At 38.3% G+C, this 141,128-nt stretch overlaps 1 protein-coding gene across 1 annotated transcript; it reads right to left on the bottom strand.

The window, feature by feature from the left end:
* Positions 1-63,956: 63,956 nt before the first annotated feature.
* On the bottom strand, positions 63,957-120,337 carry PIK3CG (phosphatidylinositol-4,5-bisphosphate 3-kinase catalytic subunit gamma). Its single transcript, XM_044677856.1, has 12 exons — positions 120,298-120,337; positions 109,192-109,338; positions 104,991-106,991; positions 99,353-99,418; positions 98,747-98,972; positions 96,923-97,026; positions 91,331-91,477; positions 89,235-89,325; positions 85,732-85,862; positions 84,172-84,283; positions 79,776-79,933; positions 63,957-64,398 (listed from the first exon to the last, which is right to left on the bottom strand). The coding sequence occupies exons 3-12, from the start codon at positions 106,986-106,988 to the stop codon at positions 64,120-64,122; spliced, it is 3,312 nt and encodes a 1,103-aa protein (XP_044533791.1). The 5' UTR covers positions 106,989-106,991; positions 109,192-109,338; positions 120,298-120,337; the 3' UTR covers positions 63,957-64,119.
* Between the last annotated feature and the right edge of the window lie 20,791 nt (positions 120,338-141,128).

Consider the following 141,128-nt stretch of genomic DNA (forward strand, 5'->3'; position numbering starts at 1 on the left):
CACCAATGCAACTATCAACAATTTGGAAATAGGTCTTGATCAATGACACACGTTAAAACCAGTGGAAATACGCATCAGTCGGGGGGGGGGCTTTGAGGGGGGGTTAAGGGGAAAGTAAGAGCATGAATTATGTAAACATTTTAACTTTTCTAAAAAATAAATAATAATAAATGTTTTAAAAATAAAAATGACAGAAAGCTAAAAAAAAGAAAGTAAAATACAGAATTTAGGTATGAAGTAGGGTGCAGTAGAAAGCAGTTAATGTGAAGAAAAGACTCATGGATTCTAGTAAGCTAAAAGTTAAACATGAATCAGCTATGTTTTATGTCATCTCCCAAGAAATTAATGTGTTCAGTTAGTTACTTTTGTTGAGGAACAGCATTTGTCTCTGGGTACTACAGTTTTTAGGAGAAACACTGATAAGTTACAGTGTATTGAGATGAGTATGACTATCAAGATGGTGAGGAGCCTTGAGCCCATTAAATACCAGGCTACTGCTAGAATCTAGCATAGTGCTCTGCATACAGTTGGTACTCAATACGTGTCTGTGAGTTTCACCGAATCACTTGAAGGAGCCTGACATATTTTGCCTGCAGGAAAAAAACAACTTGGGGAAATGTGTAAAATGGAATTCTTGGTTCTCTTTGAGTTCACATTTGTGAAAAGGGAATTCTTGGTTCTCTTTGAGTTCACATTTGTGAAAAGGAAATTCTTGGTTCTCTTTGCTTAGTTAACACTTTGGTTGGCAATCTTGAACTAGGTAGAGGAGCTCACAAACCTCTTAGTGAGTTCACACCTTACTGGATGCTAGGTGAGAACAAGTCAGAAACTGGAGAGTTCTCACACTCAGAAAGGTGTGATTCCAAAGGTGAGAACTCAGACAATTTGGAAACTGTGCTTGGACTTGGTGAAAAGGGGCAGGGACAGGAAACCACCATAAAAGCCATGAAAATCCCAGAGTAGGCTGGTGAAGGAGACTAGTAGAGAGTGAACTCCAAGAAGAGAGACACTCCAAGAAGGAAGTTGGCTTCAAGAAGAATGTTGGATCAAAGAAGAAAGTTGGCTTTAGGAATCACCTTCAGCTCTAGTCATTGTCTTGAGTGAGTGGATAGCTGGTTTTCCATTCCTGTCTTCTGGAGATAGTTTAATTCTGATTGAAGGTTAACAAGTCCTGGTTGAGCCAAGCACTGGAATAATATTTAGTTAGATAGGCTAATGTCTTTTCTATCCTTTTGTATTTCTCTACTTTATAAATAAAAGTCAAACCATTAATTTTAACACTTACACATGAGAACAATCCCATATGTTTCTTGTCTGTGCAGAGTTTGGTTTCCCCTCCTTAAACTGGGAGCTATTTGAGATATCATTTACCTTATTTGTATCCCCATTACTTACCCTATTATGTATATAATAAGCATTTAATAAATGCTTGTTGAACAGCTGACTTGTGTAAATTTTGTTTACCTCTGGAAGGAAGAGGGTGGAAGTGATAAAGAAGTAAAATATGAAAACATTTCCTAATAGCTGTCCAAAACTAAGTGGGTTGTCCAGGGTGATAGTGATTTCTCTGCCACTAAAGGTTTTTTAAGTTGAAGTGGGCTGGCTATTTGTCAGGGATATTATAAATGGACTTATGACTTGGAGAATGTCATTAAGATCATAGAGTTTAGAGGATAGGGCCTCAGGCATCATCTACCTGGTTTAATTCCTTCATTTTATATATGGGAAGGGAGATGAGGTCTAATGAGGTTTAGGTGTCTTGCCCAAGATCACACAATAAGTAGTAAAGGAAAAAATTTGAACATAAGACCTTTTACTCCAAATCCTTTTAGGTCCCTTCTAACTCTAAGTTGTGTGTGATTCTGTGACTTATTCTATAATAATCTGAGTGTCGTTTTGGGTAACAAAAAGAAATAAGAAACTTGTTAATTACCCAGCTGTATTAATTATTTCATAGGTATTCCTCTTTTATTCAGAGCTAGGCAGAGGATTTGAATACTTACTATGTTTTGAGGATATACCTAGAAATTTCCCTCAAAAAATAATTGTTGAGAATTCCAAAAATTCATTGAATTATCCTTTTATTCCTTTGACTTCAGACTTCACGACCTATTAAAATGCAAATAGTGCTGGGTAAAAGATTATTAAATTTTAGAAATCATTTGTATCTTATTTTGGGATTTGATCTTTTCTTAAGAGCAAATTATTAACTAGACCAGAGGAAAGAACAATGAAATCCCTCAAAGTCTGCAGAGAGGGACGTGGCCTTTGAGGAAGGAAAAGAGGACTGAAAGGTAAGATGAAGCTGAAGAAGAAAAAAATGTGCTAATTTAAGAGTTTTGTCATAATTGCCCTCTAACTTGCTATGTCTTAACATCATCACACCTCCTATCATAGGATGATACCAAACCTTGCCCTCCCCCATTGCTCCCTTTCTTTTAGCTAGGGAGAAAAACTGAAGGTCAATGGCAGAGGTGGAATTAGAATCCAGAAGAGAAAGCATAGATTTAATTATAAATTAGAAAAGGAAAAAAAGCAAATTTGCATTGATTTTTGCAGTGGGCTTACTAGACCAAAGATAATTACAGTTAGTGTCCATATCATAATTGTGATAAATTAATCTTTGTCTAATGAGTTCTCTGAAAGGTTTAAATAAAACTAAAATCCAAATATCCCATTAGAGGCTGGTGAGATGTTGAAATATCTCTTTCTACAATGTGTCAAAAATTCTAGCAAAGAACTTGTTCAGGTGGCACGTTGCTTTTTGAAGGATACATAGTGTTTTCTGTTCACAAGACTATTTAGTAATGGACTGATGAACTAAAAATAATGAATCAAGGACATTAAAATTTTGAAGCCAAAACTGCAATTACAATAATCTACTATGTTATAAATTAAGCAAGACTGTCTAGTCCAGTTCACAGTAGGTCAGAGGATCTGGAAAGGATCTTGGAAGTTGATTTAATCCATTTTCCTCCCTGGCCTCCCAATTTTACAGATGAGGAAACTGAGATTAAGTAATTTCTCACCCAAGTAGAAGAGTAAGAATTTGAATGCAGGTGCTCTGGTGCTAAATCCTGAGAGCTTTCCACTAGTTCAGTGATGGGCAACCTTTTGAACCTGGTGTGTCAAAATTCGCCAAAAAAAACCCAAAAAAACGAGCATCACTTGGGTGGTGGGTCACTTTGAGAAAAAAACATAATTTCGTGATATTATAGTTTAAATAACAAAAATGTATAATTGTAATATATTACTATTTAATAAGCCAAAATAGGTAAATTAATATAGGCAGAATTGTCATCTATAGTGCACAGAGTGTCTACACTACACTATAGCAAATGTTTCATCCTTGGCATGCGACCCCATACTTCTTTGTATGCGGCCGTATGCAGCCATGTGTCATCAAAAATGGCTATGTACACACATGTCATAGGTTTGCCATCACCACACTAGAACAAACTCATTTGTTAATGAGGGGGAAAAGTGAGCAAGCAGGCCTAATTAATCTAAAACTTTCTGATCAACAAATGGAAGGCTAGGTGATTCAGTGGATGGAATGCCAGACCTGGAGTCAAGAATTCATCTTCCTGAATTCAAATCTATTGTCACATACTTACTAGCTAGGTGACTTTGGGTAAGTCACTTAATCCTGTTTGCCTTAGGTTTCTCATCTGTAAAATGAAATCTAGAAGAAAATGGCAAACTATTTCGGTGTCTTTGCCAAGAAAACCCCAAATGGGGTCATAAAGAGTCAGACAGGACTGAAACAGCTGAATAGCAAAGACAAATCAACACTTGTTGTAATGGTAGGGGAGAATTGGGGGCAAGGATAAAACAGATCATAGTCAAGTTGAAATAACTCAAATAAGCAAACTTATCAAGAGTCCACTAGGTACTATAGGCCCTGGAAATAAATATGAAAATTAAACATTAAAAAATGGCCTGAAGAAGATTACATTCTTCCATTTAGGGAAACCCTTTGGGGTTAGTGCTCAATTGACCTGAGTAGCAGAAAGCAAGTGAGTTCTAAGGGATTGAGCCTTCTGCTCCTTTTCCATATATCCTTCCTCACCCCTTACCTCCTAGATGTTTTACCTTTTGATCCCCTACACTAAATGATCTATTGAAAGTTGTTGAACTCTTTCTCTGAATGGCAGGACAGTATAAAGGAACAATGGTGGGAGAGATCTAATGGACAACTTGCCTAAACCTGAAATCCAAACCCAGGAAAAGGAAATTAAATAATCTTAGGACTCTTCTTCTACTAACTAATTCCACTCTCAGAAGCTCAGAAAAGTACTGACTTGTTGAGTAATGCCTTTCTTTATTTTCTAATCTGTTAGAAAATGATAAGCTATTTGAATGACCTGCCATTTGGGTCTGAATCCAAGCCTGGAGAGTAGTATAGTATAAGGAGGATCGGGAAAGACTTCTTGCAGCTGAGATGTGAAGGAAGCCAGAGAACCAAGGAAGCAGAGATGAAGAGGAAGGGACTTCCAAGCATGGGAGGACAACTAATGAAAGTGCTTTGGAGTGGAGATGGAGTGCTGTGAGGAACAGTAGCAAGGAGACCAGAGAATGTGGAGGGGAATAAGGTTATGAAGCCTGAGAGATAGGAAGATGCTAGATTATGAAATCTTTAACAGAGGATTTTATATTTGATCCTGGAGATAAGATCCACTGAAATTGATTGAATGGGGTTCAGGGTTCCATGGTGACACCTGCACTTTATGGGGTTACCAGCTGTCTGTGGGTACAAGAAAATTCTTCTACCCCCCTACCTTAAACTGAGGACTATCATCTCCTGAGCTTGATTCCTCAACTCTCTCTCCTCATTTCCATTTCTATTCCACCTTCTTACTCCATAATATGGTGGGTGGGGTGGGTGTAGAGTTTACAATTTTACTCCTTTACCATAACAGTGAGAGGTCATATAGTATAGTAAGGAGGTGTCCTGGAAATCAGGAAGATCTTGGTTCAAGTCCTCACTTTGACATATATTGTCTCTGTGACTATGGACTAGTCATTTCTCTTATTGGCTTAGATAACTTTTCTAAACCCTTATTTTCTGTCTTAGTAACAACTTTAAAACAGAAGGGCAAGGGCTAGGCAAATGGGATTAAGCCACTTGCCCAGTGCCACAAGCTAGGAAGTATCTGAGTCCAATTGTGAACCCTGACTTCAGGCTTGGGACTCTACCCACTGTGCCATCTAGCTGCCCTTTATGTAATTTTCTAAAACTGTACTTTGCAGAGCAATTAGCACCAACTAAAAGATGCTCATAATCTGCATTGGTAGTGGAATTTTCTTCACTGGGAATTTTTTATGCCATTGAAATAATAGGTCATGTCCAAAAAAAAGACATATCAGCAAACATGATTTTAAGAGGAAAAAGCAGGTAATATTATTAATTAGAAAGTGACATTATGATGAGAGATATGTCAGTTCCTTAAGAAAGGAGACTTTCATTCTTTATCTTTGTATCCACAGAGTTTGGCACATAATAAGTTCTTAATCAATGCTGGTGATTGATGATAAGGAAATTAGTTCAGTTCTATATCTCATGGAAAAGAAATAGAGCCTCCTATTGCTTACAAAGCATCAATGGTAGTTTTAAAAAAGGATGCAAGTATCTCTATACCCAGAGGTTCCATCAACTGCTTAATCCTTCATTATCTAGACTGATTCCTGGAAAGCAAATTAGGACACATAACCCAAGAAATTCTAGTCCTATCCAGAATATAGATTAGGCCCAAGGGGCTAAGAAGCTCTGTTTATCTTCAGAAGGGCAGAAGGAGCCAGAATCCTTTTCAAAAGTGTTGGCAGACCTCAAACATATTTTAAATATACTAACCATGAGTCAGCTAGACAAACATGTGCACTGGGATTGGTAGAGTTTATTTGGTGTAATGATGAAGACTGTCATAGAATAGAAATATAGCCTCCTATTACTTAAAAAGCATCAGTGGTACTTTTTTATAAAGGATGCAAGTATCTAAGTCTGTGTTGGCAAATCTATGGCACATGTGCTGTTCCCTTCCCCCTCTCCATGTGCATCTGAGGACATTTCTCACATGACCTGCCTCTCTGCCCAGCAGCCCAATGGGAGAGCTTCCTCCCTCCCCTGTCACAGGTAAAGTGGGAGGGGGTATGTGCTCACCTGTGCCAGTTCGGGCACTCAGTCTCTAAAAGGTTTGCCATCACCGATCTAAGTCATTTCAGTCAGTAAAAACAAGGATCGAGCAGTTTCAAGGGCACTAATAGTGTTTACTATTCTTTTACAGTTGGTAGTTCTGATACCTTGTTTTGCCCTCTATTTCCTCATCCAGTGGATTCCCTCATTTTGCCCAAAGGTTTATAGCTTGTTAATGGTACATGTTAATCAATAAATACTTATCAAATTCATTCATTCTATGTGCCAGACACTGGAGATACAAGGACATGAATGAATCAATCTCTTCCCTCAAAGAGTTTGTTTCTATTAGGAGATACATGTACACTTAGAAGTTTAAACATAATATGGACAATTTGGCTGGGGGAGGGGTGGGAGGGTTTTAACTATTAGGATGGTTTTAAAAGGAAGAAAGAATCAGGGAAGGTCTCATGTAGGAGGGGGTGTTTGTGCTAAGTTTTGAAGTAAACCAGGGAGGACCAATTCCTTTTCTATAATGACTCAATTTAGCAAGAAGAGCAACTTAGATTTTGCTTCATTCCCAGGTACTGTGTAAGTATCTGTAGTATAGTCCTACACCCTGATCCAATGGGCAGTACCTGAGGAAATACCATTTTTCCCCTTCTCAGGGTACACCAGCACTGAACCCTCGATTGGAATTTCTCTGTCTCCTACCATGTCTGTGCCGATTTTGTTCAGATAATTTTTTTTTTCCTAGAAAGGTAAACATTTTAATTATTGCTCATCTGACTTGACCTTAGCATACATTTTGATTCTGTCTTTTATAATAACTCATTCATCAGCAAACTTGGAAAATGTAGTTTAGGCCCAGAGAAAAGTTATTGATGAATCACTGCGAAACTTGGACAAGGGCTGGTTGGGGGCTCAGGGTCATCTGACATTTTCATCAATAACTGGTAGGATGGAATGGAAAATTTGTGCATTAATTTTAGAGATGACACAAAAGTGGGGAAAACCTTCAGCATTTTGAAAAATTGGATGGAAGTTAAACTCGACTTTAAGTTGAAGGTTTCTGAAGCTAATGAGGGGGAATAATTTAGTGGAAAGAAAGGAGGAAAGCTATACCCTTTCTAAGCCTTGGATGCTTCATCCATGAATGAGAAGACTGGACTAAATAAACTCTAAGGTCATGCCAAGGGGTAGCTTGGTGGCACAATGGATAGAGTGCTGGACTGAGCCAGAAAGTCCTAAATTCAAATCTGCCTCAGACACTTACTGGCTGTGTAACACTGTGTGACACTTTGCCCTGTTTGCCTCAGTTTTCTCATTTGTGAAATGAGCTAGACAAGGAAATGGCAAACTGATCCAGTATCTTTGCCAAGAAAACCCTAGATGAGGTCAGGAAGAGTCAGAGATGACTGAAATAACTGAACAACAAAAATCCTAAGTAGTATGTAAAGACCAGATCTATGATTTCACTGGCATAAGGAACTTCTAGGTGAGTAACTTCCCTCTACTAGTGTGGATAAGCACCTTCTCTGCAACTTAATGAGTTGTCTAGATCTCTTAGAGTGACTTGTCCAGGGTCACATAGCCAATACACATCAGATGCAAGACTTGAACCCAGTTCTTTTTGACATTTAGGTCAGCTCTCAATCTACTATGTAGGAAACAGTACATATGGGGAGGAAAAGTGAATGTAAAATTAGCAAAACTTGAAGACCTAGAACTGACTGTAAGGCAATAATGCAATCCTTCAATTAAAAGAGAAAAAAATTAATTAAAATAAAATAATAAAAAATAAATTAATGCAAGGCGGATGCAATGAGGTGGATGGAGTGAGGGGAATGGTATAGCCTTAGCCACAGTGGGTTTCATTACCATTTCTACCTGTTAGCCAACAAGCAGGAAAAAGGACCAGCTTGGTATCCTTCCTAGGATATTCTTAGAGTTGGAAACTGCCTTAGAGATCTACTCCTCCAGGGGTTCTTAACCTTTTTTGTTTCATGGACTTCTTTGGCAGGCTAGGGAAGCCTAAGGGCTTCTTGAAGAATAATGCTTTAGAGGCATAAAATAAAATGCATAGGATTACAAAGGAAAACAGAGGTTCATGACAATAGATGTAATTATTTTCCAATATAAGTTAAGTTCTCAGTCTAACCCTTCATTTTACATGTGAGAAAATGAAGTTCCAGAGGCCTGTAGTAATTTGCCCAAGGACACATAGGTTAGGTGAGTGACAGAACTGGGATTCAGACTCATATTTTCTTTTCTTTTCTTCCTTCCTTCCTTCCTTCCTTCCTTCCTTCCTTCCTTCCTTCCTTCCTTGCTTCCTTCCTTCCTTGCTTCCTTCCTTCCTTGCTTCCTTCCTTCCTTGCTTTCTTTCTTTCTTTCTTCCTTCCTTCCTTCCTTCCTTCCTTCCTTTCTTTCTTTCTTTCTTTCTTTCTTTCTTTCTTTCTTTCTTTCTTTCTTTCTTTCTTTCTCCCTTACTTTCCATCTTAAAATCAATGCTGTGTATTGGGTCTAAGGCAGAAGAGCGGTAAGGGCTAGGCAATGGGGGTTAAGTGACTTGCCCAGGGTCATATAGCTTGGAAGTATCTGAGGCCAGATTTGAACCCAGGACATCCAGTCTCTGGACCTGGCTCTCAGTCCACTGAGTCACCCAGCTGATCCCTGAATTCATATTTTCTGTTGTGAAATTCAGTACTTTCCTTCCCTCCTTCCCTTTTTCTCCTTCCCTCTCCTAATTCCTTCCTTTCTCCCTCTCCTTTTATCCTTCTCTCTCTTTATCCTTCCTTCCTTCTCTTCTTTTCCTCTCCTTTTCCTTCCCTCTCTCCTCCTTTCTCCCTTTCTTCTTCTTCCTTGTGCTTATCTCTCTCCCTCTCTTTTTCCTTCTCCCTCTTTCTTTTCTTTAAATTAAAAAAAATTAAATGTATTTATTTAATTAGTTAATTTAGAATATTTTTCCATGGTTCCATAATTCATGTTCTTTCCCTCCCTTCTTCCCTCCCCACTCCCACAGCCAACAAGCAATTCCACTGGGTTTTACATGTATCATTGATCAAGACCCATTTCTATATTATTAACATTTGTAATAGAGTGATCATTTAGAGTCTACATCCCCACTCATATCCCCATTGAACCACGTGATCAGGCAAATGTTTTTCTTCTGTGTTTCTACTCCCACAGTTCTTTCCCCAGATGTGGACAGTGTTCTTTCTCACAAGTTGCTCAGATCTGAGGGACTTCTGACAAAGAATGCCACCTACATCCAGAGGAAGAACTATGGGAGTAGAAATGAAAATGAAAGCATACAATTTTTCACTTGTTTATTTGGATATATGTTTGGGGATTTTGGTTTTATAACATTAGTCACTTACAAAAGTGAACAACATGGAAATATGTCTTGCATGATAATACATGTATTATGCAGATAGAATTGCTTCCTAGCCCCCTGGGGAGGGAGGACAGAAGAAGGGAAGAAGACAATTTGGGTCATATAAGTTCAGAAAACTTATGTGGAAATTTGCTATTACATGTAGTTGGCAAAAAAAAATAATTTAACTAAAAAAAAAAGAATGCACTGATTGAACTGTCTTCTTTTCCATCAAAAAACTTATGTCCTTTTTTTTCTTGTTTACAGGTGGTTTATTCTTTGATTTAATTGATTAACTTAATGTGGAGTCCAGGTAAGCTTCACTCATACATAAATGAGGAAATTGAGTCCAGGAAAAAGAAGGCTTTCTTTTTACCCCCAAAAGACACATAGTGGCACTCAAGCCTAGAGTTTAGTTAGGTCTTTGGCTCTCATTCAGTACTGTGCATAGTATGCTATTAGGTTAGGCCAACCAGCAAAAATCCTTCTTGGACTAGGAAAAGATGGATAGCTAGATGTTGGTGATGATGATGTTGTTGTTGTTGATGATGTTGATGGTGATATGATTTCGACAATTCTGTGGATGATGTTGTTGATGCTGATGATGACGTTGTTGATGATGATCCTGATGATGTTGATATTGATGCTGTTGTTCATGTTGGTGTTGATGATGGTGTTAATGATGTTAATAATGTTGTTGTAGAAGTTGATGATAATGATGTTGATGATGTTGATGGTGGTGTTGTTGGTGATGTTGACAATGTTGTGATAATAATGATGATGATGTTGAAGATGATGGTTGAATTTGCAGTTGGAGATTTTCCTTCCATTTGAACCTTTTTGACCCTTCCAACTGTAATGATTAAAATTTTCTTGGAGACTATCTACAACATCTTTCACCCTTCCATTGTATTGGTCTTCTCCTCCCCTCACCCCATGCACTTCTTTATGAAATATAAAATGACCACATTTTATTTCTTTTCCCATTTCTCTTAGTATTATCCTCTTTTTTACCCCTAATATGTATATTTGACATTTCATTCTAAATATGTATATTTGACATTTCATCCTATACAGTTTGTCACTGTTTCCTCTAAGTATACTTCTTCTAGCTATCCTGATGATAATAAAAATTTTCAAGAGTTACCAATATCATCTTTTCTTGTAGGAATACAAATCATTTGAACTTATTGAATCCCATAAAAAAAGTTTTTTGTTTGTTTGTTTGTTTCCCCCTTTGTTAATTACCTTTTGATAATTCTCTTGAGTTCTGTGTTTGGTCATCAAAAATTCAGTTTAAGTCAGGTCTTTTTTTAGGAATGCTTGGAAGTCTTCTATTTTATTAAATGATCATACTTTCCCCTGCAAGAATATAGTCCATTTTGCTGGGTAGTTGATTCTTAGTTGTAGACCCAGTTCCCTTGCTTTCCAGAATATCATATTCCATGCCTTCTGGTAGCCAGGTCCTGTGTTATCCTAACTGTGGTTCCATGATATCTGAATGGTTTCTTCTTAGTAGCCTGTAGTATCTTTTCCTTGATCTGGTAGTTCTTGAATTTGGCTATAACATTCCTGGGCATTGTCAATTGGGGATTAAATGCAGAAGGTGATCTGTGGGTTCTTTCATTCTCCATTTTTCCCTCTTATTCAAGAATGTTGGGGCAGTTTTCTTGGATAATTTCCTGTTGAATGATGTCCAGGCTTTTTCTTTTGTCATGATTTTCTGGTAGTCCAGTAATTCTTAAATTGTCTCTTCTGGATCTATTTTCCAGGCCTGTAATTTTGTCAATGAGGTGTTTCATATTTTTCTCAATTTTTCATTCTTTTGTTTTTGTTTTATTGATTCTTGCTGCTTTGGGAAGTCATTTGCTTTAGTTGTTGGGTTCTAAGTTTTAGAGATTGAGTTTCATCCCTGGCTTTTTTTTTAACCATCCTTCTCCTTCTGGTCTGTTTTTCTTTGAAGATCATCTTTCACTTTCTTTGCCTCATTTTCAAGCTGGTCAATTCTGGCTTTCAAGACACTATTTTCTTGTTTTAGTTCATGTGCCTTTGTTTCTAGATGACTTATTTTGCTTTTTTAGTTCTTTCTCCAATTGTTTTCAGCCTCTTTTAATCGTTTTTTGAACTGTATTTTGAGTTCTTTCAAAACCAGGGTCCAATTTGATGGAGTTTCTTCATTTTTACTTGGTGTTCCTTGGTCCTCCTATGTTCCATTTGCTTTTTGTTCATTACCTTCATAGAAGCTGTTAACTGTAATTTTTTTTTTTCTGTTGTTTATTCATATTTTTTCTTCTGCCCTGCTGTCATTGGCTGTAATCTTGCTCCTCTGATTATTTGCTGGATCTGTGGGTTTGGGCTATTCAGTCCTGAAGGCACTTCTTCTCTGCTCTGCTAATTGACTAGATTAGACTGATGGAGTATTAATGAGTCCTGAGGTCAGAGCTTCCTCAGCTGGCAGTAGAAACTGAAGGTATAGGTGAAGGTATGGAGGCTGAAGGGAGCTGGGTTTTCCTGCCCTGTTATCAAGGTATTCTGTTGAGGTTGCAGCCTTTGCCCTGGGATCTGAGTCAACAGGATTTTTAAGGCAGCTCTTAGCACAGTAGGTGGGGGAAGGGTGTTGGAGATTGAGCTTCCCTGTCTTTTGAAGGCTTCTTATCTGCCCTATTGATAGACTAGATTAAGCAGGGTGGAGCTGATCTTCAGAGCTGGATGTGCCCTGCCTCAAAACCTGGAGAAGCAGAGGCTCAAGATGAAGAGTAGTGGCTGGGACTAGGCTGTGCTCTCCTCTGGGCCTCTGCTCCAGCTGCCTTCCTGCCAGCTGTGGTTAGAGCCCTGAACCTGGCACAGCTATGGCAGCAAGGCACTCCCTCTGGGCTGGAGCCCTCACCCCCATGATTCCAGCTACCACCAGAGACTCAGCTCAGTATGTGGGGGAGGGGTGCTGAGCCCTTTCTTCTTCCTTTTCCTTAAACCCAAGAAATCTGCCTTCTCTGTGTACCTTTTAAATTGAATTGTGCAAGAAGGTCCCCTGGCTCCCTCCATCCTGTTGTTAGATTTGATTTTCTGTCCCCTTGAAGCATTTTATTTTTGATTGCTGCTTCTAAGCAGCCATCTTGACTCTGGTCCCCACCTCCCTCTTTCTTAACAAATTCCTAACCTGAAGAATTAAAAAGCATGAGAATCCTCAGTGCTGCAAGATAGATGAGGAGGAGAGCTTTTAGGATAGTAAGACTAATCCTTGCATGATTTTCAGAACTGGTCTGGCTTCCTTCTAGACCACACAAGAAAAGAGGGATGTATCAGAAGAGTCACAGACTTTTGGGAAAACAGAGAACAATAATGAAAGAGTGGTAGTAACCAAGAACTTTCAGTCAAAAGGGATGGCCGAAAGCCCATGAAAGGCTCTTAAAACCAAGAGGGTAACTCTAGAGCCCAGTCAGGTTTAAGCTTCCATAATAGGGATTCAGATGAGAAAATGATAAGTTTTAGATGGTGAATCTATTCAGTACCAGATTTTTTTTCAGGAGGTTAGAAATATCTCCAGAGACCTTTAGAAATAGCTTAGTTTCCCATGTGTCTAAGGTGATTTAAATGCCATTTTAGTTCCTCCCAGCCCTACCATCTCTGATTCTCTCTAGAAATGACAGAGGGCAGTAGGTGGGAACTCCATGCAAGTTTGAAGGTCTTTCTCAGAGCGGACTATTAAGGCCACAGTAGTATATTTGGCAGCATGTGGCGTCTGTCCTCATACTCCTCTGGGTTTCTCAGTGGAAATGCAGTGGCCCGTAAGGAGGTCAGAGAGGACCTGCGGCCAGAATGGGCAGAGAAAATACTAAGTCAAATTTCAAGATAAGGAACAAAAGGGTAAATTAGGTACAAGGTCAAATCTGTGGAAATAGAGTGGAAAGAAGAAAGCCATGTGCATATCCAAATTATCTTGCAACATACTATTAGAGGCAAAGAGCAAAGAGACTTTGACAGCTTTTCCTCTTCTCTGGTACAGAGCATGGGAAGCAGGTGGTGCTCTGAAAACAGAAGCAAGCACCATTATTGCATCCAGCTTTTCTGAAGAGATTTGCTTGGTAAAGAAATGAAAGTAACATTATGTATTTGCCTAGGACACTGATTCAAAGAATTTAAGTACATTATCTTATATGCTCCTAACAGGTTGGCTCTTAAAAGGGAATTTATGCAGCTGGGTGGCTCAGTAGATTGAGAGCCAGGCCTAGAGATGGGAGGTGCTGGGTTCAAATCTGGCCTCAGACACTTCCCAGCTGTGTGATCCTGGGCAAGTCACTTGACCCCCATTGCCTAGCCCTTACCACTCTTCTGCCTTGGAGCCAATACACAGTATTGACGCCAAGACGGAAGGTAAGGATTAAAAAAAATTTTTTTAAAGGGAATTTATGTTACATATGTTTAGCTATAGCACAAGTGTCAAGGCTGATAGTTGGACTGAGTTCAGTCTTGGGGATTCTTTGTGGAATAGTAAAGAGATGGCCAGATTTTGAGTCAGAAACCCTGAATTCAAATTCTAGTTCTCCAGTGGTATCTGAATTACCTGGGAAAATTAATAATTTTAATATGGTTTCATTTTGCAACAGTAAGGGTTATACATGTGAGCTTCTACTAATTAGTCTGACTCAGAATATAATAATGCCATATTTCATAAAAAATTAAGAAATGTATCTAAGAGATAGAGGCAAACATGCTTCAAAGACCTGGGAACTCATTTAACTCCCATTTAATCTATTGTTCTTTAAATACATTACTTAATATCCAATGTGACATGTGGCTTCATGATGAAGAAATAATATATCAAAGTCTTGTGAACTCAGTGCCAAATCACCACAAAATCAGTGGTTGAAAAAAAAGGAGAAGGGCATCAGCATTAATTAAGCACCTACTACATGCCACTGTGCTGAGTTACAATTTTTAACTGATTTAATCCCTCACAACAACACTGGGAAGTAGGTAGTGTTATTATCCCCATTTTATAATTGAGGAAACTAAGGCTAATATTCAAATAGTGTTTGAGGCCACATTTGAAATCAAATCTTCCTGACTCTCTGCCCAGTGCTCTCTCCAATTGGCCTCCCCTTATGAAAAAAAAATCACATATTAAAAGTTTTCTAAAGATGTTAAAGAGTATAAGAGTTATTGTATAAATCAATAATTTAAAATTTTTTTGCTTTATCCAAATTCAAGTTAATTCTCTGGGTTTTGATTTCTAAAGCTATAAAATCAGGGGATTGGGCTACAGGATCCCTAAAATCTCTGTACTATCTCCATGTTCCATTTTTTTGGGAGCATGCAAATTTAACTTGTTTCTATATGTTGCATGGGGCAGCTAGGTGTTGCAGTAGATAAAGTACTGGCCCTGGGTCCAGAAGATTCCTCTTCCTGAGTTCCAATCTGGCCTGAGACACTAGCATTGCAACCTTGAGCAAGTCACTTAACCTTGTTTGCCTCGGTTTCCTCATCTGGCAAATTATCTGGAGAAGGAAATGGCAAACCAGTCCGGCATCTTTACCAAGAGAACCTAAAATGATGTCACAAAGAGTTGAACATGATTGAAAAATGACACAACAACAACACATTTTCCATAGGGATATTCCTCTAATTAGCTCACCTGCTATCAACCAAGGTTACCAATAAATCTTTTGAACACAAAACATATCATTTATCAGGCTCTGTGGTCATAAATTGGACTCTCCTCCAAAGAAAATATCAAGGAATAAAATTCACAATACCAAAGGGGAAGGCACTACATGCTGGGCAGATTTGGATGGGGAAGTCAATGAGACAATGTCCGTGCCCTTCTTCCTCTTCAATCTAAGCCCTTATCTCTTCCTACTTTCTTTCAATGACTTCACTCGCCTCCTTTCTAGTCCCTCCTTCCTTTGCCACTATTGCAGCCTCTGCTGTTTCCACTCATTCTCATCATAGACATCTGAGCACCTGAGCACCTGGCAGGCTGCCTTCCTTCCCTACTGCTTTCCTCCAATCAGCAATTGTGCCTGGGGTCCATGGCATCATGGGAAAGTGAATCTTTGCTATCTTCCATCAAGATTCATGACTTGGGTCCAAACAGGTGTGCCCTTTACCTAGTGGGCATGCCTGCTACACAATTGTTCCTTCATGCAACCTCATGTTGCCGTTACCTAACACATACCACTTATTCACATAGGTGAAAACCTTTCAATACTTATCACAAACTTGGTAGTCAAGGATGAAAGATGTCCCCATTTGACAGATGAGGAGAGGAGACCTGGAAATTTAAATGTTTGTTTAAAGGCACGCGACAATCCAATATCAGAGTTATGAATAAAATCCAGGTCTCTTGATTCCTAATCCAGTTCTTTGACAGCTAGCCTGGTTATAACAAGAAGGGCTCATGACTAGCAGCCAGAATGTGGTTGCTTTTCAGTCATTCAGTCATGTTCAACTCTTTGCGATGCTGTGGACCATGATGCACCAATAATGTCCAGGGGGGTTTCTTGGCAAAGATGTGGAAACCAGAATGTCTGGTTTCGAGTCTTCATCTGCCATTTAGAATCATAGAATCTTAGAGACTAAGGGTTGGAAAGGGACCATAGAGGTTATCTAATCCAATCCATATCTGAGCAGAAAACTGGCCTAGAACATCCCAAAGAAGTTGTTATCCTGCCTTTGCTTGAAGTTTTCTAGTGATAGAACATGCCCCCTCTCCGTCAAGCTGTTTTTGGATTGCTCATGTTGTTAGGAAGTTGTGTGTGTCTATGTGTTTGTGTGCACATGTATGTGCATATACACACATGTGTGTGTCTGCACACACATATGTATATATGCAGGTGAGCACATGTATATGCATGCATATATATATGTGTGTATGTGTTTGTATGTATTTTAAATCAAGCTAGAATATTTATACCTTTCACTGACTACTCCTATTTCTCTCTGGTGCCAAACAGAAGTCCAATTCCTTTTCCACTTGATTGAATGAGTTTGAGGCCTGACATGGGAATGACTGAGGCAGGTCCCTGCCCATAACTAACATTGAGTTTTTCTGCTAAGAGGAATCAGAGAATGCATATAACTGCAGTAGAAAACCTGAAGCTTTTGGAATTCAATTGAGCCAGGCCAGTGGTTAATGCCAAGCCTTGAGATGTTTTGTTCTATTTCAATACAAATTTTCCTTCCCCCGAATCCCTATTACAAAACCCACCAAGATTCCTTCTTGCCTCAGCTCCTCAGTTCATGGTGTTTCAGCAATCTGCTGGTACCAACCCAACATGGCTTTTGAACTCCTACTTGGTCTCTACCCCTCCTAAGCCCCTTACACAAATGGCCCTTCCATCCTACCTTGTACCACACTGCAGAGGGACTTGACTACCATTTGCACATGATGCTGAGATCATGTACTAAAAAACAGGTTCCTTCAGGTCATGCCATCTTTTTTTTGGCTAATGGACCCCAATCCTTTACTGATTTACCTTACTAGTTGTGGGACATTGACAGATCACTTAATCTTTCTGCATCTATTTTCTTGTTTATATAATGGAAGCAATAATACCTGACTTGACTATCTTAGAGGGCTGTAGGATCACAGTTGAGAAAACCGAGGCACAGAGCAGTTAAATACTTGCCCAAAGCTCCACAACTAGTAAGTAAGTATCTGAGGCAGAATTACTACTCTGTGCTTGTTGTTTAATCATTTTTAGTGAGTCCAACTCTTTGTGACTGGGATTTTCTTGGCAAAGATATTAGAATCATTTGCCATTTCCTTCTCTAGCTCATTTGACATATGAGGAAACTGAGGCAAAAATCATTAAGTGACTTGCCCAGGGTCACATACCTAGTAAGGATAGATTTGTACTCAGGTCTTTCTGAACTCCAGGCCAGGTACTGATTCCAAGTGCAGTGCCCTCACCACAGGAAGAGAAAATGAAATGATATAAGTTGAAAAATCATGTAATATACAAATGTAAGTCATTATTTTCCTTTATACTATATATAGTCTCACATTTAGCAATACATTTAGTTCCCACAAGGCCAGGAGCATTGTTCCATGTTCCACTGCTAAATTTCCCTATTGCGTTTCTCAATTTGAATCGAACATAAATTTGCCTTCTGCACATTACTCTTAGTAGCTTCCTAACTTGTATCTCGACCCTCCTTTTTTCTTAAAGAAATGCTTGGGATTATCCATTCTGGAGTATCCCATTGCATTAGAAGCTATTGGATTCCCACTAAGCTGAGACAGAGCTGTTTGGGGGAGATTCTATTGCTTTCTTATTATGGAAAAGGGACTTCCCTTTGCCCAAGAGAGTTGCCGCTTCAGTTATAGGACAACCTCTGGGCTGGAATTCATTTCTCTTTGTGCTTTTGAAAAATATAACTTTGCTAGAGCTGGCAAGATGATAACCTCTGTTTCATATTCATCTGGTCTCTACCTTGGTATTGCTTTGAAATAAAAAACTGAACCCTTCTCTATGGATATGCTTTTGAGAAAACCAGAGTTGGGGTAAATTAGGAGAATTACAGTTAGTTTAGAGCAGGGGTCAGCAACCTTTTTGGCCGTGAGAGCCATAAATGCCACATTTTTTAAAATGTAATTTCGTGAGAGCCGTACAGTGCTCACGGTGCGGCTCCTGTAACAGTGCCTGAAAAAAAATGGACTTTATGGCTCCTGCAGAAGGAGCCATACGTTGCTGACCCCTGGTTTAGAGAGTGGGGAAGGAAATAAATCCTATAACCTCACAGATGAGGAAACAGAAAGAGCTTCTGTCATATACAGTAATTATTCCTCAGGCCTCCGGACTTCCTACAAAACCAGTAGAAGATATATTCATTCGTTTGGACAATCCCAAGCTCATGATCTCAAAAACATTTGCCGTTATTAATTTCAAAGCGTAGGATTCATCCAATTGGAGGGCTTCAAGGAAGAGAGAGCTATCCAAATTGCCAGCCCTTACTCAGAGAAATGCTGCTGCTTATTACAATTACTTTAAGGGTTGAGAGATTTAAGGATACTTTAAGGATGAGTGGTTAATGTTTTTTAAAAAATGGTCTTGGGGTCAGTGAGGTGGCATAACTGGAGTGGTTAGCCATTTCTTATCCAGCTCATTTTATAGATGACAAAACTGAGGCAAACAGAGTTAGTAACTTGTTCAGGGTCACACAGCTACTAAATATCTGAGCCTGTATTTGAACACAGGTCTCAGTATCTGTTCAGTAAATGCTCATTCTTGTCTTCTACATGGAAGGCAAGTTATTATTCTATGAACCATTTCTCTGGAGTCAATGGACCTGGGTTCCAGTATTGCCTCTGATTCTTACTTACTTGTATACTATAGGACAAGTTGCCTTTCTTGGCTTTCTAGATTCTTCATGGCTTACATAATGTCATTGAGATAGGGAACCTCTGAGGTTCTTTTCAACTCTAGATCTTTAATACTCTGACACCACTGTTGATTTATATGGAACTTACAGTCACTAAAACCCCTAATCTTGTTCCCCTTACTCAATAAACTTCTTTCTTGCCATCCCAAGCCCATCTACTATTTATGAAATTATTTTTTTTTTGTAGCCCAATGTAAGACTTTCCATTTCCCCCTATTACATCTTCTTGGATCAGGCTTTATGTTCTGGCTTGATCAAGAACATTTTGAACTCTGGCTCCATGTTCCACAAAATATTATCTGGCTCTTTCTATTCAATTGGCTCTGTATTAAGCAGTGCAAAGCAAGGTTAAGATCTCTGATGCATTTCAGCATATACATTCCAAAAGGACATAAAGTCATCAGTGACGTACTCTTGGTAGCCAGTCATTCAGTCAGTTCCGAAACCATCCAAGAAGACTAGAGGTGGTGCAGTGGGTATGGTGCCAGGCTTGGAGTCAGGAAGACCCAAGTTCAAGTCTCGCATCAGATACTTACTAGCAATGTGACCCTGCATAAATCACTTAGCCTCTGTTTGTCTCAATTTCCTCAGCTGTAAAATAAGGATAATAATAGCACTCATCTCCCAAGGGTTATTGCGAGGATCAAATGAGATGATAATTGTAAAGCTCTTAACATGGTGCCTGGTTTACTGTAACCACTATATAAATATTAGCTATTGTTATTATTACCTTCCAGAGTTGTGAGACTCATATGAGATCATTTAAAAAGTGCCTGGCACATAGCAAGCCACATATAAATATTATTATTATTATTATTACTATTATTACTACTATCTCTGTCATCATCATCATCATCATCACCATCACTATTACCTCCTAGGGTTGTTGTGAGGACCAAATGAGAATAATTGTAAAGCACTTAGCACAACGCCTGGTGTATAGTTAAGTACTATATAAATGTTAGCTATTATCATTATATTGTTATTGTTATTATTATTATTAGCCTTTATCTCTTCATCTTTTCGATAAGAAAGTCATAAGAGACATTGTTAAAGGGTCTGATCGAATTTAGGTAGGCTAAATATAGAGCGTTCTTCTCCTCTAAAACTGTAAGCTTGCCTACAAAGGAGAGGAAAATAGTTAAACTCTTTGTGATCATCACCTCTTTCTTTTCTATACGTTTACTTACTCTCCTTTTCATAATTCAACAAATATTTTTGGGCAAAACACTCTGCCAGACCCCTGGGACACAAAGGCAACAAATTCTACAAAGAAAGACACCAAGCAGTTCTTGTCCTCGAGGAGCTTACGCATTCTACTGGGGAATATACGATACACTCTGATCATTCAAATCTCGTTTTCCTAAACCCAAATCTCTTGCCCTGCAGTCCAGTGATAAATGATCCCAACATGAAGTGTAAGCTGTATGTGCATAAGGGAGCAAGATGATGTGGGATTAAGACCTGGGACAAGTCTGAGGGACACTGACAGTTTGACTATGGTCATAACTTTAGTGCTGCAGATCATTGTCAATTGTGGATATGCTTCAGTAGAGGGAATTTTCTTACTGGGAGTTCCCTACACTTTGGATTCCATTTGCACCGTGAACTCCTCCATCTGACCTTAAGTTCCTCTGAGAGCAGGGATTGTTTTTGCATTTCTTCATATCTGCAGGGTTTAGCCTCATAACCAGCATATAATATATGCTTAATAAATGCTCTTGATTTGACCTGACTATATTAATAGAATCGCAGGTCTAGGCTCTTCCTCATCCCCTCTCCGACTATACCGACTATATGTAAAACAATTGGGATATAAAGAAAAAGTATAAAACAATTCTTCCCCTCAAGGAGCTTCCATTCTTAGGGTTGAAGAAACTGAAGAGGTTTAGCTTGAAAAACAGAAAGTTTACAGAGAAGCCCCAAAGCTATTCTCTTGTGTTTGAAAAGCCACCAGGTGGAAATCTGGAACTTACTGTGCTTAACCTTACAGGGAAGAAGCAAAAGTAACTAGTAAAAGTTTCAGAGAGGTAGATCTTGGCTTAGCCAAATTTTCTTGGATGATCTTTAGAGGTAGAGGGCTCTTCCTCAAGGAAGGTCTTTGTTGATTCCTGTTTAGGTATGGGTTAAGTTGAGGCCCTTTCCTTCTCTAAAATACTAATTTTAGTATTTTATACTAAATTTTTAAAATTTTTGGTATTTAATTTATCATTTAGTAAATTTAGTAAATAATTTAGTATTTAATACTAAAAAAATAATTTCCTTTGGAGAGCTGTAGCCAGCCAGAGATGACTCATACAAAAAATGAGCATCTTCCTAGAAAGTCACTTGAGTAGAAACATCAGAGTGGACCCCTGGGTGATAAACTATTAAAACAGCCTCTTTTGTCTCTTAGTCTCCAAATGGGGATTATTTTGGGGATAATCGAGTCGAGAAATCCATTCATTCATTTATTTGCAGCCTCTCTTGGAGAGCTTCCTCCAAACCTCAAAAGCCAAACCCCACAAAGCCCAAACCCTAAAAGACTTTTAAACAATTTCTGAAACCTAAAGTCTGACATGTTTCTCATATGTGTGTCCTTTACATAGGAAGTGGCCCAGGATCATAGATCATTGATTAGAATCTGGAAGGTTTGTTAGAAATCATCTAGTCCAAGCCTCTTGTTTTCAAAGTAAAGGAACAGGTCCTGGGAAGTTAAAAGTAGTAGCTCCAGATGACATGGCACGATTTGAACTCCCCATCCTGTGTCTCCAAGTTCAAAGCTCTTCCCACTGCACCATACTGCATGAAATGTGTTGTTTTAAAACAGTTTAATTAAGAGCCACAATGCAGCTGTATTTATTATTACTAGGCTTACTAATTAAGAAAGAAAGGGGTGGACCACAGGTCCTGTTACTCAGCAACAAAGGAGATGATAAAGATAGCTTTCCCCCTCACTTGGAATAGGAATTCCACCTAGTGAAGGAAATTAAGAGGTAGGGGGAAAAAAGGTTCAATTTCTCATTCATTTCTTTCCAGATTAACCCTTTTAAGGCCATAGAAATCCCTGAGAGGGCTTTTCAGATTCAAAGCCACATAAGCAGAGATTTGGGAAAAAAAATAGTAATAATAGAATTGCAGATAAGGGGTTCTTTGCCAGCTGGCAATGGCTGGTGTTTCCATGGTGACAGCAAACCCAACTCAGATTCCCCTGCATACCAGCCCTCTGCTCTCCTTTTGTTCTGTAGAGCAGCCATTAAGTAGCAAGTAGCAATATTAATAAGGCAGAAACATGATCATGAACTCAGGCATGATGCAGAGGATGCTGAAACGAAAATGGAGACTAACGCCTCCTGGACAGTCTTAACTTTAGTCCACAATTGGAGATTAGATTGGGGAGGTCCAGAGGTGCTGTCCTTTCTCCAGGAAGGGTGAGAGGGATTTGTCTTCCACACCTGAATTCCTCTCCTTCCCTTGCTCCAGCTTTAAGGAACCTCACCCTTCAGAAATGTGAGAGGACAAGCAAGGATCATGGGATTTCTCACCCTCTCCTGGCCCTCCTCTCCCCAACCTCTTTAGCTGATATAGAGGATGGCTATGTCCAGTTTAAACTGTCTTCAGGACTAGCCTGGGCTTTAGCTTAGCTGCTTTAATTGAGAATACTGTATGTATTCATTTCACAAGACCTCCACCAAGGAATTCTGCTCATTAATTCTCATTTCTCTCTTCCTTCCAGCCTCAGGCCCCCTTCAGAGAACAAAGGGATCAAGAAACCTACCTCTAAGAAACCATTAGGAATTTATACAGGACAATGAAATGAAGTGCTAATGAGAAGACTGCAGAACCCTCCCTGGGACACTGCAAAGCCTGCAATTATTGTGCTTTGGGGAGGCTGGAGCTTCAAAGCCTAGGGGAGCTTCAGAAGCTTTTGGGGTGGTACCCCCCCCTTGGCTGGCATTAAAACAAGGACCCCCTGAGGCTTATAGACAGAGAAGCAGCCTGTTAGAATTATCTGATAATAGCAAAACACTAGCTCTCCTCTAGCCCCATTCTGGGACATCTTCTTCTCAGAGGTGTCCTTGATGCCCACTTTAAAAAGACTTTACCAATGGAAAGCCAAAGAAGAGTAGGAACAAGAGAGTACATGACCTACTCAATTATTTGCCTTTGACTGTCCCTCATCCTCATCTCCACTGGACTCTCAAGGGATGCCTAATCTAGAAGGATAATATGATATGATATGATAGGATAGGATAGGATATATGATATGATCTATGATATGGTATAATGTGATGTGACGTGACGTGATGTGATATAACATAACGTAACAACACAACACAACACAATATAATATAATATAATATAACATAATATAATATGCATGAAAGACACTGGAAACCTTAGTAAATAGTGGGGAGATGGCAGCCTGATATAGTGATTTAAGTTTTGAGGTCCCCTCAATAACATCTTCCCTTTCCCTCTTCTTTTTTAGCATTTTCTCAAACAGTATTTTCCAAAATATACAGTAGGTTTTTAACTATGCCTATGGCCAAATGTAGTTTTTCTCATCCAAAAGAATAAACCAGACCTAAATTAGAGTTTCATTTTCAGAAAAGATGGATTAATGTTATTTAGGTTGATTTAAAAATACATTAGAATTCTTTCATAAGGCACCAGGCTTGATTATGTGACTTAGAGGAGTCTGGAAAAATAATCCTTATAAGCAAAAGCTTCTGTCATGGTTTTATGTATTCTGATGAACCATGGAACTGCCAGTTTTTGCACCGAACGGAGGAAACAAATATTTCATTTTATAATAAAAAGAGCAATAAAAAAATCACCCACAGAATAATATATATCAGGCTGATGACAGCATATCTTTATCTCCCCAAACTGGTCTGAACTAGAACTTCCCCTCCACCTACAAATGTAGCACAATATGCAAATGTAACATTCTATGTTTTCAAGGGAGAGTTATGCTACAAAGATGAGAAAACAAAAGGGAAAAAATGCTTAAATCCCAAATCACTTCTCAGCTTTATCCTTTGCTCCCATTTGAATGGGGCAAAGGAAGAAAACCACTTACTATTTCCCAGGATGCCATCTTGATCCTCATGGTAGGGGCGCTCAGAGACTGAAAAATCAATGTCAACTTCTAAACCAAATGCAGAACCTTTTTTTTCCAGATATATCACACCATCTCCCTTCGTGCACTCTGTGTTCCAGCCAATCTGGGCTGCTAGCTGTTCTCAGAATTTAATGTTCCAACTCTTACCTTTGTGCATTTGCAGCAATTATTGCCCGTGTACCTGAAATATACTTCCTCCTTATCTCTGCATTTAAGACTATTTTTCTCCAAAGCTCAGTTGCTGTGTTGTCTCCTCAAAGAAATGCCTCCTATTGCTAGTGATCACCCCATCTTGAAATTTTCTTTTTTTCTTTTTTTTCCCTTTCCCCCCTTCGTTCTCCTCCTGTCCACATTATAGTCTTCCATATGTACATGTTATATTCTCTCAATAGATTGCCATTTTCTTGAGTTCATGGTCTGTTTTATTTTTGTCATCATATCCCTGGCACCTACTAGAGTATATAATATGCAAAAAAGTAATAATAAAGAGAAAGTTTAATAAATGTTCATTGAATTGAATTAAACTCGACATGGAAAACTATGCTAAATGATATGGGGCATATAAATAAGAGTAATAGTACATCCGCCCTGGAGGAGCTTGTAATATATTTGGAGAGAGAATATAAACAATTATAATATATTGTAGGATGTGGTAAGTGACATAAGACAAAAATAAGCATCATCAATAGGTAGAGCATTAGAGATAGAAAAATATATGACCAGATATGGCTTTAGGACTTGGCTGCCAGTATCAACATGGTTCCCATCTGTCAGATAACACTGACTCCACACTTACTTTGTACAACAAGCCTTGCTTTATTGTGTTCTTTTACTATTCTTGTTTTTTACCACCTTTTATATCCTGCCCTTTGGATATAGCCATATCTTTATCTCCTTGGTCTTCAGCCCTAACCCTGACTGGGGGTTTTTGCAAAGCATTTAAGTTCCTTGAGCCACAGCTGTCTTGCCAGTATTGAGGAGATGGTTTTCCCTTGACGTTATGAAATGATCAGTGAATGCAAAATAATGATGTTCAGAAAGTAATATCCCCGTCCGAAGGAAGATTTAAAAGTGTTTAACAGAAGGGTCTGTCTGGCAAAATCCGTTCTTCATGTTTTCTGATGGTCTCTTCACCATAGCTGCTGTCTGGTGGCTCACGAGTGCTCATCCTTTCTCCATCACCACTTATCCCTGTTTATATCTATGTCAGGGTAGCCTCAAGCTGCCTACCTGGTACTGTGATGCTAATTCAGAGCTAGAGAAGGGAAATTCCTAAGCAGAGACAAAGAATCTTGATCAAGTCATTGAGATATTGCAGGAAGAAATAGCCTCAAAATGGTAGGCAGAAGATAGTGTGGCCTGCTTCCTCAGACTATATAGGAAGATGCCTAGAAGGGCTTTTAAGTTCATAGATTTTTAAGATAATTTTTTTTAGCAGTGGGATACAAGGAGATAAAGTAAGGGTTGTTCTGGTACCCTTTCCCATAAACCTAAGATCCTAGATTTTGAGTTGGAAGGAATCTTTGAAGTGATCTAGGAGAACTACCCCCTTTTCCAGAACAGAAAATTGAGGTCCAATGAAGTTGAGCAACTAGAGTAAGAACTGCTCCATTTTTTATCTTTGGGTCCTTAGCACCTAACACATAGAAGGCATTTAATAAATGCTTATCAATTGATTGTCCATGGTTCCACAGGGACTAATTGTCAGAGGCAGAATTTGAAAGCAATTTCTCTCTTTCCAGAGCCAGTCTTTTTTCAGCCATACTTGTTAACAATGGTTCTAATATTTTTGAGATGTCCTGGCCATCTTGTTCCTCAAAGGTTTCCATAGAAGCCAGTCACAAGGATCTTGGGGATCAGAGATAGGGAGGAAGACAATCTGTTAGAAGACATCTGATTTGAAGGAAGAGAAAAATTCTATTCCACTTCCATGATGAGACACTGGGGGTCTATTTAAACAAGAAGGAAAAATAAAAGAGAAAAAGAGTCCTTGTAAGTATGTCTACACAAATATTGTGTGTGTATTTACATACACATACATATATTTTATATGTGTATATGTATACATATATTATTCAACTGAATTAATTAACATGCATTAAGTGTACCGTGTTAGATGTTTGGGATATATTTTGTTGTTGTTCAGTCATACTGTTGTGTCTGACATTTCATGACCCCTTGGACCATACTACCCAAAGGGTTTTCTTGGCAAAAGTATTGGAATTGTTTGCCATTTCTTTCTCTAGAGCTGTGTGGGTGAAGATGTGCCCTGGTGTGCTGGAGGGGGCTGCTCTGTTCCCCCTCTCCACCACTCCACCATGCCTGAGGACAATTTTCACATGCCCTACCCCTCCTCCCAGCCAGCCATCGGACAGATGATCTCTAAAAGGTTCACCAACCCTGCTCTAGAGGATTAAAGCAAAGAGAGGTTAAGCGACAGTCATACAGCTAGTAAGTGTCTGAGAATGGATTTGTATGTACTTAGGTCTTCCTGACTCCAGGGCCAGCACTCTCTCTACTGACCCACAAAGCTGCCCCTGGGACACATAGACAATAACTAATAGAACCTACCCTCAAGGAACTTATGTGCTACTGGGATGACATAGCATTTACATAAATTAGTTAACTACTGGAAAATTGAGGCAGAAAAGAATACTACCGACTAAGGGGATTCCTGATTCACAGAGGAGGCAGCATCTGAATGAAACCTTTGAAGGAAGAAAAAGAGTCTGAGAAGCAGAGATGAGGAGGGTGAACAGAAGGAGTTTGGGAAAAGAGTGAATAAAGTCTAAATAAGTTATTAGGTTGGGTAAACAGTGATATGGGGGGAAATGAGCAGGGAAAAAGAAGATAGGGGAATGTAGAAGTGGTACATATTTACATGCTACTGCCGGACAACAATGAAAGAAGAAAGGAAGGTAAGGGCAGGAACCCATCATCATATTTTACTTGTGATTAACCATTGTATTATGATTTGTTAGTTTATTGAGAATTAAAATGAAGGAGCCATAGCAGAATGCTGATCTGACTAGAGCTGGAAAGAGATCTTAAAAATCATCTAGCTAAATTATTTTTATTTTATAAATGAGAAAACTAAAGCCCTTTAAAGTAAAGGGATTTGCCCAAGGTCATATAATTCAGTTCAATTCAATAGGCATTTATTAAACAATTTCTATGTAGAAGATACCAAAGCTGCATAGACAACTTTTAGTATTTTACTGATGTTTTCTTTTTTTGTGCATCTCTGTCACTATCCGTTAATTCATTCTCCCCCCACCCAAATAGAAGCACTCATTTTAAACAAATTAGAATGGTCAAGCAAAACAAGCCAACACATTGGTCATATCTGAATGTGCATTTCTTATTTGACTGCTCCTCTAGGTCACCACCTCTCTGCCAAGAAGTATGTGGCATGCTTTGCCACCCGTCCTTTGAAGTCATGATTGGTAAATGCAGAGTTTGGTAATCTTTCAAAATTGCTTTCCTCTATATTGTTGTGGCCATTGTATGAATTATTATCCTGGTTCCACTCGTTTCACTTTGCATCAGATCATACAAGACTTTCCAGAAACCAGGAGAGCGTTCCTTTCATCATTTCTTAGGGTGAAACTATATCGTGCTACAGTCATATAGCAAAATCTGTTTGGTCATTCCCAACTGATGAATACCTATTTTGTTTCTAATTTTTGCTACAAAACAAAAATGTTGCTATATATGGTCCTTTTCCTCTGTCTTTGACCTTTTGGGGTAATACATACCTGCTATTGTTATTGCTGAGTCAAAGGGTAAGCATAGTTAAGTGGCATTTTGAGCATAATTCTAAGTTGTTTTTCAGAATAGTTTTTTTTTTTTTTTGTTCAGCCATTCCAGTCATGTTTAACTCTTCGTGAAAACATTTGAGGTTTTCTTGGCAAACAAAGATACTGGAAGAGCTTGCCGTTTCCCTCTCCAGTTCATTTTATGGGAAAAGACTGAGGCAAATAGGGTTAAGTGACTGCCCCAGGGTCACATAACTAGTAAATGTCTGAGACCAGATTTGAACTCAGGCCTTCCTAACTCCAGGCCTGACAACCTATACGCTATACTCCTTTAGAATGGATAGGTTAATTCATAGTTCTAACAATGTGCCTGTCCTCCAAGAGCTTTCTTTAACAATGGTCATTTTTTAATCTTTTTTAATAATTTTTGGAAATCTAATGGGTGTGAAGTTAAATCTCAGAGTTGTTTGAATATGCATTTCTCGCTAATAATTTGAAACATTATTTCATATATTTGTTCATAGGCTATATTTTTTCATTTGAAAGTTTCATATTCTTTGGTCAATTTTATATTGGTGAATGGCTCTTATTCTTGTTTATATTACATATCATGAATGTCAGGCCTTTATCAGATGAATTTACCACACACACAAAAAAATTCCTCCAATTAACTGCTTCCCATCAACTTCTTCCTTAGAGGAACTCTTATTATTTTTTTTGTTAACTGCCTTAGGCCAACATACCTGGGATCTAATCAACACACTTTCAGCATTTTTGTTTGGACTTGTAAAGGATAACTTAATTAAGCAGCTTCAGGTATACCTTAGGTATACCTCTTTATAGCCTTATATCCTCTCTATATGATCTAATTAGATACTGAGGAATTATAGTAAGCAATAATCCCAGTTATAAAGATTGAATGGGTAATTGAGTATGAGAATCAATAATCAATAATCAAAGTATGCTTAAAATTAATAATAGAATTCTCTGTAGATATCTTTGCCTAGGGGAATTTCTGCACGCCTTGGAATATGTCCAGATGTTTCTAAGACTGTATGTAGATTTATAATATCTCATTTTGGTTTTAAAGAAACCATGGAATGGCCTTGGCTCTCTTTACATCATAATATATGGATGGGTGGCTTGCAGAAGGGAGGGTACCCTGCCTCCAAGGGAAGACCAACTTTTAAGAGAAAGATCTGTCAAAGACCCCACTTAAACTGAATTTTGAAATTTAGCTCTTTTGCATAAAGTTTAAGTCCCAGTTAGCTGAGAAGCTCAGGAGTCTCTCTCAGACCATGCTGCATGTGTCTGGGGACCATGACTTTGTGAACTACCATTCATGATAAAATCACTTTTGCTCTGATCATTTGTCAATATTTTTATTTTACAGGCTACATCAGTAGGCTGATGCTATCAAGCTCTGACAACTCAGAAAGTCCCCTAGCTCTCACTCCTGGTTGAAATTAATGGAAGAAAAGGCCTTTGGAATCTTATTTTGGCCTTTGGTAGCTTATACTTGGGCCATGCTAATCATTTTTAAGGCCTTTAGCAGTACTGTAAAGGGGAGAGACTGAGGTGACAACCTTTATTCTACATTCCTGCTCCAGTGACAAAAATTTCTGTTTTCCTTCCATGGTTTTAGAATATATCTACAATTACCTCCTGACTGGTCTAAGTATGATTCTCCTATGTGAAAAAGTTACCCTCTATATTGTAGAGAATTGTTTTTTATTTATCCTACTTTTTTTCAGTATTTTCTACTCCTGTTTTTGAGGTTTGATTTTTTACCATTCCTGGGTACCTTTGTAGGTCCTTGTAGGACTAGAATTCATCATCTCAAAAAGTCATATTTGCTTCTGCAAGCTTTAAAATTAATATACAATATTGTAAGTATTATATTTTATAAAGTTTATTAATAATAACTAATGCAAAAAAAAAAGCTAGCTAAGCCAGCTGCAGTGGTGAGAAAAGAGAGAAAGAAGCAGAGTTCAGCCAACTATATACAAAACGTGACTATGAAATGTGGTAGAGAGATTAAGAGGAATTTTGGGAAATACCAAAGGAGTTCTGGGGAATGTAGTTCAAAGGTACAAAATTCTCTAATTATACACTTCTCAGATAAGCAGTTTAGTTCAGTACTTTTTCAAGTAAAGATGTGTTTTGGCTGCTATGCCTATTCCAACTCTTGCTTTTGATCGAGTTCCAAAGACTTGGTTGAATTTGCTACAGATTTAGACTACAACTTCCCCTTCCTCTTGTTGTCTTTTTTCTTTGTGTTGACATCTTTATTCCACTCATTTTTCTTCCCAATCCTTTTTTTCCCAAAGACATGCAAAATTTTCATCAAATTAATGTTGGAATTTGATGAACTGCTAATCTCTTCCCTAGAAGGTGCTTTTGTTCCTGGGGATCATCCAAGAAGAATGTGTTGGATTGTTGATTGTCTAGATTTAAGAGAGTGATGGAGAAAATGTTAATAATGCAGGTTAAACTTAAAAACATGTGCCTACTTTTTTTTTTTTTCTCCCTAGGAAGCTGGTTGTAAAACATTTACTATCACATACCTAGGACCATTATAAATTATTGGAGCTGCAAAGGACTCTAGAAATTATCAAGTTTGATCACTTTATAATGTAACTAAACTAAGGTCTAGAGAGGCAAAATAACTTTCCTAAAATTAAGTGATTTGCCTAACATTACATAAGTATTTAGGAGCAGAACTTGCCCTCTTTAATTCTGGAAGCTTGAATGCTTGATGCCTTTGTACAATGCACTGTTTATTTATATTGACAAGTCTACAATATACTAGTGAGTATATCCTTGCCTGATAGCCCTGATAGTATTACTGTGAATGAATTAGGATTATAGTGACATATCACAGTTTACAAATTTAAAGCTCTTCTCCTAGTATCTCTGTGATATCAGGTTGAATCAGGCTAACCATTTATTTCCATCTCAGTTCAATCCAGCAAGTATTTATTGAGTAAGTCCTATGTGGCTGGCACTGTGCTAGGGCCTGCTAATCGCTCTTTTAAGGCAACACAAACTAGCAGACAAGTGGAAGTTAAAATGTCTGAGTTCAAGACAGAATGCCACCAATTCTGTATTTGGGGGCTAACTCTCCTTGTATATTTCCTTTTTTTTTTTTTAGCAAAAATAGATACAGACCATACCTAAACTGAAAATGATCCATATACATGTTCCGTTCTTTTCTTTCTTGTCCAAATCCTATCCTCAATGCAAACCCTTAAAGACTTTCAAGAATTTAAGAGATCAAGGGTAAAAGTAGGAAAGAATCTATTGTAATACTCTCATTTAGTCTGGATTGGATTAGACTGGATGATCTCTAAGATTCCATTTGTCTCTAAAGCCTATGATCTTATATAGAGTTGACTGAAGCCCTAAATTACTCAAATAGTTTGATTCAATAAATATTCATTAGGTGCTTTCTATGTCTAAAGACTCCCACTATTAAAATCCTTTTCTGGTGTCTGATAGTGGTAAAGATATGGTCCTAGTTTCTTAAAGGCTATACCTCCAGAACCCAAGCTCTGGTACATCTTACCATGCTCAAACATAAGTTTGGTGACATATTTTATAGCTGGTACCTGAGGATGTGTGGTGAGGCTTAGTACCAATAGGTGAGTTCCTTTTCTATTTCCTGTGGCAAAAATCAGGAGAGAGGAAGGAGGATTTGGAGGAAATGGTAGCAGGGGAGATAGAGAGGGAAGCAATAAGATAGGGAAAGGGAGGAGAATAAAAAGGAAAGAGAGAAAGAAAGGAAGAAAGAATGGGGATAGAAAAGAGAGGAAGAGATAAGGTGAGGAGGAAAGAAAGAAGGAAGGAAGGAAAAAGGAACTAGAAGAAGAAAGAGGGAGGGAAGAAAGGGAGTTATAGATGAAAGATATCCAAAGAGAAGTTCAGGAAGTAATTTTCCATTCTAATGTTCAACAAACGTACCCAGGAGTATTTTACATCAACTGTTGATGATTTAGGTTACTTATTGTATTTAAATACAATAGCAAGTTCTGTACATTAATCATCCCTCTGTCAGTTCCCTTAGCAATAGCTGTTATAGGACTTGCTATAAATCTGTTTCTTATACAGCGACATTTTGAAAGAATATTCCTATTTTACAAAAAAAGTTTTTAATTGCATTTAAACAGAAAATGTAAGAAGGCTTCTAAACAATTGAATATGGGTTTTTTTTAAATCATGGATAAATGCCTGGGAGATTTCTTTCACATGAATGTGGGACAAGAATAATACTTAGGCGATGGAGGCTGAGGAAGGGAATGGCAAGTGAGCTAGAACTAGCATGGAAGTTGTTTGCTACTAGCTATAGAAAAACCTTCCAAAACCATGAAGTCAGCAAAAATTCCTTGCAATATGACTTTCACCTTCCTCAGGCACATTTGGAATAATATTTAATAGAGCACTTACTTTGTACCAGGAACTATGCTAAGCACTTTACAATTTTCATCTTGCTTCATCCTCACAAATCATTCTTCCCATTTTACAGATGAGGAACTGAGACAGATAGAAGTTAAATGACTGCCTGACTTCAGAATCCCGCTCTCTGCACCATGGTGCCACCTAGCTGCCCTATGTGTAATAATAGCTGCCATTTACACTATGCTCTCAGGTTCACAATGCATCTCATTTAAGCATCACAACTCCGTGAGGCAGGTTCTAGAAGTATTATCAGAAACTAAGAGAATCTGAGTCACTTACTCATGGTCACACAGCTAGCAAACATCAGAGGCAGATTCAAACCCAGTTCTTTCCTGTCTGAAGCCAAATCAGATACATATTCCACTGTCCCACATGACTTCATTCCATAGTCATTTCCCATTTCCTATTATTCTCTCTAGTCCCACTAGCTGAAAAGAACAGAAAGATCCAATCACCAGAAATGCAGTCATCTTTCCCACAAGAGTCTCACAAAACCAGAGTCCTGTGGTAACCAGGGAAAATGAGACTAGACCAGGGAGACAGAGAATATTCATTTTCTTTATCATATTGAGCATTTACCAGACTTTCTTCTTTTTGGACTTGGTTTCTTAGGCTCTGGGCCATTCCTGCTTATTTCAAGGGCTGGACCCAGCTCAATTCCTTGGATAACGATTTCTTTTATGTTGCACAAATGCCTTAAATTAAATGGATCCCTTCGGAAAGGAATGTTCTCCCTTCTTTTCTTTGCCCTGGCTTCTTGTCCATTTGCATTCCAGTTAATCCCATTTCCATGTAAACCCTATATCTGCAGCTCATAGGCCAGGGCATCTAAGCCCAAATTACACTCCCAGAAAAGTGGTCTACACAGCTCCTTTCAGTGACTGACAATTTAATGTCTCTGCCTTTTTTGTCTTATTAACCCTGATCCTTGACCTTCTGCATTTGCATCAACCGCAACAGATTCCAAGTCATAAGATTGTGGTACCTGAGACGAGATCTTTTATCTGTCTGACTTTCTGAAACAAGCCTCAAAGGAAGAGGAGTAAGAATATAACTTCAAAGGAATGTGGATTAAGAGGATAGATCTTAGGTGGCTTATTATTAAAGGAGAGAACAAAGAAAACAAACAGGGAGCATCTGGCAAAAACTGACAGATACTGTATTTATGGCTGCTTGTATAAATAGGGTATTGGACAATTGACACTGCCATGCTCTCTATGTACACATATCACATATATAATTTTCTTTAGAAAATTAATTCTTCTGGCTACACACACATATTTAGTACATGCAAGATTTATTTAGTACATATAATTTAGTATATATAAGATTTATTTAGCACAAAGATTTTAGTGCATATAATTTAGCACATATAAAATTTATTTAGCACATATAAGATTTATTTAGTACATATAATTTAGTATATATAAGATTTATTTAGTACATATATGTTTTATTTAGTACATATAATTTGATATATATAAGATTTATTTAGCACACATAAGATTTATTTATACATATAATTTAGGATATATAAGATTTACTTAGTACATGTAATTTGATATATAAAAGATTTATTTAGCACAGCCCGGGTCTCTTCTGCCCACTGTTCCTACTGCACTAGAAGATAACCATTAATATGGTACTTCACCTCGACAAAGACTTGAATTTTGCTAGTGAAAGTGGGTCTCACAAGGGTTGCCATTTTCTAAAATCTTGCAGAAGCAAACTCAAATTCAAGTTCTACTTAATAATGTTCCTTTTACATATTGATTGAGTTGGAACAAATTCATGTTTCTGAAATTCACATTATGGCAGAACCAATCATATGTATGTATACATGTGTTGGCTTTTATTGAGCCACAAATGATTCTTTGTGACCTGTGAACCATATTGTCTGGGGTTTTCTTGGCAAAGTTAACTGGAATGGTTTGCCATTTCTTTCTCTAATTGGCCCAAGGTCACACAGTTAGGAAATTTCTGAGCCAAATTGGAACTTAGATCTTCCTGACTCCAAGCCCAGAGCTCTCTCTATCTACTAGGCCACCTAGCTGCCCCATCCCTGGGTATAGGTGTGTATATATGGGACAGCCAGTGGTATAGTGGATAAAGTGCTTGGACCTGGAATCAGGAAGACTGAGTTCAAATTCAACTTCAGACACTAGCTGTATGATCCTGGGAAAGTCACTTAATTTTGGTTCCCTCAGTTTCCTCATCTGAAAATGGGGATAAAAAAGGCATCTTCTGCCAGGGTCATTGTGGAGATTGAATGAAATAAAAATTATAAAGGGCTTAGCACAGTGCGTGGCATATAATTTAATGATACATAAATGTATGAAAGGGAAAATACTTTTTGATAACCATGTTTATAGGAGTCAAAGATATAAAAGTATTTTTTATTTATACATACATTTTAAGACACATATGTGCGTAAGTATGTATATATACAGATATCCCTTCCAAACAGTTATAAGGGTTTTCTAACCCTTATAGATTATCAGTATCGATATGGTATTACCAATACCTATGTCCTGAGAGGACAGGCTGAGATAGATGGCTTCTACTTTCCCCATCAAGGTTTTGATGTATCGAGGGTTGGCATAAGAAATTCAGTGGGAATTTGCGGGGAAGCCCCAGACATACACACACAAGCCATAGATGACACAGAAAAAGTTTAGAAACTCAGAAATGCATAAAATACTTACAGTATTGTAAAGTATCCAAATATTTTGTTTTTTAATACTATAAATGTACATGATTTCATTTTTAAAGTTAAAAGGAGTAAAAATGTAAAGTTTGTGAAAAGAATGTGAAAGCCTAAAAACGTAGCGATATCTTTAGAAGTTTAGTAATTTATAAATGCATATAAGGTACTGTAAACACCCCATAAAAAAAAAAGAAAAAAATCAGACTCCTTCTCTGGTATAGAGGGAGGTCAAAACATTCTTTGCAGATTTTCCAGATCACAGGGACACTGTACCCCGAACCCCCAGAAGGTGGAAGCGATGCCTGCCTCTATATAGCCATGTTGTGGGGACATCTCTGCTCCAAATGTTTATATGTACTATTTGCACCCCCCACCCCCACCCCGAGATAGAGCTTTTCTAGTTCATATGGGTCTAATCAAGACCACAGTCAGTCAGACACACTGTACATTGACCTTGATGTGGAGATATCATTTTGGTCCTCTTCTTTGAGTAAGAAACAACCAAGATCCCCATTATTATACTTACTTCTCTTAAGGAGGATGGGGCTGCAGTTGCAGAGGTAACATAGTAACAGAAGAAAGAATTCTGGCTTTGGAGTCAGAGACTTTATGTTCAAATCTTTCATTTGATACTTATTACCTTTGTGATTTGGAGTTAAGTCACTGAACCTGAGTTTCCTCATCTCTAAAAGAAAAGTGGTGACTTTGGGGCTCGTTTCCAGCTTTAGATGTATGATCTACTACGGGGCAGCTAGGTGAGTCAGGAAGACAATCCTGAATTCAAATCTAACCTCAAACACACTAGCTGTGTGATGCTGGGAAAGTCACTGAACCTTGTTTGCCTCAGTTTCCTCATATGTAGAGAAGGAAATGATAAACCATTTCAGTATCTTTGCCAAGAAAATCCCAAGTGGAGTCACACCACTAAAACATACCTGAACAAAACCCATGATTTCATGGGTGAAGGAGGAACTTCTTTTGATACAAATCACAACTTCTTCATATCTTGTTGGGAATTTTCAGGAATGGCTCGAAAACTCCATTTCTTAGTAGTGTGTAATTAGAATTTTGTACCCCTGGACTTCATTTCCCAGAATTCCTCTTTTGTCCCCACGTTTCATCCTTATGTTTTATAGATAAAAGTTTCTGTAACTCTGCCCTCTCTCTCTTCTCCCATTTTCGTGGTCAGGGAAATTGCTCTTTACTCAGGTTCTTTACTTTTCCTTTACTTCAAGTAAATATTAATAAATATTATAAAATATAATACTTGGAGTTATTATATATTAATTTTTAATATTACATTTCTGTCAAGCCATGAAGGGATAGAATCTTTGAATTTTTTCTTTTAGTAGTCAGATTTCTAACAACAAGCCACTCTCTAGTTAGTTAAGCCAATCCTCTGGTGTAGGATTCAGTTTATTACTTGACACAAACTTATAGCTTGATATTTTCCTTATTTCATGCTCGATTGATATAGTTTCAGAGGGTCCATGGTCAACCTCCATACCATGATAAGACATCTGAGGAGGATATCAGTAGAGGTTATTGCTTATCCTCAAAACATGTATACTGCATGTGAATTAATCCAACCATTTTGGAAGGCAATTCGGAATTATGCACAAAGGGCTTTAAAAGAATGCATGCCCTTTGATCCAGCCATACTACTTCTAGGATTGTACCTTAAAGAGATCATTATGAAAAATGTTTGTACAAAAGTTTTTATAGTTTCACTCTTTGTGGCAACAAAAAGTTAGAAAATGAGGAGATGTCCATCAATTGGGGAATGGCTGAACAAATTGTGGTATATGCTGGTGATGGAATACTATTGTGCTCAAAGGAATAATAAACTGGAGGAATTCCACGTGAACTGGAAAGACCTCCAGGAATTGATACAGAGTGAAAGAAGCAGAACCAGGAGAACGTTGTACACAGAAAGTAAAACATGGTGGAACAGCAATGCAGTAATCTAGGACACTCCTGAAGGGCTTATGAGAAAGAACGCTATTCACATTGAGAGAAAGAACTGTAGGAGTAGAAATGCAAAAGAAAAATTTATGGCAAATCACTTATCACTTGTTTATATGGATGTGATTTTGGCTCAATGGTAAACATGAATAATGTAGAAACAGGTATCAAGTGATAACATTAGTATGACCCAGTGGAATTGCTTATTGGCTCTGGGAGCAGGGAGGGGAAGAGGGGATGGAAAGAAAAGGATTCATGTCACCATGGAAAAATATTTTTTAAAAAATAAATAAATATAGCCCCCCACAAGTATATTCTAGTTGAGCATAAACCCCAAGGGACTATAAACAATAACCCCTAATAATGTCCCACTCTAATGTCTCATCAAGGTGCTTAGAGAGTATAGTGTCCAGAATGACAATGTAGCTAATAGATGGTGTAAGAAGGAAAATTTAGGTATTTATAGATATATATTAAAATGTGTGGCCACCAGGAATCAACAATTCAGGTTTCAAAGCCAAAAGCCAGAGTCGGCTGGCCTGACCACCCAAGGTGGTTTTGGCTGGACTGGCTGGCTGAGTCCCACCTGAGGCAAAAACGTGCTGTTGCTTTTAGCAAAAGCATGGCAAGGAAAGCCACTTTCCTATTTTAATAAAGTGCTCAAAAAAGCTGAGCCAGATGGCCAAAAAGCAGGCATGGCTATCGTTTCTGAAAGGCTATCTGGAAAATTGAGAATTCGATTTCCAAACTTTATAAGGATAAAAAATGATAAAGGCTGCTATAAATATAAAAATTAGTATTTTAATTAAAGCCATGCTGATTAGACCACGCGCTTGTAAGAATTCAAAACTGCCGCCCTAGCCATTATTGTCTCCCGTCTCTTCCTGAGTCTGCTGGCCAAGAGGCCACTCCCTCCTAACCCAGGAGACTTAAACTGTTCTCTGCGTGGAGACGTAGGCTTCCCCACGCCCAAAGAACCGGAAACGGAAACCCGTTGGACCACGGGAAATGTAGTTTGATAATTTCCACGTGTCCATAGAAAATATATATACTTTTAGATGGCATCTCCCAAATTTCACTTTTACAATGGAGAGCTGGCCTTAGAGTATGGAAGTCATGGGTTCAAGAACTACTGACACATCTCTGGCAATGTAACCCTAGGCAAGTTCAGTGCCCCCAAGTTATCTCTCTAAGACTATAAACTGGAAACCAAGTATTCTTTTTTCTTTTTTTAACCCTTATCTTTGGTCTTAGAATCAATACTGTGTATTGTTTCTAAGGTAAGAGCTATGCAATGAGGGTTAAGTGACTTGTCCAGGGTCACACAGCTAGGAAGTATCTGACAAGTACAGTTCTACATGGGTAGAGGGGGTTTCCTCTCTAAGAGGTCCCTAGACCCATGAAATCACAGGTCTGATCTCCACTCCCAACAAACAAAAAAAAAAGCCTTCAAGTATTAAAAACACTTAAAGTATAAATAACAAACTCCACCGTATAGCAGAAAGCCTTAGAGTTAGATCAGTGTTTAAATTTTGGCATTATCACTTGTTAGCCATGTAAATTAGCTTTGTGTCCTGGATGCTTTGGTGGATATGTGTCTTACCACTGCTAATATTTAACCTCCATACCAAGTGTCTCTTCAGGCAAGGTACTGTGTTTCCTTCTACACTATTTTGTTTGCCCCTTATCTCTCTCCCCATTCCTCAGCCCCCTCCATTCTTAGGCAGTGTGCCTCTAGGTCTCGTTGTTGTTCAGTTGTGTCTGGTACTTCATGACCCCTTTTGGAGTTTCCTTAGCAAAGATACTGAAGTGGTTTGCCATTTCCTTCTCTACCTCATTTTACAGATGAGGAAACTGAGGCAAATAGGGTTAAGTGACTTGCCCAGGGTCACATAAATAGTAAAAGTCAAATTTGAACTCAGGAAAACAAGCCTTCCTGATTCCAGGCTCAGTGCTCTATCTACTGTACCATCTAGTTGCCCAAAGTATTTCCTATTGAGTCTTGGGTAGCCAAAGGGGACGTTCACTCCTGTCTTGCCTTTGCTTACCTTTCTATCTTCCATTTTGCTTGGGAGCATCTGGGATGGGTCATACTAATTTCCTCAGGCTGCTGCTTCTCTAAGAAAGGAGGGGCAAGAGCCTGTGTCAATAAGTAGCTTTTCATGGTCTGTAGCTCAGAGAGAGAGGGGCAGCCCTGCCCTGTGAGCTAAGATTTATGCCCTCACTTTGGAGATGGAGAAGAGAATGAGAGATGCTGGTCTGGTGTAATGTTAGGAAAGGGTGACAGGAGATGCATGGTTCACTGAAAATAGATGGAATTCATATCCTGAAATTTAAAAGCAGCTTTATATTCACCTTTGAAAGGAAAGATCTTTTTTGTAACTCTGCCAGAGAGAAAATTCTTTGTTTTGACTTAACAGAACACTCCATTAATTCTGTGCCGAAGAAAGGGAGTTGGAATCTTGCATTTATCTGTGGATGTCTCAACTATTTATGCATAACAATGAGGACATTTTTCAGTGTTAGAAATATATTGTGTTTTTGTGATAGCTTTAAGAAGGAAAAGCCAATACTCATGAAGGAATCCCAAAACACCTGGCTATTGAGATTTAATTAATGATATTCAGAGACAGGCTCAGGAGGTAGAATGCTGGCCTTGGAGTCAGAAAGACCTGTGTTCAAATCAACTAGCTGTGTGACCCTGGGCAAGTCACTTAACTTCTTTTTGCCTTAATCCACTAGAGAAGGAAATGATATACCACTTCAGTATCTTTGCCAAGAAAATCCCATGGACAATACGTTGACCCATGGGGTCATTAAGAGTTGGACATGATACTACTACTATTACTACTACTACTACTACTACTACTACTACTACTACTACTACTACTACTACTACTACTACTACTACTACTCCAACAACAACAACAACAACAACAACAGCAACAGCTACAAAAGCAATAGTATTCATAAAGAGAAAAAAGAACATTTAAAACCAACTCTTCTATTTCTTCTACTTTTGATTCTGCCAGTGTTTTCTTTTAGACTGTTCAAGGCATTGAATGATCAAGTCAGTTTCCATGTCAATGGTTTTGGTTTCAGGGATGCTGCTTTGTCAGAAAGGTAACAGATGGCAAATTCATACATTAATTATAGGATAATTTTGTGCCGTGCAATTCTCAAAGATTCACACTTTATTTCCAAATTCCTAGAAATGGCTGTGAATGAAATACATAAAGAGATATGTGCAAATTCATTCAATAAAATACAAATGTTGATTGTCAAGAACCAATCTATAAACCATAATTTTACTCAAGAGAAAAACACTGTTTTCTGAGTGAAAGCCAGGCAGTTATAAAATAGGAAAGTGAGAAAAAGCGCCTTTAATTAAGCACACCGGTGTTTCAAGAGAGATGATTTTTTGGTGAGTTCACCTAGTTTAAACAAGAAATAATTTATCTATTTATCTGATGTTGAGTCTTTTTAGATAGTTTCCTTTAAAGGAATAGCTTTTAAGATAAAATAAGGAGAAGCATTTGAGGGTTAGAAATCAGAAGGTAAGGAAAACTAATGATAATAACTATAATTTTATAGCTTTATTAAGTCATTGCAGTTATGTCCAATCCCATTTGGGTTTTTTGGTTGTTTTTTTGGGGGAGGGGCAAAGATACTGAAGTGGATTGTCATTTACTTCTCTGGATCATTTGACAGATGAGGAACCTGAGGCAGAGTTGAGTGACTTGCCCAGGGTCACATAGCTAATAAGTATCTGAGGTCAGATTTGAACACTGGACAAAGAGTTTTTTCTGACTAAAGATCTGGTGCTCTCTACACTGTGCTACCTAGCTGCCACTGTAATTAAAAAAAATGCTTTCTTGATATTTCCATGAAATAACAAATATGATTATTCCCATTTTTTACAGTGAAGAAACTGAAGTTTACAAAGGGAAAGCAGTAGGTCCAATATCTCACGTCATCATTAGTGTTTCAGCCAAGGTTCTCTGATTTTATCTCCAATGCCAGCCCTTTTTCTACTATACCATGTTGCCTTTGTGGAGGTTAATTGATGGATGAACTGGAACTGGGGAGGAGTGACCAGGGCACTTCATTAGGGCATAATATTAGCCTTAGGGTGGGAAATTTAAAAGGATTTTGATAGCATTTGCATTTCCCAAGGAGGGGAAAAGTATAAGTATAATGGGGAAGGGTCATTGTCAGGATGGTAATATAGTTAGAGATCAAATGAAAATCTGACTTTCTTTCCTAGAGTTTTTTGTGTGAGGAGGGAGAAAGAATAGGGGACAAAGCAGGTGGGACTGAGATCCATCCCAGGCTGTGGGTGGGGTCAGAAGCCCAGGTTTGGTCTGGCAGGTGGCCCCTTTATTTATTTATTTTTTAATTAAAAAAATTTTTTAACCCTTATCTTCCACCTTAGAATCAATACTAAGTATTAGTTCTAAGGCAGAAGAGTGGTAAGGGCTAGGCAATGGGGGTTAAGAGACTTGTTCCAGTTCACAGAGCCAGGAAGTATCTGAGGTCAAATTTGAACCTAGGACCTTCCTTCTCTAGGCTTGATTCTCAATCCACTGAGCCAGGGGTCGGCAATGTATGGCTCTTTCTGCAGGAGCCATAAGGTCAATTTTTTTCCAGGCACTGTTACAGAAGCACGCACTGTGAGCACTGTACGGATCTCATGGAATTACATTTTAAAAAATGTGGCGTTTATGGCTCTCACTGCCAAAAAGGTTGTCGACCCCTGCACTGAGCCATCCAGCTGCCCCCTGGGTGGCCCCTTTAATGACCAAAGTGTCAACTTTTCAAGGATGTTTTTAAAAAAATATTCTGTTCTAGGGCCAAGGGCCAACTAGATATCAACCATCAGGCTGCTATGTAGCCAACCACCTCTACACCTTGCCCAGAGAAGATCCTTTTAGGGCTGCCTTTGAGCACTGTCCTATAGGGAATGGGGTTGGGCAGGGCTTAAGAAGGGAGATGTGCCTTCTTTAGCAATGCTATTACTAGTTATGGGCACACTAGAGCTAGTTCAAAATGGATTTCAAGAGCTGAATGTTAAATTTTCAGTGCCAGGATTTACATTTCAGAAACTGGCAAATAAGGGCTTGATTTGTTGTTTTTTGATTGTCTAGATTTAAGAAAATGATGGAGAAAATGCAGATTAAACTTAAAAGTGCATCCTGTGATAGTTTCTTTTCCCCTTGCCTGCTGATTGTTAAACATTGACCAGGACACCCCTCTGCTACTAAATTATAATGGGAATGCCTATTGTTTCTATATTATTTTCTCATGACAGGTAAGACAGCTGCCTCCTCCAACTCTCCTGCCCAACAAGAGAGAATGACATGAGATCTTTTGGGATTAGTGACTTCCACTGCCCTCAAGATGCAGATTTCCTCATTGCTATGAAGGCAGGTGGGATGATGAGTCTAATGATGGTGCTGAACTTGCTGATCACGATGTGGGCATTGGCAAGGGCGGATGTCATTGAATTTGAACTGCTAGGTTGCCAAGAGGATGACTAGAGTGGCTGTGGCCATAGCTCATGGTGGCAGCTGTTGGTATTGCCATGATCTGAGATTCGTTGGTAAACTAGACTGTAGGAGCTCAGCCTCTTCTCTCCCTAGTAATGAGTGTGAGTGGAGGGGGAAGAAGTGTTGTTTAAAGGGAGGAGGATTTGGGACATGACTAAAGTTAGATATTCCACATAGGAATATTGGATCTTTCATTTTTAATGTGTTCAATGTGGTTGAGAGACAGGATGGAATAGGGCAGTGATGAGCAAACTATGGCCTCATGCCAGATGTGGCCCCCTGAAATGTTCTATCCCTTGACACAACATTATTCCTAATCTGACGAATACAATGAGTGGGATACAATACAGTGAAACTTCGAAAGAGTTGCCTTAGAAACAGATGGACAGATGAGCAGTTCCTTTCCTTTGGCCCCCTCTTTAAAAAGTTTGCCCATCATTGGAATAATGAATAGTGAGCCAGCCTCACGGCCAGAAGGACTTGCCTTCAAGTCCCACTTTTAACAAATTTTGGTTATGTGACTCTAAGACTAATGTCTAAGACTATAAATTGTAGAGGAAATATTAGTAATACTTTCTCTAATAATAGTAGAAAAAATAGAGAATCCTCATTTGTGGGATCTCTAACAATGAAATCACAGGTCTAGGCTCTATTTTCTTTTATTTTTTCTTTTTTTCCCCTATAAGTATTTTCTTTTTATTTTGTCTTATGTTTAGAAGTTACTATTAAGCACTATTAACAGAAAATGTATAACAAAAACTTCCTAATAAGTGAAAAAATAATTACAAATGCTGGAAAAAATTGGCTTCAATGCAAACTAATTCTTCTTTTCTATTTTCTAACAGTTTGATCAGAATATTATCAGACATTATAATGCAATAAAAAGAGCACTGGTTCTGGCTTCAAAGGCCAAATTCAAATTCTACCTCTGACGTTAGTTAGGTGGCCTTGGGTTAGTCACTTAAACTTCTGAGCCTCAGTTTCCTTGCCTATAAAATGAAGGGTTTGGATTAGTTGATCTCTGAGGACTCTTCCATCTCTCAATCTAGGATTCTACGTGGTATAACAAAGCCTTACAGATAGGGAAGAGGAAAGGTTATGACTAGAAAAAGAAAAGTTCAGAGAAGAGTGAGACCTCGTTAGCTGCTTTTAGATGATAGATTTTAGATTTTTAATAGCTTAATTCATATTTCATTTTATCTCCTAGATAACATTCAGCCATTAAAGTGACTTTTCCTAAGGCACAGGTCTGATCATGCTCAATAAACTCAAGGCAGGGACTACCTATTGCTTCCAGGATCAAAAACGAAGTGCTCTGTTTGGCATTCAAAGTCATTCATAATGTAGCCGCCTCTTACCTTTCCAGTCTTCTTCTTCCCCCTGACACACACACTTTGATCCAGTTCTTTCCTTCTATTCATTATTCCCTCTTGCCTGGTATAGAGCTTGTTTTTTATTTATTTGTTTGCATATAGTCTCCCCTATAGGGCACTGAGGTGACACAGTGGTTGAAGCACCAGGTCTGGAGTCAGGAAGACTCATCTTCCTGAGTTCATATTTGATCCTTGACACTCACTACTTTGGTGATCCTGCGCAAATCACTTTACCCATTTGCCTCAGTTTCCCCATATGTAAAATGAGCCAAAGAAGGAAATGGCAGACCACTCCTTTGCTAAGAAAACCCTAAATGGGGTCAAGAAGAGCTAGACACAACTGAAGCGACTGAACATCAACAAAGTCTCCCCCATTAGATCAGGGTGAGGGAAGTTTTTTACTTCTTTCTGTATCCCCAGCCCTTAGCACATAGTCGGCACTTCACAACAGTTTATTGATTATCGATTGATTGATAACTCTGGACCTGGTGAATTGCTTAGTGCTACTGGAGGAGAGCTAGTTCAGTGGTTGGCTGCAGTGGTCTGGTCCCTTGCAGGCTGATTGCCCTCCAGCGGTCTGAGGAGATATTGTAGCCTTTAGAAAGGCGATTCCACCTAAGTAACCAGAGATGATCTGGGGTGGCTACTAGGCTTGTTGGCTCAAAGAGAGTGCCACCTCGTGTCACTCTGTGGAAGGCTGCAAATGAGCCCCATTGGACTGCTTCCATAGGAGAATGTCACCTGCAGTAAAACAAGCATCATGGATTCTTCTAAAAATAGAATTTGATCAATTCAGGAATGATTTATGGAAGTGCATCATGGAATATCCTCCTGTTGTACAGAGGGGATTGATCTATGACAGTGATGGCGAACCTTTTAGAGACTGCTTGCCCTGCTGTGCCCTGCCCAGGGGGAGAAGTGCATGTGAAGAGGGAGTAAACACTTCCATTGGGCTGCTGGGTAGAGGGGGAAGAGAGCAGCTCCACCTGAGTCCCTTTGCCTTTCTAGTAACTAACTCTGCTGGGCTTGGTGCTCATGCCCAGAGAAGTCTCTGATTGCCATCTTTAGCACATGTGCCCTAGGTCTGCCATTATAGATCTATGATTTCATTGGTAAAGAGAATTTCTGATGAGGAAAATGGTATAGGAAATCTCCCCTCTCAATGGAATTCTCTGCCTTCTCTGCCATCTATTATCTTAGGGTTACCTTGGGACACTGAGTGATTGACTTACTCAGGGACACCCAGCCAGTGTGTTTCTGAGTCTTCCTAGTTTCAGGGAAAACTCCCTATCCACTAAGCCACTGTTCTTTTCTCTCCTTTTCTTGAGACTCTTAAAAATAGAACAGATTTTCATCTGAGGTGGTGGAGTTTGTGATTCTACATCAAAGCAGCCTGAATGGTCTAGAAGACCTGATGAGATTCAGTGATCAGAGACTTCTCGAATATATTCCAAATTTGCTTTGACCCAAGTCTTCTGGTGACAAAACACTCATGCACAAGGCAGGCACCAGTTATCTCCCCTACTAGGCAAGAGAGAGACTGCTACTGGCCCAGGCTGCCTGTCAGCATTCTTAAATCTCCCTGCTTAAAGTCCTCCAATCCTAAATTTATAGAGCACTCACACTGACAATTATGCTTATTAGGCTTTATGAGTTCCTTTTGTTCCTTGAGTACTGGGTCCACAACTTAAGTATTAGGTTTAAGAAAAGGGCATTGTGAGATGTAAAAATGGATAACTTTTAATATATTAAATTGAAAAAGGTTTTGTACAAGTAAAACTAATGTCAAGATTAGAAGGAAAGTAATAAGCTGGGGAAAAAATTTAGAGCTAGTTTTTTGGATAGAGGTCTCATACCTAAAATATAGAGAGAACTTTGACAAATATGTGAGACCATGATACATTCTCCAACTGATAAATGATCAAAGGATAAGAACATACAATTTTTGGATGAAGCAATCAAAGTTATGTATAACTATATGAGAAAATGCCCTAAATCATCATTGATTAGAGAAATGCAAATTAAAACAACTCTGAGATATCATATCATCTCACACCTATGAGATTGACTAAAATGATAAAAGAACAAGATGACAAATGTTGGAGGGGGTGTGCAAAAATAGGGACACTAATACCACGTTGGTTGAACTCTGAATTTGTCCAGCCATTTTGGAGAGCAATCTGGAATTATACTCAAAGAATTATTAAACTGTGCATACCTTTTGACACAGTAATATTACTCTTAGGTTTATTTCCTAAGATGACCAAGGAAAAAGGAAAAGAAACCATGTGTTCTAAAATATTTATAGCATCACTTTATATAATGGCAAAGAACTGGAAACTGAAAGGATGTCCATCACTTGAGGAATGGCTGAACAAGTTGTGGAATATGATTGTAATAGAATACTCTTGTGCCATAAGAGATGACAAACAAGAGGATCACACACAAAAAAAAATTGGAAAGACTTACACTGAGTGAAGCAAAGTGAAGTGAGCAAAACCAGGAGAATGTTGTACACAGTAACAACAATAATGTATGATTATCAACTGTGAATGATTCCCCTTTCCATTTTCCTTCCCCTTCCCATATTATCAATAAAGCAAGGATCCAGGACAGCTCCAAAGGGCTCATGATGATAAAGGCTATCCACTCCCACAGAAGGAGTCCAGATGCAGATGGAAACATAGCATTCTTCACTTTTTTCCTCCCTGAATTTTTCCTCTAGTGTAAGCAATATGTGTCATATTTCACAACATGATGAATGTGGAAATATGTAATAATATATGTATAACCTATATCACTTTATCTGCCTTCTTGGGAAAGGAGGAGGGGTGGGAGGGAAGGGGGAAAAAGAATGAGACATAGATTTTTGGACATAGCTTAAGTGAGAATTTGTTTCTCTTGGATAAGCATATTTATTATAATTAATTATGTATTTATAAAAATCAATTATCATATTATTATATTCTGTTATATATAAAATATAAAAAAGTATCCCCCCCACAAAAAAAGATCTGCTTCTAGGCTCTGTCCTTCTTCCTTTTGGAAAAGAAATTCCCTTGGAGCCAAAACAAACTTGATTTCCCTCATCATTTCTCAATTTCTGACCTGAGTTCAAATTCTATCTCAGATGCATATTAGTTGTGTGGCCCTGGGAAAAGCTTTTAACCTTTCTTAGTTTTCATTTCCTCATCTGTAAAATGAAAGGATTGGCCCTGAAGGCTTCAAAGGTCGCTTCTAGCTCCAAATCTCTGACTCTCTCAACCAACCAATCAACCAACCAACCAACCAACCAACCAATCAATCAATCACTATTTATTATTGCCTATTATGTTCCAGGTACTCTACTAGGTATTGGGGATAAAAGTACAATGAACAAAACAGCCTCTATTCAGAGTGAATTTATATTCTAATGGGGGGGGAGAAAAGTACATATAAAATATCATAAATATAAAGTAAATAATTACAAACATAAACAAAGTAGTTTGATACAAGATAGTCTGGAAAGGAGGGAACTAGCAGTGATGGGAAGGAGAATCAGGAAAGGCTTCACCCATCTAGAAGATGGTGCCTGAGCTGCATATTAAAGGAAGAGAGAGATTCTATGAGGTAGAAATAAGGAAGGAGTCCATTTCAGGCATAGGAATTGGCCATGTCATGTGTGAGGAGCAGAGAGAAGGCTTGTTTGGCTGGATCACAGAGTCAGGGAGAAGGAGCAACGTACTGGCCTGCAGATCTTAGTTATATTGAAGTAGATGAAGTGAATTAGATGTTTCAGTCTAGAGAAAGCAAACCCCAGTCACCACTGAAGAAGCCAGTAGTTATTGGTAAGCTAAGGCTACCCTTAAGATTTATAGAATTTGTTGAATTCTTTGAAAATTAGGGGCTACACTCATGGAACAATAACCAATTAACTCTATTTGCATGTTCCCCTCTCCTCTGAGTAGAGGAGCCTTGATCTAACCAGGATGTGTCATCAGATAATTTGAGGAAAGGCATACATACTTTTCATTTGTGAATGACACAAAATATGGAGTGGATTCAGAAGCCAATACCAACAACAAAGTATTTATCAAAACTTTATGCTGCTGTTGAGAACTTAAAAGGTGTGGGTATACGAGAAAAGGGCAACAAATCCCATCGCAGTACTACTGATAGTACCTGATTAATTCTTTCCCCAGATTTTCAAGTGTTATGTTCTAGAATTAATTCAGAAATTACTTAAAATGCAAAAATCTCTTTCTCATAAGTTAACTCAAGTCCCCATCTATGTTTATACACACACACACACACACACACACACACACACACTCGCACACGTGCGCACGCAAGCACATACTAATATATATGTGCTGGAGAAATCTCTTCTTCCATAAGTTACCTTTCTTCTTTTAGTCTCAAACTCCAATTTTATATGCTAAACAAAAATTGTGCTTATTGTACACAAAATTTGTTATTGGCACCAAATAATAAACATAGGAAGACATTTAAAAATGTGTAACTGTGATGAAGATTGCCTGCAGAATTATTTTGGGAAAAGAGCAAGAGCAGTTTCTGACAATAATTCCTTTTTATCACTTATGACCAATTGCTAACCATCCAGTTCTCTTCTGGTCTTTCCTCTGAAGGACAGTAATGCAGTTTTTCTTTTTCTAAATGACTCATCCTCCTTAAAATGTCAGTTAACTGTTCATTTCTCCTGATGATTCTTTTTCCTCTCTAGAAAAGTCTTCTAGGTTCTCTGCGAGCCTCTAAAATTAGTTCCTTACTTGGGGTTCATAGAATCCTCCCCCACCCCCCACAACAGACCTATGGAAAGATTCAGGGGTTTGACAAATGCAGGAAAAATATTTTTTTTTACTTTCACTAGACAATAACTAAAATTTAGCATTTCAGTTATTTAAAACATTATTCTGAAGAGGAGTCCATAGACTTCAAAATGCTAAAGAAGTTCATGATATAAAAAAGAAATAAAAGGGTATATAGCATCAGAGTCCAAAGCCTCTGTGATCCCTATCCTCTTCTGCCTTCTTCCAAATTCATAAAGATTTGTTCCTAATAACCCTAACACTAAATAGACCCAGTTATTGCTTATGGAATCTGCTGTCTCTGGACTGCACCATTAATTTTCTTTCAAGGATACTTTCAAATAAAGACAGACAGAGATAGAAGTAGACGGGCACAGACAGGTAGATAGATAGATAGACTGACAGACAGACTGATCATTTGATTGACAGACAGGTAGGTAGATAGATAGATGATAGGTAGACAGACAGACAGACAGATAGATGGATAGATAGATCAACAGACAGAATATTTATTAAGCACTTACAATGTGTCAAGCATTATGCCAGTTATTGGGGATACAAATCCAAACAATCAAGATAGTCCTTGCCTTAAGGAGCTTTTATCCTAGTGGGAGAAGACCTCACTTTAAAGGGTTCTGGAAAGAGGAATGAGGAGAGACAATCCTGATACTGGGCATGGAAAGGAGACTACAAGAAGCCTGTGAGATAAGGTGATAAGTTCAGTCATGAGAGCTGGCAGAATCAGGGGTGTGCTCTAGGTTTCAGGGCAACTCTGTGTCCCAGAGCCTACTCCTGGTGATGTGGTGCATGTAGCTGCTTTTGAACATGTTTCCAAGGAAACTAGTGCTTGAAATATTCTTTTACTCAAATATATTAAGTATCCAAATGCTAATGATTACCCAGGGTTCTTATTTGAAGTCGGGAGCTATTGGAGGAAAGTGCTTGCCTGAAATACCCTCTTGAAGCCAGAAATGGTTTTTCGTGTTTTTCCCTCACTAAAAGGCACCAATAGCACAGGCAGCTGGGGGGAGGGGGCTGGACTTTTGGGGGTTGTGGGTGGGGTGAGGTCTAGGGAGTGGGAAGTGTCATACAGTGCTTCCCTAACATCAATCTCTAGCTGACTGTTGGTGACTTGTTAGCTGAATTGCTTTCTCTTGTCTTTATGGTTGTTGACCATCTGGATCTGTACTTTCCTTAGGACACTGACAAAGGTTCACAATTCTTTTGTGACTTAGCAGTGTTAGAGTATATTCTTGGAGCTGAGAGTTTAAATCACTTATCTATGGTCAGTCACTTAGTGTGTAAGAAAGATAGGATCTTCCTGATAACACGATCAGCCTTCTATTTATGATGCCTTCCAGTTAACCAATATTCTGAGGGGAGTCATTCTGAGAAGAAAATGTTATTATTAATGTCATTATTATAATAAAATAATGCTGTTTAATATTTCTTTGTTGTGGTTGTTCAGTTGTCTAGTGGTGTCCAACACTGCACAACCCCATGGACTTTTTGCCATGAGATTTTCTTGACAAAGATATAGAGGTAGTTTGCTATTTCCTTCTCCAGTGTGTTCCCATTTTAGAGGTGAGGAACTGAGGCAAATAGGGGTTAAGTGGCTTGCCCAGAGTTACACATAGCTAGTAAGTATCTGGGGAGGGATTTGAACTCAGAGCTTCCTGACTCCATGCCCTGTGCTCTATCCACTGTACTATGCTCTTAATATTTATTAGGGACCTCCAAAAAGATAGGCACGGTCTCAAATATGCCCAAGACCTGTCAAGACTGAGGTCAAAGCCAACTTTCTGTGTTTCCTGGTTCCTAGTGGCTAGTGCCACTCCCTCTCAGATTACCTTCCTCTGAGCAATTTAGAAGGTAAATGTAAGTATGGATAGAGTGAGAACAAACAATGAAAAATGGAAAAGATTGTATGGTATTTCTGGTTCTGATCTGTGTCCTGTACCTTCATATATAGCTACAACCTTTCAGAAACTGATTCTGCTGTATTTCTTGTGTAGGTGATTTCCTAGTGTTGTTTTGTCAAACCTATGGTACGTGTGCTGGAATGGGCTGCTCCCCTCCCCATCTCCACTGCACCTGAGGACATCTCTCATATCACCTGCCCCGCTGCCCAGCAGCCCAATGGGGACACTCCCTCCCTCCCCTGTGTGGGGTAAGGCAGCACGGAGGTTCTAGTTTGGGCACTCAGTCTCTAAAAGGTTCACCATCACTGTCCCAGCAGGTCTTTAACACATTCCCAAACTGACTCAAACTTAAAATTTTATTTTATCTCAGGCAAAATTGGCAATTCTTGACTTTAACCTTAATATGATGATGTTCCCATTTAACGTGAGCATGATCACTGACTCCTTGCCATTTAAGGGTTTGAGCCCCACTTCTCACCCCTCCATCCTTGGTTTGTCCATAAATGACTACAGGTATGATCTAGTCAGAATTCTGGGGGGATGCTTTGCCCAGTATGGGATACTGGGCTCAATCTCCAGTTAAGGGCACATCCCTGTCCCCATCACATGGCAGGCTCCTGCGGGCATGTCAACATGTCTGTTCTATTAATAGAACAGAAACCAAGTACAGCTGGCCAGCTGGGAAAACAGACAGGGAGCCTGGAAGGTTTTCTAAGGAGACTTCCAGGAAGGCTTTTGGAAGAGGACGTACCAAGTAGAAAGTGTGCTTTGGTAACTTGCTCTCCCACAACAGGTCCTGGCTTACATGAAATAAAGCACTCCTATACACATTACTTAAGGTGGTTATATTTAGGACTCTTGGGTTGTAGAAGAGGTAATGAGAATTTTCTTTAGAGGAATTTGAAGAAAAATGACTCAGTGGCAAATGGAATGAATAACTTTAGAACACAGTAGAATAGCATGGAGGGAATTTGCCCAAATTTAATCTAAATCATCCTGGGCTGGAGTGATTGGGTAAGTACTTTTGTCTTCACACATCAAATGAATTGTGCTAACTGGAATCAGGGTCAAGCTAATTTAGCCAATGCAAGAATGATCCAAAATAAATAAAACTGAACCCAGGTGCTGGCTTCAGACCAAAACCTTTTCTTCATACTTGGTTTGCATTTGTGTTTTAGTCTTCTAAGAGTGATTTTCCTTGAAGTCACCTGAATTAAGTTATTTCATTGTTTACATAGAATGCAGGCGGTCCCCATCTTTGTTAAACATTTACAATGGGCCAAGGCTGCCTAGTTAACATCTAGACCTTTTGTTCAGTATAATTCAATTCTGTTCACTTAAATGCAGATCAATTAAATGCAACAAGTATTTATTAAACACCTACTATGGGTCAATGGGGACAGTTAGGGAGCTCAGTTACTAGAGCACAAGATTTAGAGTCAGAACTTCATGAATTCAAATCTGGCCTCAGACACTTACTAGCTGTGATGCCCTAGAGAAGTCACTTAACCTTATTTATTTCAGTTTCCTCATTTATAAAATGAACTGGAGAAGGATAATGACAAACCGATAGAGTATCATTGCCAAGAAAACCCCAAATGGGGTCATGAAGAGTTGGGCACAAGTGAAATGACTGAACAACAACCAACATTTGCCAAGAGCTATGCTAGGTACTAAGGCCACAAAGACAAAGGGAAAAGAATCCATATTCTCAAAGGGCTAATGTAGGGAGTGGGGAGGTAATATGTGTATGGGAGAGTAAGAACAAAATATATACAAAATAAAGAGGGCTGGGACTGAGCCTATAATTTTGTTGGTATAAGCATACCTTGGAGATAGTGCAGGTTTGGTTCCAGACCACCACAATAAAATGAATATCACAATAAAAAAATATACACATGTATTTTTTTTGGTTTCCCAGTATATGTAAAAGTTATATTTACACTATATTGTAGACTGTTAAGTGTACAATAATATTATGTCTAAAACAAAACAATGTGAATACCCCAATAAAAAAGTACTTTCTTGGTAAAAAAAATGTGAGCCATCATCTGGGTCTTCAGTGAATCCTAATCTTTTTGCTGGCTGAGGATCTTACCTTATTGCTAATGGCTGCTGACTGACCAGGGTGGTGACAACTGAAAGTTGAATTGGCCAATAAAATATTACAGCTATGAAGTATGCTACAATGATTGATTCTTTGAGGCCTTTGTAGGGTTGGTTATTCATCAACTTAATTTTAATATTTTTGTGTCTCAAGGAATAGGGAGATGAAGAGAGGGAGAGAGATATGGGAGAACGACTTGGTGGAGCAGTCAGAGCACACACAACATTTATCAATCGAGCTTGCCTTCTATGGGAGCATTTTGTGGTGCCCAAAGCAATTACAATAATAACATCAAAGATCACAGATAGGGAAGTAGTTTGGAATTACTATAAGAATTACCAAATGAGACAGAAAGATATAATATGAGCACATACTGTTGGGAAAATGACCTAAAGACTACATAGATGGACAGAGAAACCACAATGCAGGCTTGCCATAAACCTTCAATTTATAAAATGCCCAAAATATCTTTGAAGTACAATAAAGTGAAGCACAATAAAAAGAAGCTTATCTCTAATAGAGAATGTCCTTGGTAAGGAAATACTTTCTTCCAAAGCAGACCAGAACATTTTCTAGAGCTGTTAAAACACTAAGGGATTAAGTTACTTAATTAGTATGTGTCAGAATCAGACTCTCTAGCTTCTAGGCCAGTGATGGAGAACCTTTTAGAGACTACATGCTGTGCCCTTTCCCCCTCAGAGACTGAGCACCCCCTGCACCTCATAGTCCCTGACAGGGGAGGGAGAAAGGGAGGGAAGTGGCCTGAACACTCTGCTCAGGGAAGAGAGTAAGTGCAAAGGGGAGGGGAGCTATGGTGGAGAGGGGAAAGGGAGAAGCTCCACCAGAGTCCCTCTGCCTTTCTAGTAACTAACTCTGCTGGGGAAGTCTTCACATACTTGGGGTAGGCATCTCCCTAACTCATCAACAGGTTTGTGGCCAACCTGGTTTAGCCCATCTGCCAAGATGGTTTACTTGGGTGTGGCCAAAGGACATGCTAATCACTTCTTGGAGCAACAGGTGAAAGTTGAGTCACAGGTGGACATCAAAAGTGGATGAGCTGCCCTGAAAAGGGCTCAGCAAGTCCTCATGACAGAGATGCTAGTCTTCCTTGAACACATATACATCCTGTGTGTATGTATATAAATAAATACATATACATACATATGTAAATATATATGCATATATATATTAGAGGGAAAGGAGGGTGGGAGATTGAGAGAGAAGATGAATTGATGATAAAAATTTTAGAATTAAAGGAGTAGAATCCCTAGAATGTCAAAAAAAATACCTTTTGACTCTAGATATCCCATTACTGAGCATAGACCTGGAGTCAGAAGGAAAGGTCTCACATACAAAAATATTATTAGCAGTACCCATTGAAGTAGCAAAGAGCCAGGGGCAAAGATGTTGACTAATGATTGGGGAATGACTGAACACACTGTGGTAAGTGAATTATTGGAATATTATTGTGATAGAAAATGATGTATATGAAAAATTTAAAGCACTTCTTGTTTGAAATCTGAAAACAGATCAATGAAAATGGACCCAAGGGGAAGAAACATACAATAATTTTGATAATATAAATATAAAAGAGAAGTTACATTTGAATTAATTGCAATGAATAGTCCTGGTTCTGGTAAGTGTGTATATAGTATATAGACTCTGTGTGTGTGTGTGTGTGTGTGTGTGTGTGTGTGTGTGTGTGTGTGTGGTATGCATTTCTCCTCTCTGTAGAGAAGTAAAGGACTTTTGGCACAGAATGTAGCGTGAGATGTCAAATGTGGTTATGGTTTTGGTTGGTTGTTTTTGTTTCATGGGAAGGTTCAATGGGGAGAGGTGGGAGATATGTCAGGAAATGACTCAAATGGTAAAAAAAAAAAACCACCTACCACAAAACAAAGAAGGCATTAATTAAAAAAAAATATAAAACTCCAACTTTTTTTTCAAGCTCACACGAATGTCCTAGTCTTTTTTATAAGCCTTCATCGACATGTTAAATAAAATTGGCAACAAAATATTAAGTAAGTGCACTTTGAAGTCCATGCAACTATGAAATTATGCCTAGAAAAGTATTCAAGGTGGGAGGGAGGGCCAGCAAGTAAGTAAAAGCCAAGCAGGGCTAATTGGGCAAATCAAAATTGGCTAAGCAGACAAGCTATTTTGGTTGGCTCCCTGGAAACCTGACTTGTTTTAGAAGGAAGTTGACATTCATAGCTTACCAAGCCCTATTATCTGGACCGTAGGTCCTAGGGTTTAGCTTGCTAAATTCAAACAAAAGCATAATAAGAGCAGTAAAATGTCACTATGTTTTTACTATATGCAGAGCACTATGAAACTCGTTCCAAGAGAAATATACAGATTAAATAAGACTTGATCCCTTCCCTCAAGGAGCTTACAGGCTAGCTGGAAAAATAAGACTCTACTATAGATAGCTAGCTATACTTGGGATAATATGACATGGTAAATTCATCAGAGTTTTGTTTTTTAAATTTAATTAATTAATTTATTTTTAAATATTTTTCCATGTTTACATGATTCATTTTCTTTACCTCCCCTCTTCCTTTCCCTCCTCCCCCAGAGCCAACAAGCAATTCCACTAGATTGTACAAATGTTGTTACTTGATACGTATTTCCATATTATTCATTTTTGCTATAGAGCGATTTTTAAAGCCCAAATCCCAAATCACATACCCATTTATACATGTGATGAGTGATGTCATCTGTTTTTCTTTTGCATTTCTACTCCCATAGCTCTTTCTCTCCATGAGGTTAGCATTCATTCTTATAAGTCCTTCAGGAATGTCCTGGATTACTGCATTGCTACAAGTAGCAAAGTCCATTACATTGGATTGTCCCACAATGTTTTACTTTCTGTGTATAATGTTCTCCTGGTTCTGCTCATTTCACTCTGCATCAGTTCTTTGAGGTTCTCCCAGTTCATTTAGAAATCCTACAGATCATCATTCCTTACAGCACAATAGTATTACATCACCATCAAATATCACAATTTGTTCAGCCATTCCCCAATTGAGGGACACCTCCTCATCAGAGTTTTAAAAAGTATTACATATGGTCTTATGGGGGGAGTCTTGTTATTAATGGGGAGTAGGGTTGCTCAGAGAAGTTTTCATGGAGGAGGTAGCATTCAGTTAGGCTTCTCTAATGTGTCCTCCTTATAGAAACTTATAGAGAGTATAAACAGGATAGACTAAGAATTTGACACATAGTGGTGGCACTAATTTAAAACGGAGTATTATGGGAGATTATGTGGTCAAAAATCTTAATTGAGGAATACATGTGTATGGTGTGAGGTACAGAAAGAAAACTGATACAAGGAAATGTAGGTTTCTTTGTCGAAATGTTTGCTACAATGAGGATAGAGCCTTTGGAATAATGGCAGCTCTTTGGTGAAATCCATACTCACTATTGTCCATGGCAAATGTGGTTTTGATAAAAGTTGCAAAAATTTGGGGGTTTAACCCATGGGTTGCTTTTCTGAGACCAGAAATCTCAGGGCCAAATATAATAGCTAACATTATACTAGAGATGGGATCCCTGGAATGCTCCCACGATGGTATGGAATATCTTAAATAGCCTTGTGTTTAAATACTTCCACTGCTGCAGGATTGGTGTCTCTAAGGAGAGGCTGCTATACATCATGCATAGTGGATAAAACAGCGTAGGATGACTTTCCCTACTCATCCAGATTGGGGAATTGGGATTCCTTTTTCTTGTATAGTAGGTGCATAACTTTATATTAATAAATTGGAGGCAGAGTGTAGTAATAGAATTATTGAACCAAGATTCAGGAGGTACCTTGGTTCAAATCTTACCTCTGACGCCAATTATGTGATCACAGGCAAATTACTTAAATTTTCTGAACCTCAGTTTCCTTGTGTATAAAATGGGAATAATATTATCTGGGATAGTTGCAGAGGATAAAATGAGATAATCTATGTTAAGTACTCAAAAAACCTAAAAGTATTATACAAACATCAGTTACTATGTTGTGGCTCTATCTATACCTTCCCCCTGGCAACCTTTCAGAATCCCTAGGAAGTTTAGTTTCCCCTTTGCAAATTGCCATTTCTTTTTAGATAGACCAACAGATGGCTCTGGCACCAGAAGACTTATCTCAAGGGTATGTGCTAATTAAGGTCTTGAGAGTAAATTCAAATGTCATTGAGGTACACTACTTACTCCCAATATGGAAGATGTAAAAGAGTGGGCTCACCAGCCACTACAAAATCGTGTAGCCATTTTGTCACCTGAATGGCTTTGCCAGGTACTTGAGTTGTCCATGAAGTATCATTTTCCACACATCTCCCCATCACAGACCTAAATAAAGGTGTAGGCTCAGAATAGGTGCAGTTTGGAGGACGTGGATTCAAATGAAGGGATTGGACTCTATGACTTCTAAGGTCTCTTTTAGCTCTCCAACTTTGATCTTATGGTGAATGTGAATGGTCCAATAAATCAGGGATAGAGTACAAAATGGGACAGAACACTAACTCTAGAGTGAAAGGACCTAGGTTCAAGTCCCATCTTAGATACTTAATCCTTGGTTAACATTGGGTAAGTCCCTTAGCATCGCATCCCTGAACTTCTGTTTGCCCATGTGCAAGAAGAGATAGGACTAGTTTACTTCCAGCTCTAGATCTAGTGGAGAAGAGTCTGGAGAAAATCCACTGAATCACCGAGCTGCCTCTAATTTGTATGTGGTTTGGCAAATAGAGTACAAGATCAATTAAATATATACCAAATTCAAATGATGTCTAGCACATAGTAAGCATTTTTGAATGCTTGTCATTTGATTGTCTATACCAGCTCTATAAGGTTCTCTGTGTCTTATCGACTGACTTCATAACTTTTTGGTTTTTTTATTGTTGGAGAAAAGAGTTAAAATGTAGGTTTAGAGGTTTAAGATAGAGTTATGATGTAAATTTAGAGATTTACTTTTAAATCCAACTCCATCTTACACAGGAATATTTTTTATTAACAGGTGAAGCCTAGAATGGAAAATGACTTGCCTAAGGTAACAAGGCTAGGAAATATTAGAATCAAGATTTGAACAGATAATTTGACTCCAAATGCAGTAGCAAAATTATCTTCATAGTTTCACCCTTTCCATAAGACTGGGTCCAGGACCTGCTCTGAGTTAAGCCTGAGAGTCTTCCATCATGCTGCCTATAGCCTCTGAGTCTGGGAGTGAAAAAAGGTGAGCATTTCATATTCATGGAAAGACTTGCATCTTCAGGTTTACTAAATAAAAGCCATCAGTGGTGGCTGGTAATAGGACCAAAGAATGTAGAGGCATGAACATTGCTAGAAGTGGGAGATAGTGTCATAATCAGAAATCAGGGTCAGTACTAGTTTCAAAAGAGAGCCTCCACTAAGAATTTTGCTGCTGGTCCCACTTTCCACCTCTCCTCACTTAGTTAGTGGACAGCTCCTGCCAACAAATGCATTATTCCCTAAGGAAATAGGCAATAGCAAATACCCCTCACATTATAGGGGATTTAGGAGAAGTCAACAGCATTTCTGGTGCATCAGGAATTATATTTTTTGGAGCCTCAATGGGAGTGCCTTACACAACTTCCATGGACTGGAGGGACTCATTGCTGGAAAGCTTACATTATGAGTTGATGAATCAGTCCCTTTATTGTCCAAAGAGTAGGGAGAACCACTAACTCAGTAAACCTTGACAAAAAAGTGACTCCATTCTTTTTAGGCCACGTGATACAACACTAGGGAGTGATGAGGTGTGAGATACTGTGCCAAAAAGGTTAAAGGTGGTACCGAGGCACAGCAGCTGTTCCCATGCAGAAGCTAAAGCAGGAATTCTGCTAGGAAAGTATGATTCTAGGCATCTGACTACCCTTTATGCTTTGTGTTCTTTTATGACTATAGGTTGGCTGGACAGCAATCTCCAGATGGAACTTTTAGGAGTCAGTGCCTCAGGAATTTCTAGGTTCTTCAATCAGTGACAGTTAAATTTTAGAAGATGCCCTCTCTATAGCACTTTTTGGAGGAGAAGGTGATCATAGATAGTAGGAAGAGCTTAACTCCTGGCCAGGGCTGGGGAACTATTTGGACAATGAAAAGCAAGGTGAAATGAAAAATGCTCCCCAGGCTGGTTCATGTTCTGGTGTTTAAATGTCAATTTAAATGTCAATTCTCAGGAAAAGTGTATAATAGTAGTTATACATTATTGCTCATTATTTAATGTTTTTGTCATTGTGATTCAATGGGTCTAGTGTTATGTAGTTGTTGTGTAGAGGAAACAAATAGCTCTGATATACATTGATTTTCTTTCTATTTCCCATTCTGGGGAGAAGTTAGATATGTATCAAAATTTAAACATTAAGTAATAACCCCAGGAATCCAGGGGAGAAGGATAAAGAACCATCAAATTCAAGAAAAGGAGTTTGCTTTCTTTTAGGTGGTCAGACTCTCCCAGGAGCGAGGGGCTTCCTAGTGGGAAAGGAGAAGGTAATGATTTCAATTCCCTGTGTCCAAGAGTAGCAATACGTTGTTATTGTTAGTCTGTGATACTTTGGACCATTATACACAATACAGCAATGTATCTTTGCAAGAGATTGGGCTAGAGTGGCATATGTGATAAACCAGAAGGGGGTTAATGTGGGGTGTCTTCTTTTGACTGAGAACAGAACCCCTCTATGGGCATCCTATTAGGACATCAACCTGGCTTTCCTAACACTTTGGGGGTAAGTCTTCTAAAGGTCAGAAGCTTTAATAACCATGCGAAAACACTATCAGAAACATAGAATCACAAAATTTGAGTTGGATCTCACCAGCTGTCCAATTCAAACCATACATGAAAAAATCCTAACTATAACTTGTTGGACAAATTATCTAATCTTTGTCTGAAGACCTTATGGAAGGGGTACTCATAAATTACCGAGGCAGGATATGCCCACTCTGGAATAACTCTAATAATTAGGAAGTTTTCCCTGACATCAAATCTAAATTTATATCTCTACAATGTTCATCCATTATTCTTTGATTTGCTCTCTCAAGACAAATAGAATAAGTCTAAGTCCTCCATATGATAATTCTCCAAATACTTGAAGAGAGCTATCATATCCCTATCCATCTATCCCCTTCCAGTGACCCATTCTTCTCTTCTCCAGGGCAAATAATTCCATTTCCTTCAACCATTTTTCATATGACAGACTGAAAGGCCTTTCACTATCCTCTTTGCCCTCCTCTGGATACCTTTCTAGATGACAAAATGATATTCAGAACTGAACAAAATACATTTACTTTCTTTCCTTTCCATCTCCCCTAATCCTATTGAACAAAATAAACAAACAAATCAAAGTTGTAATAAATATGCATAGTAAGGCCCAGAAAACTCTTGTACTTTTCCCAAAAATGTTGCATTCTGCATCTTGACTACCTCAATTATCTGATATGAAGTGGGTAACAAGCTATATCATCAATCCTGTAGAATTATGGCTTGCCTTTTTGGGAGATTTTAAGTATTTCAAAGTTGTTTGTTTTTACAATATTGTTATCATGTAAATGGGCTCTTCTCATTTCCCCCATCTCAATTCATACTTATCTTCCAGTTTTCTATGACAACGTTCATTTTTATAGAGATTCTTATAGAGTAATAACATTCTATTACATTCATAAATCACTTTTTATCTAGTAATTCTCTAAAAGACAAGCACCCCTTAGTTTATTTTTTTTTTGCTATTGCAAAATTAACTAATAAAAGTATTTTAATATATGGGACCATTTCCTCTTTCTTTGATTTCTTGAGGGGTCAGAGAATGAGAGGAATCTGCTTACTTGCTCGGTTCCTTCTTTCCTTCCTATTCTTAAGAAAAGACAAAGAGATTCAGGGCTAGTCTCACCTGTGCTGCTTTTCTCTGAAATGAATAATCTAGCTCACTATTAGGGTTCTGGTTGAAGCCAAGGAAAGGATATGTGACTGTTGTATTGAGAGACTGAAACTGTATTTTTTAAAATGATCTGTAAAATGAGATTTTGCAATCAAATTCTCAGACTGGCATTGAAGTTATTATATGAATTTCCTGCTTTTTCTTATAACAGAAAATAAGACAACAGACCCACCCCCACTCCCAAATCAAAAGCATCACACAACAAAATAGTTTTCCTTATTTTTCTTCATACATTGTACAATGTAAGATAACAAAAGAGACAATTAATCTCATGAACATAGAGAAGAGAGACTAAAATACCAAATGAAAGAGCATATATTCTTCACAAGCTTCCTTTCTAAATAAAATCCATTCCTTTTTCAGGGAGGACCATTTCTTTAGACTGGAATAATTTTTTTAAATGCCATATCTACCTAGTTGGAAAGCAACCATTTTATCTTTTTAAAAAAAAAAAGGAATCTTCTAGAAAAAATCTAGAAAAAAATTCCAGAAAAAATCCTAAAAACTAGGTGTTTTGTCTCAGAGTTGAGGCAAAATGGTACATTCAAAGCTGCTAATCGCTTAGAGGAACTAGATCTAATGAAGCCATGAAGGTCTGGTTTGAAACATTGGATCTATTTCATACCTTTGGGGCTATTCTAATAGTGAACAGGCAATGGAACCAGTATTCTCTGTATAACCATATGGATGAAGGATAACAAATAGAGCGGAAAAATGTTTTGTTCCTATTTATTTCAGCTATGCTTATGTAAAAATAAACTAGAAATTTAAAACGGCAGTTATAGTAGTTTTTCAATGTATCACAAGCATTAATTAAGTACCAGGCACTATGCTAGGCACAGGGGACACAAAACCGAAAATGAGCAGTCCCTAACCTCAAGTAACTTGCATTTTCCTGAGGGTGGATGCATGTGTATCTATTAAGATATATCAGGAAGAACCCCGTTTAATCTGAGTGCCCTGACTTTTTGTTTTAACACGGCCCTAGCAGGCTCCACCTAAATTTCAGAGCCATAAGAGACCTTGAAGACTATCTAATCCAAAACCTATCAATTTTCAGGGGAGGAAATCAAGGCGAAGAGAAATTTAGGGACTCCCAAAGGGTAACAGATAATGAGAAAGTCAGGAATAGAACCCAGAACTTTTGACTCTAGCTCTTTCCATGTCACAATGATATGGCAGTATTTCCTTTCCTCTAGCTCAGTGAACTTGATTCTCCCACAATTTCAAGGATACCGAAGCTCGACTTCATAGGATTCAATGGGAACAGAAGGGTCAGACTGGAACCCAGCGGGATGCCTTTCATGTATTTACATTCAACTCTAGAATCAAAATTTTAGCTTGCCTTCAGAATATGGGTCAACTAAGTCCTTTAGGACATCAATTCCACATCACAAAACAGGGGAAAAAATTAACTAAGTTATTTTATCTTGTATACATTCTTAAAAAATGTTCCTTTAGAGAGCAATTGCTCAAGTGCAAATAAGCAAGACAAAAACACTTTATTTCTTTTGTTATCTTTAATTATTGAGGAGAATAGACTGTATCAGAAACTCCATTGGAAAGAAAATTTATAGTGCCTGATCCTGACTAACATTTCACTTAAAAGTAATTATTCCTCATAAGAGTAATGAGAACACATCTGTCTGAAGTCAGATTCTTCTTTCTCTTTCTGAAAGGACTCATTGCAAATAAGTTATTTTGAGAATCTCTGTAGTCCCTAACATTATTCTTTTAGCAAGGAAGAATTTGTTTTCCTCTCATACATAGCCCAGCAAGGCCTTCAGTAGAGTGAGATATTCCCAGTTTTCAAAGGAAGGTGAACTTGCCTTTTTAGTAAGGTTTCCCTTCACCCTTAATTCCTACCCTCCTGGTAGGAGATAAAACATTTCCCTTCCCTCCCCCCCCCCAATTTCTGGATCATAAAGGTGATGCTAGTGATGGTGATTTTCTCCACCAACCACAGATTTGTCAAAGGAGAGAACCATTAGGCAGGGTAGGTGGAACTGTTTCTACATTCCTCTTTATATTCAGGAAGGTAGATGGCTACTGCTGTATTATATACAAAAAAAAAAGCCTAAGATTAAGTCTAATTTGAATAATTATCTTTCTTGAAAAAATATATTTCGTGCCTACTTTGTATATCCTTAAAATGAAATTAGCTCAATGTACAGTGCTACCTCTAGATAATTTCTAAGATTTATAAATAATTTCCTAACAATTCCATTTCAGAGAACTTTAACAACTACTTCATAAATAACAAAATATATAGCATATCAAGTAGCCTAAGAGAGTAGGCATTTATTTAGGAAACCTGAAATATGTGTAAAATATTTGAAAAAACATTTAAGCTTAGAAATAATTAAGGAAACTGGCATTCTAAATGGGAAAAATTGTTGGAGGAACAGCTGTCTTCTTTTAAAAACCATTTGAGTCTAAATTTAAAAGAAATTCCTAGCTTACTAATTTGCATCTTCTGGATAGTCTTCCTTTAAAATGTATTTTAAAACTATAAAGTTTGTTTCCTATAAAGATTAAAACTTTCAAGAGACTTAAAGGAGAATTCTTTCCAAGTAATTTTTTTTTCTGAATTCTGGGACAAAAGTGCCCTTCCTTAAAGATTTCACAATGCTCTGTGGGCATGTGTTTGTGTTTGTAAAGGGTTAGGAGAATGGAAAATGAGAAAGGAGGCAGGGAGAGGGGGAGAAAACTTTAGATGAGATGAGAGCCTATAACAATTATTTCCTGTTTCCATGCTCTAGAAAGCAACTTTAATTACACTGAATTACTTTTTTTTTTTTTTTTACATGGAGAGCATAACAGATGCAATCATTAGTATTACGCACATCCAAAGTCCTGGAACCAGACCAGCAGAAAAAAATGAGGACAAAAAGGTGTGGATTTTCCATTTGAAGTTCTTTGTGCTTTTCTATGCTCATTTGTTCCCTTTAAAGTACATAATTGCAAATAGCACCGTGAAAAGACTAACTTGCCTTCTTTGCTTTTGGCATATCGCTGGTACCTAAAGATATGGGAGGATGTTTTGAAAATATCTTTTAAGCAATGAGAAGGTTAAAATGACTACATTCTCCCACCCCCCTCTTTTGAGAAGCTTGAAGGATAAAAGGATGGAAAGAAAAGCAGGGAAAAGCCATCAAGGGCAATCTTTGATATACGGTTGAAAATAGATGTTATAATTTCTTTCTGGAAGTATTTTCGGAAGCACCTAATAACTCAATCATACCTTTTAACATAACAATGATGGTATTAATCTGTTTAAACTTAAAATTCTCTTCTCCAGGCATTTTGAGATACATTGGGAAAAACCTGGAAATCTGCTCAGCGTTAAGCATTAACTATTCAAATAATTTGCAGTGATAACAATTTTTTATTTTACAAAAAATCAGCAAGAAACAGCCATATTTCTGAAATGTCAGCTGTCAGAATGCCCAATTCCATTTTTAGTTCACGTTCAATAGCTGAAGTGTTATTTCAAACTCTTCTAATGGTCCTTGACCTTCAACTCTTGCCCTAGGCATTAGGCAGAATGTTTTTCTCCTTGTTTGATACCAAGAACAAGATGTAAGAACCAGTTAAACTGCACAGTCCAGCCTTTGTCTCTACAAACTTCTATCTGATCAAGGAAATACTTTTTGGCGTCCTCTTCATTTTTCCCCACTGTCAGGGCATCCCGGATATATTCAATATCTTCCTTGCTAGTTAACTGGGGCATTCCAGTCATCAGCATCATGGAAAACAGGATAATCAGCAGGTTAGTGTGTTGTCGAAGAGCTAAGTAAGCCTTGACACAAATGTCCTGGATAAAGAGAAAGCGAATCATTGTTGTTAAAGTGGTGAAAGGTACTCAAAAGAACAAGTTTCAAGACTTTCGTTTGACTTGCATAAATGGAGAAAATATAGCAGAAAATATTACTCCTAAGACAGGGTTCATGTTCTTAGGTTATAATCATGTAAAAAACAAGCTCGTTTCAATTATAAAATGCTTAATATAGTTGCTTGCATAAATCCTAGCAATGCTTAGTGAATAGTCATTCCTCATCTGCTCTCTTTCATCTGCTATTCTTGCCCTACAGATTAATTCAGTTTCTTCCAAATAGATATTGATAATGAAGATCTACATAGCCCAAGGAGAGGTGTGAAACAATAGCGATAATCCTGAAAGTACCAATGTAATTTATATAAATGTAGGCATTTGGTAAGAACTCATAGATTCTTGGCAAGTGATTGGATATTGGGTATTTGAATTTTGGTTCAATTTGGGATCACTAAGATGTAGAATTTCAGAGCTAGAAGGGATTTCAGAAGCCATCTACTTTAGCTTATACTTGAAAAAGAATTTAACCAACAATGTATTTTACTCCTGGTTACCAAGCCTTTGCTTACTGTCCTCTCCCAAGAGAAACCCATTATGAATCCAGGCAGGTAGATTTTTCCCTTATTTTTCATAATTTGCCTTTTTTGCAATTTCTACCCCCACTGCTTCTAGAACTGCCCTCTGAAGGTTAAAGAGAACAAATCCAATCTATCATATGACAACCCTTCAGATACTAGAAAACAACAGTTAAATTCCTCCCTGGATTCCTCGATCCTCCAAGGCAAACATGCCAGTTTCTTTAGGCAATCCTTTCATATGTTATGGATTCAAGGCTCACTACTATTCTAATCCCTTCCCTCCCAGTCTTCAGCTTCTTAATGTGCTTCCTAAACTTTTGTGGTCAAAATTTAATGTAATAATCCAGATGTAGAGTGGGTGGGACTATTGTCTCCTAATTAATGGAAAGTATTGGGCTCTTAACCCATCACGTTTGCCTTTTTTTGTGACTTCCTTGCAATTTATTGACCTATATTGAATTTATTCCAATCCATTAAAACTCTCTTTTCAGATTTTCTTCCAGAAAAACTGCTGTCTAGACACATATTTTGTATTGTGTACTTGGGATTTTGGACTATAGGTAAAAGAGATCTTAGAGATCACCTAGTCTAACTTCATTTAATAGATGAAGAAACTAAGGGAGGAAATGACTTATTGAAGATCACAAAAGTGATTTATAATATTGGAAGGTTTCAAATATAGATCTTCTGACTTTAAATCTAATATCCTTGTGAAGCCGATTTTCTGAACCACAGTATAAGACAATATTTGTTCCAATTAAATTCCCTCTTTTATTTGGCCCAACATTCTAACTTATCAAGACCTTTTTGGACTTTAACTGTCATCCAACATGCTAGCTAACCCTTCCAGCTTCTTATCACATGCAAACTTTTATCCACGTCACTAAAATGTTAAACAAAACGGAGTCAAGAACAGATACTTGGGGTACCCCATTGGAGTTGACTTTTAACCATTCATGACAGTCTTGAATTTATCTAATTGTACAATTGCCCATCACACACACCTCCATAATAGAATAGCATGAGAGGCAACACATGCCTTTAAGATCTATGTAAACTATATCTACAGCATAATCTTGCCAAAGGGGAAAATAAGGTTATCTTGGTTATAAGGTTACCTACTTTTAATGAAACTATAATGGATCTTTGGAGGCACTTCCATTTTTTAAGGTGTTCTTGAGCTATCTTTTTAATAATACTTTCTAGAAGTTTGTCAAGAAGTAGTCAAGCTCATTTGCCTATAATTTCCAGATTCCATTTTTTCTCTCTCTTTTTTTGAGATTGGGAAGATATATTATCATACTTCCCCAATACCATCTCCCAGTCTCCAACAAAAACCTACTTTATATGAAAGAAGTAAAACTGGGAAAACTAAACCAAAACATTGGCCTTGTCTCACAAGACATGCTTCATATCTGTCCTTTCCAGCCCTGTAGTACCTCTTTCATGTTTTCAATGATTTTGCAAATATCACTGATGAAGGGTAGCAATTACATCCACTAATTCTTTCACCTACTGAGGGTACAGAGCATCTGAGTCAGGTGACTTGAACTCAGGAAAGGGAGTTAAGTTACTGTCTTCTTATCTTCCTGTTCATATTGGGTATGAACTCCCTAACATTCCATTTTTGCTTGGTCCTTTCTGGTCCAAAGGTAATTCTGCTTGGCAGAAACAAAACCAAATACAAAATAAAAATTGAATAGCTCTGCTTCTTTTCTTTCACCAATTATTATCATTCTGTATACCATGAACAGGAATCCTATCCATTCTTTGATTCTTTTTTCCTCTCTAAAATAGCTTCAAAGTTCCCCCTTTTTTGTTTTTAACCCTTAGCTTAATTTAGGGTCTTCATCCTCTTTCTTCCAGACTTTTCCCATTTAGGTCACCAGTGACTGATGGGTTAGAAACTAGCACCACATTTTTGACTCTGTGTCCTTTCAAAAGAGCAGAAATGTTTGTTCCATTCTTTAGTTTCAGCTCTTCTATTTTCCATTTGCTGATGGAGCTAGAGTCTTTAAAGTATCTTTCAGTTTTTCTGCTCATGACCATGCAGAATCTCTTGCCTCCTGGAAGACTGCCTCAGTGCATTAGAGCTCTTGCATTCTTAATGACTCCATTTATATAAAGAAATTATTTTCTTTTGTCCATGCATATGCCCTGTTGAGCTGCCTTTCATTTTTCCTTAGTAATTACATTGGCTAAGTACAAACTATACCAAAGGCAATATTCACATTAATTTGGCAACTTGTATAATTTTCACGAGATGATGGATGTGGCTTTCTCTTGATTCAGAATTATTGTACATTCTGATTAATAATTATTTTAAGTCACTGTGGTTTTGGATAAAAGATCTATGTCAGGTGAACACTACATAGTTGAGGGCATACAATCAAGCTTAAACTCCCGGCATTAGCAGAAAATTTCCACCTACAAATTAATGTATTATTGTGACCCTAATCAGAGAATACTTCCTGATGAATTGACTGATAACTAGTATTTTATGTTGTGCTCAGAGTTTGTAAATTACTTCACATGCATTATTTCGTTTGACCCTCAAAACAACCCTATCAAATAGATAGTACAAGTAATATTCCTATTTTATAGATGGGGCTCAGGGAAGTCAAGTGGCTTGCCCATGATTATTAAATGTAGGATCTGAATCCATATCTTGGTTTAAAAAATTATTTTGTTAAATATTTCCCAATTACATGTAAAATTTTTTTAACAATCATTAAAAAAAATTTGAGTTCCATTATGCCCCAAAGGCTATAATACTATGCATACCCTTTGATCCAGGAATACCACTACTAGGTCTTGTATCCCAAAGTGATTTTTAAAAAAAGGGAGAGGGAGAGGATTCAATTGTACAGAAGTATTTATAGCAGCTCTTTTTGGGATGGCAAAGAATTGGAAATTGAGGGCATGCCCATCAATGGGGAATGGCTGAACAAATTGTAGAATATGATGATAATGAAATACTATTGGGCTGTAAAGAATGATTAACAGGAAGATTTCAGAAAAAGCTGGAAAGACCCAAATGAATTGATGCAGAGTGAAATAAGCAGAAGCAGGAAAATATTGTGTACAGTAACAGCAGTGTGAAATACTTAGTGTACTATTTTTCACTTTAGTTTGTGTTTTTATTTGGGGTTTTGGTTTTACATGAATATTCTTTTTCAACAACAAACAATATGGAAATGTTTTGCATGATAATACATGTATAACCCAGATCAAATTGCTATCCTCTCTGAGGGGAGAGAAGGGAGAGAAGGAGACAGTTTGGATCTTATAACTTCAGAAAACATATTTGGAAAACTGTTATTACACGTAATTGGGAAAATATATCTAAAATTTTTTTTGAATTCCAAATCCTCTCCTTCCCATCCCTGCTCCCTTCCTTGAGAAGGCAAACAATTTAATATTAATTATACATGTGAACTCATACAAAATATATTTCCATATTAGCCAGGATTTTCACAAAATGTATTTCCATCTTAGCCAGGATCTTCTATCTACTAAGCCACACTAATTCCATGATGTGGAATGGAAAGGCTCTGTGGAGTTATAGGGAGAGCTGTGGATTCGGAGGCAGAAGACCCAAGTTCAAACCTTTCTTCTGTTTCTATGATCTAGTGCTGGAAGGGACATCAGGGACCACAGAGTCCACTTCTCTCATTTTATACATCAAGAAACTGAGGCCAGAGAGGTTAAAGGAGCTGCCCCAAATCATACAAGGTTGTAAGTGTATGAGGCAGGATACAAACTCAAGAACGGGACTTTTTTCCCAGGTACTACTCTGCCTCCTAATGGCTATTTGGTCTGGAGTCAGTGTTCCTGTATTCAAATCTGGCCTCAGATCCTTACTAGCTGTGTGACCCTGGGCAAGTCCCTCTAACCCTACAATTTTCTCATCTGTCAAATGAGCTGGAGAAGGAAATGACGAACCACTCCAGTATCTTTGCCAGGAAAATCCCAAGCATTGTCCTGAAGAGTTGGCCACTACTGAACAACAAAAACCCTACATATACACGTGCGTAAATACATATAGAGATACATATGCATACACATATATGCATATAGAAATATATATGCTAGACACTGTATTAAACATTGAGCAAGTCATTTAATTTTTCTGTACTTTAGTTTCCTTATCTACAAACTGAGGTTGGACTAGATTTGACTCTAGATTTTATGATCTACTCCAGTGATTCCCAAAGTGGGTGCCACCGCCCCCTGGTGGGTGCTGCAGTGATCCAGGGAAGCGGTGATGGCCACATTTATCTTTCCTATTAATTGTTATTAAAATGAAAAAAAAAAAAGTAATTTCCAGGGGGCTAAGTAATATTTTTTCTGGAAAGGGGGCTGTAGGCCAAAAAAGTTTGGGAACCACTGGTCTACTCTATTACACTATTACAGAACCCCATCTCAGGTCTTAGGGTCTTGGATATTATTTAGTCCAATTCATAACCTAACAAGAATCTTATCTCTACCAGCTCCCACAACTACCCATTCAGGGGAATCACGGGCCACAGAGCCTTCCTTGGAGAGGGAGTCTAGCAACTATTTCCTCACTCTGACTCTGAAATTCAGATTGATCTGAAGTGAATATTCTTCCATAAGCCTCAAGTTAAGTGATATTTCTCTTATTGACATTTCTATTCTTGATCTTCTGGTTTATTTAACTGCCTTTATTAGGGTCTCATATCCTGGTGAAAAGACATTTAAAATAAGAGTTAACCACAAGCCTTGGGGGTATGAGGAAATATGAGTGTAAATCATCATTTCTCTAGTGCCTCACTCCGAGTGTTTATCAGCAAAATAAAGAGGCCCCAACATGGAAAACAATAAAGATGTTAGGCACAAGTTTCTAATTTGCTAATAGCTGATGAATTACAAATTGTCCTGAATCGTAATGATTAGGTCTATTTTCCCTCCAAACCAGAACTCTTTACTTCCTTTCCTCATGCTTACCCAGGAATTAAGAGGAAGTAAAATTCTGTCGATCCTGTCCTCAAAAAAGTGAAGCAGTCATCTCAGTACCGTATGAGGCAGAAATAGTAAGAGAGGAGGAGAGGAGGAAGAGGAAGAGCAGAAGGAGAAGAGGGGGATTTGGCTGAGGCTACAAGGAGGGAGGCAAAGAAAAATTCAAAATGTATTTATAAATGAAAAGTTACTACAAGTGAAAACTATGTCCATATGTTTAACTTAGAATAATAGTAGTAATACCAATAATAAGTTGTAATTACACAAAACTTTAGGGTTTACAAAGCTCTTTAGAACTATAACCTCACATCAATTCTTATTTTACAAATGAGGAAACTGAGGCTGACAGATGTTAAATTACTTGCCCTGCCCCACACCTGATAATTGAGATCAGAGTTGAACTGAAGTCTATCTTGACTCCAGGTCCAGGATCTAGCCACTGTCATCCCTACCTTTTTCTTGTACCTCTCTGAAGGAAGAAAAAGCTAGATGAGGGGACAGGGACTTTAAGTCTGAGCCAGAAATTGGCATGGTTTTTAAATAATCCTCTGACCAAACAATGGAAGTAATGGATGAGATAACATTTCTTCTAAAAGGAGGCAAAGTGTGGCTAATAAAAAAAAATATTGAACATTCTAAAAACCCCTTTTGTTTACAACCTTTGAATTAGCACTTCTTACCTTGATTGCTTTTTAAAAAATGATTCTCCAACTGGTTCCATCTGTTAGTGGAAAACCTACACTTACTCTTTTCTCAAATATTTAGCTGGGAATTCATTAGAAGCTGAAAGGCTACAATTAAGCTAGTATATATTCAGCTGGGATTTTCTAATAGTAAGCAATGGTGAGAGAATTCCAGGAGAAAATTATCTTGGCTTAGAACATGGGAGCTACAGTAATCCAGTTTCCCCCACACTGGGGATCCTCTTCCCCTCTATCAATAGAATAATGAATGAATTTAATTTCATAATTGCAGAACTGGGTTCACATCTCCCCCAAGTATATGAATAAGCTTAGTAATTGCTCCCGAGCCCTTTTAAAATGGAGGCTCTTATTCTTTATTTATGTGTCATGGACTCTGGCAGTCCCAGGAAGCCCTTTGAGCAATGTTTTAAACATGTAAAATAAAACACATAGATTTACAAAAGGAAATCAGCTTTTTGAAATACAATTGACAAGATCTTTTCTAAGTCACAGGCTCTAATTTAAGAATCCCTTCTTTTAAAAGCACTGATTCAAGATCAATGATTAAAGAATGGAGATTTTTGAAATTAGTGACAAATCCTGATTTACATTTAAGGGAAAAAAGGAGGCTACATATTTGCTTTGTTTTCAGGAACTGTGGAAGTGAAGAAAACTTAAGAAGATCATGTAGTCCAACTCTCTCATTTTACCAGGGAGGAAACTGCAACCCAGAAGAGTTAAATAATTTGTCCAGTGTCACCAAGTAGAAAGTGTCAGAGCTTGGATTTGTACTCATGATCTGACTCGAACTCTGAGACTCTTATCTTATGAAATTCTTTTTACAGGGCTTTTGTTTTTCCTTCTGAATCTAGGAAGGAGATTCTGGGGGAAAGTATCATACTAACAAATTCATACTAGGAATAAATAGCATGCCAGAAAATCTTTGAGCTCCAGTTTTGATTACAGAGTGATCAATGTGGACTTGGGCTCAGATCCTACTTCAGACACTATACTAACCTAATCTTTTTCAATTTTACTGTCTTCCTCTGTAAAATGGGGGTAACAATATCACTTGCATTGGTGGGAAGTTGTGAGGATCAGAGGTATTGTATGTGAAGGAGGATTTTTTTTGTTTAGAATAGACCTGTGATTTCATTCTTGTTGAGCATGCCTACTAAGTAAAATTCTTCCACCAATGCAGATAGTAACCAATTCTGAAACATATAGTCGTTTTTTTAGTATCAATTCAAAAATGAATGGCAAGGGCAAGGCAATGGGGTTTAATGACTTGCCCAAGGTCACACAGCTAGGATGAAATTTATTAACTTAAAGGATTGTCTGGAGCAATGAGGAGTGAAGCATCCTGAGACAGAGAGTCCCTTTTTTTTTTTATCAGAGACTTGAACCCAGGTTTCCCTGACTCAAAGGACAGTTCTTTCTCTATTAAAGGCTTAAGCTCTATAGGATTGGGATAAAGTCTAGATCCTTGATTTCATTTATTTATTTATTTTTAAGCTCTCACTTCCTTTCTTTCCTACTTACTTTAAACTCTTACCTTCCATTTTGGAATCAATACTATGTATTGGTTCCAAGGCAGAAGAGCAGTAAGAGCTAGGCAATGGGAGTTAAGTGGCTTGTTCAGGCTCACTCAGCTAGGAAGTATCTGAGACCACATTTGAACCCAGGACCTCCTTTCTCTAGACCCGGTTTCTATCAACTGTGATTTTATTTGTAATGGAAATTCCAAAATGTGGAAACTATCTTTTCAAAATATGGTCTTAAAAAAAACCTCCTACTTTCTTATTATCAATTCTAAGAAGAGTGGTAAGGGCTAGGCAATCAGGGTTAAGAGACTTGCCCAAGGTCATCCAGCCAGGAGTATCTGAGACAACATTTGAACCCGTGTCCTCCTGACTCTAGGTCTGGGGCTCTATCCACTGTACAAACTACCTGCCTCTGCAACATATAATCTTAGAGAATTGCCTCCAACAATGACAAATTCAAATAGAGACTAGGGTCCCTAAATGACAAGGATCCCTGTAGGCTACATAATAATATCATCTATGTTCTATTGTATTTTTATCCATTTTGTTAACTATTTCCTAACTGCATTTTAATCTGGTTCTGCTGTTTTTTACTTCTCTGACATAGAACACAGAGAAATAAAGGGACTTGGCCACATAGCCAGGATGTATCAGAGGTGGGATTTGAACTCATGTCCATCTGACTTTGAGGACAGCTTTTTATCTACTATGAACAAAGCTTCTAATATATAATGGGTTATGGAATAAATATAGCTTATTATTAAGTAGAGAGTGTTAAGAGCTTGGGTTAAGGAAATTTAAAAGAATGTGTGTTTGGAGAGGGGGCTAGAAGGTGAAAACCCAACTCCTGCAATTTTGCTTAGGTTTAAAGTAAAAATCTTCACTCTTGAAAGGTGAATTTCCCATTAATCCTATTGCCCCAAAATTCATTCTTGTCACGTGGATGAAAGAATCTGCTTTAAATTCAAGTGAAACTGAATGGCCTCCCACTTGGGAGGTAAAGGAGGAAAGTGGCAGCTAAAATATGAGGAATCACTGTCTTAGCCAATAAAGGTCTTGGGAAAGAGAAACCCTGGAAACACTAACTATATACATTCATGAAACAGGCATCTGACTTCTCCACTGCAAAACTGCTTCTTTAGAGTGACATCTAGGGGTGATTGCCTTTTAAGCCCACTCTTTAACTGAGAGCAATGTTTGTATATTTGCAAAGGCTTAAATGGGTTTGGAAATATTTCCTCCTATTTCTAAACTTGCTTATTATTTTAAGCATTTATTGAGCATCCTACAATGTTCAAAGATGGTCTTGCTAAGCTTGCTTGCATTAGGCATGGTTGTCTGTTCTAAATACAAGGTATCCCAAAGATGTGAGTGCAGTTTCAAGCTAACATCTTTGGGACACCCTGTATTTTTCTTCCTTGATAACTATCTCATATTCCCTTTATTAATTACTAGTATTAGCACATGGATCATATTGTTCAGTCAGTACATACCCCCTTTTTTACTGGGTGAATTATATCTAATGTTCAAGAGAAAAAAAATAAACCTTACAAAAATCTCTCTCTATATATATGCTCATTGCAATGACTGAATGTGTCATTTGGTTGTATGTTAAGTTTAATAAAGTATGCCCTGTGTTAGATTAGATAGTCTAGAAGGTCCCTCACAATCCTAAAAATCTTTGATTATTTTCATTTCATGTTTAAGTTTCATCATTTGCCAAAGGAAACAAGATGGAACCTATAAACTGGATAATTCATAATTTATTTCATTTTATCATCAGGTGGCAGTATTTACTATGTCATTACACACTCACAAAATTTTAGCATTGGAAGGAAACTTAGGGGACATCTAGTCCAATCAGGATTTCACTCAAAGCAGGAATCTCTTCTATAACATTGATTTCTTTGAACCTTTTAGTCAGTTTCGCTATTTTTTTTTTACTCTCTAATAGAGAGGTGACTCAAATTAATTTTTAAAATGAAGGCACATACAAACTCTCCTACTTGGCATAAAAAGGTGTTCCTCCCTCTACAATTGGGGATTTCCCTGAATGCTGATGTCGTGTATCTAAAGGTAGAGCATTTCCACTGCCAAAGACCTGCCCGAAACGTTGAATGTTGCAAGCTAAATGTGTAATGTAAATTCTTTAGATTCAAAATAAAGTGATCTTAGATTAATTATTAGTAAGCAAAACAATCCTTCTTTTTATGTTATAGGAACATATTTCACTAAGGAGAATTAATTCATTATGATCATCACCATCAAAAACCTTTAGTGAGCATCCACTGTCTGCATGGCACTGTACCATAGGGTGGCCACATGTCATTGGTTTCAGAAAGTTTTGTCTTCTTTGCCCACTGCAGTTTATCTCTTAAGACTCTATTTTTAGGGAATGGTCCCAAGAACTCAGCTCCGTGCTGAACCAATCATCTCTAGAAGAAGTGAGGGTCAGAAAAGAGTAGGGCATTCCATTCTTGTCCCCCACCTCAAGGGACTAATATTAATAATAATAGATGACATTTCTAAAATACTTTAAGTCTTACAAAATGCTTTACACATGCTATCTCATTTGATTTTCACCAAAATCTTACAAGGTAGGTGTTATTACTATCCCCATTTTATATATGAAGAAACTGAGGCTGAGAGAGGTTAAGTTTTTTGCCCAGGCCATACAGTCAGGAAATATTCAGGTTAGATAGATTTTAAGTTAAATTCTTCTGGGTGCCAAGTCTTGGACTCTATTCATTATGACACCTAGCTTCTCCTGGGTTGATATTTTCATTCCATGAAGAGGTTCATCATTTATTCTTTTATTTTTTTTTCTTTTTCTGTGTCACCTTAATAATCAACAAATGCAGCCCTTCCTGCTAAGTCTCCTAAATACTCCTTTATTAATCTTCCTCACAACAGTTAGTAGGTAGCGGTATATACCTTTAATTATATTCTGACCTTTTGATTAAAAGAAATAAACAAAACTGCCAATTGTTGGCCAGTCCTCCCACTCTTCCTATATAAGTTTCCCTTGCAGTTGACTCAATACATTAATTAATCAAGTTTGTTATAGGAATAATTTTTTCCAGATCTGCATAGAACTAGTGACTTAATATAACACACAAATGTATATAAGAATCAGCATATTGCTGGATTAATTAAATACCGATACCTTTTGGTGCTAATTACTTGACAATATTTGGAGAAGACATGATCCCTTCTTCCAAGGGACTTAACATCCAAAGGGAAAGCCAAGAGACATAAATATAAATTTGGGCTAACAAAAATCGGAAGGAACTGCATATACTGGCACAATGCTCAATCTTTCCTGGGATACTTGGCACTGTTCATGTAAAGCTATTGATCATTGCTTTCTTATTCTCCTTGTAACACCAAACTTGATCAGAAGTCCTAACTAGATGATGGAAGAATAAGAAGTCAATAATATGTGCTCAATTTTAGTTGGCTTCTAGGACAGCAACAAATAGTTCTTGACCAGTCCATAGGGCAGAGGTACATTCTGGTTCTGTTCTACATCACTGTGCCTGAATCTCAATGTACACTCACTTTTTGCAAGCTGGCCACTAATTCTATTTTTTATGTATATAATCTATTGGTATGCAGAATACATTTTGGAGAAGGAAATGGTGAACCACTCCAGTATCTTTGCTAAGAAAACCCATCAAAAGTAAGGTTGGACAGACCTCAGGAGATAGTGGAGGACAGAAGAATCTGGTGTGCTATGGGCCACGGGGTCACAGAGTCAGACACGACTGAACTGAACAACAACAGATGCTTATGATTTAAGCATGGGGACACACATAAAACAGCAGCAAATTGGACTAGATATCAGGATACCTGGATTCTTGTGTCAGTCTTGCTGCTAACAAGCAACAGAAGATTAGACTAGTAGGAAGGAGGCCAAATGGTAAGAAATGAGTGAGAATAATGGCTTATATTTAAGGGGATAGAGTGGATGCGTATGGAGATGGTGTAGTCTAGAAGCTGACTGCATTCAACTGTAAAGATCAAGAATCCAAGATGGTGCCCAGTTTTTGGGTGGAGAAGCTAGAAAGATGATACTGGCTGGCTATAATGGATGCAGAGCAACTGAGAATCATCATTTTAAGGGTGTAGTTAATAGTAACGAGAGGAAAAAATGATTAAAAGGCATATGATTCATTTTTTCAAAAGGCTCACCAAAAAATAAAAACAGTAGCAACAATAAGGCATATTTGTATAGCAATCTATAATTTTTACCAAATGCTTTCCTCCCAGCAACTCAGACTATTAATGAAGAGAACTGACAACAGTCAAAATCTCTGCATTTATCTACTTCCTTAAACGTCAGGGTTTTTGCTGTGTTTGGACAAATCCATTTAGATAAATCTCATTTATGTAATAGAAAAGAACTGATGGAGTGGTTTTTGTTTCCTTAAAAGATGAATTTTGGCCAACTTTTTTTCCACTTTCCCCCACCCTCCAGGAAATTGTCAAAATGTGTGATTTTAACTTGGAAGAAAAACAGGACTGAAACATGTCAAACCCCTTAAAAAGCAACCAAAAAAATCCACACCTTTGAAAAAAGTCACCAAGTAAAGGTCTGGATCCCAGCTGATACAATGCAGAGAAGTACAAATGGAAAAAAAAACCTCCAAACAACTCTAAGACTGTCTGGCCACACTCTGTCTCACTGACCACTGCTTTGAGGTCTGAGAGAAGTAAGGCTTGTAACCACTGAAGTGAACATCAGGCAGAGCCAAGCAGGAATAAACAAGAAATGACAAAGTTTCAACATGAAGTGGATGGGATTCAAGATTTGGGTAGGGGCTGGAGCAGATGACCTCTTTGCTTCTTTTAAAGAAAGAGACAGTAATGAGCAGGCTAAATATTACTGACTTGTATGACCTTAAATAAGTCACAACCTCTTTGAGGCTCAGTTTCCTTATCTGTAAAATGAGAGGATTGAACTAGATGGCCTCCTAGCTCTAAATATGTGATCTCAGATTATGATTTTCTGCATTACCTCCTTGAAGGCTTCTAGACTAAAAGTTCTCCAATTTGGGGGTTTCAGGATCCTTTCCTATTCTTAAAAATAAATGATGGTCTCCACCCAAAAGAGCTTTTGTTTAGGAGGGCTATAGCTATATTGGTCATATTAGAAATAAAAAATGTCTTAGTATTAAAGTGATTTAAGCCACATAGCCCCCCTGAAAGGATTTGGAACACCCTTGGGTCCCTGGACCACACTTTAGGAGTCCATAAAGAGAGTGACACACAAAAGGTATGATTCTGAAAAATCTATGTATAAATAATTTTTAAAATAAATAAAATCATAAATACACAAAAGGAGCTGGCTCCTGAAAGGAAACCTTTGGTGAATATAACAGAAACAATCAACCTCTAATTCCCACATCCTATTCGTTGGGATTTTTTGTAAAGAAAGCTTTACTTAAAACAGCAACGACAGCAACAAACCCCACACCTGTTCTTGCTTATATGGCTTTTTAAAGACTGTTTTGTTTAGTCACAATTTTAAAATTTGCACGTGTGAAATTCTAATATCCAGGTTGGAAATATTTGATAGTCAAAACTAGAAAGGATCGTAAAAAGCCAGCACTGAGTACGTTCAGCCTCTGAGGATTCTTAGAGAGGCAGCAAGGCAGAATGGAAAGGACGTTGGTCCTGGAGTCATTTGACCTGTGGCTGAATCTTAATTTTGATCCTTAAGAGCTGTCTGGCCCTGGGAGTTTTGTTTCACATGTTAAACCTCAATTTCTTCATGGGATTCCTATTCATTCTACTTTCTTCATAGGGTTGTGGCGGGGAGGTGCTCAGCAAAACGTTGAGCATTATGTAAATGCCACATTCTGACTGTTGTTTTTACACAGGAGTTGGTGTTTATTGAGAAATGGAATCAGGGAAGTAGAACACTGGATAGATCATGTGAAGGCACATTCTCTATGGAAAGAATATCTGAGTTCAAATCCAGCCTCAGACATTTACTAGATGTGTGACCCAAGCAAGCCACTTAGCTCTGTCTGCCTCAGTTTACTCAAATGTCAAATGAGGAAAATGATAGCCATCAATTCCTACCATTATTGTGAAGAACAAATAGGATAATATTTGTAAAAATGCTTAGCACATAGAAGACACTATATAAATACCTCTCCCCTTCAATTCTCTTCCTTTCCTATCTCTTTTTAATGGAAGAGAAAATACATTAGCTCTATGTGTAAGTATGAGGGCTGTGGGCAGCTACATAGCTCAGTATAAAGAGAATTCCCTCTGGAAGCAGGAAGTCCTGGGCTCAAATTTGACTTCAGAGACTTCCTAGCTATGCTACCTGGGCAAGTCACTTACCCACAATTGCCTCATCCTTACAGCTCTTTTTCCTTGAAACTTAGTCTTGATTCTAAAACTGAAGGTGAAGATTTAAAAAAAAAAAAAAAAAAAGAAGTTCAAAGACCACTTTGGAGAACAAATTATTAAGGTTGCAGTCTTCACAGAAATATACAATGGAATTACTTTTTCATCTGCATGAACACTGGAATGTTTTTCAGAGCTTCCTACCATTCATTGATATACCATACCAAATGGCCAGATTTCTACTTGGGCTAACAGAGGATCACTGTTCAGTCGTTTCAGTCAAGTCTGACTTTTCATAACCCTATTTGCGGTTTTCTTCTTAAAGACACTGCAGTAGTTTGCCATTTCTTCTTCAGGTCATTTTACAGATAAGAAAACTGAGGCCAATAGGATTAAGTGACTTTCCCAGTTAACTAACAGTTAGTTAGTATCTGATGCCAGATTTGAACTCAGGAAGATGAGTCTTTCTGACTTCAGGTCTGACACTCTATCCTGAACCACTCAACTGTCCTTGATTAACAGCTAAATATCTATTAACTAGCTACACCTAGGAATGTAGATCTTGAAGTATAAGGGACCAGAAGTGGTTCTGGCTGTCTCATGAGAGATGATTGTTACATTTTTAGTGTGAACATTTATAATTTGGAAGTCACCAAGTGCTCCAAATAAGAGCTTGATTTATCATTTTATTGATCGTAGGGCTTAAGAAAATGATTCAGAAAATGTAAAAAATGCAGATTAAACTTAAAAAGGTTCCATGTGTACATTGGGGCGGGGGCACGGTGGAGAAGCCAGTTATTATGCACTTATCAGTACACCACTGAAGGGAACCTAGGAATTATCTACTTCAATTTTCTCATTTTACAGTTGAAAAACTGATACTTGGACAAGTTTAATTAACTTGCCTAAGGTCATTCAGGCAGGCAGAGATCAAGTCAGGATTTGAAGCTAGTTTCCTTGGCTCAAGATCCAGCACTCTGTGCATCTTCCCATTTAGCTATGCTGGTCCAAAGGAGATATATCATGATCTATTACTCAACTCACATTGAAGCCTTTCTACCTTGCCCCAACCAGCTAGAACTTGGAATTTGCTTTCATATCCTGAAGAAACCCAAGTGCCCTCTTCACAGTGATGAGGCATCAGAGTAGGGCTTTTGTGGTTACTTATCTCTGCATGTTATCTATCAATTAAGGGTGATACACCTTACCTGGAATTTCTGGAAGTGCTGGCTGCTTTTCTTTCCAGAAGTTCCCATCACGAAGAGGAAATCAGGAGTTAGCACGAATGGGACTCTCTCTTTGTTGATGCCCAGGAAACTTTTATAATTCCCAAGAATGTGGCCAAAGTCAATGTGAAACAGATTTCCTTAGAAGAAAGACACATCAGCAATCATTGTGGGGAATCTCTAGCTTATAATAGCCCAATGGGCTAATGTTGATTTCTTGGAAAATTTTAAAGTTGCCTTAAAGCCAGCTACCCAGGGAGGAGCAAGCTTTTTTTTTTTTGAGATGATTTTCATCATCTTCAGTTCAATTAACTAACAGAAGCATTATTAAGCTTTGGTATATGCCAGGCATCATGGGTACAAAGACAAAAACAAAGCAATTTCTTGCCTCAGACCTTTCTATTTGTGAAAAAAAAACATCATTGTATTGAGTAAATACAAAATAAATCAATAAATATTTATTACACACTTACTTATATATGTACTGCCTACACTTTGACCATTATCCTCATCACTTCTCCCTAAAAATCTTGGACTCCCCCACCCCAGGAAATGCTGGATTCCTTTCTGCTGTTTCTTCTCTATCTGCCAGTTCTCTTTAACATGTAGTCGTTTCCCATGCAATGTAAGCTTCTTGAGAGCAGGGGGTGTCTTGCTTTGGCTTATTTGCATTGCCAGTGCTTAGATCTTAATAAATATTTTATCTATTTATTGATCTATATGTGCCAGGCACTATGCTAGGTGCTGGGAAATTAAAACTGTCACAGCCCTTGAGAAGCTTATATTCTACACAGAAAGTATTTGCATATACAAAGTCATTTCTGGGAGGAGGTCATTAGCAACTGTGGGGGAGGATCAGGCGATGGCTCTTGAGCAGAATTTTGAAGGCAGTTATGGTTTCTATATAATTCTTTTATAAGATGTAAAACATTGTAAATCAGATGTATGTCTGACATTCTGTTATTCTTTAAGTCACAACCAAATGTGATTACCAAATTCTAGTTTATCATAGAATTATCATTAGCAATTTATATTAGAGCTCTTTGGCTAATGTAGGGAAGTTTGCATGAGGCCATGGGCTATTTTAGGTTCTATATGCTACAGAAATGAATTTGAGTTCATCAGTTAGTAGTTGAGGTATTGATTTCCTCTAAACCCAACTCTTAAAGGTACTTTCAAATTTCACAGAAAACCTGAAGGAGGGTTTATTGCCAGTATTAATCAGAAGGGTCAGAGCTGTGAGGAGGATATGACAAGTGTCAATTTGGCCTGTGAAAATTTGTGTAAAATCTTAAGAATCTCCCTACAGGATTCTATGTGTGATAGGTCAATTCTTGTGTCATTTCATCAGATTTACAAGTGCTCATCTCTTAAACCAATGTTCTAGGTTCGTGAACAATTTCTATATTGAAAAGAAGTGAACCAAATACTGCCCAGTTATACTAACCAAGCTGTTCCTGAAGAAGAGATGAAAAAATTCACTTCCTTCCACTGGGGGGGAGGTGAGAAACCAGGTACATCAAATCCCAAATTTTCTGACAAACTTGGGATGTGTTGGTTAGACTTGCTAAGCTTCTTCTCCTCATTACTTTCCTCTTCCTCTTCCTTCCCTATCTGCCCCCCCCCTCAATCCCAATGGGCAGATTTTTGATGATAAGTCACAACACAACTCCATTATCATAACATTTCTTAAAACACCCAGGCAAGAATGAGCTATAGTGATTTTTCATCTAAAATGTCATCAGGAAAACATACATTTTATATTCGCTATAACTGCAGCAGTATGATGGTCTCACTTTAAAAAATTGGCATTTTGGTGAAAATTATGTAAGTGCCTAAGGCCAATGGACCATAGCTCTGCTTTCCCAAGCCTTTATAGAGAAAAGAGATGATCAGTAGCTGAGGATAAGCCTTGCTCTTCTGTATGCAGAAGTGGGGTTATGGCTAAAAGGAAAGATAAATACAGGACTAAGAGTTTTAGGAAAATAAAAGATTATTGACAATTTTGTTGACTTGTAGGAGTATCATTTCAACCAGTTTGACAGGATACAAAATTGCTGTTGCATCTAAAACTCATTAAGATGAAAGCCTATTACTACACCATACACAGAAGCCCACACAGTTTTGTTGATTGGTTTTATTGTTTTACATAAAGCAAATGTTTGGCTTACGCTACATTTGCAATCAATAACAAATGTGTGTGTTGTACAAATCAGGTGGTTCCAAGGCAGACGGTAAATACTGCTTTGTCTGCAGTTATGCCTTCTGCTAGAATTTTATTTGGATTCAATCATTCTTAATATCATTTGACATATTTTTCTAAATATATTTGTGATTAGTGGGCTATTGTAAGATAATAACTTTGAAAGAGGGGGATAAAAAGTGTTTACTGGCTGTCATTCCTAGGTTTCAGACACTAGAGGGGACATGTGGGTCTCTTCATCTTATGATCCTATGGTACATGAATGATACATAAACTGAAAAGAACTATGCCTTGATCTGTGACTTGTCAGATCTAAATTAAGCTAGTACTGTGGGGGAGACATCTAGATGGTACAGTGGATAAGACACTGGACCTGGAGTCAATTCATCTTCCTGAGTTCAAATCTGACCTCAGATACTTCTTAGCTGTGTTATCCTAGGCAAGTCACTTAACTTTGTTCACCTCAATTTCTCATCTGGAAAATAATCTGGAGAAGGAAGTAGCAAACACTCTAGTATCTTTGCCAAGAAAACTCCAAATGAGGTCACAAAGAGTTGGACATGAGCAAAAATAACTGAATAACAACAATAATAAAGTAGAATGATGGTTTAAAAATTGATTCAATTGGCCTCATAGGTGATGATAATTTCAAGGCTAAGACCTTCTTCCACCAGTAGCATAGATTTAACCCCGAAAAAGGTACCTTTCAACCCAATTCCTTAAATTAAGTGCCTCTTATAGAAACCAACTTAGCTTGAATACTTCCATTTTGAAAACTGTCATTTTTATGAGGCTTGAAGTAAGGAAGCTCATATTCCAACCACCTCTCACCTCCCCCCTTCTGTAACCTCAAGTTCTACCCTCTAATGCTCCAGAGGCTGTCCATCTTTTAAAGCCTACCTGATCAAAATGACATATAATCTTTAAGTTCATATCCTTGCCTCAATAATTTTTAGCATTTTTTTCATTTGTTTGTGGTTCAGTTATTTAAGTCATCTGACTCTCTGTGATGCCATTTGGGATTTTCTTGGCAGAGATACTGGAACAGTTTACCATTTTCTTCTCCAGATCATTTTTATAGATGAGGAAACTGAGGCAAAGAGGATTAAGTAACTTCCACAGGGACCCAGAGCTATTAAGTGTCAGAGGCCAAATTTGAACTCGGGAAGATGAGTTTTCCTGATTTGGGCCTGATACTCTATCTACTGCATCAGTTTCATTTGTAGTGTGTTTCAGTTTAGACATCCTGGAAAAGTAGGGACCAAACAAATACTCTGCTCTTAGTAGATAACTTCCTCACCCCCTACCCTCCACCCCTAGCACTGTTCACTCAATGAAGTGATTTTGGTTCACACCCTTGATCCTTCACCACTTCAGCCAAGTGGTTTTTATTCCATGAAATACTCTATGTAAGGCCCTGGGCAAGGTATTAGGCATCCCCCCTCCAAAAAAAAATATAGATGTGACATATATTCCAGTGTAGCAGGCAGGGGTTGCAGAAAGCATGCAAGAAAATGAGTTAGCAAACATTGAAGTGCTAGGCACTGTCCTGGGTGCTGAAGAGTACAACAACAAAAATGAATTTAGTCCCTGCCCTTGAGGTGCTTACTGGGATAGTCAGGAAAGGAATAATGGATACTGTGGAGAATGTGATCAATACAAGACAATTTAAGCAAAATGCTAGAGGCCACTTTCGGCTCAATATAAGCAGAACAAACAAAACAATAAACTCCTCAGAATGCCTTTGTGAGAATTTAACTTGGGAGGCTTTAAAAGGTAAAGAGAAGAAAAGGAGTTGCATCATTTTGTTCATTCTGGTGAGGTGAAGATAAAACAAATGGGTAGGAGGCTTGAAAGACTAGAAAGTTCTCTGAATCTGGATTTGAACCACTTAGTCTTTTGCTTATTGTATACCCCCACATGGGCTTTACATATGTGTGTAAGCAATTTCATGCACATGTGTAAACACAGATATGTGTAGAGGTTTCTGAGGTATGAAAAACTGTGCATGTGTTTGGGGTGGGAATGCTTTTCTATTTCACATAGCATGATATTTGGACCAATGCATGGAGATGGAAGTTTGAGTTGGAGCTGGGGGAGATAGAATGCTTATGTCCATAAACTCTAGCATATCTCAGTTTCATTTAAAGAGAAACAGAATAGGAAGATAGTCACCTGTTTCCGTGATCATAATGTTGTCATTGTGTCTGTCTCCAATACCAAGAACAAAGGTTGCCACACAGTAGCCAGCGCATGAATATACAAATTTCTCCACTGCTGCCTGGAACTAGTAATACAAAAGCACCCAAAGGTTATTTGATATTCCTCTTCCCCTCCCCCAACAGATTCTACCTAATAAAGGCTTCTCCCCCCAAACTCCTATTCTGGAAGCTGCTTTCAAAAGGCAAATTGTAAGGGTTTTCATTTAAGCTACAGATATTAGCTATAACTGACTTTCTCCCTGCTGTATTTCACTTTTAGTCAATCAATTAATCGGCAAACATTTGTTAAGGAATCACTAGATGCCAGACACTCTGCTAGGTTTGGGGGAAACCAAGATGATGCCCTCCAGAAGCTTAAATTTCATCAGGGAAATCAGCATATACAAATCTAAGCATATAAAAATATCCATAGAAAAAGAAATACAAAATCATTTGGACTAGAGACACCAGCAGCAGGAGGGATGAAGGGAGATAACACTCAAGCTGAACTCTGAAGGAAACTAGAGATTCTACAAGGCAGAAGTGAGGAAGTATTTCCTGCCATAGAAATCTGAGATGGAATAATGAATGTGGCGTGTGAGGAACAACCAATTGAGTTTGACTGGAATATGGAGTACACGAAGATGAGCAATGTGGAGCTGAGAGAGGTAGGTTAGAGGCTGGTAGATTTTTAGCTACTATACAAGGGATCTTTATGGCTTGATTGAGGAACAAATGTCAAAGGCAGTTGTAATTAAATCAAAAGGGTTCACTACCCCTCATCATGCATGGATGCCCAACCTCCTCTCCCCCCCAAGGAACTCAAAGTAATTTTCTCCTTTGCTGTATGACCCTTACTTGCCTTTTGATCACTAATAGGATGTGAGCTTTCACAAAGTCATCATGTAGAACAGGACTAATAAATGTCACTAATTACATTTCCCCCCCAACAAAGGACTGGTAACCATGCAAATGAGGCTCCCTAATCTTGAGCTGCAGAACTTTAAATGACAGCCAAACAACCTCACTACACAGCTTGCAAAGGACTCAGCATATGCACTTCAAAAGCATGCTGGAACTGACATTTTCGGTATCCATAATTTATTGTTGAGATGAGAGCAGAGTTGTAGATTATAAATCATCTTATAGAATCCTGGTATTTTGTTAAGTAGAACACCATTTACAGAGATGAATGAATATTTCTGGTGGACGTCAAAAGTTATCTATATATATATATGTGTGTGTAATGGTTAACCAAATGTTTTGCATGGTCTAATTTTATACAAAGCATGGCCTGGTAGTCAAATGAGAGGCAAATGCTAAAGAACTGAGCTCATTGTCTGCCTTTTATTCAGAGTTGCTGAGTCATAATGGCAAAGATCTTCGTATATCAACCACCATATATGTAACTTATCTAAGAGATGCTGAATACCAGGATGATTATAGATCGCTCTGAAAAAAAGCGAGGTTCCTATAAAAAGAGTATGTATCTGTCTAAAAAATCCCTTGAGGGGGAAAAGAGAAATTATCTCACCTTTTCTTCAATTGGGCATTTTTCTTTGAGCCAATGATTTAGCACTTCATCCTTAAATGCTCCAGTATTACCCACTGTGCTCTGCTGAATTTTGGCAATTGTTGTAGCATCCTTCACAATTTCAATCATTCCTGTGCAACAGGAACACAGTTTGAGAGGAATAATCATGGCTTGTGTTTATACGTTGCTTTAAGGTTACAAACTAATTCCATATACATATTGTCTCTTTTAGAGGGAACCAGGTGGCTCAGTGGATAGAGCACCAGACTCGAGTCTGAACACTTAAGTTTTAAACCAGCCTCATACACTTAATAACTATATAAGCCTAGACAATTTTACCACTATTTGCTTCAGTTTCTTCCTCTCTCAAATGAGGATAATGGTAGTATCTGTCTCCCAGAGTTGTTTTGAAGATCAAGTGAGACATTCATAAAGTGCTCAACACAGTGCCTCACACATAGAAGACATTCACTATATGATTACTTCCTTTCTCTTTATCCTCACAACTACCCAAAGAGGTAAATAGCACAAATATTGTCCCCATTTTAGAAATGTGGACATTGAGGCTCAGAAAGGTTAAGTGATTTACCAAGTCACACAAACACTAAATGACTGAACCAAGACTCAAATTCAGCCTTCCATTGTCAAATCCAGTGAACACTATCAATGATACTTTGCTTCAGGGTTATTTGCCCAGTCATTAGGTTCACAGCGTTTTGTGGTTTTATTTTCTTTCCTTTTTTAGGAGGATAGGAAGGAAGTTGTGAAGGACTTTATTTTATGAGATCTCTGAATGAAAAGTACACATATAACGTTCTATTTATGAATGGTGAAAAGTAGAATTCATCTATTCTGGCCTGGTGAGAACATCCTTCTGCTTTTGGCCAACGGACATTTTCCTTCTCCTTTATTTAAAATTACACAATTAAAGGGAAGATCACTTTGTACCATATTCAAATCAGAAACTCAAGACTTCCCACTCTTTCCTCAGCCATCTCCTTCCCTCCCATTGCTTCAAACATTATCACATCTCTATTCAGATGACTTTGAAACTTCTTTGAAAATGGAATTATTTTCTAGATTGTCCAGGCTCCAAACCCTCCAACTGCCTATAGGACACCTACCTTGTGGACCCCCCAAACTTCATGCTTAGGTTCAGTGCCAGATCTGCCTTTCCTGATCTGAAAACTGCTCTTCCTTCTGGTTTCACTCTTTCCATCAGGGACATCACCATTTACCCTGTATGCCATGTTCAAAACCTTGGGAGTGCCTTGACTCTTCCCTCTCTCTCTCATTTCTCTTATCCAGGTAGTTAGAAAATCCTGTAATTTAACTTTTGTCAATTCTACCATTGTAAAATGGGCAAAAGGGTAGAGTGCTTCTAGACTCCTGGCCAAGAAGAACTGATGCTTCCTCTCTATGTGATCAGAGGCTAATCTCTTAATCTCTCTGAGCCTTAGTTTCCTCATCTGTAAAATGAGGATACTATCTATTTTGTAGGGTTATTGTGAGGGTCAAATGAAATGATGAATGTACTTTGTGAAACGTAAAGCACTGTAAAAGGGTTGGCATTTATTATTATTATCATTGTTGTTGTTGTCTACCTCTTCCTCTGTATTACCAGCACCATGGCACTAAGAGAGCTTTGATATCACTTACTCAGACTATTGTAATAGCTTTCAGATAGGTTTTATTGCTCCTAGTCTCTTTCCTCCCTAAACCATCCTTCATGGTGCTGCCAGATTTATGCTCCTCATGCACAAACACGATCATTTCACCTTCTGTGCCACAATCTGATATGACCCTACTTTTCCATATGACCATACTACTTCCTTTTATAAAGTCTTCCTTCTAACTAGATGACTTCTTATATTCTGTAACCACCTCAGGTTTCCCTGACTCTGGGCTTCTAGTTCTCACTCCTCCTTCCAGCTGAATTCTTAGTCAGACTTTAAAGCTTGATTCAAATGTCACCTCCTCCAAGAAGTCTTCTCAGTTTTTTTTCCTACTCAGTATTAATCTTCTGCCGTCCCAACCCTTCCAAATCTTTAGATCTAACACAATAATTTGCTTTTGTTTTTTAACAACTTATTGTATATTGCATTTGAGTGTGTGTCACATTCCCCAATAGAATATAAGCTTCATGAGGGCATCTTTCATCTGGACTTGGTGCTGTACTCCCCTCCTTTCCAACTTGGCACAGTACTCTAAACATGGTAGATATGAACTTCTTCACAAATTCTCTCATGCTTCAGTTCAAAACATTCTCATGTCCTCCCAGAGTTCTCAGAAATGGTGTAATCTCCTACTGCTCTGAGGAGGCAGTGGGGCATAGTAGATGGGATATTGGACTTAGAGTCAGGAAGCCCTGGGTTCTCATTTTCTAACAGATACTTACTAGCTGTGTGACAATGGGCAAATTGCTTAAACCTTATTTTCCTTATTTGTAAACTGAAAGGGGTAGCCTCATTGGTTTGGCTTCTAAGGTCCCTTCTGGCTCTAAATTTATGGATCCCATAATTAATTAAGTTTCCTATCTGACAGGGTCTTGTCATCCCAATTTTCTGCTAAGCTTCTTGGGGACTGGTACTAAGTTCCAATATGCATTCAATTTCGGGCTTCATGGTACCAGTTTAGCCTTCACTTCATCCCATGACTCTCTTCAAATTTCCAGACTCATCAGGGATCCATGCCCCAAGGCTCCACATTCACTCTCTGGCTTCTCAGTGATCTGCATCTGAGGCTACTACCTCTGGGATCTGATTCATGCCCTGTGGAAAACACCTTGACTTTCTCACTTGCATCAACCTGCTACTCAAGATGCCCCAAAGGCAAGCTTCCAATGCTGCTTTCTCCATTGATTACCAGCTTCATTATTCAGCTTTATCTCCTACTACAGGCAGCAGAGAGAGCACTTCACACAGTTGTCTCTTTTTTTAAAATTCTATCAACATCACATAAAAATGGTTGGTTGAAAACTGGCATTCCTCCATGGTCTAAATGGGGGCGCTATGAAGCTAAAATGAAAACACATTCTGTTGGACATGAAAAGGTTTTTTTAAGTGACATAAAGTACATAAAAGCAGAGTAAGTAATAGTTCTGATAATCTGAACTTGAGGTAAGTGAAAAAAGTGGTTGATCTTTTTTTGTTGTTTTTAAAAGCTAAAAGAGAAAGACTTTTAATTAGCAGCAGAAGTTAAGCAGAAGCTTGGGAATGGGGTAGAGATAAGACAAAGAGAGAGCACATTTTATTAAATTGTTCTATGTATCGTCATAAGGTTCTGGAGCATTTCGTTTTTTCTTCAAACATGTTCAAAACATCATATCCAATGAAGTCATATCAATTAACCATGCTACATTTTCTCCTTGGTCTCTCATGAATAAACAGTATCTCATCCCTCTCCTTCAGCCCTATTATTAAGTTTCTAAGCCATAACTTGGAAATTTTCACTTGTTCCCCACAAATTGAAAGCTGGGCATAGCTCCCAAAGGCTCTACATACCTATTTTGTCTCCGGTTGAAATGCAACCATATGGCTGCAGGCACAAGTCCAATGACTCTGCTTCCCAAATAGATTCCATAATTCGAAGAATCTAGACATGAAAACACCAAATGTTATACAATATATGCTTATTTGTGTTGTTTGCCTTTCCTTTTTAAAAAATCACATTGTTAAACTTGATGCATAATTTGAAGTACAACAGGAAAAAACAGGACAGGTAACTTCTGCATTGTACTTAAGGTCTAATCTTCCTAAATTGTTCACCATCAAGTCTGTAATTTGGTATATAATTTGAAAAAGGCCTTGGGGGAGGATGGTTGAACTTCTGCATGTTGTTTTTGAAAGTTCTAGAATTTATTCATTTTTTTTCCATGTAAAATACTCCCTCCTAGTTCTATCCAATCCAATCTTTATGAAGTTGCAGTTGTTATTTAGTTGTTTTTCCAGCAGTTGGACTTTTGACTCTGTTAGAGATTTTTGTGGCATAGAAACTACAGAGGTTTGCCATTTTTTTCTCCAGCTTATTTTATAGATGGACAACTGAGGCAAACAAAGTTAAATAACTCACCCAAGATCACCCAGCTTTTGTCTAAAACCAGATTCGAACTCAGGAAGACGAGTCTTCCTGACTTCAGGCCTGGCAGTGCACTATTTAGCTGCCTAAGCTATACTGAATTGTAACCACATTATTAAAAATCAATAATTGCTATTTAATTTTAAATAGCAAGACACTCAGACCTTGGATAAACTAAGAAACCAACAGTCGTTTGTTACTGTTGGGACCCAAGATTTCATTGGTCTAGGGCAGTGGTTCTCAGACGTTTTGGTCTTTTACACTCTTAAAAAATTATTGAGGATTTCCCTAAAGGAGTTTTATTTATGTGGGTTATGTCAAAGTATTAAAAATTAAAACACATTAGTGAAACACATTATAAAAATAGTTTTGACGTCTTGAACTCCCTGAAAGGGTCCTTGGGACTCCAAGAATTCTAGGGACCACCGTTTGAGAACTTCTGGTCTATAGAAATACTCAAAATAGGAAACCCTCTCTATCATTGGAGATGGGCAATTTATGATTTTAGTGGGTTGCCTAGGCACTGAGAGTTTATGATTTGCCACAGGTCAAATCGCCACTATGAATCAGAGGTGGGTGGGACTTGAAGCCAGACTCATCTCTGAGTCTGTCTCCATCTCTAATTTCCTAAACCGTATCTGTATTCCATCAGTATATATTAGATAAATTTATACTTTATTTTTAATCTTAATTTAAAAAATAATGAGTAATAATAACAATCATGCGTGTTATATGTCAGTCTTCAAAGGGTTCAAAAGATTCCACATTTCTTAGATTGAATAAATCTTCAGAAGTTTGAGGGAGTGTTCACTGAAACAGAAAAGTTTAGGATAACTCTCATAATATCCTTCAAAAATAAATGACATCTTGTCACCTCTTCACCAACTAATCGTCTTCCTTCTTATCCTTTCATTTCCTCTCACCTGCCTACTTCATCATCCCCAAATTAAGCCCATTTTCTCTCTTTCATTTATTAGCCCACTGACTTTTTAAAAGCTTCTCATCTCTATCTGTACTCTGTGTGTGTGTGTGTGTGTGTGTGTGTGTGTGTGTGTGCGTGCATGGTATAAAGAGAAATGTTATTAGTGTGGGAGAAGCTATGAGTGTACATATACGAGCACACAGATAAATGCAGAGTTGCTGTCGGTCACGAGTGGGCACTAGGAGTGATGCGTGCATATTTGAACTATATCTCCATGCTTTTTTAACTAGGTTATAAAAATTGGTACAGGGGTGCAGAGAGCTCGGTATGATTCATTATTCAGGAATCAGTTAAGAAATGAACCGCTAGTATGAATAAAAATAAGTCCCTTACCGTACTGTTATCAAGAGAAGGCTATGAACCCCATGGCATAGCATATGAGGCAAAAGCAATGGGAACGTTCACCACTATGAAACTGCTGAGTAGTAATCTGTGCTTGAACTCTGCTAATCTTAGAGCTGTTTTGTTTTGTTGGGTCTTTTTTGCAACAATAAAGGTAAAAACTAAAACAAAACCTCAATAATCCAAATATTAACTTACTTGCAAAATCAGCATGTCTTGACGCAAATCATCCCCGTGTTTGAAGATAATTCCTATGGTTTCATTGGACAGGGCCGTGGGATCAGCACATTTAAATTCAAGCCATAAGGGCTTCTTTTTGGATGCCATGACTTTACATTTTTCAATCTGTAAGGAAGAGTTCACATGTTTTCTATACAGAGAATGGATACGTGGAATCAGACACAATGTGTGGTTTCACTATGCCTTCAGTTCTTTTTTATCTTTTTTAAATATCCATGCTATATTTGCACTTTCAAATAGAACTCCTGATGTAAAGATCCACTTGAAAAGATAACCAATGATAACTGGCAGCTATATAAATGGAGATTTTGAACCTTGGACTACATCCCCCATCTGTCCCTTAGTATTTCCCCAAATTCCCTTCAATCTCTCCTGTGCCTCCAGGTTTGCTTGGTCACATTATTGTTTTATAAATTCTGTAGCTCCTCCCTCTCTCTCTTTTGCTCTGGTGAGTGGGCTGATTAGTACCTTTTAGCTAGTATTTTTTGTTAGTTTATTATTAATAAAACTGTATTAAATATAATATTTTGTTATTGATTATTAATTTTAAAATCCACACAACTAAATAGTACATTTAAGTTGAATGTAGGTAAGAAAAAAGGAAACACTTATTAAGCACCTACTATATGCTAAACATTGTGTTAAACACTTTATAATTATTATCTCCTTTGAGACCTCACAACCACCATGGGAGGGAGGTGCTATTATGATCCCCATTTTATAATTGAAGAAACTGAGGCAAAACAGGGATTAAACGAGTCACCCAAGGTCACACAAACTAGTCAGTGTCTGAGGACAGATTTGAACTCGTGTCTTTCTGATTCCAGACCTAGTACTCCATCCACTGTGCAACCTAACTAGGTAGAGTCATTAGATCCTAACAAAAACCCTGAGATATAATGATGAAGAAGTTGAGGCTTACAGCTTGGTATATATTATAAGACTTGGTTCAAAGGGCAGCTGGGTAGCTCAGTGGATTGAGAGTCAGGACTAGAGACTGGAGGTCCTGGGTTCAAATCTGGCCTCAGACACTTCCCAGCTGTGTGACCCTGGGCAAGTCGCTTGACCCCCATTCCCACCCCCTACCACTCTTCCACCTAGGAGCCAATACACAGAAGTTAAGGGTTTAAAAAAAAAGACTTGGTTCAAACACCAGATTTCTTTTCCTATTGCCCCTGGTTAATATTGCTTTCCACTCTAAACTTACCTTCCATCTGTTTTGTATATATTATGCATATAGCTATTTATGTACTTGGTGTCTCCCATATTTTGGATGTAAGCTCCTTGAGGGCAAGGACTATTTTTGCTTTTTCTTTGTATTTTTAGTGGTCAACTCTATCCCTGGCATATAGTGAATCCTTACTAAATGCCTGTTACTTGCTTGATTGATTATTCTAAGTATTTGCCTTTGCTCCTATAGCCAAAAGGTATCGGGGGTAGGATTCAGAGGCGAGTCTCTCTGGACTCTAGTGGGTTCCTGATGGTACACCACACTGTCTTATTAACAGATTAGTAAGGACAGCAAACAGATAAGTCAAGAGAAACTTGACCTTCTTAACAATGAAGTTTTACATTAAATCCCATTAATTTGGACTCTTTAAGCTTTCAGAATTTGTGATAATTAGTAGAGCCACTGACCTGAGATTTTCTTTTTCATTATCAACTGAAATAAAGGGGGACTTACTATGCAAATGAATAATGAGGTCCACTTCAACAATCAAATTGTTTTCAAGTGCTAAACAAAACCACTTTGGTAGTCTCTTAATTTCCTGTTTCTTGCATAAAAGGAAAAAGAATGCACACACCTCATTTGCATTTTCACCTTCTTCAAATCATTTATCGCTACTGATACAACTAATCATATATTGAATTGACTATATGATTTTTATTGTGCCTAAATTAGCTTGGTATATTAGCACAGAGTGGAAAACAATTGGATTGTTTGTGAAATAATGTGATGGAATTTTAAAAACGGGATGTTTATTTCCAACTTCTCTAATAATTCCTCCATTGTCTTTTATTCTTTTCCTAACATCTTTTTTCCTCCTCCCTCCAAATGGTTGTGGACTTTCTTTAGGGCTTTAGATTAGACCAATTGCTTTTTGTTCTTCATTCACACACTTTTCCTAAAGGATGTCTCAGGCTGCTATTGCATGCTTTATCTGCATCTTTATCTGATGATTCCTAGCATTGAATTTTCCACTGATGTTTTGTCTAAATATGTGGCTGTGCTTTTCTAAGGGATTCTAACGCTAGTAAAAATGATCCTTCTGCTTACGGCTTTTAGGGATGACTGGGATTCTTTTAGATTCCATGGAGTCTCCAAGAGTCTCTCGGCTTCCTAGTTCTATGGGTACCAGTGCAGAGTTCTCCACTTTGCAAGTCTATGGTTCAGACAGGACATAAAGACATCATATTTTGGGGGAATAGACTCCACCATGAAAATGACTCCCATACAAGCTACATTTATCCATCAAAAGAGCAGTTCCTTATTCTTGACCAACTCTTTGCCACACAGCTTCTACTGTTAGATGTCCTACACATATTTCCTGCCTCCTGTGCAATTTCCTTCCTCAGTTAGCTATGATTTCTTAGAGCCTCCTTCTGGCATTCAAATCGCTACTCAATGTGTCTGAAGTTGACTGATCCTTAAGGAAGATCTACTATTAAACTATTATTCCTACCAAAAAAAACATGGTAATGATAACAAAATAATAGATATTCTATTTAGCCTATCAATGGACAACTTGGATAAAGACATAGATAGAATGGTTATCAAATCTGCAGAGGACACATCAAGCTAGGAAGGAGAGTTAAATTTCTGCATAGCAGAGTCAGGATCCAAAAAAGATTTTGACGGGCTACATCACAGGGGTGACTCTATTAACATGCACTTCTTATATAAGTTTGAAAATTAATATCGTAAGTCCAAGAGATGAGACAGTGTTCGATAGTCATTTGTCTGGGGCTATATTATGCTTTCGGCAAGACTTCAATGGTTACTTGGCAGTCATGTTACTGTAGAGATTCCTTGTGAAGTATGGATTGGCCCAGATGGCCAATGAGATATCTTCTGACTACAATTTTTGTGATCCTCAAAAGATTGGGTCTGAGCAGAGGGAGAGATAATAATTTCAAAAGAAATTTAAATTTTTTGTTTTTAATCTATTTTTCATTTTCATGCTGTACCACATTCAGCTGCCACCCTAACCACTGATAGGCCTGAGATAGGAAATTTAAAATGAACTTTTACTGTGTTTGATGTGGAAAGAGGGCATGTTTCTCCAATTTTTTCATAGAAGGGACCCATATCAGCAGTCGTTTGTGAAAAATATTTTTCTTTGGTGGGGGAAGGGGGGAGAAACCAGATCTGTGATTTCATTGGTTTTAGGGAACTCCCAGTGAGGAAACACCCTCTGCCAATGCAGCTCAACACCTGTTTAGCAATTAATAGTCTTAGAATGTTGTCTGGGGTGCTGAGAGGTCAAGTGACTTGTTACACCATCTATATGTCAATCAGAATTTCAAATCAGATCTTTCTGGGTTCTATCTGCTACATCAGGCTGAAATAATATTTTAATTTTGGTCAAAAATAGATTAATAACAAGAAAAACTCAATTACATATCACTTTAAGATTTACAACATTTTTATGACAACAAAACTGTGAGGAAGGTAATGAAAGTATTCCCCACCTCTACCCTCATTTTTTATGTACAACCAAATGGAGGTGGAGAAAATGATAGAATTGTTCTGATTGGGTCCAGTAAAAATTTATTTTTAAAATTTAAAATTTAAAACCTTGACTGGCTGCTCATTGTAGCCAAGCAATCCTTTTATGAATCCCTAATTAATTTATTATCCCGCTGACCAGACTAGCTTTTTCGAACCTTTCTCTCTCTCCTCAAACTTCCCATGGCTCCTCCCAACATGCTACCCTCTCAGCTGAGAACCTTGATGAATACTGAAATAAACCAAAGCCATTTACCAAGAACTCTTTCTTCTCCTCTCCAACTAACATTACTCTGATGCTTTCTCCTCACCATCTACCTTCTCTTCTACCTTTGACTCACAGGAAGAGGTGGCCCTTCTTGCCAAGATAAACCCTTCTACCTACACAAGTTATCTCATTTAATCTCACATGCTCCAGCCATTGTCCTTTCTATCATTTCTCATTCTCCTTTCATGGCTAAAGTCCTTGAGGAGGTAGTTTACATTCATTTTCTCTGCTTCTTTTGTTTACTCTCTTATTAATCTTTTGCAATCTGGCTTCAAAAGGTATAAATGTAAAGTCCTGTGGCATTCAAAAAGCAAACTTCATAAGTACATGATGGGAGAGGTATGGTTAGACAACATTTTGCCTGAAAAAAGTTCTGAGAGCTTTAGTGGCCCCAGAGTTCAATATAAGTCAGCCATGGGACAATACTGATCTTGAGTTGCAATAAGAGAAACATAACAGTGATTAGTGGCAGGTGACTTCACCTTCTTGAGCTTTGATATGCTTATCCTTAAAGGGAAGGCAGTAGGCTAGATAATTTGTACAGAGTATTGAAGTACTCATACCTGCGAACTCTATGAAAACCACAGAAGGTAGTTTATATAAGAACTATTATTCCTAAAGGAATTAAGTGACTTCTGTTATCACACATATTAAGTAGAAGAGCTAAAACTTAAGCCCTGAAAATGAGCACACTTATCTGCACACTACCCTTGCTTCTTGAAGAAGATAGGACCTATTATCAGAATCATCGTTCTTGCAAAATGGAAAATTGCGGGTGTGGCTTTTGTTATAGTCATAGTGGTGCCCTATGAATGTAAACAGTATTTCAAAGATTTGTGATTTTATCTGTATGGATACTTCCCTTTCCAAAACTTATCTCTGTGTTTCTACCCTCGAAGTCTTCGTGAGTTTCTGTAGCTGTAAGAATTTAGTGCCAAATGGGCAACTTTCTAGGGGAAAGCTTCTGCATCTTTAGTTAGGCTGATCTTTAGTGACAGACAATCTAGAACATGTTTTCAAGCCTTCCTAGACTCTGGGCTTTCAGAGTTAGAGTATACCAGGATGAGATTTTAGAGTAAGATTTCAGGGGAGGACTTTCATCTTGCATACAATTTAGAATTGTTTGTATGTAAAAAGCTACTACATGATGCTCCATTTATAGTAGACATGGAGACCAATGTCATTTCTTCTTTTTTTTTTAAACCCTTACCTTCTGTCTTAGTATCAGTTCTAAGAAAAGAAAAGTGGCAACGGATAGGCAATTAGGGTTAAGTGATTTGTCCAGGATCACACAGCCAAGAAATATTTGAGATCAGATTTGAATTCAGGTCCTCCTGACTCCAGGCTTGGCACTCTATCCACTGTCCTACTTAGCTGCCCTGACAACAATGATTCTTGGGGCCAATGCTTAAAGTATAGATTAAAGGAAGTCAACTCTTTCTCTGTTTAACATCCCTCAGCCCTCTCCCCTGGTACATATCAGCCATCTCAACTGTTGAAACTTATCAGGACATAACAAAGATTCAAAACGAAAGATTACCATGACACTTACCACGAGTGTTCCTGCTCTTAGGCCAGGATCATAGGGAACTCTAAAACTTTTTGGAAGATTAGAATTCTGAAGGTTTTCAAGCTTTTGCTTAAGTTGCGAGATAACTGCAGTTGACACATTAGAAATCAACAGGAATTCATTAAGATGACCATTGCTCAATATCATACATACACACGCACACACACACACACATTTACTAAGCATAACTTGTGCACTTTTATCAATGACTTGGCTAAAGGCATAGAACACATGATTATCAAATTTGCAGATGACTCAAAGCTGAGCAGAATGGATGATGGACATTGAACACGCTTAGAAAGGAAGGGATTCATAAAGATCTTGACAGGCTAGATCTAGCATTGGGGAAAATCCATTCATACGAAATTCAGTAGAGATAAGTGAAAAGTTAGCTTAAAAGTTAGTTCCTTTAGTTAAAAAAGTTAACTTCAAAAATACAAGGTGGTGGACGCTTGGTAAAAAAAATAGGGAAAAAAAAAGATTTCTTCTAATCTTGAAGGGGACAAGAAAAAGAGAAAGGACACTGAAGGAATTTTCACTTTAGATGGGGTGAGAGAAAAGCTCCAAATAATTGAACAGTTAGAGCCCACTCCCAGGTAAGCTTGTTTATAGATCTATAGGGATAGAGGCCTGAATCTGACACTTCAACAAGTCAAGTCAATAAGTATTTGTTGAGGACTTAATCTGTACCAGACATGGTGTTAAGGACTGTGAGTGAAAGAAAGACAAAAATACGGTCTCTACCCTCAAGGAACTCACATTCTAATGAGCCTCTACCACATTTCCTTGGCATAAGGAACTCCCAGATGAAAAGGGAATTTCCTTTGCCCATTCAGGCTGTTCTTGATCTGCAATGTTTACTTTTTTGAGAATTCTTTTCTAAGGCATTGAGAGGTTGAATGCCAGAGTCAGAATTGCCCAGGGTTGCACAAATGGTATGTGCTGAGATGGAGTCTAAAAGTCTAAAAGGTGATTACTGTAGCTTTTCTTCCATCTAGTGATGCTTTGTGGCTGAGAGGTAGGGGTGGGAGGGAGGGAGGGGGTAAGCTAGTGGGCAGGAGTGAGAACTGATAGGAAAACAGATAGGGCGACATCAAATGCAAACTTGTTTGGGTGCTATAAACACTTTAAAAAAGAGGAACTTGTGGTAGGTGGGGGCAGGGGTTAGAAAATATGAGATAGCTTCAAACTGTTCAAGTTGTTTTTGTTTGTTTTAAGTACTTAAGGAAATTAATCCAAAGTCATTGTCTGAATATCAGATAGTTGAAAAATCACTGAAAATTGGACTGATGTTCCATCATAAGCAATTTTTGACAAAAATAAGGAGAATATTCTTTTGGGGAGGCGAGAGTATTCTATATGTATTCAGTAAGAATCAAAGAATGAATCTGGAAATTCTGAATGCAAAGAACTAGTCCATGGAGCTAATAAAAATTCTCAAGCCTTTATTTAAAAAAAAGACTAAAAATTGTCTGGGGCAGAGTAAAATAAATACTTATTTCAGTACAGGAAAGCAAATGTGAAAAACTAAGAAAAAATATGAGACCCCTTTTCATCCAGTTGCTCTTTGAAGGATAGTTTAATTATCTATGTAGAACATTTTTGAAAGCCCTTTCATAGATATTAATTATACTTGAAAATCTGAAATAATTTTGTTTTTTTTTCGCCCTTCCCCCTCTATGCAGAAAGAAGTTAGGAAAACCTTTTTTTATGTTTTGGGCTTTTTGGGGAAGAACTACATTTTCCAGAAAAGGTGGAGGTGACAGAGGACACTTAAGAAGTGACACAAAAGTATGGAAACTGTACCTTGGGAAGTGACATCATATTTTTCTGCAGAAAGTGACTTAATATCAATAGTGACTTTTTGTAGCATCCTGATTACTTGAACCTGTTTTGTGAAATCCTCTAACATAGCCAGGCCGCAGCCCCTCAAATAGGCTTCAAGGATCACTGCAAACCGTTGTTGGTAGTGTCTGGACTGAGCAATCTCACTTCTCAGAAACCAGAACAAGAAGTGACCAATTCTCTTGTTCTGAGAATGAAAAAAAAATAAGGTTGAAGTCGGTTAATATGAATGACATTTAGGGTCTGTCAGTAAATGAAAGAGATAAGGGTTAGATGTGGGATCTCATTGGTATAGGGGACTCTTGGGTGAGGAAATTCCCTCAAGCTCCATAAGTCATCATATTCTCAGCAATTTATAGTCTTAGAGTATTGATTACCTAGGAGCAATGAAAAGAAATGACTTGTCCAAGGTCAAAAACTAGTCTCTGTGACCTGAATCTAAGTCCCTCTGACTTCAAGAAAGGCTCTAGTAGGTACAACTAGAGTCGCAGAATTACTAGCCCATGCTGCCTTGGTTAAACCCAGTTTTTAAAAAGTCCCTGATGTCATCAGAATGAAAATACTTACTCTCAAACCACGTTTCAGCAGAAATCTGGCAAGAGCACTGTCATGGTATGGTTCAAATTTCACAGCCTAAAGATAAAACATATTTATGTATTTATGCACAAATATGAAGATATGTATCAATGAGTCCAAGCATACAGATTAATTTTATCTCTTGATAAGGAATAACTGAAAACCAAAGGGAAGCCTGGACTTCTATAAGCCAGGACCAACAGTAAAGGCTTTATCATGGATCTCTGTTATGTGTTAGTGTTCCCAGCAATAAAAAAAAGTAGTCATTTTTCTTTTTCTTCTAGAGTCACTCCACTTTGTTAAGTTGGGGCTGTAGGATTCTAGGTGGCTGAATGATGGAGGCAGAACCTGGATCATTGTTGGCTTTGCTATGAGCCTCTGCTTTGCAAGAGGAATGAAAAGGTGAGAAGGCTGGGGGTTGGAACTGGGAAGATACTACCTGCTAGTGATATTCCACAAATGTGAGAATTATAAACCTGGGGGAAAGGGGACTGTAGCCCTCAGGTCTTTCTCTGCCCTTTACCAAATCTATCTGATCATACTCTCCATTGCAGGTGGGTAAGGAATCAAGGACTACCACTCAGCTAAGTTCATGGACTTCAGGCAAGAGGAAAGCTGAGCTGTTCCTCCTCTACCTTTAACTGTTATCTCAGCACATTCTCCATCTAGCCTTGGAAGTACACTTCCTTCTTGGGGATGCGGGGGCATGCCTGTGAACAGTATTTAGCCATAGGCTGGTTCAGAGAGGATAGGCAAGGATCCAAGTCACTTAACTCTGATTGCTTAGCCTTTGCCTCTCTTCTGTCTTAGAACTGGTACTAAGACAGAAGATAAGGGTTAAAAAGAGAGATCATTCCGATGCTGTCTCAGGTTCTAATAGAGACCAAGTCTGGGTTTCCTGAAGGCAATGACTTTTTCACTTTTGTACTTTCATGCTTAATACCTACCATATCCACAGGGACATAGAAAGGCTTCAATAAATATATGTTGATAGATTAATAAAGATATGAGAAGAGATCAAAGTTCATTGCTTTTTTGTCTTTCTATGTATTTGCTCATTCCAATGTATCTACCCAGAATCCTACGCATCCTTTAAAAATCAGATCAAATTCTACTTCTGCCATAAAACCTTCACAGATCCTCAGTCAATAATGACCTTTTGCTCCTTAGATCTGATTTAGAATTTTGTACAGTTGTTCTCTCTTCTCTCTCTGTCTCTCTGTCTCTGTCTCTGTCTCTGTCTCTGTCTCTGTCTCTGTCTCTGTCTCTGTCTCTGTCTCTGTCTCTCTCTCTCTCTCAATCTCAATCTCAATCTCTCTTTCCTCTATAGATTGCATAATCTTACTAACTGGCAGCTCCATGGGGACAGGGACCTCAAAAAGCTGCCCTTATGAAGTTTTTCATGTAATGGAAAAGATACTAGAATTACCAGGACTTAGCAAGAGATTGGATAAGAGGGAGGCATGTGGGAGAGAAAATGGCTAAAGATGTCTCCCCTTTCAAAGGGAGTCCAAAGTCCGGCCATTGTTGTATTAACTTCAGCTCAACAGAGATAGAGGAAAAATATATTGATTATTTATGGACTATTATGAGTCTTCTGTGTTTTGTTCATTGTTTCTGGGCTTCTCTCAGTCCTTAGCATGTTTTCTGGAAAGAATCGAGTTTATTCTGTAGAAGATTACGAAACAAAAAAGGAGAGAAAGAGGAGAGGAAGAGAGAGAAGTCATTTAACTCCTCTAAGTTTCAGATGCTTTGGCACAACCATTTCAAATGATTATTGTGAGAAATAATTTTGTAACTCTTAAAAGACTATTTAAGTATAAACTATGTATATATTCCAAAGGAGAAAACAATAGAAAAATGGAGAAATTCTATTTTGTTTCTGAGATTCTCTCTAGAGAATAGAATCAAAGAACTTTGGAGGCAAGGGGGGCCTGATATCATTCAATCCATGACTCCATGTCCAATGCCACTTTGTTGCATCAACATATTCGTAATTTGTTATCTCCTGAACTGTTTCTCTAGAAATATTCTTAGATTATTCAATCTTTCTATTCAAAGGAGAGAATAGAAAACATCTACATCAAGCCTACATCAAGCCAACTCTCCAACCTCTGTCCATCTTTCATGGGCAGAGAGGATCCATAAGAAGACACCAAAGTTTTGGTTGGGATTCTGAAGCAATTTTTCCCTCCCACACTGTAAATGATTAAAAGTGGTTTTGTTAACTATGTTTCTATTACCCTGAAGTTGCTTCAAAATGAAACAGAACAACAAAAACCCAACCTTTTCATGGGTGTGGTCAAGAGCATGCAGATTTAACTGTAATGAAGTTTCTGGCTTTGGGAATGTATTTATTAAGCTACTCATCCAATTGTAAATGAGTATATTCATTCCAGTACTTTAAAAAAAATCTTTGTTGAATATGAGAGTTGGTACTCCAATTTTGTAAAGTCAAAATGTAAACCTCAACTCAGAAAGGGTTTTATTCAGGCAGCAGGAATTTTAAAACATCTGAAAAAAATAGCACAGAAACTTTAACGAATGGTCAAAGTAGTGTTTAAGTTATGTCTGCTAATTTTTTTTACTTCTTTCGTTCCAAGCAGGCAAAATTGAAATAACAGGAAAATTCCTCATTCTGCAGAATTTATTTGCAGAAAAGACAAGGAAAGGCAATGCAGATGGGCCCTCTTGGTGTGGATCAGAATTGATACAAATTCTGAGTCTGGAAAATTCTGCACAGGACAAAAAAATAAGACGATATTTTGCTGTGTTTTTTCCTTCTTTAACTTCTTTAATACTCTGGCAATTAAATAAACATTGGATGGAAGGAAAAAAAATAACATTGGATGCTTTTAGATGACATGTAAAGAAGCTCTACAGAAACGGGTTTTGAGAGTCTAATGGTAAAAATAGAAACTTGACAGTTAAGGATGTGAATGCTTGATTATTGGTAGGGTGATATGATAGAAAAAATATTCAACTTGGAGTTAGAAGACTTGCCTCTGACACTTACTATCAATGTGATCCTTGGCAAGCCACTTAATCTCTTACCTGTTAATTGGAAATAACAATATTTATATTACCTACCTGGCAAGCTATTCCATTATCTTCTTTTTAACCCTTATCTTCTGTCTTAGTACCAGTTCTAAGACAGAAGAGAGGCAAGGGCTAAGCAATCAGAGTTAAGTGACTTGCCCAGGATCACAAAGGGAGGCATTGTTTGAGACCAGATTTGAACTCCGGTCCTCCCAACTCCAGGTCTGGAACTCTACCCACTGTGCTACCTAGCTGCTCCCTCCCCACTCTATTATCTTTGCCCAAAACAAAAACAAAAAACAAAGAGCCAAATGCAGTCACAAAGAGTCAGATCCATTTGAACAACAAGAAACACAGTGTTGTCAAAGAAGGAAAGCTTTGTAAACCCTAAAGTACAGTATAAACGTGAGTTGTTCTTATCTTGCTTGTCTGTAAACTTTAGGGACAATCTACAAAAATGGCTGTCTTGGTATCTCATTACCTACCACATCTATGCATTACAGAATATAATTGCTGCCGTAGCCTCTCTAATTCTTCCCTAATAAGTACTTTGCCTAATAGTACAGCATAGTGCAAAGATGAATGAATGAGGAGCGAGAAAGAGCTGAGTTCAAGTTTTCTGCCTCTACCACTGACCAAACTATGATCAACTAGGGAATCTTGCTTAACCTCTCTGGGCCTCAGCTGCTGCATCTTTGAAATGGGGATGATAAACAGCATACTTGCTTATGGCCAGAGGGCTAGCTCAAATGAACTCTAGAAGCCTGACCTTGGGAAATTCAACTTTGCCTCTCCTGGTCTTAATTTTCTCATCTGTAAAGTAAGGGATCTGAACTAGAGGGTCTCTAAAGGATTTTCTCACATTTAAAATTTTGTATGCTTCTGAATCCTTTCTAGCTCTAAAATGGGATGTTATGAACCTCAAACACTGGCCAAGGCAATTTGTACTTGTGATAAATGCCATCAAATGGCAAATTAAAAAAACAACAACAACACCAAAACAACTCTTGTTCTTACTTGTCCAGCCCTGAATACTTATCACCATTGACCAGGATACAACATTCCTTTACTTAGAGATATGGACTATCAGAATTGCAAGGGACTTTAGAAATTAATTCTTCATTTTATATAAAAGGAAACCGAGGAACCAAGAGGTCATAGGACTTGCCCACCATCTAGAAGCAGGCAAATGTTAGAGTTGGGACTTGAATGCAAGCATTCTGGTTCTCAGTCTTTTCCACTAGCCTACAAAACCCCCCAGAACTCAACAGGTACCGTATACACCTGTGAAGGATCTCATTCCCTCTTAAAGTTTAAGACATCATTGATGTCACATAATGAACAAACATTTACTGTGGATTTTACAGATAAGAAAAATAAGATCAAATGAAATAGCTAGGGTGGACTAACAGGAGGAGTGTTCTTTCTCTACGTTACACTGATATTCAAAATGAATTAAAGACTGAGAATTATTATCAATCTAATTCTCCTAGAAGGTAATGGCTTCAAATAGACTATAATAATCACTCACATTTATATAGCAATTTACAGTTTATAAACTCATCACCTCTTAATCCTCACATAAATTCACTCTGTATTGTCTTGGGCAACAAGAAACAAATAGAATAATTTATTATTTGGTGAGTCAGCTTCATTATGATCACAGTCTGTACCATGGACAAAATAATAGATTTGGAGTCAAAGATTTGGGTTGGAATTCTGGCCTGTGTAACAATGGACAAATAATTTAACCTCTTTAGGACTTGGTCTTTATCTAGAGAATGGTGGAGGGGTAAGAGAGTGAACTAGATGGACTTTGAGGTTGTTTTTAGTTCTCAATATGTGATCCTACAATACAGAATTAGATGGGACTGCAGAAGTCATCCAGGCCAACTCTTCATTTTATAGATGAGTTACCTGAGGCCCACAGAGTAACTTACTTAAAGTTATAGGGTAGCTAAGTGTCAGAGATAAGACTGAACCAAGATTCTCTGACTCTAAGGCTACTTCCCTTTCCATTGAACCATACTGTCTATCTAGAATTACTTTGATTACTAGATTCTTAGATTGTTAGGACAAGATAGAAACCTGAGGATTATCTAGTCCAGGAATTTCGTAACCTGGGACCCATGGATCCTTTGGGCATCCATATTTAGATTTCAAATGATCCACTTTTTAAAAATATTGATAATTGTATTTCAATCTGATTGGTTGTCTTTTAATGTTATTTATTTTATTTAATGAATTTTAAAGCATTATTCTGAGAGCGGGTTGTCCATAGGCTCCCTGGGCTGTCAAAAGGAACCAGGGCATTAAAAAAAGTTAAGAATTCCTGATCTAGTCCAACCTCCTCATTTTGAAAATGAATAAATGAAGGTCCAGAGAAGTAAAGAGTCTGGTTCTAGGTTATACAACAGGTTTTTTGCAGAACCAGAATTTGAATCTGTCCTTTCCATAACACCATGCTGTCTCCCTCCTTATCCTGAAGCACTGAACCACCAGTATTTTCATAACCAATGAATGAGGTGCTTGTGTTTATGCAAATACAGTTCTTGAGACTGTTTCCTTTGGTAATTCAAACATATTTTACCTGAACTAGTTGCAGCAGGTAATGCAAGACATCATCATCCTCCAAGCTTTCTAGCTTTTGCACTGCAATAGCTCTTACATTTTCGTCTGAAAAGTTGCAGTCTAAGAGTTGCATTGTTAACCCAACATCCAAATCACTTTGATCCCAAGCTTCTCTTCTGGCTAACAACTGGTACGTTTTGGCCACAATTTCTTGCTGTCCCCATTTCACTGAGCTAAACAGCTTAGGGTATGCTTTGGGGTGCTTAAGGCTTTCATACCTAAAATGCCATAGTAATTCTTTGTCCTTTGCGGTGAGTGGGTTAAGTGGGTCAGTGGCTATGATCTCTTCCAGCTGCTTACGTAGCTGATTGGGCATCTCTCCCCGCACCCTGTCCCCTTCAGGGTCAGGCGTGGGCTTGTGCTTGGGCAAGGCGATTGGGTGGCAATAATTGTCCAGAAGGATGGAGATTGACATGGAACTCTCGGTATCGGGGTTGGTCGCCGATGTAAGCTTGTCTGCATTGATGCTCCCTTGGTCCTCTCCTTTCCCTGATATCTTCCACATGTGCAGGACATATTCTCCGTGCCTCAGGAGAAATCGGTGGTCAATCAGCAGAAGGTTCACATAATAGAGTAGCTGACTTTTGCCTTTGGTCTCGAAGCTAGGCATGTCATGAGATCCGGCAGCTTTGGAAGACTGAGCTGTTGCTTTCCCACAGTAAATCTGAAGGTTCAGTATAGCCCCTTTGGGCAAGTCCTTGATTTTGATACCAAACTCAAGCCACACGTTCCAGAGCACCTCCTCCGTGAAAGGTTTAGAGGTGGTTCGTCTTTGGCAGAGGACCTGCTGCCCGTGCTGGATGTTCGCTTCCACAAAGACTGTGAGTTCAGTGTTCCGCGGGAGCACCGGAATGTCGATGCCCCTGATCTTCACCCTGAACCTTCGGTCGCAGTCCCACAGGGAAAGAGTAAACACTCTCTCGTGATTCTTCCCGTTTATGGTCAGCTGCTCATGGTAGCCCGTGACTCCGGTGCAGTCGTCTACGAGCGGCCACTCCTCCTTCCTCACCTCGTCCTGCCCTGGGTCAGGAGGAGCGTCTAGCACAAGGTGAATCTCTTCGCCATTCTTGAGACAATGCCTAATCCACTGGAAATTCTTGATCGGTGTTTCACCCACGATATACTCGTCCCGGCCACAGACCCGAAGTACAAAATCCAGCTCGCTCTGACTCTCAGGGATGTCCATTAGTGACTTCTTCTTGGCCATCTTGGTGAAGAAGCTCTGCAAGATCGTGCCTGGGGTATCGTCTGCGGAGACCTTGATCGTTTGGCTCGTGGTACTTCGGTGGATGACGATGAAAATGCAATTGTTGACGATCTTTTTCAGGAGATATGTGGGGAGTGGTTTGGAAGTCACCCAAGGATGCATGGCATAGAGTTTGGGGTCTCGGCTCTCGACCTCCATCATCCGCGGGGTGACGAGGCGGCGCCGGGTGAATTCTAGCTCATCATCATGCACGTTGCTCATGTCAGTAACGTCATAGCCAATCAGGTCGTTTAGCTGCTGTTGGAACTCCCGAGTTTCCTCTGTGGGCGGCTGTCTCTGGACTACATGGATCTGGCCCATGTTCTTCTGGAGAGCTTTCCAGTACTTCACACAGTCCAATGTCTGTATCAGCTGGTACTTGTCATAGATCTCATACCACTGTCCCTTTTTCTCATACAGCAGGAGGAACTGCTCTGGGGAGGACTGGTGATAGAACTGCTTGGCTGTGCTCTCCTCCATGGCCTGCATCCAGACCTGTACTTTCACCTGCTCCACATTACAGTTTCCAGCCGCTTTTAGGATCACTGTTTCTGTGACTTTGGTGTTCTGGTGGCTGGTGGGCAGGATAAATTCTATGGGAATGCGCTCCATTGAAGATGAGCTGATGCCAGCACTTTGTGGCTTCATTCTCCGCCGCCTTCCCCTGTTGTCTTCTCTCAGAACCACGGGCTCATGGTCCTCCAAATCCATGCCCTAGGTGAACCATAAGCAGAAGAAAGCAAAGATTTTAATCAAAAATAGTACTTTTCCCCTTGCCAAATATGTAGCAACCAAAGTCCAGGAAATCTTGTTCTTGGAAGTGTAAGTGTAAAAAACAAAAAATGGCCCATTAAAGGGAAATAAACACATCTCAAGATTAGCAAAATGACCAGTTCAGGGATTATGTCCTAGAATTCTCCGAAATGGAAGAAGTTAAAATTCTCTGCTTTGAAGGCAGCCTATCAACTTATTTCCCCTTTCTCAGTGTCGTACTTGTCCTTGGGATTTAGACACCCAAGTATGTTCTCTGCTTCCAAACCTTCCATACCTCAACTTAACCATGCCCCCTAACTCACTCATTGCTGAAGTTTTTTTTATGTTTTGGGCATATCTTTCTGCCCTTCTGTTCTGGTTAACAAAAGCAATAAAAAAATCACTATCAATCCAAGAGGCAAATGAACTTGTTTAAAAAAAAAAACAACCACGATTTAGCAGATAAACAAATGAAATATTTATATCATAGTGCAAAGGGCCCTGACTCTGGAGTTGGAAGACCTGGGTTCAAAACCCACCTCTCTCAATAGTTCTTACTTGTATGACCTTGGGTGAATCACTTCTTAACCTTTTTAAGCTTCGATTTCCTTTTCTTTAAAATGAAGAGTTTAAACTAGATGTTCTCTGCAATTCCTTTCATCTCCATATCTATTAACCTATAACCTTGCTATTTCTAAACACTCCAGTTATTAACTGAATTATCTGTCACTCAAATAAGAATATTAATATGAAAATCATTTATAAAATATTTCATCCTTTTTTAAATCTACCAATATTTGGTATTTTATTCCTCTTTGCACAATATTAAAATTAAACAATGACAAACTTCTGCAAAAATACCTTCATTTGTGAGCTAATTCATCTAATCAATCTCTGTAACAGTAGGCATGTTCTAGGAAAGACAAACTCAGGTACTTAAAACTCCTTTGTTAAGCCTCTCCTGCTTCCTCTAGTTGAAAGAGATAATACTACAAATTAAATATTTGTCATTTCTTATAACAAGTCCTCTAATTTCTCCTTTGTATTTACTCTCTAATCATATCAGAATTATTGAGTGTATATGTCTTACCTCTCCTACCTCATCAAGCAAGAAAGTATTTTGAAGGTAGGGACAATATTTTTTATCTTTATATCTCTATCAATTATTTAATTAGAAATTGCAAACCACCTTGTATTAATAATGTAACACGATGAATATTGTCATAGACATCAGTATAATTCTGGGCAATGGCAAATATTAGTTGTTGAAATAAAAATTGAAGTATGATTTGTTACTATCCTTAACGGATTAATATTGCCAATTCCACCAAGAGAAGTAAGCATGACTTATTCTTCCCTGTAGATATAATAAAGTATTTCATCATTAATCAGAAAGTAAATCTTGAATATCATGACACCATATCCCATTGTAACGTGATCATTTTCAAATATCTGACTGAGAGTTTTGACTTATATCCCTTTCAAGTATTATCAAGGGGCACTTCACTGCAACAAACCCAAATTGTTCTTTTTCATAACTGGGTTGTGATGAATAGCCCCATAAAAATGCATGCATCTTAAATCATGAAGCCCTTTGGCATATAGAGCAAGCAAAAACAGTACTAAACTGATACTCACGCTGATAGAGAATTAAAAAAAACACACACACACACATCAAAAAATTCTCCTAACCCTAAGCAAGGAAAAAAGAATAACAAATTCCCTTTGATTTCAGTGCATCAATTTAAATAAGAAATTAGCTTCCAAAGAAAGCAGATTGGTCTACATACTCACAGGCTTTCCTTTAGTCATTCTTAAAAACGAGTATTGCTGTCAGCTTTGAAGGGAAGAAGTCATTAATGCTTTGTGAATGAAAGGATACGCTACCTAAGTCTCAGCTGCTCTGGTCCCATTGAAACATCTCTCTTTCTTTGCTCCCCACTCTCCCCAGACTAGGACCGTCTTAATGCACCTGCTAAACTATTGTCAGAACCTTACAGATGTTCCAAAAAAAGAGGACAAGATATAAAGTGAAACACAGAATGAAACAAAAGAAACATTTAGCTCATGCTGGCAATATTTCTTCCTAAAAATATTTTAGATGAGGAGTAGAAAAATTAAACTATACATACAAAGGACAAGAAACTGAAGAAAATGTTACCTGACTAAAAGGACTGTAGCTACGATACTGAAGAGTCCCTTGTTTGTTTTTTAAAGCCAGGGCATTTTTTTTCTTCTTTAACAATTTTGGTGTTTCTCTCTTCTGTTTTTTGTAGGTCTCTTTTCAAATCCAGATGTAGAGGAAGTGCTGCAGTTACCAGGAAGGAAGTTTTGACCAAGTTGATTATACGTATGATTGCTCATTTTAAAAGTGTCAGAAATGCATTTCCTGTCATAGCAAATTAAGAGGTAGAGAAAGAGAGGGTGACAGAGGGAGGAAGGAAGGAGTGTGAAAAAAGTAAAAAGAGAGATAGAGAGAGAGAGAAAGAGAGAGAGAGCGAGAGAGAGAGAGAAGGAGAAGGAGGAGGGAGTTGTTTAAAACTGCTTTATTTATTTTTATTTTTATTTTTATTTTAAAAACCATTCCTTCCATCTTTGAATTAATACTAAGCACTGGTTCCAAGGCAGAAGAGCAGTACGGGCTAGGTGATTGGAGTTAAGTGACTTTTCCAGGGTCACACAGGTATCTGAGTCCTGATTTGGTCTTATTTCTAGGCCTGCCTCTATCCACCAAATCATCAAGCTACCCCTCTCTATTATAATTATTTATATTGAAATTAGAATTATTTATATCTAAATAGAACTACACATATATGAGCTACAAATACATGTACATTTCCCAAGCCAGTTAAACTAGAAAAGTCTAATAATCATCTTTGTAAAGATGAGAGCCTACTATCATTAAAACTTTTGGAGCTGAAGTTCAGCACTGAATTATTAGAACTGTGAGTAATTCTTACCCTTCATCATAGCCACAAGTAGAAATTCAAGCACCTGAGGCAAAAATGTACTGTGCATGGTTGAAACGTACTATAGATAGGGGACTCGGGGTCTAATGTTGAGGGATTAGGATGCCAAGATATTTGAAGGAGGTACAGATTGGGGTAGGGAAGACCAGACTTGGAACTTATTGGGTTACTCTCATCTACGATCTGGATGCTCACAGATGATAACAGCAAGGATACAGATGAGATGAAGTGAATTTTAAAGGGGGAGAATTGGTTACTGAATGATGATGGTAGAGGTGGATTCTGAAAATAACAATGAAGAGCAAGGAAAAAGTCAATTCTTCTTCCTGCTTCTATTTATTAGGATATGTGAGAGGAGTTATTAGCCTTGGAGAAGGAGCCAAGAGATAGAACTCCTTAAGGATCATAGACTCATAGATTCTAGGCACAGATAGCCCAACCTTCTCATTTTACAGATGAAGAAGCTGACATTTGGGTAAGTTAAATAACTTGCTCAAGGTCAGTTGGGTAGTTTGGTGGCAGAGCAGAAATTTAAGTTCAGGTCCATTGATGACAAATTTAGAAATTTTTCCAAAATGCCATGCTGAGAAAGCTAGGTTTCAGCAAGCAATACACAATGAAAGGAATATGAGAAGAAATGATCAAAGTCCACAGGAACATGGATTTAAACTTGGACAAAACCCTGGAGGTCATCCAGTCAGCCACCCTTCCTTTGTAAATCAGGAAACTAAAGCTGATAAATGAGGTATTTCACCCAAGTGGCAGCTGGAGGATTTGCACTCAAGACCTCTACCTCCAAATTCAGCAACCTTTCGATTACACAAAACAGAGAAAGGTTTGCAGAGGATATCATGGACCACAAGAACAATGAGTGAGGGGGGAGGGGGGGGAACAGGGCAACAAAGGCCAGCATAGGTGGCAGGGAACTCTTTTTGGCTGATCTGTGGGGGTTCCCTGTGATTTTGCTCTAATGCTGGGTGGGGGGGGGGGGGGGGGCTTTGTGATAAGTTTCTAGACCAGGGAGTCTATATGGACTACCTCTATCCTGGTTAGATGGTGCTGACGGGGAAAGGTGTGATCCCATGAAACACTGAGAGGACCATGATGGTAGGCTGGAAGAAAGAAACAAGAAACACCCCCATGAGGGCTGAATTATACCTTGTTGCCCCAAACACCAGCATTTGGAGCTCAGTACTCATATCCTGTGCTGGTTTCACACTTGCCTGTAAACACGAATTAAGCTTTCTTGTTTAATATTTTCATCTATTCACTCACTGAGAGCACTAACCTAAGCAAACAAGGACAATTAAGGCATGCATTATTTTGATGAAAAAGTCCAAGCTCTCAGTTCCTTAGCAGAGCAAAGATCTCCCTTGTTGCTTTGAGAGGTGAGCTTCTGAAATGTCAGTGGTTCAAAGTGAAAGCGACCCAGGCTGGGGCAAAAAGCAGTGAGGGACAGCGATTTTTAAAGGAGGCAACAAAGTCAGCCCTTTAGAAGCTGAACACCAGCTGGCAAATGATTTGGTAAACAGTAACCAGGTCATTTATAATTCCAAGTCAGAATGACTCATGGGGCATGGGTCCGGAACACTGAGGGCTCTGAGTCTCATGACGTTCACTCAAAGAAGGGAGGATCTTCCACATGTCTTGGAACTCATAGGCTAACTGTCCTATTATCCTAGCTCATATTTATAAAGTGCTTTTCGATGTAAAAGTGCTTTCCACATAACCTCATGAGAGAAGTCATTCAAGTATTATTGTGACCATTGTACAGATGAGAAAACTGAGCTTGAGGGAGCTATTTGCTTACAGTTTAGATTCAAATTCAGTTCATTGTTCCTTCTACTCTTCTATGATGCCTTATAAGTGCCTTACATTTATTTTATTTATTTATATGTTTAAATATATTATTATTTTTAATCTATTATATGCATTAATTATATATTTATACATTTACTTATTGCTTTCATAAGCATTATCTCATTTGGCATTCCCCAAAACTCAAGTGGGAAAAGCTACTATAAGTATTATTATTCTCACTTTGTATGAAGGGAAACTGAGGCTTCCTTGTAGCCACTTGACTGGTAAATGACTGAGCCTGTATCTGAACCTTAGTCTTTTAACTCTAATGTATTGCTTTTTCCAATGCACAAAGCACTTTTTAGATCCAAGACCAGGTGGTGTTTCTCAGGATGCTTCCTCTTGGCAAAAATCCATCCAGTAACATATCTGCTTGATGAACACAGGGATTGTGTCGCAATTAAACTTTGTATCTCTTCTAGGACTGAGGACAATATTCTCCACACAGTAGACACTTAGTAGATGCTTGTAGAATCGAATATAATTCAGGAATCAAAGTGAATTCTAGGGCCTGGGGAGTAATGAAGTATTTATCTGCCATTCTTTGGCCAGTCTTCATCTCGTAGCATCAGAAAGGGCCCGTGCCTGTTCTCTGTAGAAATCGCTGTTTGGGGTCCATCCTTTCCATTTCTCTTCTTTCTCTTGGGTCACAGACTTCCTCAGTGGTACCAGTACGAAGCATAACCAAGTATTGAGACAACCTCTCTCCATCAGCACAGAAATCATCTGACTATCAGTCAGTCACTCAGAGGCAGTTTATCAATGTTCATGATCGTATGTCTTGGAAGAGTGTGTTCCTTCGGCCAACTCCAAGGCTAGCATTTGAATTTAGGTGAATGTTTGTAAGTCTGTAGGCTGGCAAATTCTTGGGCAGAAGGCAAAAGAGCCCTAAGAGTTTGCCCACACCAGCCAGCACTCCAGCTAGGAACAAAAGTACTTGGGGAGAGTGAGGATGGGTGTGTAGAGGAATGTGTGAACAAGGAGGAGTTGTAAACCTAATAACAAACTTTGCTTCCCTAGATGACTCCATCAATGATAAACATTTATCAAATATCATTATAAAGACCATTCTTTAGGTTGTTGGAAAGCTCCCTTGTCTTCCCTAATGCATTTATTCTGAAAGGGTAATGGTGAGGAAGAAGAAGAGCTGGCATATGCCCCTCCGAGAGGCACATATTCACAACTTGGCTATTCTGGGCATGCTGAGAAAGGAGGCAGATGACACTGATAATTCTGCGAGGCAGAGGAAATTCAGTCAGTCAAAAAACATTCATTAATAAACATTCACCAAGTGCTGCTATGTGCCAGGCACTGTGCTAATTGCTAGAGACACAAAAAGAGGCAAAAGAGAGTCCCTGACCTTATAATCCAATGGGAGAAGGGATTGATGGTTTGAAAAAAATATATATATATATACACATATATACATACACATATATGCATATATATATGTGTATGTATGTATACATATAATCTAGAAAAATGCTAAAAAGAAAGAGGACTTGTTTTGGAGTCAGCAGTTGTCATTCACTGATTTTTCAGTTGAGCCCAACTCTTCATGACTCCATTCGAGGTTTTCTTGCTAAAGATACTAGAGTGGTTTGTCATTTTCTTCTCTAGCTCATTTTACAGATGAGGAAACAGAGGCCAACAGAATTAAATGATTTGCCCAGGGTAACACAGCTGGATAAGTGTTAGAGGCCAGATTTGAACTCAGGAAGATGAGTCTTCCTGACACCAAGCCTGGAACTCTATCCACTGCACCACCTAACTATCCTGGAGCCAGCAGACTTGGGTTCAAATTCTTCCTCTGTCATTTATTATCAGTGTGAGATTGGGCAAGTTACTTCATCTCCCTATGCCTTACTTTCCTCATCTGTAAAATGAGAGTGTGTGACTGACTCTTCCAGCTCTAAAGGCTACTGCTTTAATGCCTGATGATACTGAGTGATAGGTACAAAACTTACGACAATCTGTAGATTTCTGACAGTTTTGTTACCCAGTTTGCAACCATCATTTGTTGTTAGGGATGAAAAATGCTGCTCTTTTCTCTAAACCCTTGTAAAAGAAGACTCTTATACAGTAAGAGTTCCCCTAAGTGAATGAATAAAATAGGTATATTTCTGCCTTAGATATCCTTCTTGCAGAGGCATCCCTCCTGCTAGGTGCTTTTTCTTCCTGGAATCAAGCACTAAGTTTGGAGACCCAGATCTACCTTGGTGCTCTGATACTGTGTAATCACAGACGAGTCCCTTCACCTCGGAGTTTCTTTGGCTGTACTTCTGCCACTTACTTCTTAAGATGAAGAGGTCACTGGATTTAGAACTGGCACAGACATTAGAGACCATCTAGTCGAGTGCCCTCATTTTTCAGATGAATAATTGAGAAAGGCTTGGTAGCTCACCCAAGGTTACACTTTCAAACCTGATCTCTCTGACTCCCAAACCAGCACATATTCCACTTGAAAAGGGCTTTTTGGGTAAATAGTGCTTTGGAAATGTCGAAGTACCATCTAAATATGTTGCCATCTTGGTAGGTGGCTAGAAGACTCCAACACAAGGATTACACTATTCCTAAGAACAGATGTCACTTTCAAATTGTTACAAGAGTAGGTGACAATTCAAAGGAACTATAACAAGGTAGAAAGCAGGTGGTGCAGATAGTGCCATGGAAGAATCGATAATCAATAAGTATTTATTGAATGCTAATTACGTGCTATGGTAGATACAGAGAACCATGCTATGGTAGTAGCCTTCAAGAAGTGCAGAGACAAGGTATCATCATCTGAGACAAACCATCGATAACCTCCCCCTCCCCAAAAAAAGACAAGGGTAACAAACACTATAAGAATTCAGAAGAAGGAGGCTGTAGGAATGAGGCTCCTCAGACTGGCTGATATTATAATCAGGTCTTAAAGGATGATAGGTCTTGGATGATGAGAGAGAAAGAAGGAGGGGATTTCACACAGCAGAATGTGAAGGGCAAAGTGTGGGAAAGAAAATTCAATGTTTATTTTAGGGTCCATGATTAGCTCAGATGTACTGAAATGGAGGCATTTGTAGAGTGATTAATAAGGTTGAAAAATTCACTGGGAGACAAACTAAGAATCAAAAGTCTTGAATTCAAGTCTAAGGAGGTGGTAATTTTGTTTTTCAAAAGGCAAAGAAGATTCACTTAAAGGTCCAGCTTTTACATGCTGATCCAAACTTTGTTCCCTTGTATGACTATCCCCCTGGGAAATCCACTTTCCCCCACACTCCTTTGCCTCCAACCATCTCTGCAATGATATTCCCTCTACTCTGCATAATCTTGTGTGGACCTAATTATTCACATGTTCTCTCCATCATTAGAATGTGAGCCTAAAGAATTTCATTTCATAAGATACAAGGACTCATTTCTCTCTTTATGCCCTACTTTGGGGGTTGGATCGTTATTCCAAAAGTGCTACTGAAATGTAAATTATTATATAGAGCTCTGAAAAAGGTGGTATTTGTGTTGAGTTGTAAAGGAAAGGAAACGAAGGGTGAGAGGTAAGGAGGAAGGGTACTCCACTCAGGACAGTATAACAATTTATATTTCAATAGCACTTACTAGATGTGTGACCCTAGGCAAGTCACTTAAATTCTATCTGCCTTAGTTCCTCATTTTTAAAAGGAGAGCTAATAACAGTATCTCTCTTTCAAGGATATTATGAGGATAAAATGAGCCAATATTTATAAATCACTTTGCAGATCTTAAAGTATTACATAAATGAAATGACGACGGTGATGATGATAATGATTTTCCTGATCCCTGCTAAAGCTTCTCATTTCAGGTTGCCTTTAATTTTGTAAATATACATCCATATATGTGTGTGTGTCACATATATCTTGTATGTATCTAGTTATTACATGCAGCCTTCCCTGTAAAAAGATGAGCTCCTTGGAAGTAGGGCTGACTTTTTGCCTTTCTTTGTAATGCAGAATCCAGGCATATAGGAAGCTCTTAATAGATATTTGTTGACTGATTGATTGATTGCTCTTTACTGATAAAGATGTTCAGCCTGGTATAAGATCTTGGACCCTGGAATTTTGAAGGATTGCACAGAGATAGTCAAGGTGGAAAACTGTGAGGAGAACTGGGAATCAGGGAACCCGGGTTATGGTCCTGGCCCTGCCAATCTGCAGAATCAAAGTAATTTATTTAACCTCTCTCCACTTATTTCCTAATCTGCCAATAACAGGAGCAATTGCAAGCACATGACCACAATATTGTCATGATATTTTTCATTATTATGGGACATCGATGAGAAGAACCATAGGAGCCTGTAGCCAGTTCAAGGTGAGCTCCCAGTAGGGCATCCTATTTCATTCTTTATCCTTTAGCTATTGGAAAAGTCCAAAACTCAGCCTTAATGACTCCCTGCACTTTCTCAGATTTCCTCAAGCAGTAAATTTGGAAATCACTCAATACTAGAACTAGAAGGGACTTTATAGGTCAGTGATGGCAAACCTATGACACATGGGTCAGTGCTGACACACAGTCATTTTCAATGACATGCGGCCACATACAGAAAAGTACGGGGCTGCATGCCAAGGATGAAACATTTGCTGTAGTGTAGTGTAGACACTCTGTGCACTATAGATGACAATTCTACCTATATTAATTTACCTATTTTGGTTTATTAAATACAGTTATATATTATAATTATACATTTTTGTTATTTAAACTATAAATATCACGAAATTATTATCTTTTTTCCTCAAAGTGACACACCACCCGAGTTAGGCTCGGTTTTTTGGCGAATTTTGACACATCAAGCTCAAAAGGTTGCCCATCACTGTTATAGGTCATCTGGTCTAAACTCTTTATTTTATAGATGAGGAATATGAGACCCAGAGAAGGCCTGATTAGAGTAATGGAGACAGTAAAGGACAGGGGCGGTATTTGAATAGAAGTCTTCTGGCTCCCAAACTAATACTTTTCCCACTACAACACACTGCCCTCTAGGAGAGGGGCTACTAAAGATTATTCTGGTTAATAAGCTTTTCAGTAATGAACTAGGGTCAACACATGACAGTCACAGGCAGATAAATTATAGGTCAAGGAAAAACTTCTTATCAGAACTGGGCAAAAGAGAATTTTGGGGGGGAGGAGGAGAGGGAAGGGTGTCTGTGTTTGAATATTTAAAGAATTGTCATGAGGAAGAGGAATAAAGCTTACTGAGAATGAAGAACAATAGGTAGAAGTTTCAAAGAAGCAAATAAAGGCTCAAAGTCAAGAAAGATTCTCATAGTTAGAACAGAATGCCTCTCAAGGTGATGGGTTGGTCCCTTTTAATTGGAGGTCTTCCAGCAAAGGTGGAACCATCATTTTTCATGTTTGTTGTCATGGGGATTCCTTTCAGGTATGGCTTGCTGAGTTCCCTTCTGGTTCTAAGAAATCTGTAAAAAATGGAATAGGATTCCTGGGAGTTGGGTAGCAGAAGAATGTTATTGAGAATTGAGTTCCTCATCTTCAAGCAGGAACTGGATGACTACTTGTTCTCAAAGGGATACATGATTTGGGGAGGGATAGGACGAGATGAATTCTGAGGTCCTTTCCACCTCTAACTCCATATTATTAATGTGGCTGTATTAAAAGTTGAAAGGTAGGATGATATATATAGTTTCAGATTTGGACTTAGCAAGACTCGGTCTCAAGTCTTTGCTCTCTGACCTTCTGTAACCACAGGAAAGCCCCTTAACCCCTCTGAGTCTTATATGACTGTGTTTCCTAGACATATTGGCTAAGTTATAAATAGGTTGCAATCTGCAAAAACAAGTGAGGGAACTTGTTAAGCCTCTTGCAAGGCTTCAAGCACTATATAAAAGCTAGCTAATAAAAGCAACGAATGGGTTCCAGAAAGAGAAAGAGGATGTTTCTAAGACAAAGCAATTCTTGCAATAATTATTTTAGTGAAGCTGGTTTCCTCTTCTGTGAAATGGGGTTAATAATAGCATCTACCCCCAGAGGGTTGTGAGGATCAAATGAGCCAGTAATTGTAAAATCCTTAGCACAATGCCTGCCACATAGTAGGCACTTTATAAATGTTAGCTCCATCCTTTGTCTTCATGCCTTTACACTTGAAGTCCCCTTTGGGTGGAATGTCCCCATTTCCTTCCTAACCGCTCAGTCTCTCTACCTTCCTTCCAGCCTTACCTCAAATTCCAGAATCTGTGGGAAGCTTTTCTCAGTTTCCTGCAGCTGCTAAGGCCTTCGACTCTGAGATGATATCCTTTCTATTTTGTCTGTCCCCTGTGTACTCGGTTATTTACATGTTGGCTCTCACATTAGAATATGAACTCCTGAAGACAGAGACTATTTGAACCTCTTCTTGTAGCCTAGGTGATGAACAAAGTGCCTAGCATATAGAAAATGGTTAAGAAGTGCTTTCTTTCTGATCCACTGATTGACCTTATACTTGATTTGTAAGACATAATAGGAGCTCCAGAGTTGGAGAGAAGGCCTGGATTCCAAAGCTACCTTTGCTACTTCCCTTTTTGTTTGACCTACTATCTCAGGCCTCAAGATATCTAAAGAGTCTTCTAGATCTAATCCAGTGATTCCCAAACTGGGCGCTACCACCCCCAGGTGGGTGCTGCAGCGATCCAGGGTGGTGGTGATGGCCACACTTTTTTTGTATTACATTCTATTCTGAGTTCAATAAATAGTTTCATAATTTCCAGGGGGTGCTAAGTAATATTTTTTCTGGAAAGGGGGCGGTAGGCCAAAAAAGTTTGGGAACCACTGATAAACCTACCATCCTCTTACTAGATCATCTTTAAAGATCCCTTCCAGCTTTCAATCTTTGGATCCTATGTTCCCCATGAGCCTCTCATGCCCACCTAACCAGACAAGTCAGTCAGTAACATTAAGTGCCTACTATGTGCCAAACACTGTGCTAAGTACTGAGAATAGAACAAAAGTCAAAAGATAGCCCCCCCCCAGGAGCTCACAATCTAATGGGGGAGACAATAAGCAAACAAATATGGACAAACAAACTATAGATGGGCAAAAGGAAGTAATTAATGGAAGAAAGAGACTAGAATTAAGGATTGGGAAAGGTTTTTTATGGATAGTAGGTTTCGGCTGGGACTTTAAGGAAGCTTGAGAAGCTATGGCAGAGATGAGGAGTAAGAACATTCCAGGAATGGGGAAGAGCCAGTGAAAATGCCTGGATCCAAGAGATGAAAGGTCTTTTTTGTGGAGCAGCAAGAAGGATATATTGACAGATTGAAAGTATGTGGAAAGGAGTAGTTGTACAAGCTATAAAGACTGGAAAGTGATGAGAAGGGCCCGGAGAGCATCATCCCTCCGACTTAGAAAGGGGATGATTCTAAGACCAGCTTAACCAACTTCTGGTGGAGAGAGAGCTGGCCTAGAAATCAGAAAGATCCATGTTTAAGTCTGCTTCCCTTACAAACTATCTGGGTGACCCTGGACAGGGGATTTAACGCTTAGTGACTGGGGCAATTTCCAAGACGCAACAGGTTCCAGAGCAAAGTGCCCACCTGCACTGGAAAAAGAAATTCCCCAAAGGGCCTTCTCCACTCAGGTAAGACCACAAATGAAGTCAAAATCCAAACCATGGCAAAATGCGGAAACCACGGAAGCAACCTTGGCCATTCCATTCACAAAATGTGCTTCACAGAATAGAAATAGCAGGCAGCGGATGCCATCCAGGCTGGCAGCTAGGCTCAGTAAAAGGGCTCAGTGCCTTTGAAACATCCAGGATGCCCCCTGACATTGATTGGTAGTAGGGGAGTGATTCTGCTTTGGCTGGATTATCAATCTGACAAATCGACAGATCCTGACTCTACTGTATTCCCAGACCCAAACATACAGAGACATCTTCATAGATGTGAATTCTCCATACGTATACCTATCCATCTCGGGCATATTCTCTCATCTTCCATTTCTTCACACGAGTGTGCGGGAACATGAGAACACACACACACATACACACACACACACACACACACACACACACACACACACACACAATGGAGTTCAGACACACGGTGGGGTCTTCTCAAGCTCGAAAACTTCGAAAAGAGGCGCTATTTCACTCAAGGATGACGTTTTTCTCCCAAACTACGGAAAGAGTACAAGGCAAGGTGCAAAGGATTGAAGTCCTAATGGGCCACTGTGCCCAGAGGTAGCTTTGCTAGAGGGAGCTGCAAGGACCACAAAAGCTGCTTCCTAATCTTTTCCCTGGAACAGAATCCCCAAACCCCTGCCTTCCTGCCCCAGACAGCAAGTCGGGAGACCTAGGGAAGAGAGCGGGGCGGCTTTGAAAGAAAGCCCCACAATTCAGCTGGGGGCAGCATTCCCTCCCGGCAGAGAGAAAAAAGCAGGAGTGCAGCTGTCCCCAAATGTCTGCGCCGCAGCCCTTCTGTCTCTTCAGTTTTACTTACAGACAGACAGCAGACCACTGAGGAGCCTCTCCTGCCTCCCTCTACAACGTAGCAACTTAAGTGCTTAGAGGCAGTTGCCGGCAGGCAGTCAAGGTAGATGGCAATTGGTTTGGAGCACTGCCAGGTAGGAAAACCTGAAGCAGCATCCCAGGCCCTTGCCCAGCTCCACCCAGACTCCGCCCTATCTTTTCTCAGCGCTCCTCCCTCTGAGCACCAGCCAGGGAGCTCTGTCAGCCTCTGCTGAGAGCTAGTTCCTGAGGGACAACTATCTGAACCCGCGAAGTGGGCCGGCAGACGCCTTCAACGTGCCCCAGATCTCTGCTTCTTCCTGGATTCTTTCCCCACCTCCGCCCCGGCTTCTCCTCCCATTTTCTCCCTCCGGGGTACAGTGGGAAGAATTCGAATTCTGGGTATGCTATAGGGAGATCGTGGGCACTTGACCTCTGGGTCCTGATGCTTCACTGCATACCGCAGGTTCCACTGAGTGTTCTTCCAGATCGAAATGTACGCTCCCTTTACACTGGTAGATCTTTGGTTAAAGCAGGGGCTGGGGACTGAGATACCTCCCACTGCTGGGAGAATCTGGAGCCTTCAGAAAAGGGGCAAAATTACAAAAGAAAGGCGGGGCTTGGGGATCTCCCTCCTTTCAGGCGTCCCAACAAAAAGTGGACCCGTTTGGGGCGTTATTTTTCCTCTAGTTGTCTAGTGGACAGAGTGCTGTGCAGTCAGAAAGACCTGAGTTCAGATTCTGACTGACACCCTAGCTATATTAACTGAGCAAGCCACTGAAACTCTCTCAGACTGTTTCCTCGTCTATAAAATGGGAATAAAAATAGGTTTTTGGTTTTTTTGGTGTTTTTTTTTTTCTGATTCTCTCTGGCACCTCTTGGTTGTTGTGAGAATCAAATGACATAATATACAAAACGCTGCAAATCTTAAAGTGCTGGCAGTCGGCTGGTCAGTCAATTACATTTATTAAGTGCCTACTATGTGCCAGGTCCTGTTGCTGGAGATAGGAAGAAAAGCAAGATAACCGCTGACCTCCAAGAGTTCACAGTTTAAAGGGGGAAGACATAAAAAGAAGCTGTAAATGTAGGATTCAGGAGGAGCTCTCCCCTGTTCCCCCTCCATTTTCAATCCGAGGCCAGAGGGGCAGGGGCTGCTGAGGAGGTATGAGTTTCAGAGGTGACTCTTGTGGAAGGATGAAGAGGTTTCAGAAGAATGAGATGAAGAGCAAAGAAATGCAGCAGAGTGGGCAAGGGTGAGGTTCCCTGGGCACTCTCCTAATTAAGGGGCCATGACCAGCTACACTCTACCCACCAAAGCCCAAAGAAAACCAAGGATAGCTACTTCCATTCAATCACATGTGACTGTACTGCTAGAGGGGGTAAAAACTTCTCCTCCGTACACCCCATCAGGGCAGCAATGCCAGGTGCCAATCCCTCCACATCAATCCTTAGAGAGTCACTTGATGGGCTAGGGAAATGGATGCCAATTTGGGTGGGTCCCACCTTTGGAGTACTGCCAGGTAGGGAAGGTGGGGAAGCATCTCAGTCCCCAGCCCCTGTTTTCCCCAACTCCCCCCAAACTTCCTATGCACTTTCCTCCCAGGGCTTCCCTCAGGGCCCTCATTCAGCCTCTGCCACCAGTCTGGCTCAAGTCCCTGGGGAACAGATGTTTTCTGGATGAAAAGGATAGAGTTTTCCTTTTGCCCAGAAAGAACTTATTCCTGCAACAATAACTAGCATATTAGAGGCCACGAAGTCCTTCTCCCGACTAGCCTTGTGTTTTGTGGGGCGCTTATGGTGCTTCAAGTCAGGAGGACCCGGGCTCACATTCGGCTTCACTAATGAGGGAAATGGAACTATTATTAGTTGGACAAGTCACTTGAGCTCTCTGCAGAACAGTTTCTTCATCTGCAAAACGAGGGGGTTGGACTAGATGGCCTCTGAGGCCTGTTCTTGCTCTAAATCTATGATTCTACCATCCCATGACTTGGCCACAGGAGATATGTCGGCAGATTAGGAAATAGGGCGGTTTTTTGGTGTTTTTTTTTTTTCTGATTCTCTCTGGCAATTTTTGTAGTGGCCACATTGCAACAATGTCTTTCATTCTGGCCAGCCCCAAAATGGCAAGAATTTTCTTTTGAAATATACATAGTCTCTGTGTGAGATCTTTTTTTTTCAAACCCTTATTTTCTGTGCCAGAGTCAAAACAGAATGTCAGTTCCCAGGTAGGCAATCGGGGTTAAGTGGCCAGGCTACGAGGCCACATTTGAACCCAGGATCTCCTGTCTCCAGGCCTGGTCTTCTATCCACCAGACCATCCAACCCCACTAAATGAGACCTTTAAAAAGAAATGATTTTTGAATTGTGTTTGTTTGAAATCCATCACTTTATTATTAGAGCTGGTTAAATCTGTCACATCCCATTGATGGACTACCTAAAGTTCAGGAGCTTCCCATTGTTTTTTTTTTAATTTACAATAACTCCACATCTTTATCCTTGTATTTATGGCTTCTCGTTTTGGAAAGCTTGTTGACACAGGTGGCTCATTAACACAACATCCTGCCTGTTAGTCTCTTGCAGAAGCTCTGGGTTTTGCTACTTAACAGTGTTTTAATTCTAGATTGAAAAGCTGTCAAAGGAGATTGCAGGAACATCAATACTGCTTATGATCTAGTTTCTGATTAGAGATAGAAGGAGCGTCAGAGGCTTAAAAGGTAAGGAAACTGGGGCACAGGGAGGTAAAGAGACTTGCCCAGGAGTACCCAGCCAGCACGTTTCAAAGGTGAGATTTGAACCCAGGCATTGTGACTCCAGACCTAGTGTTCTTTCCACTCTGGGCAACTATGTTGTGTGCACCATACATTACTATATTACCTAGTGGGCCATGTAGCACAAGGGAAAGGCTGTCATAATTTTAGTGAGTCACCCCAATTCTTTGGGAAACGGCCACTTCCTGCTCCTCACTCCCATGCCAGGGAATGTTGTAGTCTCTGATTCTTTCACATTTATATTGAATGTCTATTCGTGTAAGATACTTTGTTTGGTTGTACGAACAATGCAAAGATGAATGAGAAACTGTTCTTATTTCCAAGGAATGTGCAAGCTGCTATTCCACCTTGACAATGCAAGGTAGACTAGGAAAGGCTATCTAGAAAGCCCTCCTAGGTGACCAAACGAAAACTAAAACAAGAGAATTTTCAAAATTGCCATCACCTGCCATCCTACACATGCCCGCGTAGGATAAGTGGATATATACGCAGCCGAGGAGTGGCACGAATGGATATCTCTGGAATCTTGCCAACCTCTTTCCAAGGGAGCCTACAGTTTCTCACTTGAGAAGTTCATTGGCTTGGTAGTTTCCTTTTTCCTTGCCTCTCTCCAAGGGGAGTACCTGACTAGGATAATATCGATCTCTCACCATTCCCCCTACCTCCCATATATCTCTGGTCTGAATAGTAGGGGTTCTAGTAATCAGCTTCAGAGAAAAAGCCACCTCCCTGGTGCCCCTAGCCAGCAGTTTACTATACTTTCTGGCTTGGCACCTTCCCACCACCTGCTGATGACATAAAAGACCATCTCAAATAGTGAGTAAAACCATTTATCTAACAAATGACAATGATATCAGAGAAGTTCCACAGACTGGAGTACACCAGAGAATACGTGATGGCAAATGAGCTCTTTCCATGGAAGTGAAATGAACTCAGCTTGAACCAAGAGAGTGAGATTCCATTTCATTCATCTCATTTCCCTACAAGAGGAAATGACCTCTCTAAAGTCTCTAGGGAGACAAACTGGAAATCAGAGATGTGTTGAGGAACTGGTTTGCCAACCTGGCAACTTTCCCCAAGATTGCCTCCACCTGTAGTAGTATGCTTCTCCCAAGTAGCTCTGGAACCATTTCCATCTTTAATGAAAGTCAGTTTCTCATCCAGTCACATGTCTTTCTAATGACTCGACATCTGGCAAAATGGGACCTCAGGCTTGGGGAAAGCTTGCAATTGGTGTTTTAAAAAAACATGCTGAATTGAACTGCTAAACTGAAAAACAAAACATTAAAAAGGCCAAAAAGATGCTAGATTGTGAGTTGGAAGGAACCTCTGAAGCCATCTAGTTCAAGATGCTCATTTGAGTTTGTAAATCACAAGAATCTTTTCCTAGGATAACTTCAGCCTAGCCACAGGTTGATTTGACTGGCATAGCTTACAGGCTACTCAGTCTCCATTTCTCCTACTTCTGATCTTCACCTTGCCCTAAAAGTTATGGCTAAATAAGGTATCTTACTATATGGCATTAAAAAACAAAACAATCCTTACCTTCTGTACTAGTTCAGTTTTAAGTATTAGTTCTAAGGCAGAAGAGTGGTAAGGGGTAGGCAATTGGGGTTAAGTGACTTGCCCAGGGTCGCACAGCTAGGAAGTGTCTGAAGCTAGATTTGAGTCCCACCTCTAGACCTAGATCTCTAACCACTGAACCACTAGCTGCCCATGTATACCACTTTGTTTCCAAATCCTTCTATGCTTTAAGAGAGGGAATGGACAACAAACTTTGATTCCTCAAAAGGAAGTTCCCATAAAGCCCCATGGCCCTATCTAACAAAGTATCCTTCTCCTAGATTCTGAGCTCCTGATGATTCCTGGTTTCATGATCCCTGGATTCTCTTTGGTTCTTCTAGTTTGTCTCCCCTATTAGTTGGTCCATTTGTCTAACCCGGACTAGGCTAAACTTTCCTGTATGCTTGCAAGTACTACTTTGGCTCTGACATCCAATATCTCTCCACATTGATCTTCTTTCCTTGGATTTCTTATCTCATACATCAATGGTCTGAGTCTCAAAGACTTTCCATTAACACCTTTCTTGCTTTTCTGCAGTAAGAAGAATGTCACCTGAATCTAGGATAAAGAAGCACCTCTCTCAATGGCAATGATAATGGCCTTCATCTTGTCATCACTCTTGTTCATCCTTCCTGGAAATCTCTATGGTCTAGAACTCTTGAAAGTCCTACCTTCATCAATGACCAGTTTCCATCTGTCTAGGATACTTTGCCTTCTACGTAGTCATTGCCAGTTATTAAGTCTAACTCTTCCTAGGTTAGTAATTACATGAGGGATATTTGAGGACATTGACCCTTTTTGGCTCAATTGGAAGAATTCTCCAATCTCCTTCCTTCAACTACTTAGATTTTTATGTGCCCATAGCTCTATTTCTGGCCTTTCTCTTAGTTTAGACAGTCTGACTCGATCTTTGGGTGATATTTAGCTTCACTGATTATTTCAAGATGGGCTTTGGATCATCATCATCTACTCCTATTAGTCTTTTGGCTTCAGGACCAGACCCCACTGTGCCTGTTTCTTGTCATCTCCCTCCCAGGTCTAGGAACAGATTTCTTTCCCTTCCTGTTTCAAAATGTATACTTCCTGTTGTACCCTCCACTAAGTTCTTCTTTCTAAAGTATGCCTTCAAGTTTTAACTCATTAGTAGAGTTCTTATGATTAAGAATACTAACCTCAATGATTAATCATAAACTTCTCCTAACTTGGGCTACCAACTCAGCTGACTTCCTTAGCTTCTATTTGATGCTGCATCCCTAAGGTATCTTCCCCACAGGAAACTTCAGACTGGATGGTCAAAAGGAAATCCTAACTCAAGGAGGCAAATTTGCCCTTATGGGTAGCACCAAGACTTTGAGAGATGTCTCATGACTTTAGTATAGCTCTGAAAAGGCACATCCTGCTTTTAGAAAAGAGAGAGAAAAAAAAAACAGGTAAAAAGTTAGGGTTGGTATAATGTAGTATCATATATTAAGAATATGTATGTATGAGAAAATCAAGGTATCATAGGGAAGAGGCATGGCAGAGAACATGTGAAGATCATGAGTTCAATGGATCAGTGGAAGCAAAGCCAACAGTGATATGATCAGAGACATTTATACCACCTGGAGAACAAGAGGAAATTGATGGGGAGTTCAGGTCATAGAGAGCAGTCTGGTGCAGAGACTTAATGGAAGGTTTCAATTATCTGGTCATCTTTTGGCTCTTTCTGCCAAAATCAGAGTGGTTAATAATTTTTTATTTGTCTTAGTAATAATTGCACTGGCCAACAAGGAGAAATTCTGTGCTGGATCTGATCCTAAACAACATAGAGGAAATGACTATTTAGTTTGAAGTTTGAGGTCTCTCATTTATCTTAGAGTTTATGGCAGAGAAGTAAAAGAATGGGAATAGTCCTTCATGTACCCTAGATTTGAAAAAAGCTGCTGGTAGATGCACAGGATGCTTTAGATGTAATTTACATATTTTAGCAAAACATTTGATAAGGACTCTCCCATGCTCTTCTTAAGGAAAAGATGGAGAGATTTGAGACAAACAATACTATAATTAAGTAAATCTGGAATGGATTGAATGGCCAGTCACACAAAAAATTGTGTCATTTGTGGCTTGATTTCAACGTGGAAGGCTGTCTTCAATGAAGTGCCCTAGAAATCTGTACTTGGTCTTGTACTATTTAACTTTTTACATCAATGACTTGGATAAAGAGATAACTGGTAGTATACTTATCAAATTTGCAGATGATACAAAGTTGGGAAAATTAGATAACTCAGTGGATGAGAGTGTCAGGTTTTAAAAGATCTCCATAGAATAATGGTATCCAAAGAGGGGGCTGTAGCACAAGATAAGGAGGTGCCATTGAAATAAAAATGACCCAGAATGGAGATGCCTTTCCTCAAAATTCCATCCTTACACCATCAACTGGTCCCCAGTGAAGCTGTATCTTAAGCATAAATAGTCAATGATCAGTCAGAGGGAGTGAAGATGGGCATGTTATAGATAAAGTTCTTTTTCGGGTATAGATTGGACTAGAAAGCTGCTCAGGACCTCTTCAGTTCTCAAATTCTGTGATTCTGAATGACTTTTCCAGGTTCTATTATTACAGTTTTATATTACAGGATTATAACATCTCAGAGTTGGAAGGAACCTCCTAATTCTTTGGTCCAATTCACTCATGGATGATGATAATAATAATAATAGTGATGAACATAATGTAATAATAATAGCTATGCAAACTATCAGTCAGTCACCAAGAATCTATTAAGAACTTATAATCTTCCAGACCATGTCCTAAACGATGCAGATAAAAAGAAGAGAAAAACTACAGTTCCGAGTCTAATAGGGGCACAACATGCAAATAATTATATAATTGTCAATGGAAGGTGATCTTAGAGGGAAGGTACTAATTAGTAGTTTCTGTCTCTGTGTGAGTGTGTGTGTTTGAGGAGATAACTGAGGAAGGTCTCTTGAAAAAGATGAGACTTGATCTGAGTGTTGAAGGAAGCTGGGCAAGCCTAAAACTGGAAGAGACTGGAAGCAGGGAAAGCATTTAGGTTATTTAACTAACTGAGTGTTATTTTAAAGTGTTAAAACTGTTGTTATTGAGTTCCCAAAATAAAATTCTGGACTATGGCAATAAAGAGTCAATATGACAAAGACTGATTGGCTGTCATGAGCAAAAGACTGAGAAGAGGAAGAGATATTTTATAAAGCTAGAAAAAATAGTAAAATTGATTTAAGAAATGATGGTCTAGAATCTCAAGGGAAAAAATGAAAAAAGTAGGAAGCCGAGAACAGAAATTTATTGGAGGAGGAATTCCCAATTTGACAAAATTTTCTGGGAAAATAATGGAAAAGAGTTTGATCAAAATTAGATTTAGATCAATATCTCATATTATATACCACAGTAAACTTAAAATGGAAAAGAGAACAAAAACTAATTCCATAAAGAAGAAAATTAAATCAGGGATTCTTTTACAGCTATGGCTAAGGTTTGTTTACCAAACAAAAGAAACAGGTGATCATGAGAGAAGAAATATATATATATATGTTTATATATATATATATATAAAATTAAGATTANATATTTTATAAAGCTAGAAAAAATAGTAAAATTGATTTAAGAAATGATGGTCTAGAATCTCAAGGGAAAAAATGAAAAAAGTAGGAAGCCGAGAACAGAAATTTATTGGAGGAGGAATTCCCAATTTGACAAAATTTTCTGGGAAAATAATGGAAAAGAGTTTGATCAAAATTAGATTTAGATCAATATCTCATATTATATACCACAGTAAACTTAAAATGGAAAAGAGAACAAAAACTAATTCCATAAAGAAGAAAATTAAATCAGGGATTCTTTTACAGCTATGGCTAAGGTTTGTTTACCAAACAAAAGAAACAGGTGATCATGAGAGAAGAAATATATATATATATATGTTTATATATATATATATAAAATTAAGATTAGAATTTATATATCATATGTATAATATAATACATTATTTTATAATTGATATATTAGAATTTATACAGAGGTTTTATTAGATTTGAGGGGCATTTGCATAAATAAAATCAATGAAACTAGTATGGTAAAGGAAATTTGATTGGGGGAAAATCATTGTATCAATATCTAAGGACATCATCTACAAGATGGAGAACACTAAACATATAAGATCAAATGTCATTTTCCAATGGATAAATGGTCAAAGGACCTGAACAAACAGCTCCCCAAAAGGAATTGTAAACTATAGAGAATATTAAAGACTTCTTTAAATCACTAAAACTAAGAGAAATACGAATAAAATAACTAAAGTTTTATGTTGTATCCAGCAAGTGGACAAAGAGGACAAATGATGAAATTAGTCAATTTTGGAGGGTTGTAAAAAGACAGACACATGAATGCATTGCTGATTGCCCTATGAACAGAGCCAACCATTCTGGAAAACAATTTGGATACTAAGGATGTAATTCAAAAGTCTATGTCCAGGGGCAGCTGGGTAGCTCAATGGATTGAGAGTCAGGCCTAGAGATGGGAGGTCCTAGGTTCAAATCCGGCCTCAGACACTTCCCAGGCTGTGTGACCCTGGGCAAGTCACTTGACCCCCATTGCCCACTGTTGCCACTCTTCCACCTAGGAGCCAATACACAGAAGTTAAGGGTTTAAAAAAAAAAGTAAAAAAAAAAAAACCCACAACTTAAAAAAAAAGTCTATGTCCATTGACTTATAGATGTTATATTTCTAGGCTTATACTTCAAAGAGGTCAAAGACAGGAAGAAAGGTCCCTTTACAACAAAATACTTGGAGAAGCACCTTTGTGGCAGCAAAGAACAGAAGAAAAGTAGATGCACACAAAGGAAACATATTCTAATAGATGAATATAATTGAATACTATTGCACTTTAAGAAATTACAAAAATGAAGAGTTCAGATATGTAAGAATAGTTTTATGTTAGCCAATACAGTGAAGTAAGAAAAACCAGGAAAAACAATATTGATTACAAAATGACTCCAATAATGTAAATGGGAAGGACGAAAACAAAAAACCAAACCCTAAATGGTAGGTAATTAAAATGACTGAATTTATTCCTAAAGAAGAAATGAGAAAATGACCCCCTTCCCACTCTGCTCTGCAGAGAGGTAGGAGATAATATTGTATATGCTATCAAGCTTCATTATTATGTTACTTCTGCTAAACTGCCTTTTCTTGTTTATTCTTTGATAAAAATTAATGAGTAAAAACAGTTTGAAGGATATATTCTGAAATGAGGGTGTTGTAGGAGATATAAAAGACAGTGACAAAAAGGTTTTTTAAGGAATAGGAGGCAGTAAAGATAACTCCAAAATGTCTAGCTCGAGACACTGGGAAAATGTTGGTAACACTGATAGAAATCATTGCATTAAAGGGAAGCATCAATTAAGACTTAGAAGGGACTTTTTGAAGCCATTGATGCTAGTCTCATTTTTCAGATGAGGAAACTAGGACACAGAGAGGTTAAATGGCTTGTGCAGAAACATATTGCTAATGTCTAAAGCAGAATTTGAACTCGTCTTCCTAACTTCAAGTCCATCCCTCTGTAAATTACTTCACGTTATTTGAAGATCTGAAAGTATACTATAGTTAGTTTCACTTATTATTGTTTAAAGGCTTCAGATAAATTTGTTTAAACCCTTATTTTCTGTCTTAGTAACAACTCTAAGAAAGAAGGATGAGGACTAGACAAATGGGGTGGTGACTTGCCCAGAGTCATACAGATAGGAAGTGTCCAAGATCACATTTGAACCCAGGGTCTCTATCCACTGTGTCACCTATCTGCCTCCAGATGATTCTTAATCAAGCTTTGTAGATCATTTTTAAACATATTAGCCTCAGCTTAACTACTGGATAACAGGCTATGTCAGACATTTAGTAGAAGTGGCTACTAATTTAGCAATTTGAAGAATATATGACTCAGATCCTGAGAAAAAGAAAATATGTGTTCTAGATAGTTAAGATTTATCAACAAAAAATAAACTGTTTATAAGCATCTAACAATATGAGATAAATATCATTTGAATAATCTCACAATAGGGGATTTCAACAACATAGTATATTCTGGGAGTTTTGTGAAAAGCAGACCATCCAATTAATCATTGCTTTGCCTTGCCTTGTTGACAAGTTCATCTTAAAGGATAGAGGAAATAATAAGCGGAACTTCTATTCTGGTCTTAATTCCTACCAACAAGGAGGAACTGGTTTGTGAAGTAGAAGGGAAGGGAACCTGGGAAAGAGTAACCACGTCATCTTTGAGTTGGTGAAAGCTTTGGAAGAGAAGGCGAGGCATACTCAGATGTACAACTGACTTTAAGAAGGACTTTTCTGAAAAGTTTGGAGAAATAATGGGCATGATCTCCTGTCTAGAGGCTTTAAAAGGGTAGATGGTTCAAGAGGAAGAGGGTGATGAGCATGTATGTATAAAGGACACAAACAAAAGATGGAAAGAAGGACACACAAATGAGAAGAAAAATGAAAAAGTATGGGACAAACCCACAAAAATAGTGTGATAAGGTAAAAACTCTAAAATGAGGTGTGGATTGAGAAAATCAGTAAGAACAAAAACCAAAGCTTCCCCCTGCCCCTACAAGACTACATGCCAATTCATTTCATGACAATTTTTAATTTTTGTTTTCTGACAATTTGAAATTCATGTCCTCTCTTTCCCCCACCCCAAGAAGGCAGGTAACATGCCATAGGTTGTACATATATTATCATGAAATGCATATTTCCCTGTTCATCATATTATGAAACAAGATATATATTGCTTAAACAAGAGAAAAATTCATGGAGGAAATAAAATGAACAATAACATTTTTCAATCTGCAGTCAGATTTTGTCTACTCCTTGTATGGTGGTGGACATTCTTTCTCATCATGAGTCCTTTGGAGGTGTTCTGGATCCTTGCCATATTGATAATAGTTAAGTCATTCAGAAGTGATCATCCTGTATTATTGTTACTGTGTACAACATACTCCTGGTTCAGCTTACTTTACTTTGCAATCCTTCATTTAAGTCTTTCCAGTTTTTTTTGTGATCATCATGTGTGTGTGGGGGAATTTTATAGAGAGTTTCTCAAATAGAGGTCTCATATTTAAAAATATATAGAGAACTTTGTCAAATATGTGAATATTTGACAAAAAATATAAATATATAAGAATATGAGTCATTCCTCAATTGAAAAACAGTCGAAAGATAAAATGAACATTCTGGATGAAGAAATCAAAGCTATATGTAACTACATGAAAAAATACTAAAAATCATTACTGATTAGAGAAATGTAAATAAAAACAACTGAGATATCGTTTCACCTATCAGATTGGCTAAAATGATAAAAGGCAAAATGACAAATATTGGAAGTGATGTGAGAAAATGAGGATACTAATACATTGTTGGTAGAACTGTGAATTAATCTATCCATTTTGGAGAGCAATCAAGAATTATACTCAAAGAGTTATAAAACTCTGTATACCTTCTGACTCAGCAATACCACTACTAGAGTTATTTCCTAAAATAATCAAGAGAAAAATAAAAGAAACTGCATGTTCAAAAATATTTATAGCAACTCTTTTTGTGGTAGCAAAGATGGCTTTTTAAAGACATTTCATAGGAAAAAGAATAAGAAGGGAATAGACTTACTATTTGGAATAATGGCATCATATTACTAGCTTACAATTCAGTTTAATTTCATCCTCTCTATCAAGCTGAAAGATCATAACAGAAAGAACAAAATCAATATAATTTCACATGAAAATGAAGGCCAAGACCAATGAGAAGGTAGCAAGAAACCACATAGTTGCTAAGACTTTGTCTCCAGATTTAGTTGAATTATATCCTAATACTATGAAAAAAGATACATATGTGAGCAGTGAACTTTAATCAGCCGTCTTTGAAGAAATATAGAAAATGAAAGAAGCACTAAATAGACTGAGATGCTTAAATGTTGTCCAAGTTCTCAAAAGACTGAAAAAGTGGATTCTAAAAGTTATGAGGCTAAAACCTTGCTGTCGATAACACAGCAAAAGTTATTATTAAATAGACAAGGAGAAGTTATTATTAGGAGCCAGCAATGGTTAACTAATGATATTAATCATGCCAAATGAATCTCATTTCCTTTCAAAATAAAATTTCAAGGCAAATATAGCAAAGAAATTCTGCATTATGAATATGGTTTTTGAGAAGACATTTGATAAGATCTCCCATGACACCCTGTGGACAAGATTGGAGAAATATGGGTTAGATGATGAAACACTTAGGTGGATTTATAGTGGTTTGAATGACCAAAAGCCCCTAAACTGTTAATTAATGGATCAATGTCAACATAGTGGGAATTCTCTCCTCTAAAGTTCCTTGAATCATAGGATTTAAAGCAGGAGTTCTTAATCTTTTGATGTCCTAGGCCTTTTGGCAGTTTAGTGAAACCTATAGATCCTTCCTCAGAATTGGGTTTTTCAAATGCATAAAACAAAATACATAGGATTACAAAGGAAACTAGTTTTACTGAAGTACAGTCTGTAAAAAGAAAGGCTATGACTTAAGAGTAGCTCTAATAACCAAAACATTTTCAAAGAAGCAAAGAGTAAAAAGGATACTTTGAAACATTTTCAACAAGGGTAATATGAAATGAAAATATCTGTGATTTTCATTGCTTATATATAGTCATAGGTACTACTACTTCTGGGTTTTTCACCTTTAAGTACTCCTTAAAGGAAATGTTAAATTTCAGTTAAAGGTTAGTGAAAATAAAGATGTAATTCTTTTCCTATCCTAGTTCCCAGACCTCCTAAACTCATCCTTTGGCATTGTGAAATATATCTATGGAACCCGGTTTGAAAAATTCATATTTAGAGGTGGAAAGACCTTTAAAGATCATTGAACCCTGGAATTCATTTTATAGATAAGGAAACTGAGCCATTAAAAGGTTAAGGGATTCTTTCAATATTGTACTCTGTCCTTGGTTCTGCCCCATTTAACAATTTTGTCAATGATAAATAAAGTCAGAGATGGCATACTTTTCAAATTTGTGAAAACAGGTCAGAGCCCACTGCTTGCCAAAGATTTCCTAAGAGAATCTGTCATTGTTTGGAATCTTCCCAACTAAATTAGGAGAGACTGGAAGATTTTGAATCAAAGTTAAATCATAAAAACAATTATAAAATTATAAAAATATGCACGTTCTCATCAGAGACTTGAGTTTAACTAAGAGTTTGCGAAACTTCAATCTTTGTTCATATTCCAATACTGGAACCTTTAGTCTAACTCTCAGACCATGTCACTTTTTTTTCTCTGACTCTGTTGATCATGGTATGGACCCTGCTTTTAGTCTTGTTTCTGCCTCTCATCTCAGCGTTTCATGTCCCAGGTCCACTGAATCTGTTTTTTTTTTTTTTTTGTAACCTTTATAATATTTTTGGTTTCTCTCCCCCTGAAAGGGAAAATTCCAACTTGCTCTCCAGTCTGATAGGTTTTGTGTGCTGGAATTGTATTTTTCTTCAGCCTTGCCTTGGAAAATGTAGGGCAAGTTGGGGGGAACATTACTGATGGTTAATGTATTATGTCAGAATCAGAACCAGTATCCAGAAAGATTTTATTAGGTTAGAATGATGGACTAATGAACCATCAAAACCAAATACAATAAGAATTCATGTGAAGTTCAGGACTTAAGTTCAGAAATTCAGCTGCAAGGCTGTCAACAACAGGATTGAAGAGAATCGTGTTCCTCATACACCTCATGGGAAAATAGCAAAGAGTAACACTATAGGAAACTGAGAGATGCAAAAAGCCATAAGAAAGTAGAAACCAACCAATATATTTTTAAAACAAATTTTTATTTTCAAAACCCTTACCTTATATCTTAGAATCAAGATTATGTATTGGTTCCAAGGCAGAAGAATAGTAAGGGCCAGGCAATGAGGGTGAAGTGACTTGCTCAGGGTCACACAGCTGGGAAGTGTCTAAGGCCATATTTGAACCTAGGACCTCCAATCTCTAGACCTGTCTCTCAATCCACTGAGCTACCCAGCTGCCCCTAACTAATATTTTTAAAAATGAATAAAGCAAATAATGATGATATAATTTAAAAGTATGTAAGAGCAATTGAATCAACTCAAAATCAGAAGTAGTAGAGAAAGAAATATAAACCACTTGAAATAGCTCAAGAGTTATTCTCAAATGGATCCAAGATACAGTGAGAGAAATTAGACAAGAATTTGTAACACTAAGAAAATCAGGGGGGCACTTTTCCACCTAGGAGCCAATACACAGAAGTTAAGGATCTCTAAAATAAATAAATAAATAAACAAACAAGCAAATAAATAAATGAATGAATGAATGAATGAATGAATGAATAAATAAATAAATAACAAAAAAATTTAAATTAACTCTAAATCACTTATATTAAAAAAAAGAAAAAAGAAAATCAGAACAAATAAATGAGATCTTGAAGAAAGCAAAAAAAAAAAAAAAGCGATCAAACAATATTAAAGAATAGGAAGAAGAGATAAAGAAATTGACCACTATAGAGAATATAAAACAAAATTTCAAAAAACCCAAAGTATCCAAAAGCAGATTTTCTATAGTGGAAAAATGGCATTGTATGTAATGCAAAGCACCCCGAAATATAGCTTTACAAATCATTGAACTATATCTGCATCTAATAATATGTAGCAAAATTCATGAATGAAAATCTTAAAAAAGTTTCTCATTAAGAATTCTTAAATTGGGAGAAATTTAAACTCTCCAATATTAGTATATGTTAAGTTCAACAAAATATTAATAAGAAAATATTACAGCGCTAAACAGAATATTAAGCAAACTAAACCTAATATTACCTATTATCTAGCTAGCTATGAAGGAATTGATGTATTTTAAGTGTGAATGACTTCCCAATGTTTAGCACAGTCCAGCTATCACTCAGCATAGAAATCCTTGGGACTTTTTTATATTGAGATAGTTAAATGGCTTGTTTGTGGCTGTGATGCTAGGTTATTATGACCTACCAAGGTTCAGCCTTGGTTTGTTCCCATTGGCTTCCCTTCTATTCATCTGCTACTTATGAAAGCTAGATAAAACCACAAAACTGTGCTAACAAGGACTATGACAAATGTATGTTACCCAATTGAAACTGGGCACTTGCTACTGCTAGACAATCCTTTTAAACTTCCCTAATCAATTCATTATTCCCATAGTGGCTTTTCCAAACTTTTCTTCCTCCCTCAAACTTCTATGGTTCCTCTTCCTCCTATCCTCTCAACTGAGAAAGTTGCCTTATTTTTCACTGAAAAAGTCATGACCATTCAGAAAGAGCTCCTTCTGCTTCCCTCCTTCCCATCTTACATCACCCCACTATCTCCTTTATCCTTATCTCACATGAAGAGGTGGCCCTTCTCTTTTCCAAGACAAACTCCTCCAAATACACAAGTGATTCTATTTTATCATGTTTCCTTCAGCAATATTGGCTCCTCTATCATCCTGCCCATCCTATTAATCTTCCATTTCTCTTTACTGGCTGCTTCTCTGCTGACTACAAATATTCCCATGTCTTCTCCCACCCTCCAAGAAGCCTGACTTTTTCCATTTATCCCCACTAGCTCTCATCCTATATCTCTCTTCCCTTTCAAGGCTAAACTTCTTGAGGAGGCTATCTATAATCAATGCCTCCACTTCCTTTCCTCATTCTGTTCCTAACCTTACTCTGCAGTCAGGTTTCCAACTTTATTATTCAGCCCAAACTGCTCTTTCTAAACTTACTAATGATCTCTCAATTGCTAGATATAATAGCCTTTTCTCACTCCTTGCCCTCTTCTAGATACTCTCTTCTCCCAAGGTTTTTAGGCTACTACTTTGACCTGATTCTTCTCCTACATGTCTATTTGTTCTTCAGTCTCTTTTGCTGAATCCTTATTCATGTCATGCCTACTAACCTTGAGTGTTCCCCAAAGCTCTATCTTTGGTCCTCTTTCCTTATTTTATTTTCTATACTATTTCATCAGCTCCCATAGATTCAGATTGTTGTTTCTATGTAGATCATTTTATTTTCAGATTTGTTTTTGCTATTCATTTGTTTCAGTCTGACTCTTCTTGACCCTATTTAGGGGTTTTTTGGCAAAGATACTGGAGTGGCTTGCCATTTCCTTTCCAGCTCATTTCACAGATGAAGAAACTGAGGCAAACTCTTATGACTTACAAAGGATCATACAGCTAGTTAGTTTCATAGACAAGATTTTAACTCAGGTCTTCTTGACTCCATTGTGCCACCTAGACTTATCCAGATCTAACTTCTCTCCTGACCTAGTCTGACATCCCCATTGCCTATTGAACATCACAACTGGGCATCCCAAAGGCATCTTAAACTAAGCAAGTCCTAAACCAAGCTCATTATCTTTCCCCCACAAACTCTTCATTCTTCCCAAATTACTATCACCCTGGAGGCTACCGACATTCTTCCAGTCACCCAAGGCTCAAAGTCTAAGTATTACCCTTAACTCCTCACTCTCTCACCTCTCTCCATCTCCAATATGTTATAATGTCCTGTTGAGTCTGCTTTTTCACCAATCCTTAAACTGACACTGCCACCCATTGGTGAAGGCTGTCATCACCTCATATCTGCACTGTTGTTACAGTCTTTTGATTGGTCTCCTTGTCTCGAGTCTCCCCCCATTTCATTCCATCATCTACTCAGCTATCAAAGTGATCTTCCAGAATGCAGATTTGACCATATCACCTCCCTATTCAATAAACTCCATTAGCTTTCTAACCACCAGGAACAAAAATAAAATGTTCTGACTTTTAAATCCCTTTATAATCTGAATCTTTCCAGTCATTTTGCACATTATGCCTTATTGAACTTCTCTCTCCATCCATTCTACAGTCCAGTGACACTGGCCTCCTTACAAGGTCATTACAAGGCCCCTCAAACAAGGCATTCCATCTCCTAACTCTGGACTTTTCGCTAGTTTTCCTTCAAGCCTAGAATTCTCCCCTTTTTCTTCTGGACTTAGTGTGCTTCCTGACCTAGTGTGCATCAGGTTTCAGCAAAAATCCCACCTTCTGCAAAAAGCTTTTCTGGTTTTTCTTAATGCTAATACTTTCTCTGCAAAATGATCTCCAATTTATCCTGTAAATTTCTTGTTTGTACATGCTTATATGTAGTCTCCTTTGATTGTGAGACTTGAGACAAGATCTGTTTTTCAAATTCCCAGTATTTGGTACAGTGTCTGGTCCATAGCATATACTAAATAAAGTATTATTATCTTTATTTGACTTGACTTGAAGGGTCAGAAGTGGTATTAGGATCTATTCAAGCACCATGCACAGAGAAATGTTCTAAGATTTTTTGGAAGAAGTAGGACTGATAGGCATAAAATGAATTTCTCCTTGCTTCTGGACCTGTCTGTGAGCCCAGTTCCATCATTTCACTAGTGAACAAAGTAGAAAAAAGTAATTAGGTATCCCATAGAACCTAAAGCATAAATAATTGATGTTACCAAACAGTCAGGTAAAGGTATGATCCAGGACCCTACCATTATCAGGGCTTACTTATGAGAGGAAGAGCAATGATATATAGAAATAAGCCAGGACCTCCAATGGCTAGACCAGTGGTTCCCAAACTTTTTTGGCCTACCGCCCCCTTTCCAGAAAAAATATTACTTAGCCCCCTGGAAATTAGTTTTTAAAAATTTTAATAGCAATTAATAGGAAAGATAAATGCACCTGTGGCCATCAACCCCTCCACCCCCGATTGCTGCAGCACCCACCAGGGGGCGGTAGTGCCCACTTTGGGAATCACTGGACTAGACTAACTATTTGGATTCACTCCTTGAGTGTCTGATACCTCTTTCTTATTGCAGAATCAGGGGTTGAGAGGTTTGGAATAAACCTCAGACATTTTTCTTTCAGCCTTGGAATAAAACCCATTTAGAGTAAAATTCTGTCCCAGTAAATGGTGAAGAGGGAACAAAGATGGTTTCTATTTCTGAATGTACATTTATCTACTGCTGCTGTTTTTATTGCCCCCTTTTATTCTAAGCCAAATAAGAAATCTGTTAGTATAATGAAAAATTATATAATTCTGATCTCTGATCAATAACAATGAAGGGGTGAAAGACCATACTATTAGGATGGGGGAATAAGAAGCAAAGTCCTTAATTAGGTAAGCTATACATGCAAGCCTAGATCCACCAAATAAGTAATACTTCCCATAAAATGGAAGAGCTGAGGAGAAAAAGAAAGACAACTCTCTGAGGGTTAGATAGAAATTAGGTGACTACGCCTGATTCTTTTTCTGTTGTTGGGTGATAGGTATAGTAGATAGGAATGAGATTGACGGAGGCACATAGCCTGTCCTAGTGAATTGGATCAAACACTGGTTTCAGTTTTCCCTAGCTGTACCAAATATTTTGTTATTAACAAGATTTATGAGAAAGTTATGACAGAAATAAAGGAGGAACCAAACAACTTAAGGACAATTTCTTCTTCACAATTAGGTCAAAAATATAGTAAAATTTTCATACTTCCTGAAATAACTTGTCCTACTAACCAAATTACTAATGGGTTATATCATAGAATTCTAAAATCCATTGCATCAAAGTATAAGATAGAAGAGACTTGTATGATGCCTATGGAATGCTTTTCTTCAACATAGCCTTAAATTTAAGAGGCAACAAGTCAAAATGGAAAGATCCATAGCTTTAAATGCTGGCTCTACCACTCACTATAACTGATCTTGGGCAACTAATTTAGCCTCCCTAGACCTTAATTTCCTTATCTGTAAATCAAGTTGGACTCAAGACTTTTAAGTCTTCTAGCTTTGTCCTATATTCATCATTGAGCAGGTAAGAACATGAATCTGAAATGATAAAGAGATTATAAGGAAGGAATGGAGACTAGGGTAAATTCTCAAAAGTGATACCTGACATCATTAGAGTAGAGATCACCATGGCAGAGAAAGAAGAGGGAAGGACCAGAGCTGAGGACACGATTGAGAGAGATACTCACATTTGATGGGTAAGAGGAAGATGAGAAACCAGTGAAAAATAATCAAAAAGATAAGAGGAGAGTCATGAATGAGAATGAGAACTAAGGGATGAGAGCATATCAACTGGGACAGCTAGGTGACTGACAGTGATTAAAAGTGTTGAACCTTGAGTTAGGAAGAACAGCAAGTCAAATCTAGCTTTAGATGATTATCTTCAGGATCTTGGACAAATGTTTCCTTCAGTTTCCTCCATGGCTGTCATGAGGAACAAATGAGATAATATTTGGAAAGTGTTTTCAGCACAGTGCCTGGTCCCTACCAGACATATGCTAGTTATTATTGTCATTAGTGTTATCATATTAAGAAAGAGGGGATAGCCAACAGGAGCCATTGCTGCAGAGAGTTTAAAGAGAACTTAGAAAAAACAATGAATTTGTCAGTGATGAGGTCCATGGTCATTTTAGAGATATTGACACTGCAGTAGTCATGTGTAGAAGATAGATTGCAGGGAACTGGGAAGTGAGTGGTTGGTGAGGAAGTAGAGAGAAGCGTAAGCTACTTAATTTGGGAAATTTGAAAAGTGAAGAGGTCAGAATGACACTTATGAGAAGGCAGTTGTTAAGTTATTGTTGTTTGTTTTAAGAATAGGGAATCTCACAGGTGAGTTTGACCTAAATAAAATGGGTAAAATCACCTAATGAAAATGAAGGGGAAGGAAAAAGGGAGCAGGGAACCTGGTTTGTTGTTTTTTTTTTTCCAAACATTTATTAATATTCATTTTTAACATGGTTACATGATTCATGCTCCTCCTTTCCCCTTCGCCCCCCCCCGCACTCCCCCCACCCATGGCCAATGCACATTTCCACTAGTTTTGTCATGTGTCCTTGATCAAGACCAATTTCCAAATTGTTGATCATTACATTCGTGTGGTAGTTTCGAGTCCACACCCTCAACCATGTCCATCCCGACCCATGCGTTCAAGCAGTTGTTTTTCTTATATGTTTCCTCTCCTGCAGTCCTTCTTCTGAATGTGGGCAGCATCTTTACCATAAATCCCTCAGAATTGTACTGGGTCATTGTATTGCTGCTGGTACAGAGGCCCATTACATTCAATTTTACCACAGTGTATCAGTCTCTGTGTACAATGTTCTTCTGGCTCTGCTCCTTTCGCTCTGCATCTGTTCCCGGAGGTCTCTCCAGTTCGCCTGGAACTCCTCCAGTTTATTATTCCTTTTAGCACAGTAGTATTCCATCACCCGCATATACCACAATTTGTTCAGCCATTCCCCAATTGAAGGACATACCCTCCTTTTCCAATTTGTTGCCACCACAAAAAGCGCAGCTATAAATATTTTCGTACAAGTCTGTTTATCTATGATCTCTTTGGGGTACAAACCCAGCAATGGTATGGCTGGATCAAAGGGCAGGCATTCTTTTATAGCCCTTTGAGCATGATTCCAAATTGCCAGCCAGAATGGCTGGATCAGTTCACA

This window comes from Gracilinanus agilis, chromosome 5, assembly GCF_016433145.1.
Source record: "Gracilinanus agilis isolate LMUSP501 chromosome 5, AgileGrace, whole genome shotgun sequence".
In the NCBI taxonomy this organism is placed as follows: Eukaryota; Metazoa; Chordata; class Mammalia; order Didelphimorphia; family Didelphidae; genus Gracilinanus; species Gracilinanus agilis.

Coding starts and splice junctions, on each gene's coding strand:
- PIK3CG (XM_044677856.1), bottom strand. CDS start 106,988: ATGGATTTGGAGGACCATGAGCCCGTGGTTCTGAGAGAAGACAACAGG. Junction 98,973..99,352: donor TGCTGAAACGTGGTTTGAGA/GTAAGTATTTTC, acceptor TTTCATTCTCAG/AACAAGAGAATTGGTCACTT. Junction 89,326..91,330: donor AAGACATGCTGATTTTGCAA/GTAAGTTAATAT, acceptor TTTCATGTCTAG/ATTCTTCGAATTATGGAATC.